The 142,631-nt window shown below is 44.0% G+C and overlaps 4 protein-coding genes across 5 annotated transcripts; all 4 read left to right on the top strand.

Moving 5' to 3' along the window:
• Positions 1–20,205: 20,205 nt before the first annotated feature.
• Positions 20,206–21,327, top strand: LOC116406836 (fibroin heavy chain-like). The gene has a single exon (XM_031891800.1). The coding sequence runs from the start codon at positions 20,206–20,208 to the stop codon at positions 21,325–21,327; it is 1,122 nt and encodes a 373-aa protein (XP_031747660.1).
• A 492-nt stretch (positions 21,328–21,819) lies between these two features.
• On the top strand, positions 21,820–54,193 carry mtmr11 (myotubularin related protein 11). 2 transcript variants are annotated; one of them, XM_031891326.1, is made up of 17 exons: positions 21,820–22,204; positions 37,562–37,626; positions 38,464–38,594; positions 39,366–39,438; positions 40,431–40,573; positions 41,799–41,877; positions 42,204–42,345; positions 43,060–43,147; positions 43,625–43,713; positions 44,547–44,671; positions 45,115–45,187; positions 45,706–45,776; positions 47,461–47,633; positions 48,699–48,869; positions 49,924–50,160; positions 50,731–51,000; positions 51,652–54,193. In XM_031891326.1, exons 1-17 carry the CDS (start codon positions 22,197–22,199, stop codon positions 51,808–51,810), a joined length of 2,097 nt encoding a protein of 698 aa, XP_031747186.1. In that variant the 5' UTR covers positions 21,820–22,196; the 3' UTR covers positions 51,811–54,193. The 2 variants fall into 2 exon arrangements, with proteins under 2 accessions (XP_031747186.1, XP_012824978.2); XM_012969524.3 differs by having other exon boundaries at positions 37,557–37,626.
• Positions 54,194–57,595: 3,402 nt separating this feature from the next.
• Positions 57,596–65,605, top strand: sf3b4 (splicing factor 3b subunit 4). The gene is made up of 6 exons (NM_203785.2): positions 57,596–57,665; positions 59,950–60,078; positions 61,133–61,669; positions 62,918–63,079; positions 63,991–64,122; positions 65,124–65,605. The coding sequence occupies exons 1-6, from the start codon at positions 57,632–57,634 to the stop codon at positions 65,294–65,296; spliced, it is 1,167 nt and encodes a 388-aa protein (NP_989116.1). The 5' UTR covers positions 57,596–57,631; the 3' UTR covers positions 65,297–65,605.
• Positions 65,606–74,086: 8,481 nt separating this feature from the next.
• On the top strand, positions 74,087–141,325 carry sv2a (synaptic vesicle glycoprotein 2A). The gene is made up of 13 exons (XM_012969548.3): positions 74,087–74,448; positions 110,261–111,074; positions 124,935–125,115; positions 125,398–125,549; positions 126,583–126,716; positions 127,281–127,370; positions 127,747–127,857; positions 128,488–128,576; positions 135,512–135,676; positions 136,511–136,644; positions 137,993–138,199; positions 139,490–139,649; positions 140,914–141,325. The coding sequence occupies exons 2-13, from the start codon at positions 110,492–110,494 to the stop codon at positions 141,095–141,097; spliced, it is 2,190 nt and encodes a 729-aa protein (XP_012825002.1). The 5' UTR covers positions 74,087–74,448; positions 110,261–110,491; the 3' UTR covers positions 141,098–141,325.
• Positions 141,326–142,631: the final 1,306 nt, after the last annotated feature.

The following is a 142,631-nucleotide window of genomic DNA, read 5'->3' as shown; positions in this document are numbered from 1 at the left end:
AAGGGAATCTGAAAGTTGTAGTTTAGCAGCAGCTGCAGTTTGGGCACCCCTAGTCCAAAGCGTTGATCTGAGAGGGACATGTATAGAACAGCCAGAAGAGTGCCCGCCCAAGGGTACCGTTTATTATCCATAGAATAATTGGTTCCTGCAGTCCAACCCTAAGTAAAGCTGGGTATACAAGGAAAGACTGCCACACAAGTTGCCCAATTTGGCCACCCATGGCCACCAAACTGTATTGATCTGATTGTTTGGCCAGCAGGTCAGTAATCAGATCCTATTGGTAGTCTATGCAGGCCTGTCGGGGAGGGGACCACATCAGAGTGCCAATATGGGCCTTGTCTGATAGATTAACAAGCCCAATGGATATCTGTTGGAATTCCAGCCACATATGAATTGGACAGGCCGTTGGTGAGAGAGCTTTATATGGGCCAGTAAGCTGCCGACCTGGTCTGGATGCCAACTTGGGTATCAGCTCGTGTTTCACCTTAAGGTAGCCATATGGGAAAGTCAAGCCTGCCCAATTTTTAGTCAGATATCGGTCACGGAGGCCTGTTGGAGGGCCCCATACACAGGCAGATAAATTGCCAAAATGGTCTGATTATCTGCCTGTGTATGGGGCCCTCCAACAGGCCTCTGTGACCGATATCTGACTAAAAATCGGGCAGGCTTGACTTTCCCCTTAGAAAATCATTGTTGGCTCATTGTTGCGGTCCTCGCTCAAACTGCTTGTATCCCCTTCATTATAAAATTGCAATTGTTTGGCCCTAGGACCGAATGGAAAAGGGGGGAAATTCACTCATTTGGTGACCTCTCCAAGTGAGCAGATCTCATAGTGCATGGCCACCATTAGGGCATTAGTTCATCAGCTATAAACACTAAAGGGAACATCAATCATTTGCACAAGTATTATCATAGCACCAGCATCCAGGAATAACGGCAAAGCTGCGGCATTTATATATAATATATATATAGATACTCGTTATCACCCACACAGCAATAATGAATGTCTTCTATTCCACTCTACCAGCTCTTATGCATCTGCCGCAGTTTGCCCATGATCCACATCTTATATTCTATGCTTGTTGCCCAGGGTTAGCCGATTGGTGTGGTGGAGAGATCTGCAAATAAATAGGCCTGCAGTCTTACAGGGCTCTCAGCGCAGAGATAACTGTGGATTTGTGAAATGCTAAATATTTTTCTCAATACGATATGGGCTTTATTATCCGGAATCATGTTATATAGTGCCCTAAATTCTCTTTACCCCAAGTAACCCAACTGGAGGACCCTTTTTTAGGTTAAAAAAATTTTTTTTAGTACCCGGATACCCATCATGCATTCCGGGTAATAAAGCTCATACCTGTATATATCCTGCCTGCCAACCCTATACTTTTTATTTTACCCCCCCCCCCCTAATTTTAGGGGGTTATCTCATCCGTTGCTCCCCATGGTAATTTAATAAATCTTTCCAGAGCCAATCAGAACAGCAATAATCCCCCAATTGTTTTTGAATGACTCCCCAGAAGCTATGGGGTTATCAGCACTAAACCGTGGGATGGCAGCACCTCTTTATTCCACAGATGGGAAGGTTTTGGGGTATCCCGTAAGTGTACACACTACCTCTGTTCCAGAGAATAGAATCGAGTCCATATACAATATATAGAGGGAAGAGATATATATCAGAGGATCTATTTTGAAAAGCCGCATCCTCCACCTGCCCACGAGGAGCAAGAAGAAAAGCTATTTTTATATAGTCGGTCTGTAGCCGGAGAAATGAGAGGAATAGGAACTGGACTTCCTACCATTGATTGCCTTTTTCATCTCACACGTAACTGGATCTTCGTCGTCCACCCTCCCGCACCCCTTAAATTTTTCGTTTGTTCTTGACTTGACCCCGGAGCAAAGGAACCGCCGTTGCAGTGTTTCCATCACAGGTTTTTGTTTGTTTGTTTCAGTCCTGTTCTGGATGATTTAGCCATAGAAAAAATGCTGTGTAAATATCCAACGAACGCAGATTTTTTTTTTTTTAATGCCATTCGGTGAATTTTTTTTTTTTTCCTGAGTTAACTCTAAATTTATCATAATCGTAGGCACTTTGTCGTATGTATGTTTTTAAGACTTCTAACCAGCCGCCTGTTGCTTTTTGTTCGGTAAGGAAGCAATATTTAGATTTGTTTTAACGATAATTGTGTTTTGCCGGTTGTTGGTTGTTGCTGGCAGTGGTTGAAACAAACCCGAGTACGTTGTATGCCCCCCTGTGGGCAATAGGCATGTCATTCTCACTGATGAGCAACTCCCTTGGTATAAGCATGTAGGCGACCCCTTTATATGAAGAGCAACCTAAATATTATGTCTAAAGGGTAACTAATATACCTCTGTTGCCCCTCCATTAAGAGAATAACTATGCATCTGCTCTTTTTTATTCTCTCGATGGTTGCCTTTATAAATATGGGTGTGAGCCACTTGAATTCCCATCTCAACTTAGGAATTCAAGGGGAGGTTGCTAAGGATATTTTCAGTAACAAGTAATGCTCTTATATCCCCGTGAACATATTTAGAGAGGTTTGGGGTTTATTTGCCCTCCTGTGTTAGGTTAGAAGGGGTCATATACCTACCCAAACAAATTGTTTCTGAGCACTTGGGTAAGTAACATTATTTTATTCCTTTAGTTTTGTTTTCATGATATGAGCAGTTTTACACTACACTGTCCTAGTGCTTAACCACACTGGTCACCTGACTCAACTCTGCTTGTCATGTTGGGGGTCATTTATAATGACTGGGCAGTAACCCATGGCAACCAATTGGGTATTTGCTTTCACTGCTGAACCTGCAGCTGGATGAAAAAGGCAAGGTTGGTTGCTATAGGTTAAGGTCCCCATACACGGGCCAATTCTAGCTGCCGATATCGGTCCCTTAGGTGGATTCGGCAGCTAATCGGCCTGTGTATGGGCACTACCGACGGGCCTGCCCGACCAATATCTGCCCTGAAATCGGGCAGATCTCGATCGGACAGGTTAGAAAATCTAGTCGGATCGGGGACCGCATCGGCTCGTTCATGCAGTCCCCGGACCAACTTTTCCTATGCCCCCCGTCGTTATAATTCGATCGTTTGGCCCTAAGGAATTATCCTGGATTCTCCCGACATCACCCATCTGTAGGTGGGCCAAGCGAGTGGATTGGCCAGTGTATGGGGACCTTTACTTTCTAGGCTCCCATTGATAGAACTGAGCGGAGAAGCATCAGGAGAATGCCTCCCTTCATTAATAAATGAAGAATTTGGTGTTCTGTGTGGCCAGGCAATGGGACAGAACAGCATGGGGTGTTTCATATGTGGAAATAGACTAAAACCGCTAATATTCTGAAGACCCAAAGAAAAATGATAATGTCAATTACAAAGGTGCTCAGCAGAGCAATTTTACACTGTTATTGGCGACCATCTTGTGTTCGGCTGTAACTGTTGGACTCCCGGGTTTGCCATCTCTGCTTTCTATCCAAAAAAAACTATTCCACAATTCACTTGCGTTTTATTCAAGGATGTTGAATGTCAACTATGGATATGCACCACACAACTGTAGCGTTTGCACGTTTGTCCTTTATCATTAGCAGGTTGTTTTGCTCCACCTTATTTAGATTTAACAAAGAAATTGTATATATTAACTGATTTACTGATTTTCTCTACTTGTTTTTTTTTTTTGTTTTTTTTTTTAACACTTTGATATCCCAATCAAAGTGAGCGCCTCCCCCCGGAGGTGACTAAGCAGTATTTGCACAGACAGTAGAGCACAATGAAGCCGAGTGCTGTTGTACTTACAAGGTTTATTGTAAAGCGTGTAATTAATGTTTTATCAGTTCATTTGTTTCTTTCATTCTCTTTCTCATCAACAAAAGCTTTAAATAATGAACTTTTATGTTTCAAGCGGCTGTGCCACTCGGAAATGAACTATTTTTTTGGGGGGGGGGAGGGTCACAATGAAATAAAAGGTGTCCCCTATTTCTGCTGGGTTCATTTAACGGCCCCATTGAATCTCTTTTGTTTTCTCTTATTTAACAAACCGGGGCGGGAAAGCTTGGGAAGAGATCGGGTGTTGCTAGAGCCGAAAGTGGGAAACAAACAGATTACCTATTGGCTGAAGTGCCTTTCAAAGTATAGTTTGAGCAAAAACAAAATAATTAATTAAAAAATACTTGGCGATTTTCAGTGTTTGTTGTTCAAGTATGTTTAGGGCCGTGACAGACGAGGAAATTAGTCGCCGCGCGACAAATATCCCTTGTTGCGGGCACCTAATCTCCCCGAAACGCGGCGCCAAAATCCCCAAAGTTTCCTCTCAAGGCAACCTCTGCAATTTTGCGCCGCGTATGCGTTCCCACCGGCGACATTTACATTCTAGCCGGTGGGATGGCATTTCGGGGAGATTAGTCACCTGTGACAAGCGAGATTTGTTGCACGGCGACTAATCTCCCTGTCTGTCACAGCCCTAAAAGGGGGAAAATAAAAGCCAGAAATTGCCCCTCATTCAACGTCATTGGGATTCGCCAACAAGCGCTTTGTCCTGTCTTGGAACAGTCGCATTTTGTACAAAAATACAGCACTGCTTGCTGTGGAAAGGTGGGTGCTGCTTACTAGGTAGGTGTTGGCACCGGGTGGCGAACTCCATTGAATGGTGGTTGATTTCTAGCATATTGTCCCCCTCCCGTGGATCATAAAAACGATTGAGCCACTAGAAATCGCCAAGTCTGCCATTAGCCAAAGTGGAAAATCCTAGCACACTAAAATGGTGTTTTGTCTTGTTCCTTGTGTCCTGATCCAGTGCTGGTACCTGTGTTACAGGTTTTGATTGGCTGCAGCGCTCTGGTGGTTGATGTAAAATTCCTAACTTCCTCTGCGTTTCAGGAGCACATGGAACAGTTGAAAAACAAACGGCAAATGAGACATTTTCAGGGGTAACGTTTGCCGAACGTTTGTGCCTGGTCATAGCAAATAGGTGATCTGTAAGTGTTTCCTGCTTGATTGGTTGCCATGGGTTGCTTAGCCCTGCTGGAAAGTTTTTGACTTTTATTATACGATCCTGATGAAGCTCTTCCAAGGCTGATAGCACTGGTTGCAGAGAAACCTGGAACCACTGCCTTTCGCCACCGTTTCAAAAAGCAAAGACGGTCAAGATGACTCCAGCTTACATGGGGAGAAATAACAAGTACCGGTCAATTTTATTTACCACTCAAAAGTGAATTCCCGAGAAACTGATCTGTTAGCGAGAAAGGGGGGTGGAAACTTTTCCTTCATTTTGAGAAGTGGCACAGCTGTTTTTAAGTGCATAACTATGCAATTAAGTCGGATGTTGAACTCTAATTGCTGAACATATTCTGGGTATGGAGAAAAGTGTACTTAACAAAGAGTTTTATTTGCACCCTTCTGTCTCCTGTCTTGTAACTGATCCGTAGCAGAAATGTTCCGAAATGTGTCTGCTCAGAAGTCTTTGTTTTATGTGTTGTCCCTTGAACTGTGCTTGGATAAATAAATTTGTTTGCAACAAAGGCCACAGCGAGTGCCACAAAGGAGTACTTAGGGAACGTGAAAGAGCAGCACTGGTATCTCCTAAGGGTTCTGAAAAGCAAAAGGCTCTCAGATATAGGGGACTAAAAAAACGAAATCCTACCTACCCATATCTGTTGAGTTGGTCCTAGTATGGAACATCCAAACTTAACAGAGTGATCTTCTGGATAAGCCATTTTGTTGGTCCTTTGTTCTCTGGTGCAATCAAGATTCATATGAAATTTAGCCAATCAAATAGAGCTGTCTGTACTGTCATGTCCCCTCTGATGTACGTGATCAGATCAGTGGAATTTGTGTCTAGTTTGGCACATGGTGGAGGCCACAATGTCCTTTAAACCCATTGGGTTATCAGCATGAATGACCAGATGAGACTGTGTGTGCATATGTACACACAGGGACATACAAAATACACATTACACATGAATTCTACTTTAGCCCTTATTAAAATCTGTGCCATTTAGCACTATCTATATCTGTCCACAGTGTCAGGTGGCCCTTGGAGACCCAGTATGACACTTGGCACACCAGCAAAATATCCCCCAAATTCGGCATTTCATGCATCTTTCATGGAATGGAAAACTGCCCGCACTCCCATCACTGGGAGCTTAATGCTCAAAAGCCTCTATGTAGTCATCTTTGAGAACACTCAACACTATTTTGGACTTGTCGCTGACTCACAAGCAGTGATGTTTTATTCCATAGACTCCTTTTCTCAGTACCAAGGGCTATGTTTTGGTTCATCTTGTACTGGACAAACAGAAACTGAGGCATCAATTCACAGCAAAGTACCCTGTTTTTTTTAGGGATACATTGACCAAATAGAGGACTCCTTTGGACAATATCATGGACTTAGTAGTGCATTAATGGGTGAAACTTGGTCATGTTATTGGCATGTTGTGAAGTGAATGCTGGACCTAAAATGGCTTATCTCAAGACCTCTGTGTTAAGTTGATCCAATTCTGGCCTGTTTGCAGTAGGGTAAAGCCCCAAAGCTTTGGAATCTGGAAGGTGGTGTGCGTCACTGCAAATCGTAGTCCCGTGTTATTTCTGCCCAAGGCTATGGTTGTTTATATCACCAAAGCAAAAAGTCAACCACAAGGGCATAACACAAAAGCTTCCTTGTCTGAGTCTCTTAGAACAAGATTTGTCCGGTGCTTTCTTCAGATCAAACTAAAGATTGGAATGACCGATCACGAGGTGTAGGTGATTAACATCTCCAATACCCGAGGTAATTGTCTTCCCGTCACATTCCAGAAAAAGAGACCCTTGGCCCCTAAGGTTTGTGCCTTGAAGAGTACTGAGTATATTCGTTGACACCATTACCTTCAGGCTTCAAAAATATATCCCACCCACCTTCCATTCCATTACGCTGCCACCTTGACTTTGGTTGGGACATCTGCTGGGACATCCAAGGGCAAAAAAGTACATTTGAAGAGTTACTCCTTTGTAATCCGAACAACATGGCCTGTGTTTGTCTGTACGACCATGTAAATCTCATGATTAACAGTATATCAACTGTATCTGTAACTTTCTTTTCGACTACGGAGTGTTCCGCTCCTAAGCTCTATAAAATCGAGGTGCGACTAATCCACTTCTAATGGGAGATAACAGTCATAACGGAATGGGGGGTGAATTGGGGTCCTGGATGCAATCAAAAGAACGGACAAAAAAAAACAAAACACAATTTGTTCCTCGCACTGTGGGGATGCGTTTGGTTGTTAGCGAGAAGTTAGCTGTTTGCAGGAAATGGCAAATAAAAAAGGTTTTATTTTTCTCAAAACGTAGTTTGTCATTTATTCACATCAAAAGCGCACTTTTGATATAATCGGCTGCCCAGAGCTTGTAGTCAGAAGAAAAGATGGATCTACATGGCGCATCTTCTGATTAGACATTGTGTAGTTTTGTCGTCCATTCTTGTCCTGCGGATAAAGCTATGCAGCTCAATGAATTCCATCCAGGATGTGGCATCCTTGCAGCAGGATTTCGACTAACTGGCAGTCTGGGCGGCTAAGTGGCAGATGAGATTTAATGTGGATAAATGTAAGGTCATGCACCTGGGATGTAACAATATGCAAGCCCCGTATACCCTTAATGGGACTGCACTGGGCAAATCCATAATGGAGAAGGAGCTTGGAGTCCTTGTAGATAATAAACTTGGCTGTAGCAAGCAATGCCAGGCAGCAGCTGCAAGGGCAAACAAGGTTTTGAGCTGTATTAAAAGGGGTATAGATTCACGGGAGGAGGGGGTTATTCTTCCCCTTTACAGAGCGCTGGTAAGGCCCCATCTAGAATATGCTGTGCACTTTCAGACTCCTGTGCAAACAGAATATTGTTGAATTAGAGAGACTACAAAGAAGAGTGAATGGAAGGTCTCCATTACAAAGAAAGACTGGCCAATTTGGGAAAGTTTTTGCTGGAGAATAGTCGTTTAATTCTCCATATCTTTGAACACAAATTGTAAAGAGCATGGGGATTCGTGCTTGTCTGAACTAAGCCAGTCACTCGGCGCAGGAACACTAGGTGGCGCTAGCCGCCCACAGAGCTTGTGGTGCTGTTTCTTCCCGTTAACAATAACTTATTGACAACAAATTAAAGTCTAGAATTTCACTCTATTTTAGGGGGAAAAAAAAATATAAAAATGAGGAAACGAGCTGCTGTGTTTAACGTAGAGAGCCTGATGGTCCAGACTGTGCCAAACAGGGCAACGTCAGGGTTAAAGTACTGGGATTGAAAGCAAGAAACTCAGTGTTATGGGTGCGGTGAAAGATACTTGCAGGTCCAGTTTCAGGTGGGTAAAATGACCTGTAAAAACTTGGATCAGGTACTTTCAATAAAAAGGGAAATACCAACTGCCTCTCTTGCTTTCCTTTTGGAAATCTTCTATAAATATTGTACCGGAAGGACACGAGGGCACCGACTCCGTTTAGAAGAAGGGAGGTTCAACGACCAAAGAGGTTACCTCTCTGTGATTATAGCACTCCCGTTGTGAAGCTGACATAGTTTTGTCTGCAAGAGTAAGTTATGGCTTCATCACTGCACTGAGACAGTCCCTTCAAGTACCCCAACTGCCCCACATAGGTCTATTGTGAAAAACTGGTCTATGGCAGTTTACTGTATGAGCTTAAAGAGAAAAATGTCAACTCCTGTGCTTATGTGACAGAAGGTCACATGATTTTAAGGATTCTGTTCAGCCAGAGCCTTGGATTCGGCCGAATCCTGCTGAAAAAGGCTGAATCTTGGCCAAATCCCAAACGGAATCCTGGATTTAGTGCATCTCTAGCCTTTAGTAACAACACCTTGTCTCGGTGACAACACTTTGGCCCCAGCAGCGTAGCAGGAAAGGAGAGCAGCTATTCTACCACACATTATTTAGGTGATTGGCATAATGCTCTTCAGTGATGTTGAACACAACCATTGTTATATTCCAGATAATAGCACAGTCTTTTAAAACTGAAGCTAAATCAGATTCCTCTTTAAATCTCTGCACTGAATCCTGGGACTGAATTCCATTCCTTTGAGGGCCGCTCCTTCTGAGAAAATGCCAACTGCTCTCCGAAGCTTTCATCCAGGAGCCAAAGTCGAGAGCGTTTCCTTTGTGGAGACAGCAGGGATGGGTGACATTTTCTAGTTAAAATTACAGAATGTCCCTGTTCCACTGTTTGCCATCTCCGGACTCTTTGGGCCAGAACAGCTGGGTTTTTTTTTTTTTTGTTCCTAACTTGGGGATATCCAAAAGATTCCAAAACTCAGCCAACCCTGGAGTAGTGTGAAGTATGAATGTTTAGTTTAAGATACTTTTTAAAGTAAAGTAGGCCAGATTTGCCCAATCTGATAGTCAAAGTAGTGGCCCATATTGGGTTGATGTGATTATTTGGCCTTTAGCCCTGCGATCAGGGACCTGTGCTGATCTATCAGGAGTGGAATGTATCCAAGCTATGATGAGATTTGTTTTTACCTTCTTATTGATACAGGATCAAGCCACAATCAAATATCTGTTGGGTTTAGATCTTTTGGATCCATAGGCAATGCCAATATTGGTCCGTGTATGGTCAGCGTAAGATTTGCCTCTGCCACACTTCATCATTAATCTCCGTGGGCTACTTTGTGATATTCCCTACCAATGATCCAGGCTTTATTGTATTCAGCTTACTTAGTAGCCCTCGTTCTTTCTCCCTAGAAATAAAGAAGAAAACTCAATTACTTAACTCCAAAAATGGTTGTGTTACGAGTTGAAATGGAAGCTGTGAACCAATCCTGCAACCAGTTTGAATGTCTAAGATGTGGTTGTATGAACAAATCGTCTTCGGGTCATTGTATATTGGAACTGTGCACACATCAAGGATTCCAGAGGTCCCTCTTGATTGGTCTCCAAACGTAAACCGCACTAATTCCAACAGTGTACAATCCAGAAGTGACACGAGGTGGAAGGTCCATGTAAAGAGTAGAGCATGCGCTACAAGTAGCTCAGTTCTACTTTAGGGCTGTGGAGAATGATAAATGTAGCAGTACTAGGTCATTGGGAAAGTTGTAAAGGGATGTAATAGCTAGAAAGTGTAGTGAGTGGAGCAGCTGGAAGAGCTCCATCAAAATATAAAACAGTCTTCATGGAGTTCAGGGATCTGTATAGAACAGCGATTCTCAACCTGTGGGTCGGGACCCCTTTGGGGGTCGAACGACCCTTTCACAGGGGTCGCCTAAGACCTTTGGAAAACACATATTTCCGATGATCTTAGGAATAATTTTATGGTTGGGGGTCACCACAACATGAGGAACTGCATTAAAGGGTCGCGGCATTAGGAAGGTTGAGAACCACTGGTATTGAAGCGCTTGGCCTGTCGCCTTGTGCCTTGATTTGATCAAAGATCTTCTAACATGTACTTTATCCTGTTATACATGCACCATATTGTACCACACAGTTTAGACTAACAGAACATTCAGTTTCCATAGATGACGACTTCTGGGACCATGGCAGTCAATGGCATCAACTTGAAGGTCTACCTTTGACTTCATTACAGTTGACCAGGCCATTCATGTATCATGTGTCCTCTGCAAAACTGATCTGTTTGGAAATCTATCATGGGATTTTTTTTTCTGATAACCAGGTGACCAAACTGATGGCCTACTAAACCTTGGCGCTACTATTGGGTTTTGAGGAACACTGCTGTGCTTCTGCTTCTCAAAAATGTTTCTGAGAAACACCTATACATCCATCCATTACGTTGGGTTAAGGTTTTTTTTTATATAATAAGGATCTTAGGTCACTAGTGGTGTGACCTAAGAGGGGACCGAAATAGTAGGATAATGAGTGACAACAAGCAAGGCAAGTGAAAGTCTTCAGACATAGAAGAGGTTCCCCAGGTTCAACTCACTAACAAACCCCATGAAACTATCTAGCATAGTATAGATTTTTAAAGCTTACATTGAGGAGCGATGGGTCAAAAAAAGAACATGGTACAAAAACTATCCTTTTCCCTAATCAGTATTTACTGGGCTGGCTAGAATATCCACTATAAACCCAAAGAGACACCAAGCTTGGATCATTGCTGCACTGTGAGCTTGGGAGGTAAGTGAATAAATTCCATGGACACCCAACCTCCAAGGCTCTGATTTGTACAACTTATTAACTACTCAAAATAAATCCATTAAAAAGAACTCTACAAATTGGTTTTTCCTTAAATACAACATAAGCTTGTGCCTTTGCATGGAGCAATAATAAATTCCAAAGCGTCTGTTGCTCCAGACTGGATCCTCTCTGTGGTCTGGTGGCCAAATGCAGAGAACTGGCCGCACTCCTTTGGATTTTTAATGATCGGAATGAATAGTTCTGCTGAGTGGAGTGATCTCACCCCCCACCCCTCGCTCCCTCCCAGCTGCTTCTACTGTGCGAACCTCAGATGTGAAAAACAACTGGCGCTCGTTCCTGCCAGGGATTCACGTGGCTTCAATTGAGTCCTCTCTCCACTGCCCAGTGCAGATATGTTTATGTGTTGGTGATATCCAACCTGTAGCCCTGCAGCTGTTATACTGCCACCCCCAGTATTCTCTGTGACTCCCAGTGCCCTAATATCATTTCATCCAAACTAGCCTGTAACCTTGTATAGTTATCCTTAGCTAAACAAAAAGATTTCTACAAACCAAAATGCCACAAATCACATGCCACCCTGTGCCACTTTAAAGCGATTCTGACAGAGTTAGAATTTTTTTATCTTGCCATGTTATGTACTTACCTGATAGCTTCTGAAACGCTATTAAAAAAATCCCACGGTCCAGCTGGTCCTCTGTCCGCACCTTCTGAATCTAAAGCTGGCCATACACGCACCGTTACACGAAACCTCGTTTCGTACGATATTCGGTGCGTGTATGGCATGTCGGCAAGTCGACCGATACAGCAGGAAGCTGCTGATATCGGTCGACTCGCTGATCGGACCGGTTAGAAAATTTTGATTTGGAGCCATAGAAGGCGCCTGAGCAAAATCTGCCATCAGGGCTGAATCGGCAGAAGGAGGTAGAAATCCTATTGTTTCTACCTCCTTATCTGCTGTTTCAGCCCTGACGGTGTGTGGCGGATCTGACGATGTCAGATCGCCACGTGTATGGCCAGCTTAAGTCCCACGACGCAGCCATCTTCTTTCTTCTCTTCTGGGTTGTTAACATGTTAATGAAGGTCAACATTATGTGTCTCAGCAGAGGCCACTACAAAGGTACAAAATCCAGTAGTTTATCAGAACCATATGGAAATGTGGCCTTCTGTGTAAAGCTTTTGCAAGGCAAATGTCTCTTTTATGGTAGGTGTAGCTGCCATATTCCATCAGTCCGCTGAGTACAGTAAAGAACTTGCTGAAGTCCTGGCTGTCCTCTCCAGAACATAATGCCCTCTCTGTGCTCTGCCGTCTCACTCTGAGCAGGAGTCGCAACATTTGTTCTTCACAACCCTGAGTTGCAGAATTTGTTGCTGTTTCCAGTTTTGTTATCCATGGTCTCAACATTTCAAGATTATCTTCCCAAGTTCAACTATTTTAGCTTTGGATACAAACAGGGATGTAGCTACAGAGCAAGCAGGCAGTGTGGTTGCATGGGGGCCTGATTTGGGCCCTTCAGAGCAAGTCAGCAGCTTATCTGCCTACATATAATTCCTTTGCAACAGATATTTGTGGGGCTACATTGGTGTGTTGATGTGGTCCTCGCCTCCTCAGCCTCCGTTAGCCTCTGTTATGATCCAATCATTTGTGGTCTGAGGGCCAGGTGATTGGATCAGCCCAATATAGCCCCACACATAGATGACCTTACCAGGCACAGATCTGCTTGTTTGCCAACTTCGCCAAATGATCGGACCTTCAGTTGTATGGCCACCTTTAGAGAAGGATTCCGTGGGTAAGGTCTGAGGTGGATCTTCCCTATATGTACAAACTGTTGGACCGGACCCCCTGGTTGGTTTCACGTGGGAGAATGTGGGAGTAAATCCTCATTTGCTTTTCTAAATGGAGTAACGTTTTTATGAATCTGTAATGTTATTATTAGCTAACTAAGGAGAACCTGGCCAAATGTGGAACTGCAAAGGTGGGTGGCCCCAAAAAGTCTAAAAGTGCTTTTTGTACACCATTTTATTCACAATAACAAGGAAGACATTAAAGGCAGCAGTAATTGGTAGGAAGTAACCCCCTTAATGGCTTCACCCCATAATTATACAAGGTTTGGAGGCACGAAGACCAAGTTTACTGGCAAACAGAGTCTCCCGCAGGCCAGCAAGCTACATTGACCTACTAAATAGCCAATCACAGCCCTTGTCTGGCAGCCCAAGGAACTTGTCTAATGATTGGGCACCTCCCCAGCATATTCCAACTCGGCAGCTTATCGGCCTGTGTAGGGGCACTAATGACAGGCCTGCCCGACCGACATCTGGTCTGAAATCAGGCAGATATAAATCGGAAATGGTAGGATGGCATATGCGGCACCCAAAGTTGCCTTGAGAGGAAATCGCGGTGCCGCGTATGCCATCCTACCAGCGATTTACATTTTTGCCGGTGGGATGGCACAGTCCTAAGTGCTATTAAAGAATCTGTTGGCACATAAGATAACCCTAACAGGTCTTGTTATATCTATAATATATATTACTAGGAACCCTAAAATGAGATTGCCAGCTCTCCGACCAAGTTCTGGCTATGTTTATATCACGCCCCCTTGGTTAAGACATACACAGACGGGCACAGGTTCCAGGCACTGCTGGTTAGTAGCCCTATAGACTAACTCCGGCTTCAGTCATGAGGAATCAGTGCACAAACAGGCGAGATCCCCCCGGCCGTGCTATTGTGTAATCCCTGCGGTTTGGAGCCAAGAGAGGGAATCCCATTTCACTGCCGCTTAACTCCTTCTCTCCCAGAGCTCTTTCCTCTGCAGGCACCAAATGTGGGTGCAGGGACCCCCTAGGGTGCATTGAGGAGCAAAGAGGGCAGTTTATACAGGAACCAGATTTGTTTTGCTCGTAAGCAGAAACCTAAATATAACAGATATTTGTATTTCCTTTTGGAGGAGAAAGCACATTTGCACATATCCGCGGGCAATTTCTGAGACCGCCTTAACCAAAACAATCCTCAGTGACGCGCCGGTCTATTTTTTGCCACTTAAACAATTGAAGTTATTGTAGGCTATATTTGGGGGAAAAAAACTCTGCTGAATTGTGTTTTGGATTATAAACTGAATTCTAAGTTGAGAAGATGCTTAAAGGGGTAGTTTAACTTTAGGCTGACATTTTAATATGATCTAGACAGTGCTATTTGGAAAAACTTAGCAATTGGTTTTCATTTTTTATTTTTGTGGTTTTTGAATAGTTTAGCTTATTGTTCAGCTCTTCAGTTTGGAATTTCATCAGCTACCTGGTTGCTAAGGTCTAATTCACCTTAGCAACCAGGCTTCACATTTTCTCAGCCTAATGTATCAGAAGGCTCTCTAGTCTGTGTAGCCAGTTACTCCAAGTTCTCCTCTCTTCCCCCTGAAAACTACAGGAGTATCAAAGCCAGACCATCAATAACAGCATTGCGTGTTCTAGAGCAAGGCTTCTTGTTCTCCTTGTTCTAGAGCAAGGCCACCTTCTTGTTCTCCTTGTTCTAGAGCAAGGCCATCTGAAATCCAATTCACATTCTGTATAGTATGAAAGTGTTGATCTCTTGTGCTTTACTGGTTAGTTCTATATAACTGGTGGGATCTTGCATAGTAGTAGCCCTTGGGGTTGTGGTTCCTGAACTGTTGGGCTGAGGTAGCTTGGAGCAGTGGCAGTTGCTCAGCCTGAAGGCCCGATAGGGTGAGGTACAGGTACAATGCCTATTGGGGAGAATGGGCTATTGCTCTTCTAGGTACATCTGCATTCTCTGCTTGAAGGTCTGCTTGGAGGTCAGTTAGGGTGATATTAGGGCTGAATAGGTATTTGCTGCCCTAGATATTCTTGAAACTATGACTGAATTACCGATTCACCTCCATTTACCTGTATCTGTGCTCATTTTGTGATCTAATGTGGGCCCTGACCAAAGGTTGGACCTTCACCTGGGGCTCAAACTGAGTCTGACAACAACCACTGCCTTAGGGGTTCTCTGTGAGAGAGTTAGGAACTAACTGAGTGAGTGTGAGTGTGAGTGAGTGAGGAGAAATGTTGTGAGGAAGGAGAAGTGAAGGGTGTATAAAAAAAGAAGGCAGATAGGAGACTGGACATAAAGAAGAGCAGAGAAGAAGTAGGAAGAGGGCAATCAGAGAGAATATAAAAGAGAAGCAAAAGATACACCAGGAGAGAAAGAGATACACCAGGAGAGAGAGATACACCAGGAGAGAGAGATACACCAGAACAGGACACAAGGTGTAGGCAAAAGGGTAAAACCAAGGGAAGAGAGAAGGTGAATAAGGAGGAGAATGTTTACAGTCTAAGATAGACACCCGCCATCCTAGGGTATAAGGGGCATCCCCGGTCCTGGAGCTTCCAAGTCACCCAATTGCATTGCGCCTGAGCAGTTATGTCATTAGGCCTACACCGACACCAGGGCTTCCAGGTCGGACGGTCAGCGCATATTCAGGGATAAAAGGCTCACTGATACCATATGATGTTTCCTTCTCGCTGGTCACCCTGCCTGTGGTAAGTACTTCTGCCAACCAACTGTGATAACCTAGTCCTGTTATCGACCTTGTCCTGTCCTGACTCTGAAGGGTGTCTGTCCTGAACTATTGCCTGGACTTTGGTCTTGTACCCTGCTAACCCTATGCTGTACTGTGCCTTGGACTCTTGCCTGCCTGGTATCTGCTGTGTGCCAGTACATCCTGCCAGAGCTGCAGTATTCTGCCAATTAACCTTCCTGTGCCCAAGCAGATTTGTGTTTTCAAGCTCCTGTCCAACCTGTTTCTCAATATGCTTCCTCCTTGATCCTTACTAACCACTAATTAGGGACCAGGGGCCCCTGGTGGTCTATTGTGGCCCCTGGTTTCCTGACGGTACAAGAAGTCGATGTTATGGATGTCAGTGGGCTTTTATGCCTTAAATTTTGTGCCAACACTTGCCCTGACAGCCCTGGTGTTTAGTGCAATTCTGGTGACAACAAGGGGACAACCCTAAGCAGCAATTGGCCCTTTAGCGCTCACCATCCATAACACAGAACGCATTTTGTAAATCTATTATTTATATTATTATTATTATTATTGACCACAAAATCTTTCACGGTCAGAAAGTGAACTTTATCAGCACATCAGTCACAAAATATATTTTTGTGTTCACAGAATTCATTTTGTGTGTTGACGAAATCTTGAAACTATAGGAAACACTTTTTTTGTATTAACAGAATTTATTTTGTGCTCTCGACATTTATTTTTCGACTACAAAATCATTTTTGTGTTTTTAGAAATGAATATTTGGTTAAGTTCATGATTATGGCATACAAGAGATCTGCAGTTGTCCAGCGTGAACCAAACACACACCCCGGGGGACAGATTTCCGCTGTCATGGAGAGAGTGCTGGGCTGATAAAATGTTATAAGCTGAAGCTGAAACCATCCCCACAGCAGGAACCATCATAAAACTGGGCCAACACATGTGACTCCTTTAATTAAAAGGCCCTGGCACGCGTCCCCAGTCTATATTTGCTTCAGGGATTACATGGTGTGGAAGAAATGAATGGTTTCAGCCGAGTGAGGCATGTGAGCTGATGTCTTCCAGATGGGCTTCTGTTAGTGCACTTCTTCCCTCTCCTGTAATATTCCCCAGCCCAAACAGATCTGGCAACTCGGAGACCCAACGCTGGCTCGGACGGCCTAAAGGGACATCCTGGAACATCCAGCAGCATTATTATGGGATACCCGCCCGCTGCCAGATGGCACGTCACTGCATTCAGAAGTTAATGGGAAAAAAACACTTTTAGCAGTGATGGCTTGATGTTAGCCTATTGAGGTGGCCATACACAGTCAAAGTTGCCAAATGAGTAGATCTGGGCCCGATTTGGCCATCCACACGCAGGGCAACATCGGCTGATCCAATCGTTGGTCCTGAGGCCAATGATCAGACCATGCCCTGGGGCCTACGGAGGTCGATCAGACGAAGACCACATCAACGTGCCAGTGTAGGTAGGTTAATAAACACATCCATTGACGAAGAGAACAGAGGGCTTTGCACTAAGATCTAATTCCAGACCCATGTTATTGTTCAGAAGAAGGCTTCCATACAAGCCCCGGAGCTAGGGGCAGGCAGAATAGGCATTTGCCTAGGGCACAATGGTTGGCACAACGCACTAGGCACTTACCTCTTCTGCCTGCATTCCCCAAGCTCAGGCCAGGCTGTAACTTTAGGGGGATTTATTGGCTCTCTGTGGTTACCCGCAGGGGGTTGTGAAGCCATCCCATCATTCATCAACTCGCATGGGGGAGGGGGTGACCAAAGGCAGAGAATTTGGCTTGTTGGGCCTGGAACTGAAGCCAATGGCAACAGTTGGGCGGAAACAGCATTATATATAGAGCATCCTTAAATATTATACAAACAACTGAAATGTCCATAACAAGGGAGGAATGCAGGGCTTGCCAGGCATGAGGAACACTTGCTGAGCAAACATTAACACATATCTAGGGCGTGTTATTGGAGATATCAGTTTCTGCGGCTCCTCTGTAAGGAAGAAAAGCCTATCCCCATCCATGGATTACTTGAGTCAACTGAGATAGATGCCTAACAATTAGGAAATACCCCGGCATATAAATATTAAGCTGTACTCTTACCCAACAATATGTTTCTTCACTTATTCTTTTCCTGTTTTACTTACTTGTCTGACCCAATGCCACCTAACCATGACCTAGAAGGTAGGCGATTGGCTTGGGCACACCCAACCACCTCTCATTTCTCCTCTTTATGTCCTTTGGGTTTTCTGCCTATTCACTCACATCCTCTGAAGGTAGCCCATAACAAGGTTACAGATATATAGAAACATTGGGGTAACAGTCACCCTGCTATAGTTCCAGGGGTACCCAGGGCACAAATAAGCACTCACCCCAAATCTCCCCTAACTGGCCTTCAGGCTGGGCCCCCTTAGCCCATAACAAGGTTACAGATATATAGAAACATTGGGGTAACAATCACCCTGCTATAGTTCCAGGGGTACCCAGGGCACAAATAAGCACTCACCCCAAATCCCCCCCTAACTGGCCTTCAGGCTGGGCCCCCTTAGCTCATAACAAGGTTACAGGTATATAGAAAGATTGGGGTAACAGTCACCCTGCTATAGTTCCAGGGGTACCCAGGGCACAAATAAGCACTCACCCCAAATCCCCCCCTAACTGGCCTTCAGGCTGGGCCCCCTTAGCCCATAACAAGGTTACAGATATATAGAAACATTGGGGTAACAATCACCCTGCTATAGTTCCAGGGGTACCCAGGGCACAAATAAGCACTCACCCCAAATCCCCCCCTAACTGGCCTTCAGGCTGGGCCCCCTTAGCTCATAACAAGGTTACAGGTATATAGAAAGATTGGGGTAACAGTCACCCTGCTATAGTTCCAGGGGTACCCAGGGCACAAATAAGCACTCACCCCAAATCCCCCCCTAACTGGCCTTCAGGCTGGGCCCCCTTAGCCCATAACAAGGTTACAGATATATAGAAACATTGGGGTAACAGTCACCCTGCTATAGTTCCAGGGGTACCCAGGGCACAAATAAGCACTCCCCCCAAATCCCCCCCTAACTGGCCTTCAGGCTGGGCCCCCTTAGCCCATAACAAGGTTACAGATATATAGAAACATTGGGGTAACAGTCACCCTGCTATAGTTCCGGGGTACCCAGGGCACAAATAAGCACTCACCCCAAATCCCCCCCTAACTGGCCTTCAGGCTGGGCCCCCTTAGCCCATAACAAGGTTACAGCCACCCCCTTACTAACCACCCCCCTCACCCCACAGATCCCAGGCAGGCAGCAGCCTGATGTAGTGGGACCCACCGGCCTTTTCCCCAGTATCCTGCCTGGCAAGTCTGACCCTGTCTATACCCTGTGTATACACTAGTGTGCACTTTCCTGTGTGTGTGCTATAATTGTAACAATCCCTGCACTACTGGTTGCACAATACAGAACTAAAAATATCCTATATAGATACAAACAGGGTTAAGAGTTCTATTGCAGCCAATGGCAATCCAACTGGGCCAGTATAGATAACCTTATAGCCCTGGCTCCGCAGGCATTAATAATACACGGGGATGTCGGATACTCACTAACCATAATGCAACCTGATACAGATTGTCACTGAGTGTCAGCTGACAGGCACCTGCTTTTTCTGGGTGTGTCCCTAGCGGAGAGGTTGTTTCACCCAAATAAAATGCCCCAACCCCTCCCTTTCTTGAAATAGTTTCAGTGTTAGGGAAGAAAAGCTCTTTATTGTAACAGATTTTCTTTGTTGTTGCAGGTGAATTAAAGAAGCCAAAAGAAAACCAAAATATACAGTATTTATAGGGGCAGAAACAAGAGGGTTACTGCCTGCCCTGCTCTCATTTCCCTACAGAAATAGGGGTTGGTAGCACTAGGTAGGTACCTAATATATAGGGGCAGAGACAGGGGAAAGTGTTGGAAGTGTTACTGCCTGCCCTGCTCTCATTTCCCTACAGAAATAGGGGTTGGTAGCACTAGGTAGGTACCTAATATATAGAGGCAGAGACAGGGGAAAGTGTTGGAAGGGTTACTGCCTGCCCTGCTCTCATTTCCCTACAGAAATAGGGGTTGGTAGCACTAGGTAGGTACCTAATATATAGGGGCAGAGACAGGGGAAAGTGTTGGAAGGGTTACTGCCTGCCCTGCTCTCATTTCCCTACAGAAATAGGGGTTGGTAGCACTAGGTAGGTACCTAATATATAGGGGCAGAGACAGGGGAAAGTGTTGGAAGGGTAACTGTAGGATACAGAGGGTGATGGATTTTCCCTGCATTGTTAACAGTGTTTCTGTTTGTGGGGCAGGAGAAGCTGAAGGCATCAGTATTTGCTGACGGGGCGGGCGGCTCATTCCCTCTCATTTAGCATCTCCACGTTAACATTCCTTTATCTGTAGCCCAAATTGTGACCTGATGCTCTCACCTTTGGCCTTTTCTAGCATTTTTCCCCTCTAGCTGCTGTAGGTACAATTCAGGCCTCAATGTGCCTGAAACCCCAGGGCTGGCTGTAGGGAGGATATGGCTGACAGTGAGGAGGATATGGCTGGCAGTGGGGAGGTTATGGCTGGCAGTGAGGAGGATATGGCTGGCAGTGGAGAGGTTATGGCTGCCAGTGGGGAGGTCATGGCTGGCAGTGGGGAGGTTATGGCTGGCAGTGGGGAGGATATGGCTGGCAGTGGGGAGGTTATGGCTGGCAGTGGGGAGGATATGGCTGGCAGTGGGGAGGTTATGGCTGGCAGTGGGGAGGATATGGCTGGCTACGAGGAGGATATGGCTGACTACGGGGATGATATGGCTGGCAGTGGGGAGGATATGGCTGGCTACGGGGAGGTTATGGCTGGCAGTGGGGAGGATATGGCTGGCAGTGGGGAGGATATGGCTGGCTACGGAAAGGATATGGCTGGCAGTGGGGAGGATATGGCTGGCAGTGGGGAGGATATGGCTGGCAGTGGAGAGGTTATGGCTGGCAGTGGGGAGGTTATGGCTGGCAGTGGGGAGGATATGGATGGCAGTGGGGAGGATATGGATGGCTACGGGGATGATATGGCTGGCTACGGGGATGATATGGCTGGCAGTGGGGAGGATATGGCTGGCAGTGGGGAGGATATGGCTGGCAGTGGGGAGGTTATGGCTGGCAGTGGGGAGGATATGGCTGGCAGTGGGGAGGTTATGGCTGGCAGTGGGGAGGATATGGCTGGCTACGAGGAGGATATGGCTGACTACGGGGATGATATGGCTGGCAGTGGGGAGGATATGGCTGGCTACGGGGAGGTTATGGCTGGCAGTGGGGAGGATATGGCTGGCAGTGGGGAGGATATGGCTGGCTACGGGGAGGATATGGCTGGCAGTGGGGAGGATATGGCTGGCTACGGGGAGGATATGGCTGGCAGTGGGGAGGATATGGCTGGCTACGGGGAGGATATGGCTGGCAGTGGGGAGGATATGGCTGGCAGTGGGGAGGATATGGCTGGCTACGGGGAGGATATGGCTGGCTATTGGAAGGATATGGCTGGCTATGGGGAAGGATATGGCTGGCTATGGGGAAGGATATGGCTGGCTACGGGGAAGAAATGGCTGGCTATAGGAAGGATATATCTGACTGATTGCCCTAGAAGCCCAGAGCATTATGAAACACCGTGATGTTTGTCAGGGTAAGGGAAGCAGCAGGACAAAGTCCCCTGTAATAGCTGAGTAGTCACAAGCAGGGCAAACTCCACATTACTGACCTGCTTCTTATTAACCCAACAAAGATTACTGTTAAGTCATTATAAATATATATATATACATGCTAGATTATATGGCCAAAAATCCATAAAAAAGTAACAGGAGCAAACTTTCTCAAGTCTTTTCTGGTGTGTCTGGCAACTAAAGGGTTAATAATATATATATATATATAAATTTTTTTTAAACTATATAATATCTTTTGTGGTTGTTGTTCTATAGACTCTTTGGTCAACTAGGGGTTAACAATAAAATATGGATTGTCGGGAATGCTGAGCTCAGTAGTGACAGGGTTAAACTGGCAGCAGCCGCAGGGAGCAGGCGGGGTTGCTAAGGTTCGCAGCATCTCGGTTACAAGTGTAACATTGTGCGGGCGCCTTGCCCTTTAAGAGAGGCAGGAGCATGTCCCTGCTGTGTGTCAGTCTCATTATGGAGAGCAGACGGTGCAGGACACACAGAGGCTGAAGCCCTGTATGGGGGCCAGATCCTTACTGACAGGGGGGAGGGACAGCCAATGAGAAGCCCCCGTGCAGCCTGCAGCACCCATCTGTTGTGCTCTGGACTCTACAGCTGCCCCCCCGCTGCCTTTATTTGTGCCCCCAGACTCAGAACAAAGTCGCCTTTATACTCTCACCATGGAAGCAGCGCAGAGGATTTAGCAACCACCCCCCCTTCTTCTTTAACTTTCCCCCAGCCTCCCTGTGTCTCCCTGCTGTTGGCTGTGCATCTCCGGCTCAGAATGCTCCCCAGGTCCATGACCTCCTTCACCCTCAAGCAGGACCCCCAAGATGCCCCGGTAAGCCCTCGCTGCCTCTCCCTCTCTGCTCTTTGGCTCAGGGCAGGGAGCTGGGTGTTTACAGATGACAGTGAGTGTGTACGGCAGCACCACGGTGGGATTTCAGGGGATGTGGTTGCATCTGTAGAGCAGCTTCTTGCAACTGCTCGGGGAAAGAATGAATCATTAGATTTCATGCTAAATTCACTCACAAAAATATGTCTCTTACAGCAGCTCTCTGGCGTTTAATATTCTTCTTCCTTTTAGGTAGTTTTGGGTCGGATGCCATGGTTGCTAAGGTTTCAGTTATAATTTTGAATTTTCTCTGGTTGCTAAAGTCTTAGTATGCTGTTTCGACTGTTGTCTGGTTGCTAGGGTCTCAGTTTAGGAGTTAAACTTCTATCTGGTTGCTATGGGTATCTAAACTGCTTTCTTGTTGCTATGGTGTCTGTTTGAGATTTAAATTATCTGGTAGCTAGGGTCTAAGTCTGAGATTTAAACTTCTGTCTGGTTGGTAGGGTCTTACTGTGCTGTTTATACTACTGTGTGGTTGCTAGGGTCTCAGTTTGGGATGTAAACTTCTGTCTGGTTGCTAGGGTCTTAGCATGCTGTTTACACTACTGTGTAGTTGCTAGGGTCTCAGTTTGGGATTTAAACTTCTGTCTGGTTGCTAGGGTCTTAGCATGCTGTTTAAACTGCTGTCTTTTTGCTATGTGTCAGTTTGGGATTTAAATTATCTGGTAGCTAGGGTCTCAGTCTGGGATTTAAACTTCTATCTGGTTGCTAGGGTCTAATTATGCTGTTTACACTACTGTGTGGTTGCTAGGGTCTTAGCATGCTGTTTAAACTGCTGTCTTTTTTGCTATATGTCAGTTTGGGATTTAAATTATCTGGTAGCTAGGGTTTCAGTTTGGGATTTAAACTTCTATCTGGTTGTTAGGGTGTTAGTATGCTGTTTACACTACTGTTTGGTTGCTAGGGTCTCAGTTTAGGATGTAAACTTCTGTTTGGTTGCTAGGGTCTTAGTATGCAGTTTGAACTTGCTGCTATGGTGTCAGTTTGTGATTTAAACTATCTGGTTGGTAGGGTTGCAGTCTGGGATTTAAACTGCTATATATTTGCTTGGGTCTCTGTTTGATTTAAAACTGCTGTCTGGTTGCTGGGGTCTCAGTGGGGCTTTTGAGCTGCAATTTGATTCTTAAAGTCTCCTGTTGGGGATGAATCTGTTTATAGGTCGCTAGGGTCTCAGTCTGGGATTTACACTGCTGTCTGGTTGCTGGGGTCTCAGAGTGGGATTTGGGCTGTTATCTGATTCCTAAAGTCTCAGGCCTGGGTGGGAAGGGCTAATAGGATGCCAGGGTCATAGTCTGAGATTTAATTTTCTCACCAGCTGCTAGGGCCTCAGTCTGAGGTTTAAACTGCCTTTTGGTTGCTAGGGACACACTCTTGGATTTCTGCGGCTACCTGGTTTTTAGGCTCTCAGTTTGACATTAAAACTGCTCAGGGACTGTCTGATTGCTGTGGCCTGAATGTGGGATTAAATTTGCTATCAGATTGGTACAGTATTAGCTTGCAATCTATTCTAAACTACTATGGGGTTGCTAGGGTCTCAGTATTTAGTTTTTAGGGTTTTAGAATGGCATTGAATTGGTAATCTGGTTGCTAGGGTCTAAATTTGGGATTTAAACTATTATCTGGCTGTAGGGATTTAAAGTAACTGGTCACAATCTGTCATACAATCTGCTAACAGGTTGTTGGGTGTTAATCTGGAATTAAACCGCTATTTGGTTTTCTAGTTTGTGATTTAAACTGCTGCTAGAGTCTGGGATTCAAACTGGTAACAGGTTGCTTGGGTCTGAGTCTGGGATTCAAACTGGTAACAGGTTGCTAGGGTCTCAGTCTGGGATTCAAACTGGTAACAGGTTGCTGGGGTCTGAGTCTGGGATTCAAACTGGTAACAGGTTGCTTGGGTCTGAGTCTGGGATTCAAACTGGTAACAGGTTGCTAGGGTCTCAGTCTGGGATTCTAACTGGTAACAGGTTGCTGGGGTCTGAGTCTGGGATTCAAACTGGTAACAGGTTGCTTGGGTCTGAGTCTGGGATTCAAACTGGTAACAGGTTGCTTGGGTCTGAGTCTGGGATTCAAACTGGTAACAGGTTGCTTGGGTCTGAGTCTGGGATTCAAACTGGTAACAGGTTGCTTGGGTCTGAGTCTGGGATTCAAACTGGTAACAGGTTGCTTGGGTCTGAGTCTGGGATTCAAACTGGTAACAGGTTGCTTGGGTCTGAGTCTGGGATTCAAACTGGTAACAGGTTGCTGGGGTCTCAGTCTGGGATTCAAACTGGTAACAGGTTGCTGGGATCTCAGTCTGGGATTCAAACTGGTAACAGGTTGCTTGGGTCTGAGTCTGGGATTCAAACTGGTAACAGGTTGCTTGGGTCTGAGTCTGGGATTCAAACTGGTAACAGGTTGCTTGGGTCTGAGTCTGGGATTCAAACTGGTAAAAGGTTGCTGGGATCTCAGTCTGGGATTCAAACTGGTAACAGGTTGCTGGGATCTCAGTCTGGGATTCAAACTGGTAACAGGTTGCTTGGGTCTGAGTCTGGGATTCAAACTGGTAACAGGTTGCTGGGGTCTCAGTCTGGGATTCAAACTGGTAACAGGTTGCTGGGGTCTGAGTCTGGGATTCAAACTGGTAACAGGTTGCTGGGATCTCAGTCTGGGATTCAAACTGGTAACAGGTTGCTTGGGTCTGAGTCTGGGATTCAAACTGGTAACAGGTTGCTTGGGTCTCAGTCTGGGATTCAAACTGGTAACAGGTTGCTTGGGTCTGAGTCTGGGATTCAAACTGGTAACAGGTTGCTGGGGTCTCAGTCTGGGATTCACTGGTAACAGGTTGCTGGGATCTCAGTCTGGGATTCAAACTGGTAACAGGTTGCTTGGGTCTGAGTCTGGGATTCAAACTGGTAACAGGTTGCTTGGGTCTCAGTCTTGGGATTCACTGGTAACAGGTTGCTGGGATCTCAGTCTGGGATTCAAACTGGTAACAGGTTGCTTGGGTCTGAGTCTGGGATTCAAACTGGTAACAGGTTGCTGGGGTCTCAGTCTGGGATTCAAACTGGTAACAGGTTGCTTGGGTCTGAGTCTGGGATTCAAACTGGTAACAGGTTGCTGGGGTCTCAGTCTGGGATTCAAACTGGTAACAGGTTGCTTGGGTCTGAGTCTGGGATTCAAACTGGTAACAGGTTGCTGGGGTCTCAGTCTGGGATTCAAACTGGTAACAGGTTGCTGGGGTCTCAGTCTGGGTAACAGGTGTGTCTTGAGTCTTGGATTCAAACTGGTAACAGGTTGCTGGGGTCTCAGTCTGGGATTCAAACTGGTAACAGGTTGCTGGGGTCTCAGTCTGGGTAACAGGTGTGTCTTGAGTCTTGGATTCAAACTGGTAACAGGTTGCTGGGGTCTCAGTCTGGGATTCAAACTGGTAACAGGTTGCTGGGGTCTCAGTCTGGGTAACAGGTGTGTCTTGAGTCTTGGATTCAAACTGGTAACAGGTTGCTGGGGTCTTAGGCTGGGATTCAAACTGGTAACAGGTTGCTGGGGTCTCAGTCTGGGATTCAAACTAGTTAAAGGTTGCTGGGGTCTCAGTCTGGGTAACAGGTGTGTCTGAGTCTTGGATTCAAACTGGTAACATGTTGCTTGGGTCTGACTATGGGATTCAAACTGGTAACGGGTTGCTGGGGTCTCAGTCTGGGTAACAGGTTGCTGGTGTCTCACAGTGGGTACCTTCTCATAATGTCTATCCCTGACCAATGAGTGTGTTTCTTACTGATGTGGAACTGGCACATACATTGCAACACTGACTCCATGGTCAGTGGGAATCAGTGCAGTAAAGCACCACTGCACTGTTGTAACAGATCTAGGTTATAGTTGTACCTGGCCTGACTTGTGGGTACAGTAGTGGTACTCCAGCTACAATACCATCATCAGCCAGCAGGCTCTATATGCTGCACTCTATAGGCCATCTTCAGCCAGCAGGGGCTATATGCTGCACTTTATAGGCCATCTTCAGCCAGCAGGCGCTATATGCTGCACTCTATAGGCCATCTCCAGCCAGCAGGCACTATATGCTGCACTCTATAGGCCATCTCCAGCCAGCAGGCACTATATGCTGCACTCTATAGGCCATCTCCAGCCAGCAGGCACTATATGCTGCACTCTATAGGCCATCTCCAGCCAGCAGGGGCTATATGCTGCACTCTATAGGCCATCTTCAGCCAGCAGGCACTATATGCTGCACTCTATAGGCCATCTTCAGCCAGCAGGGGCTATATGCTGCACTCTATAGGCCATCTTCAGCCAGCAGGCGCTATATACTGCACTCTATAGGCCATCTTCAGCCAGCAGGTGCTATATACTGCACTCTATAGGCCATCTCCAGCCAGCAGGCACTATATGCTGCACTCTATAGGCCATCTTCAGCCAGCAGGCGCTATATGCTGCACTCTATAGGCCATCTCCAGCCAGCAGGCACTATATGCTGCACTCTATAGGCCATCTCCAGCCAGCAGGCACTATATGCTGCACTCTATAGGCCATCTTCAGCCAGCAGGGGCTATATGCTGCACTCTATAGGCCATCTCCAGCCAGCAGGCACTATATACTGCACTCTATAGGCCATCTTCAGCCAGCAGGCACTATATGCTGCACTCTATAGGCCATCTTCAGCCAGCAAGAGATATATGCTGCACTCTATAGGCCATCTTCAGCCAGCAGGCGCTATATGCTGCACTCTATAGGCCATCTTCAGCCAGCAGGCACTATATGCTGCACTCTATAGGCCATCTTCAGCCAGCAAGAGATATATGCTGCACTCTATAGGCCATCTTCAGCCAGCAAGAGATATATGCTGCACTCTATAGGCCATCTTCAGCCAGCAGGCACTATATGCTGCACTCTATAGGCCATCTTCAGCCAGCAAGAGATATATGCTGCACTCTATAGGCCATCTTCAGCCAGCAGGCTCTATATGCTGCACTCTATAGGCCATCTTCAGCCAGCAAGAGATATATGCTGCACTCTATAGGCCATCTTCAGCCAGCAAGAGATATATGCTGCACTCTATAGGCCATCTTCAGCCAGCAAGAGATATATGCTGCACTCTATAGGCCAAGCTCATATATTCAGTGAGTTGATCCATACACAGTGCCTATATACTGTACATGTATGTTGCATGGTATAACCCTTACCCCTATGTCACCTTTTCTGGATTCTGATTGGGCATGGCACACACACACATACTGATTGTGGCACCGGGGAATGGCAGGATTTGCTGACAGGAGAAGTTTAATACTAGGTGCCAGGGTTAATGTGCCAGCCCGGCAGCCACCAGGCCTATCATTTGCTTATTCATAGGCCTCAGTACTTATGGGAAATGCCAATGCTCAGCGGGGGGGAGCAGAGCGCCGAGAGGCCGCATTGTTGTGTTTGGCAGCACAGAGCTGGGGATGGTGCTAATGGTATGTGCCGGCTCACTCTGTCATTGTCTGGTGTAGCCCCGCGGCCCCGGCCCTTCCCTACTTCACATTGTTGGGCACAATACACCTCTTCTCTTAAAGGCACAGATCCCTTTACTGTCAAACTGACCCAAACAACAAGGAATATATATTATTTAATGCAGCCAAACTGTCCAAAAATGGTCTTGCATTGCAATTAAACCTTAATCATTTAGGTTTCCATTCCCATTAGTTTTATTTTTATGTATTAAACAATTTAATTGTGAGTTCCTCAACCTAACTTTATTTTTCCACCCACCCATGCTGTGAGTCACTGACAGATCTCTCCTGCTACTTCTATTTGCAGTGCGCTACTGACACCCGGCATGGCTGGGCCATTGGCATTAGGGAAGAAAGTCAGGTTGAGCAAGCACACTAGGGTGGGACTGGGCCGACGGGGCACTGGGAAAAAACACGGTGGGCCCCTGCGGCCCAGACCCAATCCCCACAGGGCCTCCCCCAAGCAGTTGGTCTCCCTCCCCTGATAAGCTTGGACGGGTGGTGGGGGCCCCTGCGGGAGCATAAAGGCCAGGCATGGGGCCCACTAGGGGTTGCAGGGGCCCTGAGGCAGCAGCCCCGGTGGGCCTTGCACACCCAGTCCGACCCTGGCAATAAAGGGTTACACTAGTGCATTCCCAGTAGTTCCCTAAATCTACCAGTCACTATTGATTGAATCTTTTCATGACTTTGCCCCATCCTGGGTATTATTAAAGTTGAGAATGGTAGAAGGCATCAGGGGCAGCTGGGCAATGCCCACATGGTACAGTCACAAAGGATAACAAGCTTTAGTATCAGGCGCCTATAGTGCAGGGGAACATACACGCTGGAGAGCAAAGGGTTAAGGCGTGTCTTATGTAGTTGGCGTGTCACGGCCTGCCTCATATAACTGTACCTATAGGAACTGGAGCAGATACGGCTTCTATTTACACTGAGATTGTGGGGAGTTTATATCTCATGTACCAGCGGGGCACTTATATATCCCATGTACCCACGGGGCACTTATATATCCCATGTACCCACGGGGCACTTATATATCCCATGTACCAGCGGGGCACTTATATATCCCATGTACCAGCGGGGCACTTATATATCCCATGTACCAGCGGGGCACTTATATATCCCATGTACCCGCGGGGCACTTATATATCCCATGTACCAGCGGGGCACTTATATATCCCATGTACCAGCGGGGCACTTATATATCCCATGTACCCGCGGGGCACTTATATATCCCATGTACCAGCGGGGCACTTATATATCCCATGTACCCGCGGGGCACTTATATATCCCATGTACCCACGGGGCACTTATATATCCCATGTACCAGCGGGGCACTTATATATCCCATGTACCCACGGGGCACTTATATATCCCATGTACCAGCGGGGCACTTATATATCCCATGTACCCACGGGGCACTTATATATCCCATGTACCCACGGGGCACTTATATATCCCATGTACCCGCGGGGCACTTATATATCCCATGTACCCGCGGGGCACTTATATATCCCATGTACCCGCGGGGCACTTATATATCCCATGTACCCGCGGGGCACTTATATATCCCATGTACCCGCGGGGCACTTATATATCCCATGTACCCGCGGGGCACTTATATATTCCATGTACCCGCGGGGCACTTATATATCCCATGTACCCGCGGGGCACTTATATATCCCATGTACCCGCGGGGCACTTATATATCCATGTACCCGCGGGGCACTTATATATCCCATGTACCAGCGGGGCACTTATATATCCCATGTACCAGCGGGGCACTTATATATCCCATGTACCCGCGGGGCACTTATATATCCCATGTACCCGCGGGGCACTTATATATCCCATGTACCCGCGGGGCACTTATATATCCCATGTACCCGCGGGGCACTTATATATCCCATGTACCGGGGCTTATCCCATACCAGCGGGGCACTTATATATCCCATGTACCAGCGGGGCACTTATATATCCCATGTACCCGCGGGGCACTTATATATCCCATGTACCAGCGGGGCACTTATATATCCCATGTACCAGCGGGGCACTTATATATCCCATGTACCCGCGGGGCACTTATATATCCCATGTACCCGCGGGGCACTTATATATCCCATGTACCCGCGGGGCACTTATATATCCCACGTACCCGGGGGGCACTTATATATCCCATGTACCAGCGGGGCACTTATATATCCCATGTACCCGCGGGGCACTTATATATCCCATGTACCCGCGGGGCACTTATATATCCCATGTACCAGCGGGGCACTTATATATCCCATGTACCCGCGGGGCACTTATATATCTCATTTACCCGCGGGGCACTAACCCATTCCCATGTGCCTTCTCTCTCCTTTCTTCTTCCTACCCCTTATCCTTCCTTATTCTCTTCCCCCCTACTTTTCTTTATAGCCTTGCTCATTCTCTTTTCTCCTTTCTCTGTCCTTTTCTTTTCTTTTTGCTCTTCTTCCTTCCCTGCATGCTCTTCCTCCTCTCATCCCCCCAATATTTGTACCTCTCTCTTCTACTCATTCTGCTGTTTTTCCTTTCCTTTTGTTTCGTCTCTCTTCCCCTCACTTGTCTAACTCTTTCTTATTCTTTGTCCTTCCTTATTTCCCCTTATTCTTCTCTCTTCCTCCTTCTCTCTCTTTCCCTCATTCTTCCTTCATTTTTCCACTCACCCTTCCACCTTCTATATCTTTTCTAATTTTTCTTCTTTTCTATTCCCCTCTTCTTCTCCCTTCTCTCTAATCCACACATTTTCTCCTTCTCTCTTCCACTCTCCCTTTACTTTAATCTACTTTAATCTTTACTTTTGCTTCTTCTCTCTTCTCCTCATTCTTTTTCCTTCTCTCCTTCCCTCACTATTCTCAATGGTCTTCCTTTCTCTTTACCTCATTCCTCTTCCACCACCTTTCCTCCTTTCTCTCCTTTCCTTTTTTCCTCCCTTTCTTCCCCCTTCTCTCTTCCATTACTTTTCATCCTTCTCATTTTCATTCCTCTCATTTGTTCTCCTTCTCTTTTATTATTATTATTATTATTATTATTGACATATATTTTTAAAGCACCAGTATATTCCACAGCGCTGTACAATAAATGCTCTTGGCTGTCTCAGTGTGACCTGCCTCCAGTCAGTAAGAGAATGGGTACCAGGGTTGGATGGAGGCTGTTCCCCTGCCCGGGCCACTCCAGCCTCCCTGCCTGGGCTGCTTCCTCTCCCCCTGAGGTTCTGGCCCCAGTGGGCCTCTATGCTCCAGTCCAGCACTAATGAGGATTGTGCGTTCCACTAACAAGAAGGAGCTGGGAGGACACAGGCAGCAATGTACAGTAGTAGCGAGTGTCTGAGGACACACAGCCATGTGACTATAGGCAGATAGAGGCAGCAATAGGGGTCTTGCTTTGAATTATGTGCTGAAGACGAAAAACCTACTTATATATAGGGAATAAAGGTCCCCATACACGGGCCGATAGAAGCTGCCGATATCGGTCCCTTGGACCGATTCGGCAGCTTATCGGCCCGTGTATGGGCAGAAACGAGCGGCCTGGCCGACCAATATCTGGCCTGAAATTGGCCAGATATCGATCGGCCAGGTTAGAAAATCCAGTCGGATCGGGGACCGCATCGGCTCATTGATGCGGTCCCTGAACCGACTGCCCCATGGCCGCAAATGTAATCCGATCGTTTGGCCCTAAGGTCAAACGATTGGATTATTTTTTTTTTAAAGCCACTTGCTACCCGATATTGCCCACCCGTAGGTGGGGATATCAGGTGAAGATCTGCTCGCTTGGCGACATCGTCAAGTGAGCGGATCTTATAGTGTATGGGGACCTTTAAAGTTGCCTGTGAGGCCATCTTGGCATTTAGAGCATGACTATGGCCCGGGCCTTTGCTGGAGTAGGGCAGAAGGAGCACCTACCTGTGGCCCTAGAATAACAGTAGGTTCCTTGGGGGGCAAGAGTGTAGATCCTGGTACAAAGGCCACAGTGGGTTGTGGAACAGCCAATAGCTATTTGTTTCATATAAACCAGGGGTATCAGGAGCCCCCACTCTGCCCTGAAAGCAAACCCAATAGCTGTTGGGGCCCATAATCATTAAGGCCCAATGGTGTCGTGACTGAATCACAATTTCTGGGCAAAACAAATGTTTCTAGAGAAGGAAAAGACTTGGCAAGGCCTTATTGCCCCAGGGGCCATGTGACTCCATCAACAGCGCCGTATTGTACAACCCTGGCAGCCACCGCCGTGCCGATAACCTCTGGGGCCCCATGAAATCAAAAGTGTTTTTCTTCTGTCGCTTTTGTTTTCTGAGAGAGCTGCTCACCTCAAAAGGATGTGAAACTCCCATATTTCTGGCTTTCCCTGTTATGCAACTAAACTGAAGTGTAAAGACAATTTAAAGGGGAAGTTCATCTTTTAAAAACAACGTTTAGTACTGCACGTGACTGCTACTGAATGGAGCATTTGATTATCCCTCTCTGTCCTCTGGTTCTGACTCTTGAAACAATGAAGCAGAAGTCATTCATATATAAACTGGAGAATGACCCCCCCCCAGGCAGGTTGTAGCTGTGGGAGGAGCTTGTTACATCCCTGATGCACTAAATGGGCCTGAGAACAAAAAGAGAGGAATAAAAGAGAAAAACACTTTTTATTTCCAGAACAAAAGGGTTTAGTGAGTCATTTCTCTGTCCTGGGAACGTTCTGTGAAATAACTGCCCATCCTGTCGCTGCTCGGTACTTTCCCTCACCAGCGCTGGTATTTGGCTTTTCCGCTATTTAGGCCATCGGGCCCTGCCCCTCGTTATCATTACATAAAATGGGAAGGGTGATATTGGGGATCACTAATTAATACAGGTCATACACTGTGCCATTACCCACAGTAACCAATCAGATATTTGATTTCATTTCCAGCATGTTAAAGACTGACCAAAACTAATTGGTTAGTGGTTTAAAGGGGAACTCCACCCAAAAACTATTTTGCTTTGGTTTGTTTTTTTTTTGCTTAATAATAGTAAGCAGCTTTCCAAAATGTATTCATTAAAAGCCACACAATGGATCTCGGCTAAATAAAGTGACGGCTCTGTGTGCAGCGGATTAATGAGACGCACGGGGCCCCTGGGATCGGGGAGTTGTGTAACACGGGCTCCGTTGGGGCAGCGCAATAGTAAATACTCAGTAACAAGTGAATGTTGTGCTCCACCTGCTGCTCTGTAACCAGCTGCCCCGGCCCAGTAACAGTGCCTGTGGGAATGAGCGGCGGGACCAGCACAGTAACTGGGCCGGGGAGTCTTTGTGCCACCTGCGCTACTGAGTGGGAACCCCCTGTGTCTGGGTCATGTCTGCCACTGGGATATTAACCCTGCCAGTGCCTAACCACTGCCCCTGGGACATTAACCCTGGCTGTACCTAACCACTGCCACTGGGACATTAACCCTGGCTGTACCTAACCACTGCCACTGGGACATTAACCCTGCCAGTGCCTAACCACTGCCACTGTGACATTAACCTTATCAGTGCCTAACCACTGCCACTGGGACATTAACCCTGCCAGTGCCTAACCACTGCCACTGTGACATTAACCTTATCAGTGCCTAACCACTGCCACTGGGACATTAACCTTATCAGTGCCTAACCACTGCCACTGGGACATTAACCTTATCAGTGCCTAACCACCACCACTGGGACATTAACCCTGCCAATACCTAACCACTGCCACTGGGACATTAACCATGCCGCCCAACTGTCCCGCTTTCCGCGGGACAGTCCCGGTTTTGGTAGCGCGTCCTGCTGTCCCGGATAGTTCCATGAATGTCCCGCATTTCCGTAATGCGGGACATTCATGGAACTATCCCGACAGTGGGACGCGCTGGCTGCAGTCAGGCGTTCCCCAGTGGCTCCTCTCTATATGCGGCTCCTTGTTCTGTGGAGCCAGGTCCTTTTATAAGGTTGCGCCCGTGCGTATTGACGTCACACGCACACACGGGCGCAACCTTATAAAAGGGCCTGGCTCAGCCGAACAAGGAGCCGCATATAGAGGGAACGCAGAAGAAGAAGCTGCAGCATGTATGGAGGCTCTGTATGGGGGGCACCTGTGTATGGGGGGCTAATGTGTATGGGGGACACTGTGGGGGGGGGGCTACTCTGTATGGGGGGCACCTGTGTATGGGGGCTAATGTGTATGGGGGACACTGTGGGGGGGGGCTACTCTGTATGGGGGGCACCTGTGTATGGGGGGCTAATGTGTATGGGGGACACTGTGGGGGGGGGGCTACTCTGTATGGGGGGCACCTGTGTATGGGGGCTAATGTGTATGGGGGACACTGTGTGGGGGGGCTACTGTGTATGGGGGGGGCTACTATGTATAGGGGGGCTACTCTGTATGGGGGGGCACCTGTGTATGGGGGGCTAATGTGTATGGGGGACACTGTGTGGGGGGGGCTACTGTGTATGGGGGACACTGTGGGGAGGGCTATTGTGTATGGGGGGGCTACTGTGTATGGGGGGGCACCTGTGTATGGGGGGCTACTGTGTATGGGGGCACTGTGTATGGGGGGGCACCTGTGTATGGGGGGCTACTGTGTATGGGGGCACTGTGTATGGGGGGGCAAAACTGGTACATAGTTATAACTCACTTATAACTGCCTTCTCTCTATATTTGTATTTTATATGTAGGAGTTGCTATATTGTTTCCCTTAGGTAGTACAGTATGAGGGTATAGCACATTTGCGTCTGATCCCGCCATTTCATCTATATAAAAGGAGTATTTTTTTTAAAAATGGGGAGTGGCAATTGGGGCGTGGCCACACAAAGTGGGCGTGGTCAAAAAATTTTGTCCCTCTTTTCATTTTTCAAATGTTGGGAGGTATGCATTAACCCTGCCAGTGCCTAACCACTGCCACTGGGACATTAAGCCTAAAAGTCAGTAACTCACAGGGAGGGAACCACCAACCACACATTTAAATCTCTAAACACAATGCCATTGTTCATATTCCATACAGAGATGCCAACTAACCCAAGCTGGGATAATGGTCCAGTCCTGGATTTTAAAGGCTACTTTTCTATGCTTTTAATATATATAATTAAATATAGGGGGTAGGTAATAAAAGGCATTAGCTTTGCCTTTTAGCATTTGCTGGTCACCTGTTTAAAAGAAATCATCGTATTGGTTGCTATGGGTTACTGCACCTGGGCAAACTTAGTGCTTTTTATTACATATGGGGTATAGGTTACAATCAGCCTAAGAACACAGGGTTAAACTACATCTGGTAGCCCATTCCCCAAACTCTCAATATAAACTTCCCCTGGAAGTGCCATTAGCTCTGTATATGCTACTGCTCCATCCTATGAACGTATTTAGGTTATTTTCCATTAGTGCAATAGAAATGACTGGGTAAGCACATACAGACACATATACACCCCTCGGGGGGGCTGAGAGCACAGCCTGCTGTGTCCCATCTAATAATACACTGTATGGATCCTAACCCAGGGCAGGCTCTAAGATTTTTTGGGAGATATTTGATTTAAAAGTGACATTGCCTGCAATTGCATTGGCACACAGGGTGGCACCAACCTAGTGGCACGGGGCTTTGTCCCTAATGCCATCCTTAGGCACCAACGTTACAGATCTCCTGGCTTCATTAATTCTATGGGCCCCATTGTCCCCTCCCCTTGTAACATTCAATAGCCCCTGCTACTTTAGTGATACTTCACTGGCATCACGCTGTTAATAATTAATGTTCCTGCGCCGGGGCCCTGTAGCCGCTGGGATCAGGCTGTAGGAGATGAGACTATTCACCCATAGTAAAACATTAACTTTCCTGCACTCCCACGGCTGCTGGGGCAGAATCATGCTCAGAAGAACACTTACTCTTTGTTAAGCTACCCATAAAAACCATTTGGGCAGAAGAGGGCACAGGCAAGGGGCATGTCTAGAACCAGTTTTGTTTGGACATTTGGTTGCTTTTCTCCTATCCTGGAACCCAGTGATCATCCCAATTAGATCAGGCTCCCATTGTAACGGGATCATCACTCTACTGGAGTGGCGGAGGGATAAAATGAGACAAGTTGTGGGCTGGAGAACAATGGAGTTTTGGGGCGAAACAGAATTTGACATCTAAGCCAATTGCACATTCACAGAACATTGAGGGGAAAAACAAAAAACAACATCAATTTAATCCCTATTATTACTATTAGAAGATTGTTGATGCGAGTCGGCTACATCTGGAGGCTGCAGGTTTGACATAGTTACATAGTAGATAAGCTTGAAACAAGACACACATCTATCAAGCTTTACCTGCTTTACACTGTTTTCCCCGGACCATAAGTATAATAAGGAAAGAGTCCTCTTCCTATTTCTGCCGTTATAAGATCTTGAAAGTAACCCAGGGCTGGACTGGGCCAGCAGGACTCTGGGAAAATCTTGGTGGGCCCCAGCCAGCCCTCGTAGGCCCCAACGATCTGACCTGAATGAAGTCTTTGACTTTTGTGATGCGGTGGGGGGGGGGGGGGGGTATTTACAGTAGGTATTAATTATATCTTCATTAGGATCAAGTACAGGTACTGTTTTATTATTACAGAGAAAAGGGAATCATTTAACCATTAAATAAACCCAATAGGGCTGTTCTGCCCCCAATAAGGGGTAATTATATCTTAGTTGGGATCAAGTACAGGTACTGTTTTATTATTACAGAGAAAAGGGAATCATTTAACCATTAAATAAACCCAATAGGGCTGTTCTGCCCCCAATAAGGGGTAATTATATCTTAGTTGGGATCAAGTACAGGTACTGTTTTATTATTACAGAGAAAAGGGAATCATTTAACCATGAAATAAACCCAATAGGGCTGTTCTGCCCCCAATAAGGGGTAATTATATCTTAGTTGGGATCAAGTACAGGTACTGTTTTATTATTACAGAGAAAAGGGAATCATTTAACCATTAAATAAACCCAATAGGGCTGTTCTGCCCCAATAAGGGGTAATTATATCTTAGTTGGGATCAAGTACAGGTACTGTTTTATTATTACAGAGAAAAGGGAATCATTTAACCATTAAATAAACCCAATAGGGCTGTTCTGCCCCCAATAAGGGGTAATTATATCTTAGTTGGGATCAAGTACAGGTACTGTTTTATTATTACAGAGAAAAGGGAATCATTTAACCATTAAATAAACCCAATAGGGCTGTTCTGCCCCAATAAGGGGTAATTATATCTTAGTTGGGATCAAGTACAGGTACTGTTTTATTATTACAGAGAAAAGGGAATCATTTAACCATGAAATAAACCCAATAGGGCTGTTCTGCCCCCAATAAGGGGTAATTATATCTTAGTTGGGATCAAGTACAAGGAATGGTTTTATTATTACAGAGAAAAAGGAAATACAATTTTTAATTATTTGATAAAAATAGAGTCTATGGGAGATCATCTTTTCATAATACGGAGCTCTCTGGATAACAGGTTTCTGGAAAACTGTGGGGGCCCCTGGGGTAGCAGCCCCAGTAAGCCTCGCACACCCCAGTCCAACCCAGTATGTAGAAATTGTGTCTGAGTGACTGGTACAGTAATCCTTCCATGTATTTGTAACCTTATTATAACCAAGGTGGGGGTCCCTGCTCAAATACTGAGCTTCAAAGGAGGGGGGCAGGGGGCTAATTTAAACCACCAGGCAGGCCTTGTTCCTAGAGAGCTGCTTTGATTCTGCAGAACTGATATCCCCCTGCGAGACACTCAGACGAGATCATTATGAGCCAATTTGCCAGTGTAACGAGCTCCCTGGATTCGCTTAATCGGGATTTCTGCCCTTTTGATTCTCTCTGTAGCTCAGAAGCTCCAAGTCGCAGAGAATTAGCAAGTACATGGCTGGAAGTGCGGCGCTGAAATGCCTCCCAGGTGAGTAATGAGACTGCTACCCCTTGGCCGGGGGTCAGACATATTGCTTGTGATTCAATGTCACGCGCTCCCACATCTGCTTTCCCTTTCCACTCACTCTAACCCCCCCACCCCGAGCACAAACACGTGTGGACTTGCCTCCCCTACTTCTCACTTCTTATTGGTGCTTTTTTTCCATTATCAGTCAACAGTTTCCAGTGCGGGTTCCCCCGGGACTGAACCATTTTACTCTACTGCTATCCCCTTATTATTCATTCCCAAGTAACAAAGCCAGATAACTGGGGAAGTATTGCAATTATGAGCTGAAACTAATGGAAAAAAAGAACTTTCTAAATATAATCAATTAAAAAATCTGTACTCTTCACTGTCCCCCTCTCTGCAATCTGTCTCTCTACATGCAGGAGTAGGAGCCAGATTTTGATTGACACTTAGGTCATATATGGTTGTTTTACCCAGACAATGTTGTAGAGCCACCTCTTTTTTGAAACAGGGTTGAACTGGGTCAACAGGACACTGGGAAAAAACCCAGTGGGTCCCACCGACCAAGACCCAATGTGCCCTCTCAAGGCAACTTCGGGCAACTTCCGGAAATCGTAGCAACTCTTATACCATCCCACCTGCGATTTACATTCTTGCTGGTGGGATGGCATTGTGGGGAGATTAGTCGCCTGCGGCTCAGTGGGATTCTGGGAGTTGTAGTTCAGCAGCAGCTGGAGGGCCACAGGCTGATGATCAGTGCTATAGACACAACTATATGCTCCTTGGCTTGCACAGAGGCATTGTTTTATAAACATACGTCAGCCTGTGAATGGTAACCGACCTGATCTTCCTTTTCAGGAGAAACTATTCAGGAAGAAGCCATACGAGTGAAGAAGTGTGTGCACTATAACGACGGACCCCACTATATTTTGGGAACCCTGTATTGCACCAACTACAGAACTGCCTTCAGGACAGAACACCCTGATAAAGTGAGTCTGGCCTCTTCATTCTGCAAACTCTATTATTGCAGAGATATGGGAAGAAGCCCTGTAACCCATAGCAACCAATCAAATCAGTCAAATGTAAAAAGACTTGGGGAGCAACACAAGCACCATAAAAGTTCATGGAGGTGCCAAATAAGGGCTGTGATTGGCTATTAGGGGCCTCTATGCACCCTATCAGCTTACAGGGGCTTTATTTGGTAGGAAATCTTGGTTTTATTCAACCAAAACTTGCCCCCAAGTCAGGAATTCAAAAATAACTCCCTGGTTTGGGGGCACTGAGAGCAACATCCAAGGGGTTGGGGAGCAACATGTTGCCCCTGAGCCACTGGTTGGGGATCATTGCTGTAGACAATCTAACAGGAAGGGGAGTGCCAAGGGATGCCCAAGTTCTGCCTATGTGCCATCCAAGGTTGCCCCCTTTCAGGCTTCTTCTGACCAGCCAAGGCAGGGGGATAGGTCAATGGGGGGATGGGTCCATTATATCAGGGGTGGAGCAATGGCGTTAATGGGGCATGGCATGAAGTTAGTGGGCCACATTTGAGGGGAAGAAAGGTGGGCTAGAAAGGGAGCTGGGAGAGGGGATAGTAGGGGGCTGGGGGCATTGCTCCTCTCCCTTAATGAATAAACCCTATTAGCTGGGATCAAGGTTGTCTCGCCCTACAGTGCTTCATAAAACTGCCATAGAGATATAGAGATTTCTCTTGCTCTGTAGGGATAAGTGCATCACCCAAGGCCTCTCTTTTCCTCCTATTTCAGGACTCTGCGGATGAGGTGCTGTTTGACAATGACAATGACATCGCTCTGCCCTGCGTCGACAGGATTGTGGCGGGTGAGCAGCCGGGAATTCAGCCAGAAAGTGTGAGGGTTACGTGCCAAGTCAGAACTGCGCTGGTAACAGTCCCTGGCACTTCAAGCTGCCAAAATGTTATCATTAGTTCTGACTTTCAGAGTTCTGAATTCTTTCTTACGTCTAAGGCGCTGGCACACAGCGGTATGTTACGTGTTTTGCACAGGCGTTGGTTTCTTTCAGGGCCGCAGAAGGGGTGGGCATTATTTATTGTAGGGGACGCAGAAGGGGTGGGCATTATTTATTGTAGGGGACGCAGAAGGGGTGGGCATTATTTATTGTAGGGGCCGCAGAAGGGGTGGGCATTATTTATTGTAGGGGCCGCAGAAGGGGTGGGCATTATTTATTGTAGGGGACGCAGAAGGGGTGGGCATTATTTATTGTAGGGGCCGCAGAAGGGGTGGGCATTATTTATTGTAGGGGCCGCAGAAGGGGTGGGCATTATTTATTGTAGGGGACGCAGAAGGGGTGGGCATTATTTATTGTAGGGGCCGCAGAAGGGGTGGGCATTATTTATTGTAGGGGACGCAGAAGGGGTGGGCATTATTTATTGTAGGGGCTGCAGAAGGGGTGGGCATTATTTATTGTAGGGGGCCACAGAAGGGGTGGGTATTATTTATTGTAGGGGCCGCAGAAGGGGTGGGCATTATTTATTGTAGGGGCTGCAGAAGGGGTGGGCATTATTTATTGTAGGGGCCGCAGAAGGGGTGGGTATTATTTATTGTAGGGGCTGCAGAAGGGGTGGGCATTATTCACTTTATGGGCATTAGTAGGGTACCAGTGATTACTATTTAGTTCAATGGAGGGGGCAATTGCAAGTGTTTTTCCCCTCCAAGCTAACATTCACGTTGTTAATCACCCTGTGTGCCATTGCCCTAACCCGTGGGATTGGCTAGACTAGAGTATGTGGGACCAAATGAGTAAATGCACTGTAAGCGGTGAAGAAATCTGTTATCGCTCTTTCTGCATTTCAGTGGCCGGCCAGACCAAAATGAAGGCTGTGACGGCCCAGTCTAACCTGAAGTTTATCCCTGAGGATCTGCTAATATACTTTAAAGGATTTCGGCTCATGCACTTTCAGTTCAGCAACGAGGGACTGCAGCCGCAGGCTTACAAAGTAAGGACTCATTGCCCAGCGCAGTGGGCGCATATGTGTAATAATGTTGGGGCCAACCATTGGCGAAAGTGCCTGAAAAGCAGAAACAATAACAGATACAGGCATAACAGGCTTCCATCTATTTACTGTGGAGTCACATATCAGAAGGGGTTGCCATCAGTGTCGGACTGGCCCACCAGGATACCAGGAAAACTCCCAGTGGGCCCAGGGGTCAGTGGGACCCTCCTGCTCCTAACCATTTGGCCTGCTTCATGGTCATTCCCTATTTCTGAATGGGAACACAGAGGAGAAATAGATGGAAGAAAAGATGCTAGCATGTAAATAAAAGACTAGGAGAATAAAGAGGAAAGAAGGAAAAATAGTATAACACATGCAGAAATTATTCTGTGCACCCACTAACATCTGGCTTCATACTTCATTCATTTACTGTCACCTAAATGGCTACTATCATTAGTAATTACATGTTTTTATCAATCATAAAGTCTAGAAGGTCGGGTTTTATAGCCTATCTACCTAACTGTGCAGGCTCGCTTTGATGTGATTCACTGGGGGTCATTTATAGACACTGGGCAAATTTGTATCAGGGCAGTAACCCATGGCAACCAATCAGTGGTTTGATTTTTCCAGCCAGCTGCAGGTTGAAGATTGAAAGCAATCATCTGACTGGTTGCCATGAGTTACTGTGTGGTACAGAGTTTATAAATGAGCCCCACGGTATCTTTCAGCCTCCTATTTTTCTTACTACTTGTCATTGGTTGGAGTCTGGAGATGGGCAACAACTGTGGGATTATGTGGGCTGCTGCTTGGGTAGTTACAGAGAGCGGCCCACTGATGCCCACATGGACCTCACAGAGTTATGGGTAAGGGTGCTCAGGCCCTTGAAGGACAGTGGCATCAGCACCAGAAATGCCCCAGGGTACACTTTCCTTAGGTTCCAGTGGAATCAACATCCAGTGGCTTTGGAGGAACATGTTGCTCTCTAGGAGTTGGAGGCAAGTTCTGGAGGCATAAAGACCATGTGTACTGCCAACAGAGCCTACTGCAGGCTGTCAGTCAACCAATCACAACTCCTATTAGGCACCCCCTAGGAACATTTTTCATGCTTGTGTTGCTCTCCAAATTTTTTTTAGTATTTTGATGGATAAAAAAGGTTGGGGACCCCTGATCTAAGCTGGAATTGAGGTAATTTGGGTAATAATAATAATATGTCATTTCTGGTGTGTAGATCACAAAAGCCATTCTCCAGTATCAGCAGAAGAGCTGCCCGACAATGAAAAAACGCAACACCGTGCTCCAGAACGTAGGTGAGAAATGCAGATAACTGGCCAAGCAATGGCTTTCCTTCTTCAGCTTTGTCTGAAATAAAGCCTGTGCCGGAGAAAGTACCATAGCTGCCACAAATAATATATTTATATGTTTAATGCCGAGCAGTTTCTGAGAATCATTTGTGGTTGCTTATCTCGTCTGTACTATTTTTTTATGCTGTGATAAACAATACGAGAGCTGTTTTGCCACAGATGAGTAAAACGGAAGCTGCATGTAGGATAAGTCAGTAGGCCTTATATTCTAGGTGGTTTGTGCAATGCTTGCCTGGTGTGGTTTCCTCAGCCGTGTTGCACTGTGGTTGCAGATAACAAACAGGATGGCTCGCCAGTGGACTTCCCTACGCAGCTTTTCGAGTCTTACAGTGACTGGGAGAATGAGATAGACAGGCTCAGGGCCTCAGCTTGGAGAGTGAGCCCCGTCAATGAACGATGTGACACTTCCACCAGGTAACGAGCAGAAGGTACCCACACAATGACCACCAGTAGTGATGGGCGAAAAGTTTCGCCAGGCATGTATTCGCGGCGAATTTCCGCGTTTCGCCATTGGCGGATTGTTTTCGCGAAACGGATGAAAAATTTCGCCGCAGAAAAATTCGCCGCACATCCAAAACAATAGCGCGCGACAAAATAATAGCCACGGGCGACGAAACAATAGCCACGCGACAAAATAAGAGCCGCGAGCGACGAAACAATAGCCGCGGGCGATGAAACAATAGCCGCGGGCGACGAAACAATAGCCGCGGGTGACGAAACAATAGCCGCGCGACAAAATAATAGCCGCGGGCGACGAAACAATAGCCGTGCGACAAAATAATAGCCGCGGGCGACGAAACAATAGCCGCGCGACAAAATAATAGCTGCGGGCGACAATTTTTTTTGTCGCACGACATTTTTCGCCGCTTCGCGAATTTTTCGCCGTTTTGCAGATCTTTTCGGCGAAGTGAAACGGAACAGATTCGCTCATCACTAACCACCAGTTCAAACATGGCCATCGCTTGGGCAGCTTCATCAAAAATCTGTAAAACTGCCTCGTAGCTGTAGTTGACAAGATCATAGGACCATGCCTCTGTCTTGAATGGAACGTTCTACCAACACCCATTTGAATGATTGACTCGATAGTTTGAACTTACAGATATTTCTTCCTGACCTATGTGCTTTCAGCTTATCCAAGTACATTGTGGTTCCCTGCAAGCTCCTGGACAATGACCTGAAGAAGACCTTTGCCCACTTCAACCAGAGGCGCGTTCCTGTGAGTATTTAATGTTTTCCTTTACGTTTGGGCTGTTGGAGAAAGAGAACGTTATTCACCCATTACAGATAGGCCTAAAGCGGTGGTTGTTGGAGTGTTTTCAGTTCATCCCACCTTGGAGGTCCAACCATTGTTCAGGGCTCCCCTTAGCTCATAACAAGGTTAGAGATCTAGGAATGTACTGGTGTATAAGCCATTTAGCCATAAGAATATATATGACAGTTAATATGCCCCCCCCCACCAAAATCTCACCAAATCTGTCCATCAAGGTGGGCTTCCAGGTGTATCGAGAAGAGCAAATAGGCTTTCTTCACAAACTTCATCTCTCTGACCTTCAGGCCAATTCTCCAAGCTCTGTCGGGGGGGGGGGGCAGACCCATAATTTTGGATAACTTTGGCTGGATATCATTACAGCAGGTGTGCAGGCTGGGGAAATGGTGATGTCTGTATTACCCCTACTTTTTGATTTTTTTACAGAGGTGGTCCTGGCATCACCCTGGGGGAAGCGACCTGCTGCGGTCGGCTGGATTTGAAACCAACACCGAACCTGATAAAGAAAACATGAGGTAAAGGGTTTGAATGGAAATAATAACTGCTTTGATAGGAACATGGCAGAATCACAGTAGATCACCGCAAATATACACCCTTTGGAGCTCATAGATGATAAATGGATCTGACTTCCTTCCTGTGCCTTGTGTGTAATCAAAGCTGTCCCCGTATTTATAACTCCGGTGGGGGAGGATTGTGGGGGAACATGGCCAGAGCATAGTAGGGGCGGCATGATCTGGGCATAACAAGGCGTGGCTAAAAACATCAGCTGTGTGAGTAACAAGTAGGGTGGTGCAGTGGCTCCTTTCAATGACCAATCTATCTAGCTATCAGTCACTAAATGCTGGCCTACCAACCTAAAGAGATGCAAATACTTACATGAGATTAGGTTTGAAACTGGGCCAGTAAATGACCTGCTAGGGCCGGCACCGGTATTACAAATTTAGTGGCAATGTACTTTCCAGTAAATTTGTAATGCCCTATAAATCCCTCCCTTCCCTGACCTCTACTGCTGATCACCTATAATAACCACGGGCCACTCTTTGCTCCGCCCTTAACCCTACCCATTTCCTGGCATTATCTTTCTCCACCCTGTCTGCCCAATTTCTCCGCCCCATACATCATAGCCCCACCCCAAAATTATATCACAACCTGCCCCCAACATGAAGGCCGGTATAATTGATGGAAAAAGTTGACAACCCTACATGAGATGCATCTGTAGCTGTGGCTTTAGTCATCCACATATGTCCACTCCATCTTAGATGTTGCAAACTGTACAAATTATATCTGACTATATAACTGGCAGTTTGAGAATAAAAAACATGATAATATGCTGATTCTCTGTTCCCAGATCCATACGATCCTTGCTCTTTGCCAACCATTCCCAGTGTGTGATTGTGGACACGAGCGATGAGCTTCCTTCTGTTTCAGATATTCAGCTCGCCTATGGGAAACTGCGCACTCTGTGCATAAATGGTACCAATCATATGTTGTTTCTTTCATAAAAGGCATTTTTCATCTTTATTTTAACTTTCATTGTGACGTAGAGAGTAATATTCTGAGACAATCTTCAATTGGTCTTCATTTTTTTATTGTTTGTGATTTTTTTTTAATGATTTTTTTAATGATTTGAGAGCTGAAAGCAGTAAGTAGTGTTCTGGCTATTATGTTAGACATCTGCCCACTCCAGCCTTTATAGATTAAATTTTTGCCTAACTAACTATATTACAAACTGTTTTACCCAGTTTCAGAACCTCAGACAGTATTTTTACAATAGGAGTCATATATTCATATGGTGGAAATAAGAAAGGAGATCCCCTGGGACTGTGGCTGGCCAGTCCAACCATGAATGTAGATGCTTAAAGCAAGGTTCCCCAAGGACTGTGCAAACTGAATATGATTCTGTTTGTTGCTTCCAGATCCGTCTGTAATGGTGTCCGATGAGAAGTGGCTCTCTAATATGGAAGGTACACGATGGCTGGACCACGTCCGGTAAATATTCCCAAATGCGGGTTGATAGGCTAGGCGCTAATGAATCCTCGCTGTGTTAGAATATTTACAAGAAGCTAAGTGTGTTCAGATGCTGCACAATAATCCCGCTGAGCCAAATATCTGTTTGTGCTTAACTGGAGAATATTTAAACCATGAATGAGACGGAACCATCTGCTAATGATGTGAAAGTCTATGGCTCAGAGGCTGTTGATGAAGATCCTTTCTTCCTTGTCAGGAAATTGGGAGTCATTTACTAACAGGGGCAAAGTGAAAAGTGCAAAAAAAATCATTCCAAGATTTATCCCATAAGGCACAACCAGAATACTGCTCCATCACAAGTCACCATAAATACTGTCAGTATACAGCTAGGTGCATGTTATGGGAATTCAGTTTGAATACAGCTTTGGCCTATCAGGGAGCTGCTGCTGCGCACAATGACCCTGTTCTTTTTGCCTCCTGGAGCCACTGTGAATTATCCCCAAATATAACCTGATGCCCAGTGTATGTTCCCTTTGCAGGCTTTGCCTAAAGAAGTCCAGCGAGATCTCCATTTTCCTCGGCGAGGGGAAACGATCTGTGGTTCTTCAAGGTAAACTGTAGAAAGAACAGACCCAATAATATGTTGCATTATCTGAACCTCAGAGAGGCTAGTAGGCCAAAGCTTCCTGGGCTTTAGGTCATTAAGAACATGGCCACACAGGCATTGTATCACACTGGGATTAGTCTGTAATGGCAATTGGCCCCACTGGGGTGCCGTAAAAATCCCTGGTGGGCCCCTTGTGTGCCCCACTGGCCCAAACATCCCCAACTCAACCTTGCAGCCTCAGTCTCTTATATAGCTGCATATGCCCTGCCCCTTGTGACATCAGACATGGGTGGGTCAGACACTTCTATAAGAAATCACAGCACCCCCATTCAGCCTGGGACTTGGTTAGGGTTGCCACCTTTTCATGGGCCCCTTAGGGGGTGGCAGGACCAAAAGGGACGGGCCAGTGATAAAAAAAAGGGGGCATTTGGGGAGGAAGATGCTACACCATTAGACAAAGAAGAGGGAGAATCAGTTAGAAGGCAGTGCAAGAGAGGTGTTGGGCAGAATGGTACAGGAGTAGGGGGGAGAAAACGGGTGGATCGGGGGCAGGACAGAGGCTGAACAACTCATGATTACAAATTTTAGGGCAAGTACATTTTCCTCCGGCACTGGCTGGTATTTTACTAGCTAAACCGGTGAAATACTGGCTGGCTGGCAACCCTAGACCGAGTCTGGGTTGGGATTGAGGTGTGTTTGCATGGGTTGTGGGTCTGTTCATCAGTTGACCTTAGTCCCAGTGTGCCCAAGCTACCCAGTCCAAAGACACACATAGAGATTCCCAGCAATTTGATGACCAAATCACTTGAACTTGCCCCTCTGTTACTGCATGAATGTCTGACAGAGAATCACCTTACCCATGAGCACACCAGCAGGGTCCAGCCCATTACCATTAAAGTAAGGAAGACTCTTAACAAAGGCCAACGTTAGTGCCATCTAATTACCATTTATGCCTCTTAGGTAAGAGAGAGTGTGTAGGGTTCAGGCCCGGACTGGCAATCTGTGGGTTCAGGCAAATGCCAGAGGGGCTGCTGTAAGATGCCATAGACAGTCACTATTTATTGGGCCTATGGGGGGCTGTTTGGGCCTCTGTGTACTGAAAATCAGGCCCAGACTGGCAATCTGTGGGTTCAGGCAAATGCCAGAGGAGCTGCTGTAAGATGCCATAGTCACTCACTATTTATTGGGCCTATGGGGGGCTGTTTGGGCCTCTGTGTACTGAAAATCAGGCCCAGACTGGCAATCTGTGGGTTCTGGCAAATGCCAGAGGGGCTGCTGTAAGGTGCCATAGACAGTCACTATTTATTGGGCCTATGGGGGGCTGTTTGGGCCTCTGTGTACTGAAAATCAGGCCCAGACTGGCAATCTGTGGGTTCTGGCAAATGCCAGAGGGGCTGCTGTAAGATGCCATAGTCACTATTTATTGGGCCTGTGGGGGCTGTTTGGGCCTCTGTGTACTTAAAAATGCCAGGGCTTATATTGCATCACAGTCCAGACCTGTTCTCAATAATTAATTTCCACCAAAATCTAACGACCAAAACTTTAACCAAAACAGATACAAATTAGTTTACCCTTCTATCGCAGAATGCCTTTGCAAAAAAAAGAAAATATGGCCCCAACTACCAGAATATCTGCACCATACAATGTGATTTATATTGAGTATTTTGCTTAATATTCCATCACGCAGAGTCAGAGGACCGTGACCTGAACTGTCTGTTGGCGTCTTTGGTTCAGGTGATGTCGGACCCTTTTGTTCGGACAATATCGGGGTTCCAGAGCTTGGTTCAGAAGGAGTGGGTATCTGCAGGGCACCCCTTCCTGCAAAGGATCAATCCATTCAAGGAAACAGACAAGGACGAGGTGAGTAACATCTGGCACAGGGTTGATCATATCATGTGATATCAGACTCTGCCTCGCCAGTTGTTGAACTTCCATTTGTAAAGTGGTGGTTCATCTTGTGGTTAACTTTTAGTTATACAATGGCCAATTCTATGCAACTTTTTAGTGGGTCTTTATTGTTTATTAGTTGTAGTTTATGAATTATTAGCTGCTTTCTGAGTCTTTTCAGCTTTAAATGGGGGCCTCTGTGAGGCTACATTTTTATTGTTACTTTTTTTTGTATCTCTGTCTTCATATTTCAGTCTCTCATTCAAACAACTCCCTTGGTGCTAAGGTAATTTGGACCATAGTAACCAGATAACTACTGAAACAAACTTAACAAAAAGCAAAATCCTTAAAAAACGAAAGATTAAAATATGGGCACCCTGGATCACATGGACCGAAAACCAAAATAATCAACCAACTAACTAGATCTAAAAATGGACAATACCAAAGAAAAATCTCAGACGCCAACTCTAGAACTAAATAAAAGGAAAAAAAGAATTATCCTGATAAAAACGGCTAGGCGAGAGTCCAACCCCACCCCCCTTCCCTCAACTTTGTTGTAAAACAAACAATAAAAACAAAGTTTAAAAAAAAAAACCGAAAGATTAATACCAATTGCAAATTGTATTAGAACAGTCCTGTTCAACTTCTCTAGTACCAAGGGCCGCAATTTTTCTGTCCTACATGGTGGAGGGACAATAATGGAAGTCACCCTTCACTCATACAGTATGTGAAAAAAGTTAATCAGGGAAACTTATCATGACTACACAAGTAACAGATCTAAGGTGTGAACTATGCAAGGGGCAGTTAATCTTAGTACTGATACCATTTAAAGCTTACACAAGGGTAAGCAGTCACAGCAGCCAGACAGGTGGGGGGTCACACAGAGGGGGGCTGTGGGCTGCCAGTTGGACAGCACTGTCTTAGAATATTACTCTCAACATTATACTAAAAGTTACCTAAAAGGTAAACAACCCATTTAAGGTGGGGCTGAGGCCTGGAAAGAATTATTTTCTAATTGATATCTCCCTTTCTCTCCAGTCCCCGGTATTTGTGCTTTTTCTGGATTGCATCTGGCAGCTCATCCAGCAGTTCCCAAGCGCCTTTGAGTTTACAGAGTCCTACCTGCTAGCGCTACATGACAGCACCTTCAGCCCATTCTGCAGCAGCTTCATGCGCAACTGCCAGTGGGAGAGAATCCGCGGATGCCAGGTATTCCCTTTGTTGATAGGGCAAAGTGTACCCACTCTGTAGCCAGTAATCCCCTCCTGATTATGGTTGCCCATATGAAGGAACACAAGGGTGCAAGGAAGTTGCATACACACTCATACACGCTTCCAGTGGTACTGACAGAACACCCAAAGCAGCCATTGTATCAACAGTTCTGGTTAATACACCTCCCAAAATACAGTTAGTCCCAAGTCATCACACACATTGCCCTTACCTCTGATCATTCGCCCCTTTCCACCTTCAGCCTCCGGTACCTTTCCTCAGTGGGACTTACACACCCCCTATCATGGGGCTTAGCCCATTGGTACCAGATGCTTCTTTTTGGGTCCCTCTGAACAACCTCCCAGGCATTGGCTTGAATCACACCAGGATTCACATAATAACCTGAACTACACACTTGGGCCCTAACTTGCAGGGAACCCACTGAGGTTCTAACCTCTCCTTACTCCTGGGTGGGGCATGTGCTGCCCTTACTGGCTGTTCCCTCTCCCTACCTGGTGTCTTCCTTCTTATTCTTCTCTGCTGTCTCCATTGTCCTCAGGTCCCCAACTTGCTGCTGCAGTTGTTTCCCATTGGCCATAATCAGCCACACCCTATCCTACATTTTATACCCTTGTGGGCCCTCCCACAGCTCCTGCTTGGGAAACCCCCATTCTCTATAGCTCCCTCTTTTGGTGACTTACAGAAACTGGTCTGTATTTGGGAATCTGATCAGCTATTATCCTGGCTTTTGCTTTAAAAACCCAGTGGGTGAGCTTTAGCCTATAGGATAAACCCATGTAAATGGGATTTTTCTAAGAGCCTTAAGGAATTTGTTCCCAGAATCCCTTTGACTTCTTCAGTACCTACATCACTAATTCCATAACGCTCTGCTGCCATCTATTGGTGAAAACCACACATTGCAACATAACATTTAGCCTCTTATTTACATCTGTGCACCTCAAATCAGATTATGGAAATGTAGGGCAGAGCTGTATTGGTTGGCAGCAGTGATGTTTCTTACTTGACTTACTGGGGTCTCTTCTGCCCCCTGCAGAGGCAATTCTATAGCCAGACATACACTCCTCTCAATGGATGGAGAGACATTGTGCGCGACAGGATTTTGCTGAATGGAGATTACACAGTGGAGGAAGAGAAACCGACTCCCGTAACTGCATGGCAATGGGATCTATTTTACGATCGCTTGCGCCGGCAACAGTTTAGGAACCCAATTTACCAACACAAGGAGCAGCCCATGCAGAACAGCAATGGCATTGTGGACAAGGCAAGCAAAGTAAGGCCCATAGCATCTATCCATGGAGATTATATAAAAAGTAAACGTATTTACCCTTTAACCAAGTATAATGTATCTGGGTGCAGTGTATTATGTGATTATAACATTCCCATCTGCATATTTATTGATTTAGTGTATTACAAAATACAAGCTTTCAGGGCTGCTTGGGCCCCTTCTCCAGGCATTGTATAATACATATAGGTAGTAGCTTCCATATTGGCCAAGGAATAATAGATGAACAGCAGTTGCATAAAAAATATCTTAATGGGAATTAGTTGTAGAGAAAGTTAAATGGAAGACAAACTCCACTTATAAATGTGGCCGATTTTCCAACAAGTGCAATACAGTACATATTGGGGTGTGCGGTTTGGAAGGGGCCTTATGATGTATACTTATAACTTGAATTACCAAGGACCCATCTAATAATGGAAGTAGTTTGGCTGTGACGATGGTAAACTCAATTAAATCCAATCCGTGCAGCCCTTATAGATGCATCTACGTGATCTGTTGCCCTTATATTAAGGCTTGTACAGAAAGTCAATGGAAATTCTGTATTTTCTTGTATTACAGCTGGATGCCCCCAGTCAGTGCCAGATGTACCGGCTTTCCAGGGGGTCCCTTGTGCTGCAGTCCCCACTCTTGTCACTCAAAAATGGCACGGTGTCGAAGAAAGGGGCGCGTCGGTCCCAGTCCCTGGAGAACCTGCTGGATGAGGAGCGCCAGTTCAGGGCCAACGTCAGCCCCCAGCATTCTTCCACTGACCTCCTTCAGCCACTTTGTGTGGGGCCCTGGGTCCGGCTGTGGAAAAGATGTTATCTGCGCTGTGCAACTGAATTGCAGGTACCCCCCAATACCTTTATAATATTTCATGCTGGTTATTTTTTATAGGCTATGAGCAAACGTAGAGATTGTTCCAGCTGCACTGTACCTATTGCAGGTCTTAGATATTTCTGTACTGTATAAGCATACGCACAAGGCTGTTCCTGCAGGACTGTGCTTAGTACAAGGGAATATGTATCCTGCCACGTTTTTTTTGTTATCTTCCTGTAAAGGCTGTAAGCGGTTCTAGGGAGGTGTTCCAGCTATGGAAAGTTCCTTTTAAAGACCTACTTGGCTGGCCATCACCCCTAGTATTGTCGTGCTGCACCGATCAGGGCTGGCCAGCTGAATGCCCAAAAGGCCGGATATGGCTCACTAAAAGAATTTTATGGCCTTCAGACTGTTCTAATGAACCCTTTCATTTTATTATATGCGAATAACTGGCCCACTATATGGAAACAATTGGACAGCATTACCCTAGACTACTCAACAAGTCCCCCATTATAGGATTATAACACAACGGGAGGGTTATGGCAAGTTATAAGAAAGGTTGCAGTCAGCCTTCCTTTAAATAAATGAAAAACAATTTGTTGTAGTTTGTATATGCCAGTCTGATCCATGATTTTTCCAGATATCTAATGCGCTTGTGTTGCTTTCTTATATTCCTGTCAGTTGGATCTGCCGCCTCCATCAGCTGCTGCTTTGGCAAAGGAACTGAAATCTCTCCTGGAGAAGCTCAAGAACTTTCACATTACTAATAGCCAAGAACTTAATCCCAGCCTTACAAACCAGACTGCTGGTAACAGCTTCTCACTTTCTTCTTATGGGTAACGGGCCCGTTCCTCAAAATAACAGCGACAGACAAAGCAAGGAGAATGGAGGAGCTGGCTCGGAATTGTTCTGACTGTTCAGAGGGAAATATTGGAATCCCTATGTCAGCTCCTCGGGACCCAGGAGAAGTCCCAGAATGCAGTGCCTGCCAAGGTCCCAGAAAGCAGTGCTGCACAAAGTGCTGTATAAACAGACAACTCACAGAACTTAACATATAACCAATGCCAGATGCATTTGAGCAGCCCTTGTGTATGGACTGGGGGCCTTCGCTTGTTGTACCAAAACTATCCCATGTCCAATGAAAGCCTGACATCTAGCTGTGAAGTATCAGCATTGTAGTTATGACAGTGTGACTGCGGGATGTTGCCTAAATGTGTTCCTATGGCGCCCTCTTCTGATGAATAATGCTTGTCTGTTTGTAATTCTTGCAGAGTTATTATATGGCACAAGACCATATTTATATCATATTTATATATGTATATAGATATATATTGGATTACACACCATTCCCTTTGCACTAGTTTTGCTGCTTGAGCAAGTCAATGAACCACTTTGCTTACCATAGCGGCTGGTTACCTGCTGCACTACCTCTGCACCTATTTATTGCCCTTTCCCAGGGTACTCCTGCACACTCCGTGCCACATGTAGCACCAAAATCTGCCAGATCTCCTTCCTCCTTTGCCTGATGTCACTAGGAAATACTGAGATGTTGGCGACGCGTTTTGAGCTGAATGATACAGGTGACATAAGCCTTAAAAGTAGATGAATCCCTTTGCCACTATGACACCTGTCTCCCCCTCTCTCTTCATTCAAATACATGAGCAGCGAATGGCACCTGCTTGACATATATTAACAGGTCTGCCTCTGTGGGGGGCTCATTCACACTGAGGGCTTTATATCTGCAAGTGACAAGAAAATATTTATTGATTTGTCGGTCAATAAAGGCTACTGCTTTGGATAGGAGGCACCGTCAGCCATTTTGTGTACCACTGGTCATAATAAAATCTCCTAAATAGCCCTGCTCCTCTGAGAGTTGTGCAGTGGGGTTGGAGGCTGCCATGATGGGCTGTGTCACTTCTACTCCCTTGCCCATTGGTGCTGATTGCCCAAAAGGAGCACGTGCACTAAAGCCAATTTGGTTCTGGTTGGTTCTGGCAAACATGGTGACTGCCAGCTGCACTAAACAATGCTACCTTAGAAAGACTAGGGGGCTAGAGATGTTTTGGGGAGCAAGGCTGTGGCAGTTAGGAGGGTAGGCTGTGCAGGGTCCCTATGTTGGCTTAGTGGGGTTAGTTTACCTTTTAATTAATTTCATGCATTCCAAAGCAGTATTTTATAGTATTAGGGGATGATTTGTGAACATAGGTGCTGCCAATAGCAACCAATCAGCAATCGTCTAATGCCACTATGTCTAATGCAATAAAATGTATTATAAAATTTATACTTAGTTGCCACTGGCTACTGCACTTGTGCACAGGGGCATTTTTGGGGTCTATGCCACCCCCCCTTTGCACCCAACACTTACCTTTCCGAGCCTCGCAGAGTTGCAAGGGGAGGGGGGCTTCAATGCTAGGCTAGGGCAAAGAGCACATTTGGGCAGAGCCAAAATTCCAATTTAAAAATCAGAATTTCGTGGTTCACCTTTACGTTAACTGTTAGTATGTCACAGAATGTCCTATTCCTCGCACTTGGCCTTCAATATTTTTTATAGTTTTTTTTTTATTCATTTGCCTTCCACTTCTACATCTTTCCAGCTTTCAAATGGGGGTCACGGACCCCAGCAGCCAAAAATCATTGCTCTATGATCTTTAAATGTTATAATTATTGTCACTTTTTATTATCTTTTTATTTAATCGCTCTCCTATTCATATTTCAGCTGATGAACAAAAAGCTAAACTACTGAAAAACCACAAAACATAAAAATGTGTCTTCACCGTACTTGAAATTAACTAAAAGGTGAACTACCCCTTTAAAATGTTACCAAGAGCGGCTTTTTTTGCCCCTGAGGCAAGTTTCTTCCTTAAGTCTCTGTTGCTATACAAATATATTTATATATAATACTCACTTTCTCACGTGGTTTCAAAGTATACAAATTTTTCACTTGATTGGTTCCCTTCCTTCTGTACCGATTTCTTTAAAATACAGGTGTCAATAGATTAATGCCATTCTGATGACTAAATGAGTATTATTCCACGCAGTTTGATCATCACTCTGTAATGACAAAGAATGAAATATATATGCAATGTATGTTGATTGCGCCACTGTGAAATGACACGTGCATTGCTGGGTGCAGTGGGATGAGTTGTACATATCTGCAGCAATGCAATGTTTCTATACAAGTTCCGAAATGTGAGATATTTATAATAAACCATTTGTGTTGTTCTTATGGCCCCTCTCTGACTGTATATACTGTAGGGCAGACTACGGGGATGCCCACCCATGCCTATTGGGGAAAATTAGGGAGGAAGGATGTTTGCTCTCTTAGATACACCAATATCTTCTCATTTCCTCAGCTAATCAGTACCTGTCCTAGCAATCTAAGGTCCCTGTCACATCTGTAAGTACTATGGTTAGCTTTATCTGGACCATTCATCCAGTGCATTATGCCACTAAATGTGTGGTCAAACTGCACTAATACCTACTGAATTGTCATATAGGGCCTGTCAACATCCGTTAAACAAAAACACTGCCCTTTTTACATAAAACTGCAGCATCAATAGTAATGAAGCCCACACTAGGTGCACCAGTATCTTATTAGACACATTGTGGCCCCCGGTATTTCATAAAATATTGTAGCTTACAGATTTCCTGTCGCAGTCTGGCCCAAGCATTCATGTCACAGTCTGGCCCAAGCATTCATGTCACAGTCTGGCCCAAGCATTCATGTCACAGTCTGGCCCAAGCATTCATGTCACAGTCTGGCCCAAGCATTCATGTCACAGTCTGGCCCAAACATTCATGTCACAGTCTGGCCCAAGCATTCATGTCACAGTCTGGCCCTCGGCATTTCATGTCACAGTCTGGCCCAAGCATTCATGTCACAGTCTGGCCCAAGCATTCATGTCACAGTCTGGCCCAAGCATTCATGTCACAGTCTGGCCCAAGCATTCATGTCACAGTCTGGCCCAAGCATTCATGTCACAGTCTGGCCCAAGCATTCATGTCACAGTCTGGCCCAAGCATTCATGTCACAGTCTGGCCCAAGCATTCATGTCACAGTCTGGCCCAAGCATTCATGTCACAGTCTGGCCCAAACATTCATGTCACAGTCTGGCCCAAGCATTCATGTCACAGTCTGGCCCTCGGCATTTCATGTCACAGTCTGGCCCAAGCATTCATGTCACAGTCTGGCCCAAGCATTCATGTCACAGTCTGGCCCAAGCATTCATGTCACAGTCTGGCCCAAGCATTCATGTCACAGTCTGGCCCAAGCATTCATGTCACAGTCTGGCCCAAGCATTCATGTCACAGTCTGGCCCAAGCATTCATGTCACAGTCTGGCCCAAGCATTCATGTCACAGTCTGGCCCAAGCATTCATGTCACAGTCTGGCCCTCGGCATTCATGTCACAGTCTGGCCCAAGCATTCATGTCACAGTCTGGTCCTCGGCATTCATGTCACAGTCTGGCCCAAGCATTCATGTCACAGTCTGGCCCAAGCATTCATGTCACAGTCTGGCCCAAGCATTCATGTCACAGTCTGGCCCAAGCATTCATGTCACAGTCTGGCCCAAACATTCATGTCACAGTCTAGCCCAAGCATTCATGTCACAGTCTGGCCCTCGGCATTTCATGTCACAGTCTGACCCCGGCCATTTCATGTCACAGTCTGACCCCAGTCATTTCATGTCCCAGTCTGGCCCAAGCATTCATGTCACAGTCTGGCCCAAGCATTCATGTCACAGTCTGGCCCAAGCATTCATGTCACAGTCTGGCCCAAGCATTCATGTCACAGTCTGGCCCAAGCATTCATGTCACAGTCTGGCCCAAACATTCATGTCACAGTCTGGCCCAAGCATTCATGTCACAGTCTGGCCCTCGGCATTTCATGTCACAGTCTGACCCCGGCCATTTCATGTCACAGTCTGACCCCGGCCATTTCATGTCACAGTTTGACCCCAGTCATTTCATGTCCCAGTCTGGCCCAAGCATTCATGCCACAGGCATTTTTTGACAGACAAAATATGGTACATCACCCACTCCAAAACCCCTGTGCAGACACAGCAATGAATCCTCCTCCGCTGCTCCGTTGGGTACAGCACTTTATATAATGTGAGGAGTTAAACTATGTTGCAGTGCCATCTTGCAAGTCATGCATAATGGCGTGGCAAGATCAAGACATTTGCCAATCCTGATTGGTGGGTAGGGGGCAGCAAATCAGTACTGTCCCACAAAAATCAGTAGTTATAACCCATATACTGGGCAAAATCAAACTGATCAGATGGTTATGATCCAACAACTGTATCACAACCTAGGACTATGGGACAATGTTGTCAAAGCTGCCAGCTTATACTGGGGAGGCCAACCAAACTGTCATCTTACATTGTCCTGTGTACAATCAGGATAAAAGAGAATAAAAGCCTGGTTAGTACCTTTGTCCCTTCCTAAACCCCACCAACAGGGACCCCCAAACCTGCTTAGTTGTTGTATCTGGTTAGAAGAAGAAAAGTGCAGGTTTGGCAGCTGCCATCTTGGGCTGCTCTGGCTCCCCTCACTACTGCTCCACCAGTCTGCTTTTTATATCCAGGGGCAACAAACAAGGAGTTTTTGGTACCAAGGCATTCACCAGGCTTTCAGTTACCTTTAACATTAAAGGTTTAAAAATATACATCAGACACAATAGTCAAATCTACTATTTGGCCAATAAGACTTTCTTGTCTCACTAAATTCTCAACCAACAGACATCTCTATGTAAAAGGGGAGGAGCATTGGTCTTTACATGTGACCCTTGTATGTTCCTTTAGGGTGAAGACACACAGAGCTACTAGTAGCAGCTACTTTTTCACAGCTACTAAACGCCAAAAAATCCCCTGCCATAGACAATACTGAGAATTCCCTCTGCTAAGGGCTCTGGCACACGGGGAGATTAGTCGCCCGCGACAAAACTCCCTGTTCGCGGGCGACTAATCTCCCTGAGTTGCCTTCCCCTGCCATCCCATCGGCGACAATGTAAGTCGCCGGTGGGATGGCACACGCGGCGGCGCGATTTCCCGAAATCGCCGAAAAAGATTTGGGAAATCGCGCCGCCGCGTGTGCCATCCCGCCGGCGACTTACATGTTTGCCAGTGGGATGGCGGGTCATGACAACTCGGGGAGATTAGTCGCCCGCGAACAGGGAGTTTTGTCGCGGGCGACTAATCTCCCCGTGTGCCAGAGCCCTAAAACACATTGAGACTGTTATCAGTAAATGATCAGCATTGTCTATTTAAGTAGCGACTACAAGTAGTTGCTACTAGTAGCTCCGTGTGTCTGCACCCTTAGCTCACACCAGGGACCCTTTAATAATCCTTGGTGCCCATAGAAACAATGAAACACCCTCTATGCGCTGACAATACTGGCACATTTACTGTAAAATCTTAAAAAAATATAAAAATAAATAAATAACCCCCTCAGAGTTTACTACACGTTTACTTTTAGCTTTGGGGTTTCATTACAATACAAATATCTCCGCCGGAAAGCATTGACTGCATAAGGCATGTTAATAAAGTTATTCCATCTAAAAAAAAAAAAAAAAAGTGGTTGCGGAAGTAAGCGTTCTGAGGCCGGAAGTAGGGAAGCGGAAACTGAAGCAGCGAGGTGGCTGAGTGGTTGGCGGCGAGAAAATGGCGGCTGGGCCGATATCTGAACGGAACCAGGGTAAGGAACGTACAGACTGCGTATGGGCTGCATGGGGTGATTGGGGCGGAGGGAACTGTTATGCCGGGGGGGCTGGAAGTAGGGGTATCCGGGGTTTACAGGGAACAGTAAGAGCTCAGAGCAGGGGGAGGCGGGCTGCACTGTGTGCATGAGGTGCAGGCTCCATCTCTGTGCAAAAGTCATTTGGACACAAAGCTGTTCTTATAATATCGGCAGCCCGGCCTGTAACTGTACCTGAATCTACACAGAAACATTGATCTGCTTCTTCCCCACCAATACAGTTTATAGTGCTATCCCCATAAACACTGTGTATAATGCACAGAACTAATGCTAAGCAGCCTCCCTATATACATTCATTACACATTTCCAACGTTTATAAAGTTTCTTGCAAAATATAATTGTTAGCGAAAGCCGTCTGTCTTATTATAGTCTACACTGCTGGTTCTGACTTCTGAAACAATGTAACAAAGGCCAGGGCTATTAAACTATGAAATGGTTTCAAGAATAAGAAAGGGGCAGATAGATACTACTTCCAATAGCAATAGCATTTACCTTTGAACCACTGATTTTTTTTATTACCGTATATACTCGAGTATAAGCCGATCCGAATATAAGCCGAGGTACCTAATTTTACCTAAGAAAACTGGAAAAACTTATTGACTTGAGTATAAGCCGACCAGTTACATGGGAGTAGGAGAAACAATAGGTTACCTCAAAGCTGTTCTATCTCATGGTGGCGATTTGGGACATCAGTGCCCGACAAGACAAGGATGAGACACCCACAGAATGGCCACCCAGCACCCTGCTATATTTCAATGAGACCCAAAGCAACTCCCGGTGTGCAAGTGAAGCAGCGGTACCTTGCGGTGTGCCCTGTCAGCAGCGCCAGAGGATCCGTAAGCCCAGCATTTACGCTGCTCTTTAAATAAGCGGCGGCGCTCCTCTTAATTCCAACCTGTGTGTCTGCAAGGAGCCGTCATGTAATCGCCTCGCCAGCTGCCGTGTGACAAGGGTTAAAGAAACAGAGCGCTCTCGGCACAATTATTGCAATAAGCAGCACACCCGACAGCAACAAGACACCACGGTCCGGGAGTTTGGCGCTGTTTGGCCGGTCCTTAGAGTTGCGGGACAACCTCAATAAAGTCCGCGAACGGGTCCTTCGCTATCTGGCGGTAGTCCGAGCGCTATCTTCCGCTACGTCACAGGTGTGCAGGCAGGTTCGCATGCAACGAGCAGCTGCGAAACCATTTACCGTATATATACGCGAGTATATGCGCGAGTATAAGCCGAGGGTTCCTTTTTCAGCACATTTTTAGTGCTGAAAAACTCGGCTTATACTCGAGTATATACGGTATATATATATGTTGGAAAGTTGATGAAAACTTTCTCTCGTTATCTTTCGGGTTTATAGGTGGATATCTCCAGGGTTGTAAAGGGAAAGCTAAACCCTGTAGCAAGGAGAGTTTGTATTACAAGGATTAAAGGAACAGTAACACCAAAAAATGAAAGTGTATAAGGGCTCTGGAACACGAGGAGATTTGTCGCCGGCGATTTTTAAAAGAGCGATTTGGCGACAAGACACCAATGCTAAATCAATGGAAATTGCCAGCGTCAAAACATACGAGGCTACTTCAGATCGCCTGCTGTTTCAAGTCGCACACAGACCCTTTTCTGAGCGACTTGAGGGGGGTTAACTGTTGAGTGTACCATGGGTAGCAGATCGCCTGGAGCTCAACTCGCATGAAATCTCTTTGAGGGTATTCTCGTGGCGACTTGTCGCCAAAGCGCCAGGGGGAAAAAACGCAGACGACAAATCTCCTCGTGTGCCAGAGCCCTAAAAGTAACTAAAATATAATGTGCTGCTGCCCTGCACTGGTAAAAGCTGTGTGTTTGCTTCAGAAAGTCTACTATAATTTATATAAATAAGCTGCTATGTAGCCATGGGGGCAGCCATTCAAAGGAGAAAAGGCACAGGCACATAGCAGATAACAGATAAAACACTATTGTATTCTACAGAACTTATCTGTTATCTGCTATGTAACCTGTGCCTTTTCTCCTCTTTTCCAGCTTGAATGGCTGCCCCTGTGGCTACACAGCAGCTTATCATATAAATTATAGTAGTGTTACTGTAGCAAACACACCAGTTTTACCAGTTCAGGGCAACAGTGCCTCGGATCTATGATCTGTGCATTTATTCAGAGTGTAACGGGGATATTTAAAGAGAAGGTGGAATAGCTGATTTGCCGTGTACTATAACTTTTTTTTTTTTTCTTTTTGGATTTAGATGCCACAGTGTATGTCGGAGGCCTGGATGAAAAGGTGTCTGAGCCTCTTCTATGGGAGCTCTTCTTGCAAGCAGGGCCTGTAGTGAATACACACATGCCCAAAGACAGGGTCACGGGGCAGCATCAAGGTAAGATTGGCACCTCTTAACCATTATTTCTTATAGCTGTGTATAGGCAGGAATGGAGGGGAATGCTGTGGAGAAGTTGTTGCAATTTGTAACAAGAATGTTTTAGTCCCTCCTCCCCTGCCAGGATTTCAAATGATGCAGAAAGAGAAGAACTGTTTTGCAGCTGGATTTCAGCATATAAAAATGGTATTTATTCATGCTTTTTGAAGGAACAGATTACAGGGTATTTTGGGGGTTTCTGTGTGCGGGAAGCAATAGTTTCCACATCGTTTGATCATGGTTAAAGCAACATATCTACTTGGTCACTGTCTCTTCCCATTTGCCTGAATGGGGAAACACCACAGGTGTCCTGGTGAAAATGTGTGCTGGATCCAAAAGCATCAGGGTGAAGACACACAGAGCTACTAAGTAGCAGCTACTTTTTCAAGGCTACTAAACCCCAGAAAATCCCATGCCATAGACAACTGAGAATTGCCCCTGCTAAAACACACGTAGAGACAATTATCAGTAAATGACCAGCACTGTCTTTTTTTTTTTTTTAGTAGCCACAACAAGTAGCTGCTATTAGTAGTTCCATGTGTGTTCAACCTTAAGGCTGAAGACACACAGAGCTACTAGTAGCAGCTACTTGTAGCAGCTACTTGTCACAGCTACGGGAATAGACAATGCTGATCATTTGCTGATAATTGTCTCCGTGTGTTTTAGCAGAGGCAATTCTCACTATTGTCTGGCAGGGGATTTTCTGGCATTTAGTAGCCTTGAAAAAGTAGCTCTGTGTGTCTTCACCCTAAGTGTACATGCTTTGCATCTCACAGCAATAGTGCTTTTATGTTGTCCTTCCTTCCACCCCCAGGATCATACATCTTTGTTACTGTTAGTTGATAACATTGCTACAATATCATATGTGGCTTTGCTGAAAACAAAGGAATCATTCCTTTTTAATGGCGGGGTGGGTCATCAATTTCTAGCTATGGAAGCTGCCATGTTGCACTCCGTGCTGAGTATATGTATAGATAACAGACAGGTGATACAGTCTCTGATGGTTTGTTTCCAGGTTATGGCTTTGTGGAATTTCTGAGTGAGGAGGATGCCGACTACGCCATAAAGATTATGAACATGATAAAGCTCTATGGGAAACCCATTAGAGTAAATAAAGCCTCGGCGCACAACAAAAACCTGGATGTCGGCGCCAACATCTTCATTGGAAACTTGGACCCAGAGATTGATGAGAAGTTGCTTTATGACACCTTCAGCGCTTTTGGTGTAATCTTGCAGACCCCCAAGATCATGAGAGACCCAGACACCGGCAACTCCAAAGGTTATGCCTTCATCAACTTTGCCAGTTTTGATGCTTCGGACGCAGCCATTGAGGCCATGAACGGACAGTACCTGTGCAACAGGCCCATCACCGTCTCCTATGCTTTCAAGAAGGACTCCAAAGGAGAGCGGCATGGGTCGGCCGCAGAGAGACTGCTGGCTGCCCAAAACCCACTTTCACAGGCTGACCGGCCTCACCAGCTTTTCGCCGATGCCCCTCCACCTCCGTCTGTACCAGCTGTCATTACATCATTAACAAGTGCAGTTGCTGCAGGTGGGTATTTTTGCTTTTCAGCTGGCATTAAAGCAGGGACTGGTTGTGGGGCTGAAAGTGCCAGAAGTTGGGAGTTGTAGTTTTGTTACAACAGCAATGTTGAATGTTGACTTTTTTTTTTAATAAGATAGATGTCTGGCAAATCATCTGATCTCCCTGAAAGTTTGCAGGGGTTTTGGCCTTATGATCTTAAGTATGTACTGAATTAAGGGTTTTACTAAGTGAAGGATGTTATCTATCATGGAGAGTGTTAACCTTCTGGCTTTGTGTGCCTTAGTTAGACAGGCCAGCTTTGTTTTCTACAGGAATGAAACACAATGAATATTCTAGATATGTCTTGAAGGCAAAGCTAGCTAGGTAATCAATTCTGTCTGTCTGGGCACCAAATTGACATTTTATTCTCTATTGGTCTGGACTCAAATTTCCCAGAAATATTCTATGTAAGGAGCCATATAATAAAAATATAAGGGATAATGTACCTGTAAAAACATAAGGATATTAGAAGCCACTGGTTCTGTGACCATATAAAGGCACAAGGCTGCAGGCTGAGTTATACAGGGAACTCTGATTATCACTCATGTATTATAAGGGATAATGTACCCCCTACTGTAAATGATAAGGATATTAGCAGTCACTGAGGGGTTCTGTGACCATATAAAGGCACAAGGCTGCAGGCTGAGTTATACAGGGAACTCTGATTATCACTCATGTATTATAAGGGATAATGTACCCCCTACTGTAAATGATAAGGATATTAGCAGTCACTGAGGGGTTCTGTGCCCATATAAAGGCACAAGGCTGCAGGCTGAGTTATACAGGGAACTCTGAGTATCACTCATGTATTATAAGGGATAATGTACCCCCTACTGTAAATTATAAGGATATTAGAAGTCACTGAGGGGTTCTGTGACCATATAAAGACATGCTTTTCTGGGGCTGTTGATTGAATATTTGGGATTTTAAGTGCCGCGGTGCGAGCAATGTTGCATGGAAAGCAGTCAGTGTAGAAACAGAATGTTTGTTTCATTGTAAGAGTACAAATAAGCACCCTGCAAAGAAGCACTTGTTTATCTTCTGTCTGTTGCTTTCTGTGGTGACCCCAACAAAATATATGCACCAGGCATGCTATGAAGTGTCAGAAAACTGATAGACTTTTTCCAAGTTTTGGCATTGTAAATAGATAGTATAGGATTGCATTTACCAACAAAGCTGTTAATCATTGTGCCCTAACTTGATTCTCTTTTGCAGGCATGCCCACATTTCCTCCTGTCCCTCCACCTGGTGCAATGCCGCCGGGTATCCCACCCTCAATGCCGCCTCCTCCAATGTCTCCTGTCACAGGCGCCGGGCAAGCAGCTGCAGCTGCTCCTCAAGTCCCACTTCCTTTTCAGTCTGCAGCTATGCATCCAGGCAAGTTGCTTTTTCCAGTGATCATCTGAAACACAGGGTGTTTTGTGTAGTAGTTTAAGTGGCTGTCTGGCTGGGGGAATTGACTTTTACTTTACCTGTCAAAGAGGATTGGTTCTTCCTGTATTGTGTTTAGAACATGGGTTCGATTGATAGACATGATTTACAATAATTCTCTGCTTGCCAAGCTATAGGATGAAGAACATCTGAAAATCCCCTGCCATAGACAGTACTGAGAATTACCTCTGCTAAAACACAAAGAGACAACTATCTGTAACTGATCAGCATTGTCTATTTTTGTAGCCACAATAAGTAGCTGCTACTAGTAGCTCCATGTGTCTACACCCATAAGTTCAAACACTCAGTGCATTTAACTTCCAGTTAAAGCAGTGGCCCTGGTTAAGGTGGGACAGTCCCAAAGGTGTATGGGTTAAGCTGGAGCAGGGTGGGATTGGCAGGTTGTGTGTCTGTATAACTGAGGAGGATCAAGGGCATAACCTGTATTGTCAAATGAAGACAGTTGCTGAGAAACAACAAGGCGCTTCTGTATATGCCAGGAAAGTAAGAATGTGAATTTCCATTGGTTTATATTTCCATTAGCTAAAAATGAAGGAAAATCAGTCGACCCCTCTTGAACTTGATTAATATTATTCCTTTGGATCCGGTCACCCATTGCTTTAGTTCAAAAATCCTACTTTCTGTGTTTTAGTGCAGGCACATATAAGCACATAACTGATTCCTCCCACTCCCGGCACAGTGCTGAGCTTTTTGTAGCAATATGTAGGAGGCTTTGCAAAAACACACACGTTGGAACACACGTCTAAGCATTCACTTATTTAAAGGGGAACGACACCCCAAAACACTTATTTCCTGTATCTGTACAAGTGTAATATAACATTCCCACATCCCCACAGGTATGCAGATGCAGATGCCTCACCCCTCTATCCCAGGAGCATCGCCGCTTGGAACACGTCCACCTGGAATGGGACCACCAGGACCCCCTCCTATGGGAATGCCACCAAGAGCGCCACCGTTTGGAGCCATGGGTAAGTCCAACAATAGCTGTTCTCTCTTTTTATACCAATTAGTTGAAACACAGAATGTTTCACATTACATGGAGTGTTGCTGGCACTTTCTTTTGGCAGAGGATGGCATGGCTGAGCCAGATGTGATGGCACTACACACTGGCAGTGTATAGTGAAGGGGAAGTACACCTTCAGACAAGTGCAAAATTTAATATATTCCAAAAATAAAGCATGCAGTGCCTTGCAAAAGTATTTACACTTTTGAACACATTTTTCATTTTAATGATTCTAAATTGCTGTTTCCGGTTATTTAAACTCTTGAGCAAAATAAAATAGCAGAACTGTGCTGTTAGAACTAACACCAGGGGCTAAACATGTACCTACCCTAAGTTTACATAGATGAAAAGCAATTGCCATATTTGCTTAAAGATTGCCTCGGCCAGTGAAGGGTTAAAATAACTGCCATATGCACTGGATAAACAGTAGGAAAAGTAGGAAAGGAAAATAGTAAAGAACATTACCCAGAATTTAGAGAGAAAGTTGTATATGTAGTTTAGGATAAGGTAGAAAGTAATATCCAAGTGTTTGGGTGTCCCAGTAGGAATTGTGGGTTCAGATATCAGGAAGCAACAGCTATTCCAAACTAGTTACTGCCTAGGAAAGGGCATGGCTCAACTCCTCTGCCCAGAAAAGGAGACTTGTGAGAGAAGCCACAGGGAGGCCATTGATCAGTGTGAAGTAGATAGATATATTGATGACAATTGCATGGATGTAAGGCACAAAAGTAGCTGTTACTGCGTGAAACCACATCTGAATGTTGCCAGCAAGAAAGAATGAGCCAGATGTGATGCAGAAACATGGATACGTCTGGTTTTATGAATACTGCGCCACAGTATTGGGGAGGAGTTTGGTCCAGTTTACAACTTAATGTGTCACTGAATGTGCTTTTAACACAGGACATCTAGTTAGATGGCACACTTCCTTTATTTTCATGTTTTCTAATATTCACCCTTGTTTTCCAGGTCACCCAGGCATGCCTCCAGGTATGAGGCCACCACCCCTGATGCCACCATACAACGGGCCACCTCGACCCCCACCATATGGTTACCAACGTGCCCCAGTACCCTTACCCCGACCGGCCCCACGCCCACCAGCACCACCTCGACCTCCAATGAGGCTCCCTATGTCACAATGAATAGAAGAAATGGACTCCCCTTCAGCCTGTGTAACATGTTATCCCTACAGACCATCAGAACTTGTCAGCATTTAAGCCCAGTTCATTTCCATTTCAGATATAGCGGCCCCCCATCAGTTTGTTATTAATTCACATGTACAGGTGTACAGAATTGTTTTTGTAACAAAGCCCTCTGGGAATATCCCCATAGGCTCCTGTTGTCATTTTACATTCCATGGCTGGAATAAATATCAGTGCAGTTTTTATGTTATTGCCATGTAGGTATGTGAATTGCATTGCTTCAATAAATGGAAAACTCCATAGACATTTGATATTTCCCCCAATCTGCCATTTCTTTTTTTTTTATAGTCTTAAATCCTGTTGGCAAATTTTAATAATGGTTTTTGTAAAAGATTCAGTTGCAATAAAAACAAAGGAATAGTTGCTAATTGGGTGGATCTTTTTGGACAAGCACAGTTCATAAACATCTACATAATGATAATGATTTGGTAATTATGTGTTTTTAAAGCGATAAATCCAAATAAAAATGGGGTATATGTGCCTGGAGAAAATGTAATGTAGAATAATATGAAGGGGTGGGGGGTAAAGACTACCCCTGCACTGGTACAACTGATGTGTGTGTTTGCTTTACTTTGGATGAAGACACACGGTGAGATTAGTTGCTGTAGCTTTTTAAAAAGTCACCGACTAATTAGTGCACCATAAATCACTGTGCGATTAGTCACGGCAACTTATGTATTAGCCTATGGTGTTTAGTCGCCGCGACTATGCTCGACCCAATTGTCTTCGCCCTGATATAGTTTATATAAACAAAGCTGCTGTGTAGCCCTGGGGGCAGCCATTCAAGCTGCAAAGGAGAAAAGGCCCGGGTTACACCAGCGAATAACATAAGTTCTGTTATATACAATAGGATTCTACACAGCTTATCTATTATGTATCCTGAGCTTGAATGGCTGCCCCTGGGGCTTTATATAAAGTAGTAGAGTGTATGTAGCAAACCTGTCAGTATTACCAGATCAGGGCAACCGTACTCTTTAAAACACTGATTTTTAGATGTTACTGTTCCTTTAATACATAGTAAGTTGGGTTGAAAAAAGACATATACGTCCATCAAGTTCAACCATAATGCCTATATATAACCTGCCTAACTACTAGTTGATCCAGAGGAAGGCAAAAAACCCCATCTGAAGCCTCTCTAATTTGCCACAGAGGGGAAAAAATTCCTTCCTGACTCCAAGATGGCAATCGGACCAGTCCCTGGATCAACTAGTACTAAGAGCTATCTCCCATAACCCTGTATTCCCTCACTTGCTAAGAATCCATCCAGCCCCTTCTTAAAGTTATATAATGTATCAGCCAGCACGACTGATTCGGGGAGGGAATTCCAGAACCTCACAGCTCTCACTGTAAAAAATCCTTTCCGAATGTTTAAATGGAACCTCCCTTCTTCTAAACGGAGTGGGTGCCCTCGTGTCCGTTGGAAGGACCTACTGGTAAATAAAACATTAGAAAGGTTATTATATGATCCCTTTATATATTTATACATAGTTATCATGTCACCTCTTAAGCGCCTCTTCTCCAGTGTAAACAGACCCAACTTGGCCAGTCTTTCACCATAACTGAGACTTTCCATACCCTTTACCAGCTTAGTTGCCCTTCTCTGGACCCTCTCTAACTCAATAATGTCCCGTTTGAGCACTGGAGACCAAAACTGAACAGCATATTCTAGATGGGGCCTTACCAGCGCTCTGTAAAGGGGAAGAATAACCCCCTCCTCCCGTGAATCTATACCCCTTTTAATACAGCTCAAAACCTTGTTTGCCCTTGCAGCTGCTGCCTGGCATTGCTTGCTACAGCCAAGTTTATTATCTACAAGGACTCCAAGGTCCTTCTCCATTATGGATTTGCCTAGTGCAGTCCCATTAAGGGTATACGGGGCTTGCATATTTTTAGATCCCAGGTGCATGACCTTACATTTATCCACATTAAATCTCATCTGCCACTTAGCTGCCCAGATTGCCAGTTGGTCAAGATCCTGCTGCAGGGATGTCACATCCTGGATAGAATTGACTGGTCTGCAGAGTTTTGTGTCATCTGCAAACACTGATACATTACTCATAATACCCTCCCCTAAGTCATTTATGAACAAATTAAACAAAAGTGGACCCAGTACAGAACCCTGAGGGACCCCACTGAGGACCTTATTCCAAGTAGAGAATGTACCATTAACAACCACCCTCTGTACCCGATCCTGTAGCCAGTTTTCTATCCATGTGCAAACGGCTTCACTAAGACCAATAGACCTTAGTTTAGAAAGCAGTCGTTTGTGGGGAACGGTATCAAATGCTTTGGCAAAATCTAAATAGATGATATCTACTGCATCCCCACTGTCCAGCTTCTTACTTACCTCATCATAAAAAGCAATTAAATTGGTCTGACATGACCTGTCCTTCATAAAGCCATGCTGATTACTGCTCATAATAGCATTCTCCACTACATAATTTTGAATGTGATCCCTTAACAAGCCTTCAAATAACTTGCCCACCACGGATGTCAAACTTACAGGCCTATAATTGCCAGGCTGAGATCTTACTCCCTTTTTAAATATGGGAATGACATTCGCCTTCTTCCAATGTTAATGTTTCAAAAGGATTCAAAACTTCTACCCCATGATAGAAAAATGTATCATGGGAAGCTAATGTAACAGCTCTCGTGCTTTATGCCTAATTCTTGATATGTGTGTTAGAGCAATAGCCTCATGTTACTGGCATAATCCCTGTATAGTTTCCCTTATATACACAGAGTGCAAGCGATGAGAGCGCCTAATTGGGCCAGACAAATGCCAAACCGCTCCACTATTCTGCAGACTCATTACCTTGTTTAGCAGACAATGATACAGAGCTGTGTAATTGGCCCGGCCATAACTAAGCCATTACTTACATGGGAGAATTAATTTTGCTTGCTTATGTTATTTAATGAGCAGATGACGAGACAGTAACCTTGATACACAATGGAACCTTGTTAATTAGGGCAAGTTCATGTTTCCACAAAGACGCTACAAAGACATTTTTGCCATACCTTAGCCATGATGTGTTGCGTTGGGAAGCTGTACCCACAAAGTAGGGAAATGGCATTTTCTTCTTATTTGACACAGTAGCGGCTATTCAGCGTTACTTGTTCTGCAAGAAAGTTTTGCACAATATTTAATAAAGGACAAGTAAACCTGCTTAGGTTTAAGTAAGGCTTAAGGAACTGCTTAAGCTGGGCATTCACAGTAAGATTCGCTGGGCAAGATATGCCCATGTATGGGTGGCCGATGTTTGGATTAAAACAGCAGCTATAGGTGCAGTCTGCTTGGGGACCACATCAATGAGCCAATGTGGTCCTCGATCAAATGGAAAAATCAAACCTGCACGATCGAGATCTGGGCGATTTCTGGCAAGATGTCTTTTGGAAAGGCTTATGGTTCATGGACATACACAGGCTGATAAACTGCGGAATCGGTCTAAAGCAGTGCTGTCCAACTTCTGCGGTGCCGAGGGCCGGAATTTCTCTAGCATACATAGTGGAGGGCCGCTAATGGAAGCCAGTTTTGACCACTCCCCTTTTTGAAACCACACCCACTTCAAACCACACCTATTTTATCACAATGGTGGTAGCACAGCAAAATCCCAAATGCTTGGTCCTTACTGTGGGGATATCAACCATCATTCCTATGTGAAAGAATTATGTCATATTAAGATATACCCTTAAATTCCATATGCCTCCTCCTCCCCTGTGTATAGCACAGCAACCCCCAGTACATAATTACACACTTTAGGGACCATTTACTGACTATTTCCAACTGCTAACAAACTCCCACAACAAACCCCTGCCAGGTTCACCTCCCACAAGCAGCATAGGGCAAGCAGAGTATGGCACACACAGGCAGCACTCTGCCTGTCCTATGCTGTCTGTGTGTGCCGTACTCTGCCTGCCCTACCCTGCCTGTGTGTGCCATACTCTGCCTGCCCTACCCTGCCTGTGTGTGCCATACTCTGCCTGCCCTACCCTGCCTGTGTGTACCATACCCTCCCTGCCCTATGCTGCCTGTGTGCCATACTCTGCCTACCCTATGCTCCCTGTGTGTGCCATACACACAGGTAGCATAGTCCAGGCAGTACCTGCATAGGTACCTACAGTACCTATGTCTGAGGTGTGAACAGGTAAACAATGGGGGTGATTACAGCCTGAGCCTAAGGTGTGAACACTGCAGGGGGGTGAACAATGCAGGTATTAAAAGGTGTGAACAACACAGGGGATTACATTTTTAAACAATACAGGAGAATTACAGCCTGAGTCTGAGGTGAGAACCATGCAGGGGGGGCAGTTAATCTCAGTACTGATACCATTTAAAGCTTACACAAAGGTAAGCCATCAAAGCAGCCAGACAGGTGGGGGGCCACACAGAGGGGGGTCGCGGGCCGCATGCGGCCCGTGGGCCGCCAGTTGGACAGCACTGGTCTAAAGGACTGATATCGGCAGCTAAAATCTGTCTGTGTATGGGCACATCTAGGGTGGTTTTCTAAGCACTTGCAATTTTGTAACAACAGTGTCACCTGCTGGTCGGTTTCTGTAACTGCACAGATGGAGAGATATTCCATGAGAAGGAAAACAGAGAAGGGTTCTGATGTTGTTCTGCTCAAGAAAGAGATGGAAAGGGGCATTTGTGGCTTCTGATCTCTTTCCTGAGAGCAACATGAGAACCCTTTCCTGTTTTCCTTCTGAAGGTATATCCCTCTTTCTGTACAGTTACAGGAACTGACCAGCAGGTGGCGTTGTTACAAAATTGTTAATATAACAGAAGTGCCTGCCTGTGGTTATAATAATCACTGAAGAGTTCCTAAAACATTGCTGCACACCTGTTACCACTTGACTTGCCCTATTATACGACGGTTCTGTATAATCTCAAGCAAATTGACATCCATTCATTCTTGACAGAGGGCAGTTTTGGCCCTATGTTTTTGGTTGATAAAAACACACTGCATTAGCCCTATACACCATTTTTCTTAAACTGCAATTTAGACCATGTCATCTTTGGGGATATAAGGCAAAAGGAAATATATTGTCATTTCCATTAGGAGATATTCATACTGAATTTCTAATTATCTGAATATTCCCACACACTCCTATTCCTCTTCTGGTGTGTGGTTCAAACCATTGCCCGGTGGCCAAGGTACCAGTTCCACACTGGGGAGCTGCAGAACCAAGAGTGGCTGAAGGAACAACTCAAAAGCAAAAAATACCAGCTGATATTCTCATCGATTTCTGTTATCTGCTCTACCCCATTAGGCTGATGGGGCCTAGCATGTATGTGTGCCTTGGCTTGTTTGTGTGCACTGTGACTCCTATGATCCCAGGGGGCGGCCCTTAGTACTTAAAATGGCAATTTTCTATTTATGATTACCCAATGGCACATACTACTAAAAAAGTATGATTTTCACCCCTGAAACAATGTAGCAGAAGCCAACTGCCTAACAGTCCTGGTGGAGACCTGACTTCTACTACATTGTTTCAAGAGTCAGATCCAAAAAACAGATTTTTTTTTTAATTGAATAGCAATTTCATTTACGATTAACTAAAACCACTGAACATCTAATAATACTGAACTCATCTCTAACATTTGTGTGGGTGAGCATTAGGGGAACAGTGATCACAACATGGTCTTCTTTGAGATAATGCTGCAGAGACAGCGCTATAAGGGAGTAACTAAAACGCTCAATTTTAGACGTGCAGACTTTGCCAGTATAAGGGCATCTCTGCAATGTGTCAACTGGGAAAGGCTTTTCATGGGGTTAGACACAGAAGGAAAATGGAACATCTTTAAAACATTGCTTTGCAAGTATACACAACAGTATATCCCCTTGTAAGCAAGGAGAGGCATCGCAAAGCAAAACCTTTATGGCTGAATAAAAGAGTTAGGGTCGAGGTTGGTAATAAAAAACGTGCTTTTAAAGCATTCAAGTTAGCTGGGACAGCGGGGACTTTCATCAGGTACAAGGAAGCAAATAAAGCAGCAAAAAGCAATCAGGCAAGCTAAAATAGAGATGGAAAGGGATATTGCAGCTAGGAGTAAAAAGAATCCTAAATTATTTTTTAATTATGTGAATAGTAGTAAATAGTAAATAATAAGCAGGATGGGGTGGGACCCTTGTTATAAGAGGGAGGTTGGTTGATGAGAATGGGGAAAAAGCTGAAATTTTGAACTCTTATTTTTCATCTGTCTATACATCTGAGGAGCCAGATAATGAAGGCTTCCCTTGTAATATGCCCAGTTCTAGTAATTTAGCTACTGACGCATGGGTCACTCGGGAGGAAATTCAAAAGAGACTTGAACATGTAAAGGTAAACAAAGGTCCAGGGCCGGATGGGATTCATCCCAGGGTATTAAATGAGCTGAGCGCTGTGATTGCCAAGCCTCTTCACTTAATTTTTCAGGATTCATTGAGGTTGAAAAAAGGGATCCCGTTCTCAACCTGAAAACTATAGGCCTGTTAGTCTGACATCAGTGGTAGGAAAGATTTGGAAGGCGTAATAAGGTATAAGATACTTGGATACATTGCAAGTCACAATGCTGTGAGGTTTTATGCGTAACAGATCTTGCCAGATTAATTTAATTACCTTTTATGAGGAGGTGAGTAGGAACCTTGATGCTGGAATGGCAGTTGATGTCATCTACTTGGATTTTGCTAAAGCGTTTGATACAGTACCTCACAGAAGGTTAATGATCAAATTAAGGAATATTGGCCTAGAACATAATATTTGTAATTGGATAGAGAACTGGCTGAAGGATAGATTACAAAGAGTCAGGGTAGGACTGGCTGCCAAGGCACTGGGAGAAAACCCAGTGGGCTCCATGGGTCTATTTTACTGGGCAGTAAAATAGAAAATGACTGATGAATGCAAGGTTATGAACTAGAAATAATATAAATGTGAGTTATACACTAAGGGGCACATTTACTAATCCACGAACGTCCAAAAAGCGTCCGAATGCGTTTTTTCCGTAATGATTGGTGTTTTGCGACTTTTTTGAGCACTCAATACGAAAAAGTCATAATGGCTATGAAAAAGTCGCGACAATTCACAAAATTTGTAATGGCTATGAAAAAGTCGCGACAATTCACGAAAGTCATAATGGCTATGAAAAAGTTGCGACAATTCACGAAATTTGTAATGGCTATGAAAAAGTCGCGACAATTCACGAAAGTCATAATGGCTATGAAAAAGTCGCGACAATTCGTGCAAGTCGTAATGGCTACGAAAAAGTCGCAAAATGTTCGTTTTCCAATCCGAATTTTTCCCATTCGATTAGTAAATTAGCCCCTAAATGGTAGTGTGTTGGGGGTTTCCTTAATGGAGAAGGATCTAGGGGGTTTTGTAGATAACAAGTTGTCCAATTCCAGGCAGTGTCATTCTGTGGCTACTAAAGCAAATAAAGTGCTGTCTTGTATAAAAACGGCATTGACTCAAGGGATGAAACATAATTTTGCCGCTTTATAGGTCCCTGGTAAGGCCTCACCTTGAGTATGCAGTGCAGTTTTGGGCTCCAGTCCTTAAGAAGGATATTAATGAGCTGGAGAAAGTGCAGAGACTGCAACTAAACTGGTAAAGGGGATGGAAGGGTTAAACTATGAGGTGAGACTGTCAGGGTTGGGGTTGTTTTCTCTGGAAAAGAGGCGCTTGCGAGGGGACATGATTACTCTGTACAAGTACATTAGAGGGGATTATAGGCAGATAGGGGGGTACTTTTTGTAGTTTATTTAATTATTTCAGTTTTTGTTTAGCAGCTCTCCAGCTTGGAGTTTTAGCAGCTATCTGGTTGCTAGGTCCAAACTACCTTAGCAACCAGGTAGTGGTTTGAATGAGAGACTGGTATATGAATAGGAGAGGACATGAATACAAAAACACGTTATGAAAAGTAAAAATAACAATAAAACTGTAGCCTCATGCAACAATAGTGTTCTGGCTGCCTGCTGGCTTTCAGCGACCCCCATTTAATGCCTATAAGAGGGGCCTGGATGAGTTCTTGAACAAGCAGAATATCCAAGGCTATTGTGATACTAATATCTACAGTTAGTATTGATGCTGGTATTTATAGTCTGTATATGAGTGTATAGCTAGGTCGCTATGGGTCTGTATACATGCACTAGGGTTTGCTTGGAAGGGTTGATCTTGATGGACTTTGGTCTTTTTTTCAACTCAACTTAACTATGTAACTATATAACTATAAATATTCTCTGTATTAACAAGTTGCTTAGAATGACATTTCTGCAGAGGAGACCCTTTTAATGCCACCCCCCATGGGGCCCCAGACTTTCTACCCCTGCCTTGGCACCTACCCCTACATAGTTAATTGTAAAAGGAATAAAGATGAAACAACCCCCTATAAGATGAGCCATACGCATTGCTATAAATACACACACCCTGGGAAATGGGTTCTAAATGTACTCATTCTTGGCACCAACCCTTCTGTGCCCCCTTATTGCTATCAGTGGAGTTATCACACCATCACACCTTAGCCCTGTACATATGTGCCTTATTCATTGTATTCTGTCCCCTAGCACCTTCCCCTCCCCATCCTGCTCCCATTCCCCCCTCCCTGACTCTGCACCTCTCCCCCCATCATGCACTGCTCAGCCAGTAGCCGCCTGTCAAGCTGCAAGCGCCTAATAATAACCTACAATTTGTCAGGTTATCCTTCTTCAGTGCATTTAAATGAGGCACATTAGGGCAGGCACCATTGGGTGGATGGGGGAGGTAGCGGAGAGTCGCTGCTGACAGCTGGAGGGCTAAAGCCAGGCTGCAAGACTGAAACAACCTGCCAGGGCACTTGTCTGCTCCAGAGCTGTGTGTTACAATCCAGGAGGCTGGCCTCGGAGAGACATTAACATAGAAAACAGATTGTTCTTCCCTGCTCTCCCCCCCTACACTGGTGTGCGGAATGGTTTCACCCGATGCTCTGTTGTAAGGGCAGGAACTGGCTCAGCTCTCAATCTGGTACCCACACTCTCATCCTCCTGCATCCTCCGCTCAGCATCCTCCGCTCAGCATCCCACCGGCTGCTCTCCGCACAGCACCCCAGCCCTGGCCTTCCAGGGGGCACTGACCTCAAGGTAAAGAACATATATACATATATATCTTTCTATATATGCCCTCTCTCTGGGTTTATTTGTACAGTCTATTCACTTCTGTACCATGCTGTGGCCATTTTGTCCTAAAAATCCTTGGCCCTATTAAAATAATTTGGTGGATCTCTTGCAGCCGAAGCCTCATTGGTCGACTTCTTTATTCCTAGATGTAAAGAAGGATTGTCCCCTGAGCAGAGCATAGTCCTGTGTGTTTGTAGGGGTTTCCCTGTGTCAGTGTAAAAATGACCTTGGAAAATGTAGACGAATACAACTGACAATTGATAAATCCTTTTCCCATTGGAGCATATTCTATGCACCCTGGATAATATGGAAATCTAAGCAGTGTTACACAGCACCGAATGTTCCCTTCATTCATTCCAATCTGAGGCATTATACACGTGAATGGCACATTTGTTGTGAATGGATCGTTTAGGTTTAATGGTTAACGAAGCCCGGATTTTGGTACAATTAGGCATTGTCTTTCCTTCATACATATATTCATACAATACAGTTATATGTAAGGCAGGTTCTGTTCATTTCCATCTGAAATCTGCAGTAGGAATGATTATTTGCCCACCCCCTTGTTTGGGGGGCACATTGGAAGGCTGATCTGTCTGGTCACACTGGCGGTACTGGCGGCCCAGTTGGACTGCTTTATAGAATATTAAATATTGATTTTGTTCTGTTGTTCTGGTGACCTTGATGTTTTGGACCCAGTCTTTTATGGTGGGAGGGGGGGGAGCCCATGCTTTAATACAGTCTGTACAAACTCTCTCTCTCTCTCTCTCTCTCTCTCTCTCTCTCTCTCTCTATATATATATATTTAGCTATATAAAGAGATTGAGAGAGAGAGAGAGAGAGAGACAAGGACAGCAAAAATGTGGGGTCATTTATGTGCCCAGAATTAATGGAAGCCCCCCCTTTTATCTGTTGCTCAGCCACAGGCATATAAAGCACAGTCTGTGTATTAATGAATAGTGTTTTCCCTGTGGAATCAAAAGAGACGTCTATTCTAGAATGCTTGCGTTTATATTCATTATCACAGATATTTTTTCTTAACCCTTTTAGTGCCGACTGCCATAGCCCCTGCATGTTGCCAGCACTGTGGCATTATAATGATAATGATCTATGCCGTGCCACCTGTGTACGAGCAACAAATAGGCATTAGAAGTGTTCACTTTGCTTCACAGCTGTCTTTAGGGGGTCCATATAATGCCCTGGACCCAAAAAATAGTATAGGAGGATAAGATGGCAACAGTAGGGCAAGATGGAGACTGTAAGGCAAGATGGCAGTAGCAACACCTATTATAAGTGTGGAACCAACCTGCAGCCCATTAGTTGTTGAAAGCTATTATGGGCGCTGGGAGTTGTAATTCAATAACAGCTGGAAGGGCCTAGTATGGATTGTGCTTTTTATATACATAATGGGGTCCCTAGGCCTCAGCATCACTAAATATAGATATAATAAACATACTGCACTAGCAGTGATTGCTTATGTGATACCGAGCCATCGGTAGCCCTAATACACAGTATTTGTGACCATCATTTTGTTGAAATGCCAGGGCTGGATCATTACCTGATGGTGCTATCTTTGGACTGTAGTGCTATTGCAAACCCTAGAATTCCATTCTTCTACTAATAAGGGATTCTGGGAGTTGTAGTCCTACAAGAGCCAAAGGTGCACCGTTTCTGCTTTATTGTATAAGTCACGTTTGTGAATGTCACAATTCATATTTGAATGTTTGCTGTCTATTTTACGCCTGGGTGGCCGAAGCCGTGGCCCAGAGCCAAGGGTATATATATATATATAATAATACACGCACACGCCAGGCATCATATGTGTTTCCTTAATGAGTCTGATGAAAGCACAGGACTCAGTAACCCAATCACTGAACCAGTTAATCAGCTCCGTTTCCATTTCTCCTGCTCAGGAACAAGAGCACAGGGTTCCTGGGTTCCTAATGCTGTGAATCTGATTGGTTTCCCCTCAGTGTAATGTGGCAAATGAACCTTAGCAGGGATTTTATAACTCCCAAAAGCCCCAGCAGCTGAAGGGAGTTGACATTTTTGCTCATACAGTTGTGTTCAGAGGGCTTTAAACACACTACTGGTAGCTGCCATGTAGGCAATGCCAGCAGTCATGTGACAGTCAGGTGACTTCAGTGCTCACAGAGTAGGTGGATCATTGGGCAGAGGGAGGAGCCATAGGGGCGAGTTTACCAAGATTGGAGATAGATATCTCCGGTGATATTGCCCATAGCAACCAATCAGCAATAAGGTTTGAACAGTCACCTACAAGTTAGAAATCAAAGCAAAGACCTAATTGGTTGCTACAGGCAACATCACCGGTGATATTTATCTCCATTCTTAGTAAACACACCCCATAGACAGAATTACATCTCCAGAGATGTCGGTTAACCCCATGTCATTGCCATAGGGTTCTGGACTGGAATTATGAAATAAGGTCTTAAAAATGCCCAGAATTGGTCATTATCACCCTAATAATGATCTTAGCTGGGTACATACAGGCAGGTTTGGCCACTAATGATCATAGGCCAGAATGGCTGCACACAGTTACATAGTATACTGTAGACCATGAACCAATCATTTAGCAGTAACCTGCACTATGTGATCAGGTCTAGAATAGACCCAGTATTCAAAAGTCCACCAGGGACCCCCTACTACTATTTCTAGATGAAGGCAGTACAATGTAAGGCCATTGTGCCCTTGGTTCTTATGGACAATGAAGCTGTCTCCAATATCTGACAACCCCCAGTGTGCGGACAAAGGCTGCAAGTGTGATAACAGTAGGTTGGGGGTGATAGGCAATGTGTCAGCTTGGTCCTTGGAGAGTTTATCAGAGCTGTGCAGGCCAGACACATGCGAGTGCCTTGAAAATGTCATGTTCTACATAATGTGGTAGGTCGGCACTGCCGGAAAGGTTATATAGAAAATGTTTATTTCTGCTAGATAATATGATAAAACACCCATCCTTGAGATAGGCTGCATCTTTCAGCCATTAGCATTGGGGCAGAAGGGACCCTTTGGGGGCAAAACATGGATAACCCCCAGAAACAAAAACTAGCAGAATGTAATGTAATTGTGATATTTATTACTATATTTATTTCAATTGCTCATATTCTTATTCAGTTGCTAGACTGTCCGTCCTGTATTCTGACAAATCCCCCGTTGCTAGCACTGGTCTGCCTAGCAATCAAAAAGCAATTTCCATGTTATTTCATAGATGTTACTTGATATTTGGTGGGGCTTATTTATCAGGAAGCATGGTGGGTCTTATTTATCAGGAAGCATGGTGGGCCTCATTTATCAGGAAGCAATAGGGGCGTTTATCATCATCAGACAAACTGCGTCAAAAATCAATGGAACCTTCCCATGATCAATATGGAGCAATTAATTGGCCCCAGGCACCCTGTTTCTTATTGCTGACCCTGTGTGCCTGTGCAAGAATGTATGTATTTATATGTTCCATAGCTGCTCAGCACACTTCAAGCAATGGCGGTTTGAAATACAAGGGGGTATTCAGTACAACTGCACTGCTAGCCTAAACCAGATGCAGAACAGCACAGCTTAAGGGCACAGGCACTGGGTTCTTGGGTTACATCTGACCAAGGCAGCGGAAGAATCAGATCAGCTGCAAGGGTTCCGTATTATTGTTATTATAATAATATACTGCTTATCTTTCTACTCAGACTCCCTCAGACCCTCTCCTGGTTGCTAGGGTAATTAAGCCCAAGCAACCAGATAGCAGTTGAAAATTCTAAGGTTTAAAGGTGCATATAGGACATAAAGATGTAACTTGTAATGGGCCTATTCACCAACTATTGCATCTAACTGTGGGCAAGGCTGGCAATCCCTGTATGGGTACTTCGGTCCTAGGAAATTGTGATACACTGGAGGCAGGCAGCATACTAATTTGCACAAACACATGACATGTACATATTTTTAGGGTATTTCCTAAATCACATTGAATTAGCATCTCTCCAGCTTCTCTGAACTACAAATCCTATAAACCTCGGTAACACCCACAGTCCATTTGCCCCGGGTTCAATACCAACTAGAGAGCCACTAATTTATGTGCTGCTTGCTAATATTTTCCTTGAACTACGGCAGTAAATTGCAGCTTTCTGGCCAGGAAATGGCAGCCCTCAGCTTGTAAATATCTATTGCAGTAAGCAACTTGTATACCAATATCTGTGTATGGCATACTATATAGTGATAGAAATATGTATAGGATCAGTGTCCCTATAAGCCAATTTCTGCTCGCTCTGAAGATTGTGCTTTAAGCTATGGAGGGAATTGTATCTGCTTCCCTTGGTTACTATGCAGCTGCTCATGTTTTATGGCCGTGCTTTCCACAAAAGAGCTGTCAACGTCAGTAAATCTCTAGGAAGGCTGAAGGTTACCATTGTTCATTCACGCATATGTACTAACAAACAAGGGACAGGTGTAGCAGCAACATCAGCTTACTCCCATGTTTATCATTTCTCTTGAATATTTAGCCAAAGGCCTTAAAAATGCAGAATGAAAAGTGTAAACCAAGACCCTAAAGCTGGCCTGACACGTATATATGATTTTCGGTGTGTGTATGGGGGCCCGCTGATCTCAACTGACACCCATTTCCTGAGCATATTGGTCGGCTCACAGACTGGGCATTGGTGGGTTTATGAAATTAAGAGGAGCCATAGAAACAGAAAGGTGGCCATGGCCCCTGCATATTGTATCCTTCCATTCACCCTGGAAGCCAATTGGTCAGATTAAGGAGCTGTAGTGGGTTAGAAACCAGCAGGACCAACCAGGTTGCGGGTAGGATTTTCAGATGTGTCTTGGGTCGCAGGTCTTCGGATCACTGGTTGTGGATCTTATCCATATTTCTTATCTTATATTATATTACCTATACTATCTATATTATTTTATATTACCTATATTATATTACCTATAATATCTATATTATTTTATATTACCTATATTATATTACCTATAATATCTATATTATTTTATATTACCTATATTATATTACCTATAATATCTATATTTTACTGCTTTAAACATTTTGTAAACATGTTTTTCCACCCCCACCCAATTCTGGTTTGCAGCAACAGCAGTTTAATGGTGGTCAGCAGTTTGCAGACTGGGATATGGATAAGGCAGGCCGGTAGCGGGTCAAGGCGAATAAAAATGTGGGATGCAGGCCATGGGTCCAGGTCAGGTTTGAGTCTCAAAAATTGGTTCCACGCAGGACTCTATGTCAGATACCTATAAGTTCCAGCCTGCAAATGGCCGCCCTTAGATCAGGCCTGATGTGCCGAAAAGCACATATAGCACAGAAAAACTGAGAAAAATGGTTTATAGTGAAAACAAGGTAGTACCGGACTTGTGCAAAATGCGTGAGAACAGTGTTTCAGCCACCTTGGCCTTCATCAGGTGCTGATAAGCTGTGCTAGTGTAGCTAAATTGAAAAGACTTAAGCTGGCCATACAACTACTTTTGATACTAGTGTTTTGGCCAAACCAGACTGAGATTCAAAACAGGCCCTGGCTTTTCAAGTGCACAGAAGCTGAAACAGTCTTCACAGGCCCTATGAATAGTCTCCATCTATGGCCCTACAGATTGCCAGTCTGGGCCTAGTGTTGGCTGGAACAATCCATTTATTTGCACTTTGACTATTGGTCAGTTTGTCCATTGGGCAGGTGCGAAAATTTAATTTGTGCATCATGTCAGCCAGTGCACGGTGCATATAAGGAAGTGACACGGCGTTATAGCTCCTCACTTCCTGTCATTTAGATTGTTGGCCCCAGTGAACGAATGGGACAATAGGTGGTACACAATGGGGCACATTTATTAACACTGGACACAAACATCACCAGTGATGTTGCCTATAGCAACCAATCAGCGATTAGTTTCGAACGGTCACCCACAAGTTAGAAAACAATCTTGTAGGTTTTCAGATCTGATTGGTTGCTATGGGCAACATAACTGGTGACGTGTGTCTCCAGTGTAAATAAATACACCCTAATATGTATTGGCCTAGAACAGTGATCCCCAACCAGTGGCTCAGGGGCAACATGTTTCTCCCCAACCCCTTGGATGTTGCTCCCAGTGGCCTCAAAGCAGGTGTTTATTATTGAATGTCTGGCTTTTGGGCAAGTTTTGGTTGCATAAAAAACAGGTGTACTGCCAAACAGAGCCTTCTGTAGGCTGCCAGGCCTCATAGGGGCTACCAAATAGCCAATCACAAACCTTATTTGTAACCCCAGGAACATTTTTCATGCTTGTGTTGCTCCCCATCTCTCTTTACATTTGAATGTGGCTCACAGGTTAAAAAGGTTGGGGACCCCTGGCCTAGCAGGTCTCTCAAGATGGCTTCCTTATGTGTCACTAAAGGCTGTATTATAATGTAAATATGGGCCCTAAAAAATAAATGAATTTCCATATTTGTATGTTTGTAAGGAAAAATGCTGGCCCCCGGTGCCTATTTATAACCCATTTTTCACGTTACTCTCGCACGGATACGCACAGCCCTCCCCCCTCACGCTGTTCCTGCAGCCAAGGCTAAGAATAGATCACTAGGGGAGAACTGATGTAACATGGAGTTGTGAAGCCACACAGCAGTGCTTTAATGAATTGCTTATAAAATCTGTCTCGGCTACAAAAAAAGCATTAGAAACCTCACAGGCTGCATCCAGACAAGGAATTATATGTAGCGGCAGCCAGCGGGATTCTCAGAGATGTGGCCCTTAGTGCTCTGGCTCTTCATAATCATAATTGAGCCCAGAGACGTGTATACTGACATGGGTATTTCCCCTGTACTGAGCGCTATTCTTCTAGACAGGAGCGGGCTGAGCCGACCGGGCGCCCTAGGCTTCCCGGTCAGGAGCCTCGCCCCTGCACCCTGCATTGCGCAAGCACCCCCCCTTTTGGTTTGGCGTGCATGCGCAGTTTGAGAATCCCCCCCGTTTTGTTTGGCGCGCAGGCGCAGTTTGAGAGTGGAGCGGGGCGATGTGCGGATTGCAGACTAGGGGTAGGCAGGAGAGGCTGCCTGGCACCCCCCAATCATTGCGCCCTAGGCAGCTGCCTCTTCTGCCTACCCCTAGTTCCGGCCCTGCTTCTAGATAATATCAGGGTACAGTGAAGCTAAGGGGACCATTTAAGCTGATGCCTCACGCGGCGTAGGGCTGATATTTTTGTCAAGCCTGCTACTTGTGCCTGCACTCGAATGAATGAGATACGCTCGGGTTCAGGCACATGTAGCCGAAATACGCATAAAAACATGAGACTTTGCATTCTCTCGCGCTTTTATGCGTATATCGGCTACATGTGCCTGCACCCGAGCGTATCTCATTCATTCAGGTGCAGGCACAAGTAGCAGGCGTAGAACTGTATTTTCGCCAAGCGTTTTTCCGCTTGCCGAAAATATCAGCCCTACGCCACGTCTGGCATCAGCCTTACTAACATTTTCTTTAAAAACCACAAAAATCCATTACTACAAAACTTCACCATCTAAAAGCTGTCAAGGTCATGTAGAAGTAAAGTTATTTCATTCGTGGTTTTAGAGATGTTTGAATTTTTTTGTTTGTTTAAATTCCACAGAGATTCGTGGAGAAAGGTAAAAGCCCCAGTTTGGATCTTTTAATAAATGACTAGACATTTGTGGTTTTAGTAGAAATGAGTATAGTCCCGGGGGCTAAAACCCAGGAAAATGAGAATGTTAATAAGAGGATCTCTAAGTGAATAAGTATAGTAAGTATTAAACAAGGGCTAAGCAATGCACATGTATTCCCATGCAAAAATTGGGCCCCTTCCCATAATTAAATTCCCTTAACAACTGTATCTCTCTACACATAGATCCTGTAACCCAACATGTACAACTTTGCATTTGCACCTTTATTCTGCAGTTTTCCTAACCTTGTACAGGTATGGGACCCATTATCCAGAATGCTCGGGACCAAGGGTATTCTGGATAAGGGGTCGTTTCGTAATTTGGATCTCCATAAGTCTACTAAAAAATCAATAAAACATTAATTAAACCCAATAGGATTGTTTTGCATCCAATAAGGATTATTTATATCTTAATTGGGATCTATTTCAAGGTACTATTTTATTACTACAGAGAAAAAGGAAATCAGTTTTAAAATTCTAAATTATTCGGAGCTTTCTGGATAATGGGTTTCTAGATAAGGGATCCCATACCTGTAAAGGAAACAAACTTTATGCCTATACAGCCTGCAGCTCCAGTGGAAGGAGGTGCAGGTTGTAATCAGGTGATGGAGGTATAGGATAGGTGAACATTACCTTCAATAAACTTCAGTACTTTGGTTTAAACCAAAAGACAGAGTAATGTGGTACCTTACACTTTATGTTTTCTGCCCTTTTTTCCCTCCTTTAAAGCAGTCTGAGGAAGCAGTTATCCTGATACTATTCATTTGCTGCTCGGAAGCCTGCAATCAGCTAAGGCAGGAAGTGTGCAAAGTAATTGCTTCCCTTTGCCTGCTATAGTATCATTGTTAATATATATTTTAGCCTCGTAACCCTGACTGTTTAGATGAAGCCCTGTGGGTATGGCCTTATGATAAATTAATGTATGAATGTATATATATATCTGGTTCAGCATCCTTATAATGCTCCCAAATTTGTGCTTTGCATTTCTGTATAGTTGGGCTCGGTGCCACTTAGTCCTTCCTGTCTTCTGGACCAAGTCATACAGGGTCTACTCAGAGAGATACTGACACCCTGGGACCACTATTATAGTAATTATATAAGGATTGTGCCAAATGGTATAAGATTTTAAAAACAAGGAAGGCCTGATTGGAATTCTCCTAGGCTTGGGCCCACTAGGGCCTGGACCCACCATGAAATGAACGTTGATACCCTGGTAGGCCAGTCTGAAACTGGTCATTTTATTAGAACTTTACAAGGTATGGACACTAGACCCTTTACCTCATTAATGTTTGTGTTTACAAATCTTCTATCCATTTTTGGTCCTCAAAGGAACCAAGTCAGACTGGGTCTGTCTAATTTATACCCCCCATTGCTGTAGGTTGTCAAACACTTACAGAAGGCGTATGGATTACCTACAATCCAGACCCTGGGACTATTAGATTGTAAGCTCTATTAAACAGTTTTAGTAGAGCCTAATGCCGTTCTTTCTATCAAAATGGTAATGGGTGATTGCTTTGTGGGCCAAACTGGACATTGGCCAACTGAGGTATTTTGTTGGCTTCCTATAAATTGGGGTGAAGTGCTGAAAAAGGGGTTGTTCACCTTTAAATGATCTTTTAGTGTAACATAGGCATTGATATTCTGGGACAATTTGCAAATGGTGTTCATTCTTTATTTTTTGTGTTTTTTTTAGTTATTTAGCTTTTTGTCCATCTGCTCTCCAGTTTGGAATTTCAGCAGCTATTTGGTTACTAGGGGTCTTGTTTACCTTAGCAACCAGACAGTGTAAGGCAATGATGGCTAACTCAGAGTTAATGCCACTGGCTAGCTGCTGGCTTCAAGAAGTGACGTGATTTGTAAGTCCACAGAGTGCTGCCCAGCAGCCAAGCCTGCTTCACCCCAGACCTAGTCATCATGGAGCTACAGGGATAACCCAGCCACACTCTCACATCAGCCATCCTTGCGGAACAATTGGCTGCGCAATTTAACGGAGCTTTGCCTTTCAAGCCCAGTGTGCATCACCACTCATTCCTTCTTTGCTGGGTCTGCAGGGAGCAGTGATAAAGAATTATATCTCACTATGTTGTGGCCGCATTAAAACTGCTGTGACGCAGTATGATTTAATGGGAATGTACACGGGGCTCCAGAAATCCTGCAGGAGAGCAGGAGATAAGCTGGTTTATAGTTATTCTGTGTTGGAAAAAGGCTGGAAAAAGCCATAAAAAGACTTATCCACTTTAACCCTTTTCATGCACACAAAGCCATAAAACAATCTAGTTAAGATGTACACCAGGAGGTATAGTAGGGAGAGATGGTGCCTATAGTAGCAGTGGGGGGATAATAGCCTCTGGGAAGGGACTGGGGCTGTGGGATAGCAGGTATAATAGGGAGAGATGGTGCCTATAGTAGCAGTGGGGGGATAATAGCCTCTGGGAAGGGACTGTGGCTGTGGGATAGCAGGTATAGTAGGGAGAGATGGTGCCTATAGTAGCAGTGGGGGGATAATAGCCTCTGGGAAGGGACTGGGGCTGTGGGATAACAGGTATAGTAGGGAGAGATGGTGCCTATAGTAGCAGTGGGGGGATAATAGCCTCTGGGAAGGGACTGGGGCTGTGGGATAGCAGGTATAGTAGGGAGAGATGGTGCCTATAGTAGCAGTGGGGGGATAGTAGCCTCTGGGAAGGGACTGGGGCTGTGGCATAGCAGGTATAGTAGGGAGAGATGGTGCCTATAGTAGCAGTGGGGGAATAATAGCCTCTGGGAAGGTACTGGGGCTGTGGGATAGCAGGTATAGTAGGGAGAGATGGTGCCTATAGTAGCAGTGGGGGCATAATAGCCTCTGGGAAGGGACTGGGGCTGTGGGATAGCAGGTATAGTAGGGAGAGATGGTGCCTATAGTAGCAGTGGGATAATAGCCTCTGGGAAGGGACTGGGGCTGTGGGATAGCAGGTATAGTAGGGAGAGATGGTGCCTATAGTAGCAGTGGGGGCATAATAGCCTCTGGGAAGGGACTGGGGCTGTGGGATAGCAGGTATAGTAGGGAGAGATGGTGCCTATAGTAGCAGTGGGGGGGATAATAGCCTCTGGGAAGGGACTGTGGCTGTGGGATAGCAGGTATAGTAGGGAGAGATGGTGCCTATAGTAGCAGTGGGATAATAGCCTCTGGGAAGGGACTGGGGCTGTGGGATAGCAGGTATAGTAGGGAGAGATGGTGCCTATAGTAGCAGTGGGGGGATAATAGCCTCTGGGAAGGGACTGGGGCTGTGGGATAGCAGGTATAGTAGGGAGAGATGGTGCCTATAGTAGCAGTGGGGGGATAATAGCCTCTGGGAAGGGACTGGGGCTGTGGGATAGCAGGTATAGTAGGGAGAGATGGTGCCTATAGTAGCAGTGGGATAATAGCCTCTGGGAAGGGACTGTGGCTGTGGGATACAGGTATAGTAGGGAGAGATGGTGCCTATAGTAGCAGTGGGGGGATAATAGCCTCTGGGAAGGGACTGGGGCTGTGGGATAGCAGGTATAGTAGGGAGAGATGGTGCCTATAGTAGCAGTGGGGGGATAATAGCCTCTGGGAAGGGACTGGGGCTGTGGGATAGCAGGTATAGTAGGGAGAGATGGTGCCTATAGTAGCAGTGGGGGGATAATAGCCTCTGGGAAGGGACTGGGGCTGTGGGATAGCAGGTATAGGAGGGAGAGATGGTGCCTCTGTGCTTTTGAGTCTGTATGATGGACTATTTAGCTTTTATTTTTTTTAATGTATGTGTTGCCACTTTCTCCCTTTGTGCAATCTGTCTCTTTACAACTGATAGCAATGAGCTGCAACTGCCTACTACCGCCTTTGGAGTATCTACAGTAGAGGATATTTCACACCTGAGGTAGAAAGTGACCAACCAGGAGTTAGAGGGAGAAAGAGAGGATTTATTTTGAAGAGGCTAGGGAAATTTGTTTAAATGGGGTGGGTATTAAAGAGACAGCACAACTTGCTATAAGAGTCATCATATATGTAAAGGTGTATTTATCAAAAGGATGTTCTGAAGTGGAAACCTTGTGGTTTATTTGATAGTACTTAGTTATCATTAGAAAAAGGCTGTAGCTACATGGGATAGTCTCTAGTGATACCAAATAATGCAATAAACCAAACGTTATAAGTAGCATGAATTGACATCTTTATATAGAAAGGGAATAGGCCGACTATGTGGCCAATTTGTCTCAATCTGCTATTATGTTTCATGTTTCCTTTATTACTACTTGCAATAAACGCTGCTCATTACAGAAATGAGCAACAAGAGAGTCGCAAATGCTGCTCACTTTATGGGAAAAGGCAAATAATTCCTTGTGACGTTACAGGAGCATTATATGTTATATATCGGAACGGCTGGGGAGTGCTAAAATCCCTACTGCTCCTGAGCTCCTGGTGATATTACATTGCAATTGTGAAGTGGTACATAGTGTACGCTGGGCCCCGAGGGATCAAACAGTACAGAAAAAAAAATCAAGATTTCTAGGTGAGCTGAGTAATGCTCTTTGAGGCCTGAAGTGCCGAGATAGGCTTCTAATGATTCACTTCAGGGAGGCGGTTGGCTGTGTGTGGGCAAGCAGAGATATTATATTGGCTCCTTTACTACAGACAGAGGCAAGCAGATATATTATATTGGCTCTTTTACTACAAACAGAGGCAAGCAGAGATATTATATTGGCTCCTTTACTACAGACAGAGGCAAGCAGAGATATTATATTGGCTCTTTTACTACAGACAGAGGCAAGCAGAGATATTATATTGGCTCCTTTACTACAGACAGAGGCAAGCAGAGATATTATATTGGCTCTTTTACTACAGACAGAGGCAAGCAGAGATATTATATTGGCTCCTTTACTACAGACAGAGGCAAGCAGAGATATTATATTGGCTCCTTTACTACAGACAGAGGCAAGCAGATATATTATATTGGCTCTTTTACTACAGACAGAGGCAAGCAGAGATATTATATTGGCTCCTTTACTACAGACAGAGGCAAGCAGATATATTATATTGGCTCTTTTACTACAGACAGAGGCAAGCAGAGATATTATATTGGCTCCTTTACTACAGACAGAGGCAAGCAGAGATATTATATTGGCTCTTTTACTACAGACAGAGGCAAGCAGAGATATATTATATTGGCTCTTTTACTACAGACAGAGGCAAGCAGATATATTATATTGGCTCTTTTACTACAGACAGAGGCAAGCAGAGATATTATATTGGCTCCTTTACTACAGACAGAGGCAAGCAGATATATTATATTGGCTCTTTTACTACAGACAGAGGCAAGCAGAGATATTATATTGGCTCCTTTACTACAGACAGAGGCAAGCAGATATATTATATTGGCTCCTTTACTACAGACAGAGGCAAGCAGAGATATTATATTGGCTCCTTTACTACAGACAGAGGCAAGCAGAGATATTATATTGGCTCTTTTACTACAGACAGAGGCAAGCAGAGATATTATATTGGCTCCTTTACTACAGACAGAGGCAAGCAGAGATATTATATTGGCTCCTTTACTATAGACAGAGGCAAGCAGAGATATTATATTGACTCCTTTACTACAGACAGAGGCAAGCAGAGATATTATATTGTCTCCTTTACTACAGACAGAGGCAAGCAGAGATATTATATTGGCTCCTTTACTACAGACAGAGGCAAGCAGAGATATTATATTGGCTCCTTTACTACAGACAGAGGCAAGCAGAGATATTATATTGGCTCCTTTACTACAGACAGAGGCAAGCAGAGATATTATATTGGCTCCTTTACTACAGACAGAGGCAAGCAGAGATATTATATTGGCTCTTTTACTACAGACAGAGGCAAGCAGAGATATTATATTGGCTCCTTTACTATAGACAGAGGCAAGCAGAGATATTATATTGACTCCTTTACTACAGACAGAGGCAAGCAGAGATATTATATTGTCTCCTTTACTACAGACAGAGGCAAGCAGAGATATTATATTGTCTCCTTTACTACAGACAGAGGCAAGCAGAGATATTATATTGGCTCCTTTACTACAAACAGAGGCAAGCAGAGATATATTGACTCCTTTACTACAGACAGAGGCAAGCAGAGATATTATATTGTCTCCTTTACTACAGACAGAGGCAAGCAGAGATATTATATTGTCTCCTTTACTACAGACAGAGGCAAGCAGAGATATTATATTGGCTCCTTTACTACAGACAGAGGCAAGCAGAGATATTATATTGGCTCCTTTACTACAGACAGAGGCAAGCAGAGATATATTATATTGGCTCCTTTACTACAGACAGAGGCAAGCAGAGATATTATATTGGCTCTTTTACTACAGACAGAGGCAAGCAGAGATATATTATATTGGCTCTTTTACTACAGACAGAGGCAAGCAGAGATATTATATTGGCTCCTTTACTACAGACAGAGGCAAGCAGAGATATATTATATTGGCTCTTTTACTACAGACAGAGGCAAGCAGAGATATTATATTGGCTCCTTTACTACAGACAGAGGCAAGCAGAGATATTATATTGGCTCCTTTACTACAGACAGAGGCAAGCAGAGATATTATATTGGCTCCTTTACTACAGACAGAGGCAAGCAGAGATTTTATATTGGCTCCTTTACTACAGACAGAGGCAAGCAGAGATATAGTGACTCCCATGCAACAGACAAACAGAACCACACACACACTTCGTGCTGAGTGTGTATATACCTATAAGCCAAAGTCACCTGACCAGGAAGTGGGTGCATTTCACATGAAATGGCTTCAATATGAATGTGTTCAAATCAGACATGCCAATTGCCAACTCATTTTTGAAAATGGGATAGCCCAGTCTCAGCTCCCCATATTTTGCAACTGAATTAATGTTAAACTTTATAATTAAATAAAAACCCAAACAAAATTACCCCAGACACAGGCTGTAAAGGGGAGCATCTGGTTGATGTCTCTGGGAAGCAGGGTACATAAAGGGGTAAATAATCCCATATTCCAAATCAGTATCTATTGTAAAACCACAGGTGACTCCGTTGTACATTTTATGCACCAATGCACAGGCCACGACTGCCAATCTGTAGATTCTGGCAGAAATCTATTGGACCTGCAGGGATCTGTTTGGGTCTCTGTATACGTGAAAAGTCAAGACTTGAATGTCAATCTGGACTGTACCAGTAACCAGTACCAGTATATATTTATATATATAAATAAAGAACAGAGTGCCGCACACACAGGGACTTTAAAAAAGAACACTATATTAGTATATATATATATATATATATACTGTATATATATATCTGAAGACTTGCCAATATAAAAAAAAATTATAGTACAGCTTTACAGTAGTTTTTGAGAGTTATGGTACCCATACAGAACTAGTGTGAAACAATCTTGAAAAAAAAGATAAACCCTACACTGGTTTTAAATATGATCCTGGCCACTGTAGTTTATACGCACATTTATAAACACTTTTGGGCTCATTTATTAACCCTGGGCAAATTAACCCTGGTGCAATACCTCATAGCAACCAATCAATGTTTTGCTTTCGTTATTCCAATACAACAGACAGCTAATTGCTGATTGGTTCCTATGGCTACTGCATGGGGCAAATTTGCCCAGTGTTGGTAAATAAGGTCTAGATTAGAATGTCAGTTATAAAGCACGGTAACCCATGCTTTACTGAAAGTTACAGACTCCTTTCTAGCATTTATTTTTCTATGATTGTGTCCATAGTGTATGCATTTTTTCCCTTTTTAATAATATTACTATGTTTTGTTAAGGTGTGCATCCCAGAGAGATTTTGCCCCCCCCAAATATGTCAAATTCTAAATACTGCAGCAGCACTGCAAGCAGCATAGTAGGGGAAGTCACCTTGTGTGTATCTGAGGGAGATCTCAGCTCTCACTGCATACGTAGGCAGAGGGAGAGTGACAGGGGGGCTGCATGCGTGGGAGTACTGAGCTAGCTATGTGCGTAGCAAGAGGAGCTGAGATTTAGACTTTGTCGCTTTTACTGATGTCAGTACTGAAAACGTAACAGCTCAGTATGACTTAGTGTATGTATTATTCCTTGATAAGGAGAGAACCAATAAAATGTGAATGTGAATAATATTTATATACGCTATGGAAATAGAAGGCATGGATGTCTAACTGCTGTTTTATTTCAGGTACCAGTATCCTAAAACAGCAAAGTAGTGACATCAGGCATTAATAGGGATAATGTGCCTCTTCTAAAATGTGCATGAATATAAGACAGGGATCCCCAACCTTTTTTACTTGTGAGCCACAGACAAATGTAAAAAGATTCGGGGAGCAACGCAAGCACCATAAAAGTTCATGGAGGAGCCAAATAAGGGCTGTGATTGGCTATTAGGGGCCTCTATGCACCCTATCAGCTTACAGGGGCTTTATTTGGTAGGAAATCTTGTTTTTATTCAACCAAAACTTGCCCCTAAGTCATGACAGACGCATCGTTGGGACTTGCTCCACCCCTTGTCAATCTAACACCACCCCTTCTATCCCTCCAATCCCAGAAGGAATACACGGACACCAGATTTTGGATGAAAAGGGGCCGCAGAACATTTATTAACAACTGAAGTTTAATTTAAAACATACCATAAACAAATAGTATAACATAAACATATATAAACATATCAAACATAATATGAAGATATAATATACATATCATGAACATATGATAACTTAAACGTTTGTATAACAAACAACCGCAACAAACCAATAACTGCACAACGCCACTAGCGCTGCCAGCTGCCATCCTAGCCCGGGACCACCTACTCCTCAGCAAACTCACTTCCTGACACACCTCCTTACCCCTGAGGTGCCAGGCGAGCCAACTACCAATAACCATGCCACCATTGGTTCCCGGACTCAACTACCCCGCCCAACTATAAAACCAACTCACCTGTTTTGGGGAGGGAGGGTGGGCGTTCTCCTGTACTGCCTAAAATGGAACTGAGAGCGGGAAAGCACATACCCCCCTTATATAACCCCTACCTACAGCCATTCAAATCAACCAATCCCCAAGCTAGCTGGGAGTGGCTTGCTACCCCCCCGTCGCTGTCATGCCCCTGCCTCCCTACGCCCTGCTACGGGTCACCGGTCACTGGAATTCAAAAATAACTCCCTGGTTTGGGGGCACTGAGAGCAACATCCAAGGGGTTGGGGAGCAACATGTTGCCCAGAGCCACTGGTTGGGGATCACTGATATAAGACAAGGGATGCCTAGACATGCAGTGGCCATACACAAGCCAAAAAAAGCTGCTGACTTGGTCCAGGACTTGGCCATATATGGTGCCATCCAACAGGCCTGCACAACTGATATCTGGCCAAAAATTGGGCAGATATTGATCGGCAGGTTTGATTATGCCGTCAGATTGAGGACCAGATGTAATTGTTGATGACGTCCTTGTCCCGATAACCTGCAAAACTTTGTTTTGCTCTTGGGCCAAGCCATTCTATCAGCCTGATATTGCCCACCTCAAGGTGGAAAGATCAGTGAAAGATTCCAGAATCTCAATTGTGACATCAAATGCCTTGGTTACTTTGAAGCTTGTTGTAACTGTTAGCAGGTTAAACATTAACTTGCCTGTACCAGTGCTGACAGGTGATTGCCTTCTAATAAGGTCTAATAGCTTTTTATAAAGTGCAAAAAAATAAGCATAAAAAAATTGCACTGGAAAGTTATCATTAAATATTGGCCCAATGCTCTTGTATAATCAGGAGAAGGTCAGAGAGAAACCTAGCCAAGCTGAGTCTGCCTTTGATTTTAATCAGAATGGTGCATATTCTCCAGCACAATGCTAGGGACTTAGATCAATTAACACTTCAGCAGGTCCTTGAGAGCAAATAAAAGCCAATAAGGTAGGAGTCAGAGCGACAGCGCCGGTGGCTTCTGCTCTCGGGACTTAATGAATGGAAATTCTGAGCATTAGGAACATTTTACTGGCCTATGCTTGCTCTCTAGGGCTTTTTATAGTAGATAAACAAAGAAGGTAAAATGGTGCAGTCCAAATAAACGTTGCAAAGGACCAAAATGGGGTGCTCCCAAGCACATTAGAAGGGACAGTGTTATTTGCCCATACATGTCTACCTTTAGGGGTCAAAACTCTCCCTCACAGATGTTCTTGCTACGGCCCCCAATATTTTTCTTTATTGCTCACGTTGATTACACCTCACAGAAACAAAGCTAATTTCAGAAAGGTTTTAATTGTTTACGAACCTATTGCTCTTTTTATCTTCATAGAAGTAAGCAGGGCTATGCCCTTATATATGTCAGTTCCCCATCTCAAGGTTACACATGGCAGCCATGACAGTCACCCCCGATCAACAAATCAATGCAAATGGGGATCCTGAAATGTTAAACGGGGCAGCAATGATCATAAGTGCCTTCCCAGAATTTGTATGGAACTCTAGACCCTTCTATAGCACAGCACTTAAATGACTCAAGGGCAGAGGAAAAAGCTTTAAAGACACCAGGGACAAATGCTACCATTCTAAAATTCCTTCTCATTATTGATTGATGGCTGCTTGAAATATAACCCAATGTATAGTGGAAATGTTATGTTTATAATTTAATATATACCTTTAGCAGACAAATTTCAGTTTGGAGTTGCTACTTGTGCTTGTATCACCTAGGGCATGTTTCCAAAGACGGCTTAAGCATTTATTTATGACCACAACATGGCATTGCTTTATGGCAGTGCTGCCTGCATATAGCAGCATTGTATACACTGGGTGGGGAGGATGTGGTATCCTCTGGCAAGGTCCCTAGCAACAAGGAACTCAGATGTGCAAGCTAAGGAGCAGCAGGGGCACAAGGTGCTGGGGATCCCTTGTCTGATTAGTAATCAGTTCAGATAACATGACTGATCAGAAATCAGATTATTTCTCAGATATGCAGAAGGCAGACTATATTGCTCACTAAGCCAGCTATCCCTACTATTTGCCCCCTGAGAACTCCTGCTTATGGGGGTGCCAGGGTGTTGGGCTCACCAAGGAAATTGTCCCAATTTGCACCACCCTAAAGACAGCTTTGCTGACACAGCTCCATATGCTGCAGAGACAATTTCCCTCCCCGTGCCCAGCTCTTTGTGAGCGAGGTAATAGAAAACACACGTTTGTCACAGCAGGGAGGTGTGAATGCTGAGCCTGCGACTGCAGCAGTATCAAGGAGAACCAAGGGCATGGCCAATAGATTTCTTGATAAACTGCGGGCAGTTCAATGTTGGAATTACGACCCTACCACTCGCTTGGATCATGGGGGAGTATGGAAACTATTAACGCCATCAGAGTTCCCTGTATAACTCAGCCTGCAGCCTTGTACCTTTATATGGTCACAGAACCCTTCAGTGACTGCTAATATCCTTATCATTTACAGTAGGGGGTACATTATCCCTTATAATACATGAGTGATACTCAGAGTTCCCTGTATAACTCAGCCTGCAGCCTTGTGCCTTTATATGGTCACAGAACCCCTCAGTGACTGCTAATATCCTTATCATTTACAGTAGGGGGTACATTATCCCTTATAATACATGAGTGATACTCAGAGTTCCCTGTATAACTCAGCCTGCAGCCTTGTGCCTTTATATGGGCACAGAACCCCTCAGTGACTGCTAATATCCTTATCATTTACAGTAGGGGGTACATTATCCCTTATAATACATGAGTGATACTCAGAGTTCCCTGTATAACTCAGCCTGCAGCCTTGTGCCTTTATATGGGCACAGAACCCCTCAGTGACTGCTAATATCCTTATCATTTACAGTAGGGGGTACATTATCCCTTATAATACATGAGTGATACTCAGAGTTCCCTGTATAACTCATCCTGCAGCCTTGTGCCTTTATATGGTTGTGATATTATATGGTTCTGATGGCAAAGCCTTTGAATTTTCATTATGGTAAACCTAAACCCTTATAATAATGAATATATGCACATACACATACACACACACATCTGGAACCAACTGCATAGTGAAATAATATATTTCTTCTAGATACTGTATGTGTTTTCTGACACTGTACTCATCCATAGCCACATCATTCAATCCATAATGTTTATGCATGTTCCTTAATCTGCTTATTGCCTTCTCTGAGATGCAGCTATGGACCTGCAGGCAGGGATTCTGGGTAATGACATTTTACACAAAGCCCAGACTTGCATTTATACTGCTTTCGAAGCCACTAGATTTATTGTTCCCTGTTTGTTTGCCTGACAAGTAGTCTCTGATTGAGTTTCTGGCATAGGAGACTTTTACATTTAAACAGATTTGTGGTTTGGATGTCGTGCACTCTGTCAGAATAACCTAATTCTCTGTGATTACACTTGTGGGATATAGATTTTATAGAGTTTGTGCCTCTTCATTAAACCTCTGATTCTTGAAGGAACACATTCTTACCACTCATAATTCAAAAGACACTAGACCTGTGCCAGATTTGTTGTAATGTGTGACAGTCAGCTGATTACTAAGACTTCTGGGATAGGGAGTTTGCAGAAAAAATGAATAAGCGAACTTCAGTGTAATGGCAGAAAAATATTGTAAATAATAACTTACCAAGTACAGGTATGGGATCCGTTATTCAAAAAGCTCTGAATTACGGAAGGCCCACCTCCAATAGACTACATTTTAATTAAATAATTCAGATTTTTAAAACATTTTTCTCTTTTCTCTGTAATAATAAAACAGTACCTGTACTTGATCCCAACTAAGATATAATTACCCCTTATTGGGGGCAGAACAGCCCTATTGGGTTTATTTAATGGTTAAATGATTCTCTTTTCTCTGTAATAATAAAACAGTACCTGTACTTGATCCCAACTAAGATATAATTACCCCTTATTGGGGGCAGAACAGCCCTATTGGTTTTATTTAATGGTTAAATGATTCTCTTTTCTCTGTAATAATAAAACAGTACCTGTACTTGATCCCAACTAAGATATAATTACCCCTTATTGGGGGCAGAACAGTCCTATTGGGTTTATTTCATGGTTAAATGATTCCCTTTTCTCTGTAATAATAAAACAGTACCTGTACTTGATCCCAACTAAGATATAATTACCCCTTATTGGGGGCAGAACAGCCCTATTGGGTTTATTTAATGGTTAAATGATTCCCTTTTCTCTGTAATAATAAAACAGTACCTGTACTTGATCCCAACTAAGATATAATTACCCCTTATTGGGGCAGAACAGCCCTATTGGGTTTATTTAATGGTTAAATGATTCCCTTTTCTCTGTAATAATAAAACAGTACCTGTACTTGATCCCAACTAAGATATAATTACCCCTTATTGGGGGCAGAACAGCCCTATTGGGTTTATTTCATGGTTAAATGATTCCCTTTTCTCTGTAATAATAAAACAGTACCTGTACTTGATCCCAACTAAGATATAATTACCCCTTATTGGGGCAGAACAGCCCTATTGGGTTTATTTCATGGTTAAATGATTCCCTTTTCTCTGTAATAATAAAACAGTACCTGTACTTGATCCCAACTAAGATATAAATAATCCTTATTGGATGCAAAACAGTCCTATACTGTTGGCCCTTAGCATTCTGGATAATGGGTTCTATACCTGTATACCAGGAGTCAGTAGCGTAACTTTTGTGTGCCAGCCCTCCACCCCCTGCAAAAAAATCCGAGATGGCCCAACGCAAACAGTCCCTCCTCCCATACTGATAAAGGGTAATTTTTTTTTATAATATATCTTTAGAAATAATTTTTTTATTCCTGTTCCTGTCCTGTTGCTATCGTCACTGAGCTTAGCAACCAGGGATCTCTAAGGCTAATTGCCCGTGGTCATTTTCTCCACTGGTGTATATGATCCATGTGCCCTTAGCCTAAGGTCATTTTAACAACCAAACGGCCATTTAAATGACACACTGGAAGATGAATAGATGACATTTGAAAATAAATTTAAAAATTGCCTGACAAACAATACATTTGCATTTCAGTTACAGGGGGTCACTGACCCTTCCTGCTAGTCAGCATTTTAAATTCCAGTTCTGAGAGCAGTGCACTATGGGAGCTGCACGGTACGGCGCAGTGTATGTTTGCACGCTGGTACCACAGAACACTTTATAAAAAAAACCCCAAGAGAAGCGGCGTGCTAATTAAATGGATGATAATGCAAAATCCGGTGGGGAGAGGGTTAGAAATGATTGGTTAAGAGGATTGATTAAACGCTTGTCTTTACAGGTTTTTATCACTGACTGGGGTTGTCATGGCGACAGGCTGGGGAATCTCTGTAAGGCTCACAAACCGATGATTTAGCCCATCCCCCCCCACTCGCTGTGCCTTCAAGATGCTTATTTCCTCCTGAGGTGGAAAAATAGACTTGTTTTATTGAGGGAGATGGAAAATGCTTTTGATGGAAGAGGGTCAGCTGGGTGTGTGTGTGTGTGCGCACTGAGCAATGCAGTGAATGTGTCATTGCACAAAATGGCCCCACCGGAACAGTGGCGTTGTTGTGGGGCTTCATCAGAATAAAATGTCTCTTGTGTTTTCGAAAACCCCAATAGACTGGTCTTTTTTTTCTATTTATTTATTTATTTAGTGTTTTTTTTCTGCTTGCATGGCAACTTATTCCCTGATTGTCATGTGACTGTATTTACTTCCTGGTATGAAATAATGCACACCAATATATGTGGAAGTAGAAATGACCCCCAATAGACTGGTCTTACTATATTTATTTATATAGTGGCTTTTTTCTGCTTGCATGGCAACTTATTCCCTGATTGTCATGTGACTGTATTTACTTCCTGGTATGAAATAAAGCACACCAATATATGTGAAAGTAGAAATGACCCCCAATAGACTGGTCTTACTATATTTATTTATTTAGTGTTTTTTTTCTGCTTGCATGGCAACTTATTCCCTGATTGTCATGTGACTGTATTTACTTCCTGGTATGAAATAATGCACACCAATATATGTGGAAGTAGAAATGACCCCCAATAGACTGGTCTTACTATATTTATTTATATAGTGGCTTTTTTCTGCTTGCATGGCAACTTATTCCCTGATTGTCATGTGACTGTATTTACTTCCTGGTATGAAATAAAGCACACCAATATATGTGAAAGTAGAAATGACCCCCAATAGACTGGTCTTACTATATTTATTTATTTAGTGTTTTTTTTCTGCTTGCATGGCAACTTATTCCCTGATTGTCATGTGACTATATTTACTTCCTGGTATGAAATAAAGCACACCAATATATCTGAAAGTAGAAATGACCCCCAATAGACTGGTATTACTATATTTATTTATTTAGTGTTTTTTTTCTGCTTGCATGGCAACTTATTCGCTGATTGTCATGTGACTGTATTTAATTCCTGGTATGAAATAAAGCAAACCAATTTATGATAAAGTAGAAATGACCCCCAATAGACTGGTCTTACTTTATTTATTAATTTAGTGGTTTTTTTTCTGCTTGCATGGCAACTTATTCCCTGATTGTCATGTGACTGTATTTACTTCCTGGTATGAAATAATGCACACCAATATATGTGGAAGTAGAAATGACCCCCAATAGACTGCTCTTACTATATTTATTTATATAGTGGCTTTTTTCTGCCTGCATGGCAACTTATTTCCTGTTTGTCATGTGACTGTATTTAATTCTTAGTATGAAATAAAGCACACCAATATATGTGGAAGTAGAAATGACCCCCAATAGACTGGTCTTTAATATAATATATAATATATTTATGTGGACTATGTTTGTTTATGTTGACTTTTTCTGCTTGCACGGCTACTTATTTTCTGTTTGTCCTGGTAAGACACAAAGCACAGAGACATGTATGAAAGTAAGACTAAAGTTTGGAAAAAAGATGGTTCTTGGAATACAGGAAGGATCAAGCCTATATTTGAGAAGGAAAAGCAATGACTTCAGGATATGTCCGGGTCCCAAGATACTTTTGAAAGCTTCACATTTGACCACCACTGATATAATTGCACCAAAGCTGATAAAACTGGCCAATGACTTTATCTCCCAGTAGGATTAGGCAGACAGCTACAATTTGTGGGGTTGAAAAAGGTAGGTATTATTAGAGGGTAGATGGCAGGGAGTGATCATGGCAAATGAGGGAAGTGGCTTATAATGTCCTGTTTTTCCATTGGCAGTAACTGATCTGTAGTAACTAGTAGCAACTACTTGTCGTGGCTACTAAAATAGACAATGCAGATTATGCAGATTATTTACTGATAACTGTCTCTACATGTGTTTTAACAGAGGCTATTCTCAGTATAGCCTATGGCAAAGTATTTTCTGGAGTTTAGTAGCCGTGAAAAAGTAGCTGCTACTAGTAGCTCAGTGTGTCTTCAACCTTAGAGGAACTGGTCCGGGATTCTTTCCCAAAGGGTGCTCCAATGGCATCCCTTCCCTGCTCTTAGGTGGGCTCACTTTGGGTGGGCACAACATACAATTTATACATGAATATATAACTGTAGCCATGGAGGCAAATACTACTTGCCCGGCTCTGTTACTGTGTATATGCCCAGCTGGCCACTTGTGGGTTCTATGATTTCCTTTAACGAACACTCTTTGCTACCCTTTGTAGTCCACGTGGTTAAGATCAACTACAAGTATAGGACCCATTATCCAGAATGCTCGGGACCAAGGGTATTCCAGATAAGGGGTCTTTCCGTAATTTGGATCTTCATACCTTAAGTGTATTAAAAAATCAATAAAACATTAATTAAACTCAATAGGATTATTTTGCATCCAGTAAGGATTAATTATATCTTAGTTGGGATCAAGTACAGGTACTGTTTTATTATTACAGAGAAAAGGGAATCATTTAACCATTAAATAAACCCAATAGGGCTGTTCTGCCCCAATAAGGAGTAATTATATCTTAGGTGGGATCAAGTACAGGTACTGTTTTATTATTACAGAGAAAAAGGAATCATTTAACCATGAAATAAACCCAATAGGGCTGTTCTGCCCCCAATAAGGGGTAATTATATCTTAGTTGGGATCAAGTACAGGTACTGTTTTATTATTACAGAGAAAAGGGAATCATTTAACCATGAAATAAACCCAATAGGACTGTTCTACCCCCAATAAGGGGTAATTATATCTTAGTTGGGATCAAGTACAGGTACTGTTTTATTATTACAGAGAAAAGGGAATCATTTAACCATTAAATAAACCCAATAGGGCTGTTCTGCCCCCAATAAGGGGTAATTATATCTTAGTTGGGATCAAGTACAGGTACTGTTTTATTATTACAGAGAAAAGGGAATAATTTAACCATTAAATAAACCCAATAGGGCTGTTCTGCCCCCAATAAGGGGTAATTACATCTTAGTTGGGATCAAACACAAAGTACTGTTTTATTTTTACAGAGAAAAAGGAAATCAATTTTAAAAATCTGAATTATTTGATTAAAATGGAGTCTATGGGAGACAGGCTTTCCGTAATTCAGAGCTTTCTGGATATCGGGTTTCCGAATAACGAATCCCATACCTGTACCACAATTTACAGCTATGGTGAATTTGCTTGGCGCAACCCTACACCCGCTGCACGTATTTGGCTTCAAACCACACAATTCCCATTTCACAACACAACACCCCATTTCACTACATTTAATTTCTACAGTTTATTACGCTCATAACAGCTTTGTGTTTAATATAGCAAGTGGGACTGGCTAGCAGCACCTTCTGGGAAGGCAAGTAAAACAGCCGCTAATCGTCCCTTCGTTAGTATGCAGCGTGAATGTATCCCCATTATTCATGTGCCATTGGCAGGAAAGGGGCTGTATCTCCCCAGTGCAACTGCGGCTACGACAGGCTGTTTGGATGACTCACTGTTTTCCCTACAATATTATCACTCCGTATGTACTGGCACGGGGACGCTTTATTTAACGCCACCACTTGTTGTTTGTCGGTTGTGGCAGGATGATAAGGAATGTGAAGCCGGGGCGGGCAAATTTCATGGAATTATGTTGAAATAAATCAGAGCCCCGTTGTTTGAGTGTCAGCTCGATGCTTTTGTTCGTGTAACGCCTGGGTCGGCCCTGGGAATCAATGTATAGACACATGCTATTTCCTGGGATTGGAAAGGGAAAATGAACCCAAACTAATTAAGATGCCTTGGCTTTTAGAGAGTAATATTTCTCTTCAGTCTCATACCCTGCCAGCTGGGAGATTGAGCTGCAGATAGGGTTGCCCCCTGGCTGGTATTGGACTAGCCGAGCCGGTAAATCACAGGCTAGGGCTGGCACTGGTATTACAAATTTACTGGTAATGTACTTGCCCTTAAATTTTTAATTCCCTCCCTTCCTTTACCCATTAGGATGCTGATTGTGATCTGCCTATTTCCCTGCCCAGTCCACCATTTTACAGTCTGCCAATTGTCCCACCTCATACAGCATAGTGACCCCCCCATTATCCAGAAAGCTCCAAATTATGGAAAGCCCGTCTCCCATAGACTCCATTTTAATCAAATAATTCAGAATTTTAAAACTGATTCCTTTTTTCTCTGTAATAATAAAACAGTACCTGTACTTGATCCCAACTAAGATATAATTAATCCTTATTGGGGCAGAACAGCCCTATTGGGTTTATTTCATGGTTAAATGATTCCCTTTTCTCTGTAATAATAAAACAGTACCTGTACTTGATCCCAACTAAGATATAATTACCCCTTATTGGGGCAGAACAGCCCTATTGGGTTTATTTAATGGTTAAATGATTCCTTTTTCTCTGTAATAATAAAACAGTACCTGTACTTGATCCCAACTAAGATATAATTACCCCTTATTGGGGGCAGAACAGCCCTATTGGGTTTATTTAATGGTTAAATGATTCCCTTTTCTCTGTAATAATAAAACAGTACCTGGGGTTAATTAATGTTTTATTGATTTTTTAGTAGACTTAAGGTATGGAGATCTAAATTACAGAAAGACCCCACAAGACCCCCAACACTGCTATAGAACTAGAGATGGCCCTGATTATAGTACAGGTATGGGATCCGTTATCCGGTAACCTGATATCCAGAAAGCTCCAAATTACAGAAAGCCTGTCTCCCATAGACCCCATTTTAATCAAATAATTCAGATTTTTAAAACTGATTTCCTTTTTCTCTGTAAAATTAAAACAGTGCTTTGTTTTTGATCCCAACTAAGATATAATTAATCCTAACTGGATGTAAAATAATCCTATTGGGTTTAATTAATGTTTTATTAATTTCTTAGTAGAGTTAAGGTATGAAGATCCCATATCCGGAATACCCTTGGTTCTGAGCATTCTGGATAACAGGTCCTATACCTGTATGACGTTATCACTCTCTCCTGTGTCAGACTGGAAGTGCCACGCGCAGCCCTGTGTGGGTACCATTTGGCTGGGTATGGATTAAGGTGGAGCAAACAGATTATTTGTGTAGTGGAGCTGCAGAACTACACTGCGGCCAGAAGCCCCATGCAGGGACCCAGAGCTGGCACGGAGACATAAGAGAAATATTCCGATGGTGCATTCACCTCCATGCTTCCCTGCTCAGGGAGGAAAAGATGCAACTGCACAAAGATAACTAAAGCACCAACATATTCAGCAGCGCTGTACTACAGAAAGACATATAAACATATAAATAACATACAGGTACATCACCTCTGTGCAGGCAAAAGATCAAATACATACAAGCCAGCTTACTACTTCAAGTATCTGTCACAGTCAGAAAAGGAGCTGAGGATGCAGGGGTCTGTATAAAAGACTCGTTGCTGTATTTTTATGGTTGAACGTGATGGACGTTTGTCTTTTTTCAACCCAAGTTACTACGTTACTATGTTACTATGTACCATATATACTCGAGTATAAGCCGATCCGAATATAAGCCGAGGTACCTAATTTTACCTAAGAAAACTGGAAAAACTTATTGACTCGAGTATAAGCCTAGGGTGGGAAATACAGCAGCTACTGCTAAGTTTTAATAATCAAAATAAATACCAATAAAATTACATTAATTGAGGCATCAGTGGGGAATATGTTTTTCAATATTTATTTCAAAGAAAAACAGTAAACTAGCTCTGTAAGTGGAGAAGAGGGTCAACAAAAACAATATGAGTTCTACCCCACGCTCATTGCACATTGGCAAACTGGCAGCAGACCCGGTCCCGGAGGAGATGTAAGGGGAAATAAGTATTGCTAGTGGGAGCCTAGGCCAGGGCACTGGAGGGTCTGGTTGCAGGTGGCCTAATTTGCACACAAAGGAGAGAGGGTGCTAGTCTAGAGGGACCCATGGCACCCGACTCGAGTATAAGCCGAGGGTGACTTTTTCAGCACATTTTGGGTGCTGAAAAACTAGGCTTATACTCGAGTAAATACAGTATATTGTACATTCTTAGGGGCAAGTATAGGATCATATCACCAATAATGGGTGCCTGAAAGTGATATGCAGTATGGCACTGAGTCTGTTCCCTGGCATTAGATGGATAGCCCTGAATGTACTGCATTCCAGTAGCCCGGGGGCAGCCATTTACATTTTCCTTACTATTCCCTCTCGGGTGCAGCCATGGCAGATTATAGTACATTCAGCTATGGAATAGGGAGGATTCTCAGATTCTTATATATCAAGCCCTGTAGTTATAATTTAAACGTAAGCTCTAGTAGGTCAGACTCTCTGCAGTTTTAGAGGTTATCAGTTTCTCTCAAGTGCTTACTATGGGATGAGACAGTAAGTGACAATGAGGGTGTATTTGATTCTGTCAGGTTAAGCAATGCTGATTTAGGCCAATAGCAACAGAGGCATATTAACTGCAACTGGTTTCTGCAGTGAGTTCTGCAGCTTCAACCCACCACCAATGAACATCAATAGAAAAAACACGGACTGCAGTTTTTGTGCAGCAGAGCTGCCACTTCTTTTAAACTAGACACATAAACAATCTGGATACCAAATACTTGTACGTGTTATATTAGTGCCTTGGATAAGGTGGAAACCCTTGGCATTGCCCCCTCATTTACTCCAAGATGGTCTACAGTTCTTACCCTTAAGGGGTTCTGTGCCCATATAAAGGCACAAGGCTGCAGGCTGAGTTATACAGGGAACTCTGAGTATCACTCATGTATTATAAGGGATAATGTACCCCCTACTGTAAATGATAAGGATATTAGCAGTCACTGAGGGGTTCTGTGCCCATATAAAGGCACAAGGCTGCAGGCTGAGTTATACAGGGAACTCTGAGTATCACTCATGTATTATAAGGGATAATGTACCCCCTACTGTAAATGATAAGGATATTAGCAGTCACTGAGGGGTTCTGTGCCCATATAAAGGCACAAGGCTGCAGGCTGAGTTATACAGGGAACTCTGAGTATCACTCATGTATTATAAGGGATAATGTACCCCCTACTGTAAATGATAAGGATATTAGCAGTCACTGAGGGGTTCTGTGCCCATATAAAGGCACAAGGCTGCAGGCTGAGTTATACAGGGAACTCTGAGTATCACTCATGTATTATAAGGGATAATGTACCCCCTACTGTAAATGATAAGGATATTAGCAGTCACTGAGGGGTTCTGTGCCCATATAAAGGCACAAGGCTGCAGGCTGAGTTATACAGGGAACTCTGAGTATCACTCATGTATTATAAGGGATAATGTACCCCCTACTGTAAATGATAAGGATATTACCATCAGAAACTGACATCAGCCATTTATAAAAATATACATTTCATGAAATGTTAATGAAAACAAACAAATAAAGTAAGAGTATATTTTGACATTGCATTTGGACATGGAACAGAAACTCAAACTTATCTGAGGAATACCAGGCTGTACTTTAATCCTTTAAGCCATCAGGCAGCCTCGCTACTACTCAGTTTAATTTACTGCCTTTGGCATGAAGGAGAACGGTGCAGTGAGAGAAATAGAATGGGTAGCCATAGCAGAAAGAAGGGAAGAGACAAAAGAGAATGAATTTTTCTGGCATTTCCCCCTCACTATATACTTTATTGATCCAGACACACAAGTTGCCACAATGATGTATTAGAGAGCACAGTCCCATAAAGGGAGGCTGAATCCCTGCGTCGCTGTATAGTTGCACTGCTCCACACTCATTTAACAGCCTCGGCTGCTGTTTTCTGTCCTATAATTAAATGGCTATTATTTAAAGAGGCTATATGGTCCCAGGCGATTCCCCTGCCGGCTGCTTTTTGCCTGCGCTTTGCTTTTTGCCAAGTGCGAACTAAACAAATGTTTGCTTTGTGCTCGTAAATAGAATACCTGTCATTTATAGTGGTTTTTACTTGATTTCCTATATAACTCTCACTTTCCTGTATCTCATTACACTGACCTTACCCGCCGGTACCTATTTAGTCTGGCCCCGCGGCAACAGTGAGCCCATATTGCCCAGTGATGGCATCACACGAGCAAAGTAATCTGTTCCTTCAAAAAGTATGAAAAAATACCATTTTATATGCTGAAATCCAGCTGCAAAACAGTTCTTCTCTTTCTGCATCATGTGAAATCCTGGCAGGGAAGGAGGGACTAAAACATTGATGTTACAATTTGAAACAACTTCTCCACAGCTTACAGACAGCATGCAGGAACTACATAACCCACAATGCATTGCACTGTGATGTTCCTTTCCTTATTGACATCACGTGTGCAGGGAATTGTGGGATTGGGAGGACGCAGGCTGAAGGCTGAGGGCAGGCGACTACTGTTACATTTTATTTGAGTCGCAAAGTAGCCAGCCAGATCAGCAGGGGAACAGGGGGCGGGGCTTAGGGAACTGTTCCAATCCATATTATTACATTAAAAATCATGAAAAGGGTTGCTGCCCATTGACTTCTGCCTCATTTTGGTTTGTTATTAGCCAACTTCCGTCCCCTTTTGTTGGCCATACTAGTGTATCTGACTAATCACCCCACAGGCTAAACAGAAGGAAACCATACGAAGAGCAGTATAGGATCCAAATTATGGGAAGCCCATCTCCAACAGGCTCTATTATAATCTAATAAATATAAATATAAAAAATATATACATTTCTGTAATAATAAAACAGTAGTTTTTAAGGAGGGAAGGGACCTTTGCCATTGACTTCTACATGAACGTGCCAAGTGTAATTGTCAAATTCGGATTATTAGCCATTTAAACCCATAGGGGCTGATTTACTTACCCACGAACGGGTCGAATGGAGTCCGATTGCGTTTTTTTCGTAATGATCGGTACTTTGCGATTTTTTCGTATGTTTTGCGATTTTTTCGGATTCTTTACGAATTTTTCGGATCCAATACGATTTTTGCGTAAAAACGCGAGTTTTCCTATCCATTACGAAAGTTGCGTAAAAAGTTGCGCATTTTGCGTAGCGTTAAAACTTACGCGAAAAGTTGCGCATTTTTCGTAGCGTTAAGTTTTAACGCTACGAAAAATGCGCAACTTTTCGCGTAAGTTTTAACGCTACGCAAAATGCGCAACTTTTTACGCAACTTTCGTAATGGATACGAAAAACTCGCGTTTTTACGCAAAAATCGTATTGGTAACGAAAAATTCGTACAGAATCCGAAAAAATCGCAAAACATACGAAAAAGTCGCAAAATGTTCGTTTTCAAGTCGGAACTTTTCCAATTCGGGTCGGATTCGTGGGTTAGTAAATCAGCCCCATAGTGTTTTTTCTCTGAGACTTTTTAGAAAAAATCCAAATTATGGAAAGACCCCTTATCCAGAAATCCCCAGGTCCTGCTATAAGGTCATAAAGACCTGAAGACCCCTTCACAATGCAAGACATACAGTGAGAGCCTTCTTAAACAGTAGGTATTGGCATACCTCATGCTACACACCTAGCACTGCTTTAAAACTATCCTTTATATGCATTATCCAGGGTTGCATTGGCCAACTGGGCAAATCCTGGTGGGCCTTGGTCCTGCTGGGTAGGTATGAGCAGCAGTTAGTGGGAGGGGCATGGGAAGATATGCTGTATTAATGATCCAATCATAACGCAGGACTATGCAGGTCTGCATCAACGCACCAATGGGATTTTTGAAAAGACATGATTTCTGGGAGGTTTTCAACCAGGTATCTGCTGTGGAGAAGGTGGGGGAAGGCCCATACAGGGGCAGATAAGCTGTTGATTTGGCCTGAAGTGGCCGAATTGGCAGCTTGAATTTGCCTGTCTATGGCCAATTTAACAGCAGAGGAAAAGAAATGGAGATTAAAGGACTTGGGGGGGGGCAGCAGTAATAAGGTTCAAGGACATCGCTGTCTGCATACTGAACATGTTGGACTGTTCCATATCTATCTTTTCCCCGATCAGACTTATCTGCACTTAGTAGGTCCACAGATTATTTCTACATCTGGGATTCCCCTGGAAAGATGCAATAGTTGTTGGTAGGTTTGGGTGGGAATAGCAGGGGAAATGGGCAAAGGCTACGGTAACAAAAAGAATAAAACTGTAAAGCAAAAGATTTCTGCTAAAAAGGCAGGATAAACAGTGTGCACACATCATTGGGCAATCTGTACGTCGGAGCAAGGGATGCTAATGTACCAAACAGCCTCAGCACATTCAGGGCAGTGCGGAAAGAATGGGACCTGCAGCCAGTAACGCAGCCAGTAACGCAGCCATTCAAATGTTACAACCTGGTAATCAGGGCAGGAAGGGCATTTCCCTGTGCCGCAGGGCATGTAAGGCCCCTTGGGTGGGGGGGACAATGTTAAACTACAAAAGATATATTATTTTGTACCAGTTGTTTGTTAGATACAGTATTTGCCATAAAACTGTAACGTGAGATTAGACAATCATTTGAAAGGCTAGAAGAGCACAATAAATACGAGGAACAATAAACTCTCAATTTTTGTCATTACCCCCCCCATCAGATATATATCTTTATATACCCAGGGGCCCCCTTCTTTTCCAGATAAATACAGAAAAGCTGCAACTTGGACATTTCCGATGTAAGGCATTAGGCAAGATTTAGGCATCCCTGATGTAAAGTGCTGAGCCCCCATAATATGTGTCCCCCTCCTTCTGCGTTTTCTCTTCCCATAATTCTGTGCTTATCTCCCTGCACTGGAGGCCGACCTACTTCATTTCCAATCCTCTCATAATGAATTCTTCCTGGTGCAATGAATTTCTCTCAGCTTATTTCCAGCGACTATGTGTTCTCGCCTCTGGCATTCCTGGAGACACGCTGTGCATATCGACTCTCAGCCTCTCTATTAATCCAAAAGGGACTGTTTTTAACCTAAAATATCCTGGAAACAACAGCTCCTCATTGTACACACTTTGGTTTTTGGCCATGATGGTGCCCATAACTGGTGCAGCCCTGGTGTCCTAGGTTCCATTCCACCCAGAGCACTGCAAGGAGTTTGTGTGTTCCCCACACCCTCCAGAAACATACAGGCAGGTTAATTGGTTCCTGATTAAACTGACTCTAGTATGTGTATTAGGGACTTTGACTATTAACTCCACTGTTACCCTTCACCCGCCCCTCAAAAATACAGCGCTGCCAAATCCAGGCGGCACAGCACTGTATTAATGGGGGTGGCAAAGGGTCTCTGTGTTCTGAGACCTACAGCAACTTATTTAACCTAGAAACAGGGTACAAAATGGCATATTGAACATTTTGTACCCTGCTTTCCAGTTTATAAATGACCCCTAAAGTTTTGTACTTTTTGGGTAGGTGAATGCTGGTCCCAACCAATAGTACCATAAATTGATTAAGGTGTGCTACACAATGGACAAACCGGCTAGTTGTAGCCCCAGGTGCAAGCTGAACCCTCAGCCAGGGTAAAACAATATCCAGGATAAAATGAAAAAACAGCAGCACTCCGGAAATGTTGTAGAAAAAAGTGACTTTACTCAAATGCACACAGCTGTGTGCACTTGAATAAAGTCACTTTTTTCTACAACATTTCCGGAGTGCTGCTGTTTTTTCATTTTAACCAATAGTACCATAGTTATCCATGGATATTCTTTAATCAGACAGGTTTGATAAGTCCATCTGCTGGTGCATCATGTTGGCCAGTTCACTGCTGTTGGGATCTTCGGGCCCTAATCAACGTAACCAAAGAAATCTGTCAATACCATGTGTGGCCCCTTATACAGAATCCATCTGTTTGGCTCCTGGCCGCTTGGTTGGATAGCGTACAGCAGTGCTGTCCAACTTCTACGGTGCCGAGGGCCGGAAATTCTCTAGCATACATGGTGGAGGGCCGCTAATAGAAGCCAGTTTTGACCACTCCCCTTTTTGAAACCACACCCACTTCAAACCACACCTATTTTATCACAATGGTGGTAGCACAGCAAAATCCCAAATGCTTGGTCCTTACTGTGGGGATATCAACCATCATTCATATGTGAAAGAATTATGTCATATTAAGATATACCCTTAAATTCCATATGCCTCGTCCTCCCCTGTGGATAGCAGAGCAACCCCAAGTACATAATTACACACCTTAGGGACCATTTAATGTCTATTTCCAACTGCTAACAAACTCCCACAACAAACCCCTGCCAGGTTCACCTCCCACAAGCAGCATAGGGCAAGCAGAGTATGGCACACACAGTCAGCACTCTGCCTTCCCTATGCTGTCTGTGTGTGCCATACTCTGCCTGTCCTACCCTGCCTGTGTGTGCCATACTCTGCCTTCCCTATGCTGCCTGTGTGTGCCATACTCTGCCTGCCCTACCCTGCCTGTGTGTGCCATACTCTGCCTGCCCTATGCTGCCTGTGTGTGCCATACTCTGCCTGTCCTACCCTGCCTGTGTGTGCCATACTCTGCCTGCCCTACCCTGCCTGTGTGTGCCATACTCTGCCTGCCCTACCCTTCCTGTGTGTGCCATACTCTGCCTGCCCTACCCTTCCTGTGTGTGCCATACCCTCCCTGACCTATGCTGCCTGTGTGTGCCATACTCTACCTGCCCTATGCTGGCTGTATGTGCCATACTGTGCCTACAGTACCTATGTCTGAGGTGTGAAGAAGTGAACAATGGGGGTGATTACAGCCTGAGCCTGAGGTGTGAACACTGCAGGGGGTGAACAATGCAGGTATTAAAAGATGTGAAAAACACAGGGGATTACATTTTTAAACAATACAGAGGGATTACAGCCTGAATCTGAGGTGAGAACCATGCAGGGGGGGCAGTTAATCTCAGTACTGATACCATTTAATGCTTACTCAAAGGTAAGCCATCAAAGCAGCCAGACAGGTGGGGGGCCACACAGAGGGGGGTCGCGGGCCGCATGCGGCCTGCGGGCCGCCAGTTGGACAGCACTGGCATACAGGATAGGCCTTTTGCATCTACTAGTAGGCCTTGTATCTACTACTGACTGAGAGTGATAGGAATCATTGTATTACATAAATACTTTGGCATTCAGAGGTTCATCAGGATGTTTGACGCTGCAAAGCATAGTCACGTAAACAGTATGTGAATGTTTATACGACAGCCAGGCTTGTTAATCTGAGTTTTCAGAATAAGTAACCATCATATTCCTAAATTTAACAGTACGGCACAGAATCATAATAATTTGTGTATATAATGGTGATATGTTATGGAGCACTCTGGATAACATAAGCGAGGCTGCATCTTTAGTCCTGGGAAAGAAATGTAATTATTCTATCAAAAAGATCTTTAATTGAGATCTATATCTACAGCACCATGCTTAGCCACTGAAGAACGTTCCGCCATGCTCATGCAATGTAAGGTTTTTACCTGGCAGGGTGACAGAAATTTGCTTTTGCACTGGCAACATTATGAGACGGTGTCATTTAATGTTTGTAGCTCGTCTAGCTAATGAAAAATCATAATGTCAAATCAATGAAGGGTGATTGGTTGCAAACAAGGAACAATAAGCCCACAATACGTCAAGGGGGCAAGATGGCGGCAGTTATAGCGGGGTGTGTATTTGTTTTAAACTGCTTTTGGTATCATGGGCCAGATTCATATCAATGAGACCTTTCCCAAAGACTTCTATTGCATTTTCATGAGATAAACTAAGAAATACTAATACTTAGACTAAGTTTTTCTCATGGAACCCACCAAGTTGGCCAATTATGGGATTCTTCAAGTTTGTTTTCATTTTTTACATAGTATTGCATTTAAATAAGTTTATCCTCATTGGTCTGTGTTCTTAATATTTTGTAGGACCTGAAGGACCTTCTAGTATCTGAACAGACCCAGCAAAGTATGATAATTAATCACACAGATCAACGCCGGTACTGGAAAGGAGCAACTCACCTTGAACATATCTAACATTGCTGCTCTCCCTAGAAAGAAGGTTACGCCTCGGGCATTTTGGGCTGAGAAGTAACAAGTCGGCATTTTAGCATAATTCCAAGATTACAATCCTTAGGTAGGGCTTTGTAGCATTCAACCATGGAGGATACGTACAGAGACCGGACTGCCTTTATTCGAGGAGCTAAAGATATTGCGAAGGAAGTCAAGAGACATGCGGCCAAAAAAGTGGGCAAGGGCGTGGACAAGATGCAGGACGAGTACACAAAGCGATCTTATACAAGATTTGAGGAAGACGATGATGACGATTACCAGCCACAAGATGGATATTACCGGGGCGACCCTCTTAATGACGAGGAAGGAGCCTCTAGTGATGCCACCGAGGGGCACGATGAAGACGATGAAATTTATGAGGGGGAGTATCAAGGTATTCCTCGGGCTGACTCCATGAAGGGAGATCACCTCGCAAACAACCAGCAGCTTGTTACGGAATTCAAAGACTTCAATGATTTGGAAGGTCAAAGGAAAAAGGACAAGGAGGAACTGGCTCAGCAATATGAGGTGATCCTACAGGAGTGCGGGCACGGGCGCTTTCAGTGGACTCTCTATTTTGTTCTTGGACTTGCCTTGATGGCCGACGGCGTGGAGATTTTTGTGGTGGGATTTGTGCTGCCGAGTGCAGAGAAAGACATGTGTTTATCTGACTCCAATAAAGGCATGCTGGGTAAGTTCTAAATATTATATTTGCACCTTAATACATTACCTCATTGTCTGTTAGATTGTCTCCACCTGAACCATGTTATGAGATAAGTGAGGACTAAACCAAAGGGGGGACCTCCAAGGGGGACTTCAACGACTACTATTTACCCCTAGAGTTGTAACCACTTTCCATTAAAAATAATGGAATTCCCTTTTCTCTGCATAAAATAATAACTCTCCAAGCCCTCTGCAATGAATGGAGATGGTGGCAACGATAACAGTATATGTTCTGCCCTTATTTTGTTTTTCCAAAGTCCCCTGAAATTGCGAGACGACTTTGGAAAAATGGAGCAATGGTTATGTTTTCCCATTACTGCCAGCAGGAAAGCATTTTATTGCATCCCCATGTGCCATCTAACCCTTTTATAGCTTTAACCTACAACTTAGCTAAGGCTGTCAGGCTGGTCCTCCTATAATGGACCAAAGCAGTGGATGGCAACCAGCCTAAGGGCTTATTTGTGCCCTGAGTACCCCTGGAACTATAGCAGGGTGACTGTTACCCCAATGTTTCTCTATATCTGTAACCTTGTTATGGGCTAAGGGGGCCCAGCCTGAAGGCCAGTTAGGGGGGGGATTTGGGGTGAGTGCTTATTTGTGCCCTGGGTACCCCTGGAACTATAGCAGGGTGACTGTTACCCCAATGTTTCTATATATCTGTAACCTTGTTATGAGCTAAGGGGGCCCAGCCTGAAGGCCAGTTAGGGGGGGGGATTTGGGGTGAGTGCTTATTTGTGCCCTGGGTACCCCTGGAACTATAGCAGGGTGACTGTTACCCCAATGTTTCTATATATCTGTAACCTTGTTATGGGCTAAGGGGGCCCAGCCTGAAGGCCAGTTAGGGAGGGACTTGGGGTGAGTGCTTATTTGTGCCCTGGGTACCCCTGGAACTATAGCAGGGTGACTGTTACCCCAATGTTTCCATATATCTGTAACCTTGTTATGGGCTAAGGGGGCCCAGCCTGAAGGCCAGTTAGGGGGGGATTTGGGGTGAGTGCTTATTTGTGCCCTGGGTACCCCTGGAACTATAGCAGGGTGACTGTTACCCCAATGTTTCTATATATCTGTAACCTTGTTATGGGCTAAGGGGGCCCAGCCTGAAGGCCAGTTAGGGGGTGTTAGTACTGTTAGGTCCTCTTCCAATTAAGCATAAAAACTGTAGAGGATACTGCTTAACACCAGTCTATTTTACAGTGTTTTTCACAGAAGTAAATTAAATCTATTGCTTACAAGTCCTTTATACACTGTAATGGCTTTGCTGGTATAGTTTTATGGTATCTCTCTGTACAGGATATGAGCAAACTTAGGGGCTGTTCCTGCTAAATTGTGCTTAGTACAGGGGAATCCCTATGCTGCCATAGTTTTATGGTATCTCTCTGTACAGGCTATGAGCAAACTTAGGGGGCTGTTCCTGCTGAATTGTGCTTAGTACAGGGGAATCCCTATGTGCCATAGTTTTATGGTATCTCTCTGTACAGGCTATGAGCAAACTTAGGGGGCTGTTCCTGCTGAATTGTGCTTAGTACAGGGGAATCCCTATGCTGCCATAGTTTTATGGTATCTCTCTGTACAGGCTATGAGCAAACTTAGGGGGCTTTTCCTGCTGAATTGAAGGGCAAGTGTACAGCCATTACTACCTCATTCATACAGCATGAACTCCCACCATACAAAGATATTCCAATTGGCTAAAAATCTCCCTTTCAAACAGCGAGGGTTATCGATTGGTTTATCCTTATTTCCAGCTGGGAGAAGATTTGCTCCCGTGCCTTTCCCTAAGCACAGTGGTGCATAATGCATGACCTCTAATGGCTCAGCCAGTGATACAGCAACTACTGCTATAACCGCTACCCGCCGCCATAGGGAGGGGTGTAGAAATTCTGTTTATTCTCCTAGTTTATCATGGGTGAACATCACAGCTGAGCGACCACAATTCAATTTCCATAGAGATTGCTATTTCTGAACAATGAAGACTTCCCATAAGTCTCTTATCAACCACAGGGCGGAATAACCTTTTGTGTCATGCAGAAATTCTCTGTTCCCAAATTCCCCACGTGGGTGAGGGCAGGGAGGCATAGAAAACATAAATATAATCACTTTTCAATCTAAGATAATTATTTAGTATTTTATATCAATGAGCGCTACAGGGAACAAAACTCACATAGCATCTTACTGGGATTCTGCCATGATTTTTATGGGGTACTGTTGATTTCTAAATGACACTGTTTACATAGCAAATAATTCCCTCTGCCATTTAAAGTTTTATTCTTGAACCAACAAATGTATTTGTAGCTGTAATATTGGTGTGTAGGCGCCATCTCAGTGCATTGTGCCTGAGTCTGAGCTTTCAGCCGGCGCTACACATTAGAACTGCTTTCAGCTAACCTATTGTTTCTCCTACTCCCATGTAACTGGAGGAGTCCCAAGCCGGACTTGGATTTCTTACTATTGAGTGCTATTCTGATACCTACTGGGAGCTGCTATCTTGCTCCCTTCCCATTGTTCTGCTGATCGGCTGCTGGGAGGGGGGGGGATATCACTCCAACTTGCAGCGCAGCAGTAAAGTGTGAGTGAAGTTTATCAGAGCACAGGTCACATGGCTGTGGCACCCTGGGAAATGAAGAATATGGCTAGCCCCATGGGTAAAACAGATTACAATGCAGGATTCTGCTGGAGAAGCTCTATTAACTGATGGGGTTTGAAAAGAACATGGTTTTCCCATGACAGTATTGGTTTAAATATAAGGATAGAGAAAGGTACAATGTGGCAGATGTGTGCAACTCCCACACAGTCACAATTAAGAAGACCAATTGCAAATGGCCCTAGTATCTCAATGTCTACACCATACTGAATTCACTATTCCTATAATATATTGTATTTATTTTAACAAAACATTATATATTAAGGGGGTTATGTAATAAAAGTTTGCCCAGGAGCAATAACCCATAGCAACCAACCAACAGGTAGCATTTACTGGTCACCTGTTTAAAAACAAACAGCTTATTGGTTGCAATAAATCTCCCACTGCCGGCAACTTATCTTTCCAAAAAGCTCCCCCCGGCAGGTCTGCTAATATCAGAAGCTGGAGCAAGGAACATCTATGTTTGATGGGGATTATTCTGATGGTTCTAATTAACACCGAGAAGCCAAACAAGGAGCAGAATGAGTCAGGAGGACAAGTGGTTTTATTTTATAATAAGGAATAAGCTTTAATTAACAGAGCAATAGCAGGATCAACGTGACGCGTTTCTGGCTTTGGCCGACCCATTTCATGTTGGAGGCTCTTTTGGGTGGCAGCTGAGCTGGGAATGCGTCCAACGGCTGGAATGGTTACTGCCGGCTCCAGCAGATTCATCCAAACGCCCCCACACAAATCTAAGTGACTAGCGAAGGAGAGGAACCTTTGCAAATCGAGGAGACGTGGAGCAGTGCAAGTGGGCTGATTGAAATGACTGCATTGCCTGCTCTATCAGAAGTAGGTCACCTCCGAAGCCCGGCACGTTACATGGCTCCCCTCTCTTGTGCGCCTATGCAGTCACAGATAAATCAATATATTAGGGGCTACACCATGGTTTTACTCCCACCCTAATCAAAATTCATAGAGAGGACATTTATGTGCTCGGGCTGATATCTCACACTCCATTATTCTGAGTGGTTACCGAGCCATGGAAGTCATGGAAGAGTCACGATGGCTGGAAAACAGGATTCCTTGAGAAGACATCTCACTAACCATGCATGATTGACCATGAGAATATCTATAAGCGTGAAAAATAGTCCAGCCCCTGGGAAAGAAAAAAGGTGAAAGACAAATGATGGGGAAAGACTGAGAAGTGAGGAACAAGAGGTTAAGGGTGAATCAAAGTGCTCCACCAACAGCACTGGGCACCCTATGTGCTAGAAATAAAATGCTGGGAAAGAATATTAGCAAAAAAAAAAAAAAAATGGTGTCATAAGTCTTATTGTTTGACAGGAAGTTGAGGGTATCCCATTGTTATCATAATTATGAGCTCACTGTTAGACAGGAAGTTGATGATATCCCCTCGTCATCATAATTATGAGCTCACTGTTAGACAGGAAGTTGATATCCCCTTGTCATCATAATTATGAGCTCACTGTTAGACAGGAAGTTGATGATATCCCCTCGTCATCATAATTATGAGCTCACTGTTAGACAGGAAGTTGATGATATCCCCTCATCATCATAATTATGAGCTCACTGTTAGACAGGAAGTTGAGGATATCCCCTCGTCATCATAATTATAAGCTCACTGTTAGACAGGAAGTTGATGATATCCCCTCATCATCATAATTATGAGCTCACTGTTAGACAGGAAGTTGATGATATCCCCTCGTCATCATAATTATGAGCTCACTTTTAGACAGGAAGTTGATGATATCCCCTCATCATCATAATTATGAACTCACTTTTAGACAGGAAGTTGATGATATCCCCTCATCATCATAATTATGAGCTCACTTTTAGACAGGAAGTTGATGATATCCCCTCATCATCATAATTATGAACTCACTTTTAGACAGGAAGTTGATGATATCCCCTCGTCATCATAATTATGAACTCACTTTTAGACAGGAAGTTGATGATATCCCCTCGTCATCATAATTATGAGCTCACTTTTAGACAGGAAGTTGATGATATCCCCTCATCATCATAATTATGAACTCACTTTTAGACAGGAAGTTGATGATATCCCCTCATCATCATAATTATGAGCTCACTATTAGACAGGAAGTTGATATCCCCTCATCATTATATTATTCTTAACTAACTGCAATGGCAGTGTTTACCAGGCAGCTTGGGCTTGGGCACTATCTGTTTGTATGTTCCACATGGGGTGGCTCTGGTTCCCTCCAAAACAGGGTAATTGGCTCCTGATAAAACCCCTAGTGTTATGGGGACCATAGATTGTAAGCTCCACTGGTACAGGGGTATAATATTTCTCAAGCACTATATATAACAGATAATTTCCATAGCTCTTTCCAAATCTGCCTATGAGAAAGACTTGAAGCTCCTGTGCCAAGCATCTAGCAGACAGGTCCAACACAAACCTGCAATATCCTCTGGAGCAAGCCCAGTGTGCAGCCAGCAAGTGGTTAACATGCAGACTACCTGCCTAACGATTAACACTGCCATTAATTAGTATGTGCAGGGGGACGCTGAGCCTGTTTCCATGTTCTCCAGTGGCACAGGCATGGCTCGTATTGTATTTGCAAGCTGTTTGTCATATGCACTGAATGCTGTAATTGCCAGCAACGTAACAGAAAGCATTAGAGGGTTTGTTCTGCTGATGGGCTGTCTCATAAGGGATCATTATCAGGATAAATTGCTAGCTTCACATTGATCTGCTGCAAAAAAACTACGTTTGCCCCCCCGTCCCTCCAGCTATTGTGCACCCCTGTAAGTAAATAGGCATCGCTCTTTAGTATGCAGCTTACTCCGAATTGGAGCAGAATGAGAGATGGAGAGACTGACGCAGGAAGGAAAGGAGAGAACAAGGGAATATTAAGGGAAAAAAAGATAAAGTTTGTTTGAGAAATTAAATAGGTGAAGGTTATTTCTAACCGATGAGATCCTGAACTCACACACAAGTTTCCCATGGTTTGTAATGCAAAAGCTCCAATAAGCTGTATGGGAAAACCTGCAAATTGATTAGAACATTTTTTCTCCACGAATTGAATTTCAAATGCAATGGGGGTTAAATGTAGCCAGGAGGTGATAGGAAAGGGGGATAGAATCCAGAGAAATAGGGAAAAAGAAGGATATATGTATAAAGAGGGAGATTCTAGTACAGGTATGGGACCTCTTATCCAGAATGCTCGGGACCTGGGTTTTCCCAATAAGGGATCTTTCCGTAATTTGGATCTTCGTAACTTAAGTCTTCTAAAAATCATTTCAATATTAAATAAACCCATTTTGCCTGCAATAAGGATTTATTATATTTTAGTTGGGATCAAGTACAGGTATTGTTTTATTATTACAGAGAAAAGGGAATCATTTAACCATGAAATAAACCCAATAGGGCTGTTCTGCCCCCAATAAGGGGTAATTATATCTTAGTTGGGATCAAGTACAGGTACTGTTTTATTATTACAGAGAAAAGGGAATCATTTAACCATGAAATAAACCCAATAGGGCTGTTCTGCCCCCAATAAGGGGTAATTATATCTTAGTTGGGATCAAGTACAGGTACTGTTTTATTATTACAGAGAAAAGGGAATCATTTAACCATGAAATAAACCCAATAGGGCTGTTCTGCCCCCAATAAGGGGTAATTATATCTTAGTTGGGATCAAGTACAGGTACTGTTTTATTATTACAGAGAAAAGGGAATCATTTAACCATTAAATAAACCCAATAGGGCTGTTCTGTCCCCAATAAGGGGTAATTATATCTTAGTTGGGATCAAGTACAGGTACTGTTTTATTATTACAGAGAAAAGGGAATAATTTAACCATTAAATAAACCCAATAGGGCTGTTCTGCCCCCAATACTGGTTTATAATTACAAAGAAAAGGGAAATCATTTTTAAAAATTAGAATTATTTGCTTATATTGGAGTCTATGGCAGATGGCCTTTCCATAATTCAGAACTTTCTGGATAATAGGTTTGCGGATAACGGATCCCATACCTGTATAAACAGAACAGTCCCCCTCTGCAGATGAGCTGAATTTATAATAAAGGCCTTACGGTATCTCTCTGAATTCCTGCTGAATAGTGCTTAGTAAAGGGGAATACCTATAGTTTTATGGCTATAAGCAAACTTGCTGGGTTTTCTGTTTTATGGAAATGTCCATTTACAGCCCTGCTTAGCTGCCTATGCCACTAATCACATGAGATCCTACCTATGGATAGCCAGGCCACCCCCTTCTCTTATTATGATATTATAACACAACAGGAGGGCCATAGGGAGTGATAAGGAAGCAGGGCTGCTGCTCCCTAAAAGCAGAGTACTCAGTCTGCACAGGGCACCAACTCCCGGGGGGGGCACCATCCCAGCTGCTCCAAAAAAAAACATTTTTATATATTATAACATACCCCCCCAACACTGTCCCGCCGGTTTTTATAGCGCATCCCGCTGTCCCGGATAGTTCTATCAATCAATCTATGGGGGCAATTGGGGGCACTGTGTGTAGGGTTTTTTTTATTATTTTATTTTTACTTCCGTAATATTTGGGGGAGGGGGCACAAAAGTAAATTTCTGCTTAGGGCACCCATTTGGCCAGCAGCGGCCCTGTAAGGAAGTTGCGGTCAGCCAGCAGGGACAATGGCAGATTTGGGTAAAACAGCAAACTGAGTCACTAACACGGGGTGGGGTTAGGTGGGATGAAAACAACATAAATATACATTTTCCTCCTAATATTTTCATTAGCCAGATACATGCAACCCCATCAGTAATGATGCCCCGATGCCTAGAATATTGCCCTATTACTCAGAGCTACACTCAGTAATTACCCCCTGATGCTCCTGATTTTATGCATCAATTTTGTTGCCTTTGTTGCGTCCTTGCTGCCCATAAATCTCCCCGTTTCTCCATGGCTTGATATACGCGGGGCCTGCAGACACTGCGCAGGAATGGCACGCTTCACATGCGCTGACTCACAATGCAGAGGTCCTCTCCTGGGCGCCAAAGCCACTTTTAACTCTTTATGTGCAATGCAAAGGCCTGGCAAGGCTGGCACGGAACGCTCTGTCGGCAGCTCCCTGGCAGGGATGGGGTTAATGGCCCCCAACCATTTCCTGCGATGTTCGGCAAGCATTTCCTTTACAGATTGCCTTCGGATCTCTTCCCTCGGTTTAACATCTTCATTACATATTCATGCCGTAATCCTCCAGCGGTTTTCTGTTTTCAAGCAAATATTGATGTTACAATATTATTTGCATGTTGTTTTCTTGCGCAGCCTGAACGAGCGAGATGTAATATTTATTGAGCATTATGGCTGTCGGCGTCATCTGGAGGCAAATAATCTCTATAAGCTCTCCTCATTACTTATCTTTCCACTCAGGCCCTCTGCTGTGTACATTCTACACTATCATTCAAACGCCTGCCTGGTTGCTATGGCTGGTGTAATCGTAGCAACCACATAGCACTCTGTATTGATCGCCTCTGACTCCCAGCACCTTAAGTTGATTTATACGGGTTGTTAACTTTTAGTGTGACATAGATATTGATTGCATTTTGTTTTCATATCTTTTTATTTTGTGTGGTTTTTCAATTATTTAGCTCTTCCGTTTGGAATTTCAGCAGCAATCTGGTTGCTAGGGTCTTGTTTACCTTAGCAACCAGGCAGCGGTTTGAATGAGAGACTGGAATATGAATAGGAAAGGGACTGAATAGAAAGATAAGAAATAAAAAGTAACAATAGTAATAGAATGGTAGCCTCATAATCATTTTTTGGTTGCCGGGGTCAGTGACCCCCAGTTGAAAGCTGGAGAGATGTAGAAGAGGAAGGCCAGCCATTTTATGAACTTGCCTTCCTTAAGAATAGATAATGAAGACTAATTGCAAATGTGCTAGGACATTCTGTAACACAGTTACTGTGTAAGAGCCAGAGACTTCAGGAGGACAGAGGCACGTGGTTTAGTGAATTGCCGGCAAAAAGATGATTCCAATTGAGGTGCAAGTTCCGGTGCATTAAAAATTTTAACTGGGTCCCATCAGCATTAAAAATTGGGAGAGGTAAAACTGTTAGGGTCCCCCCAGCTCCCTGACCTCCCCAGTGCAGTATCTCAGTGGCAGGCCAACCTAGAGTGGCGCCCAAGGCAGCACCGTATGGGAAAACATGAAACCTGGGATCTGCTGTATTAACTATACTCGGAACATGCCTATTCCCTTTAAAATCCTGCATGGATCTACTTAGGACTGAGGATACTCTATGGTGGCATTAATAAATACATCTACTTGTTAGACCTAAGGCTGAATATGATGGTAGGAACCCCTAGGCCCAGCCACCACCGCTACTGCACCGCAATGTGCTTTGCACCTAGCACCCTACTGGCAGTACTGGGGGACTGAGCCCTAAGTGCCCTGGCTGCATGCTGCCCCTAAAATCCTGCCACCCTAGGCCTTGGATGTTGGACTAAGCCCCCTAAGGCCCATCAGAGACCCTGCCACCGAGGGCCCACCCTCACCACAGTGAAATGTAGGCAGTGCTAAGTGTCTGTATTAAAAATAAGGTGGAGCTGAGGGTCATGGCCCTGCGCTGGGGCGCATTGGGGCTGGGGCGCATTGGGGCTGGGAGAATTGGGGCTTGGGCGCATTGCGGCTGGGGTGCATTGGGGCTTGGGCGCTTTGGGGCTGGGGAGCATTGGGGCTGGGGCGCATTGGGGCTGGGGCGCATTGGGGCTGGGGCGCATTGGGGCTCGGGCGCATTGTGGCTCGGGCGCATTGGGGCTTGGGCGCATTGGGGCTGGGGCGCATTGAGGCTGGGGCGCATTGGGGCTTGGGCGCATTGGGGCTGGGGCGCATTGGGGCTGGGGCGCATTGGGGCTTGGGCGCATTGGGCTGGGCGCATTGGGGCTGGGCGCATTGGGGCTGGGGCGCATTGGGGCTGGGGCGCATTGGGGCTGGGGCGCATTGGGGCTGGGGCGCATTGGGGCTTGGGCGCATTGGGGCTTGGGCGCATTGGGGCTGGGGCGCATTGGGTCTTGGGCGCATTGAGGCTTGGGCGCATTGGGGCTTGGGCGCATTGGGGCTTGGGCGCATTGGGGCTTGGGTGCATTGGGGCTTGGGTGCATTGGGGCTTGGGTGCATTGGGGCTTGGGCCCAATAGGAGCTCCTCTACTATTCCCAGAGGTCAGTCCAACCCTGCTTGGAGTGTCAGCTCTGAATCCACTAATTAAACTGCTCTTGCTTTCTCCTTCTCCCCTAAGCACAGGCTTTAGAGATGGACATGGATAAAGCCAAGGAACACAGTTAAATCTGTAGAAATAATGAAGGCAGGTTCTTGAATTTCAGTCAATAAAAAGCTGAAAAGGCAGACAAAATCAATGGGTTTCTGCCCCACAATGAAATAGTTCAAATATGATTGTGTTAATAAGGGGAACAATCCAATTGGTTTAATTGAACAAGGAACTTGGCAACAGGGCAAGTCTCCCACCCTAGTACTATATAGCAGCGGAGATCACATGGGCCCTGAGGGACCAATGAATGTAACACAAGCCACCTATGAGTTTATTATAGTACCGTGGGTCTCACTTTATCTGAGAAGGAATCTGCCACTGAGTGATGTGACTAAATTATCCCTTTGCCCCTATTCTGGCACCAGGCTAGCGGCACAGTAAAGATAATATGGGTTTCACAGTTCTAATGAAATTTCACAAAGCTTATGGGTCTCCCAGTGGTGCAAATACTGTATAATAACTATACCGAACTGTATTCCCTGTCTCAGCAGGATGCACTGAGCTCCTGATTCCATTGTTAAACGCATTATACATTTCCTTTCACTTACTTTAGAGCTATTGATGGTATTTCTAAAAGAAATTACACAAACTGACGAGCTTCCACTGTAAATGATTAATCCTAAATGAATTCCCTGGATGACAGAACAGACAAAGTTTATACTATAGGCACCATCTCTCCCTACTATACCTGCTATCCCACAGCCCCAGTCCCTTCCCAGAGGCTATTATCCCCCCACTGTTACTATAGGCACCATCTCTCCCTACTATACCTGCTATCCCACAGCCCCAGTCCCTTCCCAGAGGCTATTATCCCCCACTGCTACTATAGGCACCATCTCTCCCTACTATACCTGCTATCCCACAGCCCCAGTCCCTTCCCAGAGGCTATTATCCCCCCACTGCTACTATAGGCACCATCTCTCCCTACTATACCTGCTATCCCACAGCCCCAGTCCCTTCCCAGAGGCTATTATCCCCCACTGCTACTATAGGCACCATCTCTCCCTACTATACCTGCTATCCCACAGCCCCAGTCCCTTCCCAGAGGCTATTATCCCCCCACTGCTACTATAGGCACCATCTCTCCCTACTATACCTGCTATCCCACAGCCCCAGTCCCTTCCCAGAGGCTATTATACCCCCACTGCTACTATAGGCACCATCTCTCCCTACTATACCTGCTATCCCACAGCCCCAGTCCCTTCCCAGAGGCTATTATCCCACTGCTACTATAGGCACCATCTCTCCCTACTATACCTGCTATCCCACAGCCCCAGTCCCTTCCCAGAGGCTATTATACCCCCACTGCTACTATAGGCACCATCTCTCCCTACTATACCTGCTATCCCACAGCCCCAGTCCCTTCCCAGAGGCTATTATCCCACTGCTACTATAGGCACCATCTCTCCCTACTATACCTGCTATCCCACAGCCCCAGTCCCTTCCCAGAGGCTATTATCCCCCCACTGCTACTATAGGCTACATCTCTCCCTACTATACCTGCTATCCCACAGCCCCAGTCCCTTCCCAGAGGCTATTATCCCCCCACTGCTACTATAGGCACCATCTCTCCCTACTATACCTGCTATCCCACAGCCCCAGTCCCTTCCCAGAGGCTATTATCTCCCCACTGCTACTATAGGCACCGTCTCTCCCTACTATACCTGCTATCCCACAGCCCCAGTCCCTTCCCAGAGGCTATTATCCCCCCACTGCTACTATAGGCACCATCTCTCCCTACTATACCTGCTATCCCACAGCCCCAGTCTCTTCCCAGAGGCTATTATCCCCCCACTGCTACTATAGGCACCATCTCTCCCTACTATACCTGCTATCCCACAGCCCCAGTCCCTTCCCAGAGGCTATTATCTCCCCACTGCTACTATAGGCACCGTCTCTCCCTACTATACCTGCTATCCCACAGCCCCAGTCCCTTCCCAGAGGCTATTATCCCCCCACTGCTACTATAGGCACCATCTCTCCCTACTATACCTGCTATCCCACAGCCCCAGTCTCTTCCCAGAGGCTATTATCCCCCCACTGCTACTATAGGCACCATCTCTCCCTACTATACCTGCTATCCCACAGCCACAGTCCCTTCCTTAATGTATTTAATTCTATGCATTGTGGCGCCATTGCTGAAATGCCAGCACTAAATAAATGAATGTGCTTATTTTCCTACCTACAGCTACTGCAGTTTTCACCCTTTCCCGGGCCCCTCAAAGACAGCTGTGACATTTGCAACCTCCCTCCATTCCCTGGGGTGACAGGCATTATGTACAGAATATAATTTCAGCAGGCCTTTTCATCCACAAGGAACTGCTCTTTAAGCATTAGTGTCACTTGAATTTAGCCATTGCTTTATTCTACCCTGCACCTTGAGTTCCAGGCAGTGCGGAGACTGCCACCTTGTGGCTCACTCTGGCCAATGCACAGAAAGCTGCCCATATAATGCTGCTGTGAGGAACACAGCTGAGCGCCTGATGGAAAAAACAGGTTAAGGATCAAACTCTGCAGATAACAGCACAATATTAAAAGGTAGCAAAGGGCAATACTTATGGGGACCACTATGAGCGAGCAGAGAATGGCTAGAAATAAAAGTTGCAGCAAGCTGTACACAAGCCTTTTGGTTTCCCACTGAGCGGAGGTGAAAGTTCCAAGTTATATTGCTCAATTAAGAGTCCCAAGGCCCAAATGTAGTTGAGGCTTTTGCCGGTGAATCTGACAGCTTAGAACTGACTGTCCTAAATCTATTGCCGTGCAAACAGCTGCAGGTATAGCAGTGCCCCCCCCAGGCTCCTCTCACCCCCATGCATTACTATATTAATACTTCTCTGTCTGCCCTTCTAATTAGCCCTGGGCAATTAGCCCAGCATCAATAAAGTGATGATTAAAACTGCCATTTTGTTGTATCCTTTTAATTGTTAAACTGTCATTACTCTGCATTATTCTTTTGCACAATCATTTTTTTAATGACTGGTATGAAATTATCACATATTTGTTTTATTATTAACCTACATATGGGTATTTGGGGTCCAGGGCAAATAGTAGAATAAATTCAGGCACTGAAAATCCTCAACAGTATAACCCAACCAGTTTGTGAGCACACCAACCTCCAAAAATTGTGTATTATATTCATAATAGTGACTACTTCTGATTATAGTATAAAGGAGCAACTACCCCACATATACCTGCACACACTGAGCAATGCTCTCAGAACGAGAGTCAAAATCACTGGTGGGGTTCCAAACTATTAATGGAAAACTATACCCGCAGAATGAATACTTAACCAACAGGTAGTTTCCCTTGAGCCGCCATTTAGTGATGGGCTGTGTGCTCCCTCAGAGATCAGCTGACAGGAAATAATGCAGCTCTAACTGTAACAGGAAGTAGTGTGGGAGTAAAAGACAGAACTCTGTCCATTCATTGGCTGATGGGGCCTAGCATGTATGTGTGCCTTGGCTTGTTTGTGTGCACTGTGAATCCTATGATCCCAGGGGGCGGTCCTTAATTCTTAAAATGGCAATTTTCTATTTAGGATTACCCAATGGCACATACTACTAAAAAAGTATATTTTTATGAAATAAAAATAGCCAATCATACCTCTTATTTGGCAACCCTGGAACTTTTTTCATGCATGTGTTGCTCCCCAAATCTTTTTCCGGGTATAAACGGTTGGGGACCTTTGGTGTAGATGTTTCCAAAATGGAGCTCATTACAGTTCAGGGTTATATGGTGCAGCCTGTAGGATACATAATAAAAGGAGTATGGAAGAGTTAAGCAATAGAGCATCCATGGACGTTTAAGGGACTGTGCATAATCATGTAAAGGGTATGGACCTGTTCTGTAATGAACATTATGGGCAGCAGAAGAGAGAAACTACAGTATTTCATTATTAATTTGTCTCTGCAGGTCTCATCGTCTACCTGGGGATGATGGTTGGTGCTTTCCTATGGGGAGGGATGGCAGACCGCATTGGCCGACGGCAATGCCTACTCATCTCTCTCTCTGTCAACAGTGTGTTTGCCTTCTTCTCTTCATTTGTCCAGGGATATGGGACCTTCTTGTTCTGCAGGCTTCTGTCTGGTGTTGGGTGAGAATGTTATTTTTTGCTTTTCATGATCATGTCCTGCTCATTGAGCTGGCTTACTGAATGTAATGTGTTAACCAATGAAATGGTTAGTTTGAGCCATTTATTTCATGCCTTATAATTCTTCTGTGGATACCAAGGACCAATCCAAACATTAAATCAGACAAAAAAGAGATAAGAGAAAGGAAGCAATACCAGCAAGGCCCAATACCAGAGTTTGTTGCAGGGCCTATCCATTGCTTTCCTTGTATGAAATCTTAGCTTGTTTCTTTCTTTTCTTCATAGTATTGGCGGGTCCATTCCAATTGTGTTCTCCTATTTCTCTGAGTTTTTGGCCCAAGAGAAAAGGGGAGAGCACTTGAGCTGGCTGTGCATGTTCTGGATGATTGGTGGGATCTACGCCTCAGCAATGGCTTGGGCCATCATTCCACACTATGGTAAGTAAATGGAGAACACATTCCCAATTGTATTTATTAGAAATGATTTTGTTTTTAATGGCCGAGCTACATATTCCCCTCTAGTAATGGCCCCCACCTCCTGGAAGTTGTGCCTTCCTTGTCCTTTACTTGTTGAAAGATTAATAGGAATCATAGAGCTAAAATAGTTTAGCCAAAACTACCTGAACTACAATCAGGATATATAAGCAACCCAAGCCTATGGGTTGATCAGAATATAGGTAGGTAGGTAGTAGATACATTAATCAGAGTCTAGGTAGGTGAGTCATTTTCTCACCCAGGGCTAACCTGTATAATACATCACTACTGAAATTACAATTAGGGTTCCTCAGTGTCAGACTGGGACCCCAGGGGCCCACCAGAAAACCCACTCTCCAAACTATTTTTCCTCCTTTCTTCACCCAACCTCATTTTTTCCTCTTTTATTTACATGCTAGTATCTATTCTTCCATCTATTTCTCCTCTTCATTCCCATTTAGAAATAGGGAAAGACCATATAGCAGGCCATTTGGTAAAGGGCAGGAGGGCCCACTGACACCTGGGCCCACCGGGAGATTTCCTGGTATCCCTGTGGGCCAGTCCGACACTGGGGTTCCTTTTGGCTGCCAACATAACTGACAGATATCATTTGTACAAGACTGGCACAGCAAAAATTCTCAACCCAAACAAACTAGAATACGGTATTTTATCTTCTAAATACAGAAAAAAGGCTCAGCATTTAAGCACAAAGTCAAGAGTCATTTCAGTACAAAAGATGATGATAACTGATACTTTAGATACAGCCTGTGAAGAGGAATAGGGATAAAGGAACCCTCTCAGGCTTTACCAGAAGTTCTTTAATGTTTAGAACCATCCTTTCTCTATTCCAGTAAATTGTCTCTCATACAGAAAGGCATTCATATATAAAAAGGACAAGGTGATGCAAGTATGGTCTCATATTGCACTGGATCATGTAATAGACCATTTCTGACTCTGCGGATGCTACAGTTACATCTTTTATTTATCTTCCTTATAGGATGGAGCTTCCAGATGGGTTCCGCTTACCAATTCCACAGCTGGAGGGTGTTTGTGCTGGTGTGTGCCTTCCCATCTGTCTTTGCTATTGGGGCTTTAACCACCATGCCTGAGAGCCCTCGCTTTTTCTTAGAGGTAAGACAACATCCCAGAAGGTGTGTTTTACCAAAGTGAACTACTTTGATATTCTGTTGTGAGACCCAATTCTACACCTTAACCCAACACTAATGACTAATTCATACTTAGCTTCAAGTGAAATACACCTTCTCTCAACACTTAATATACTAGATCCTGGAGGGTCAAGAAGAAATGGACAGGAAAACAAAAAGCAAATTGGCACTCAGGGCTAAAGGGAAATAATTCCTTATTAGAAAGTCTTTATTTGCGAAAAAGATGCAACGTTTCGAGGCCAATCAGCCTCTTTATCAAGCTTGATAAAGAGGCTGATTGGCCTCGAAACGTTGCATCTTTTTCGCAAATAAAGACTTTCTAATAAGGAATTATTTCCCTTTAGCCCTGAGTGCCAATTTGCTTTTTGTTTTCCTGTCGGTTTGTGTGAGGGTGCCGATCCCTCTGGCAATGTGCACCGGGCGGTCAAATTTGGAGAACTAGGGTGTGCGGTAAGGCCTCTGTTGTAACTATCAAGAAGAAATGGAGTCATAAGTACCATAAACCATCAGCTCTATCTATCTATTTTAGAATGGGAAGCACGATGAAGCTTGGATGGTGCTAAAGCAAGTTCATGACACCAATATGAGAGCCAAAGGACACCCTGAGAGAGTGTTTTCCGTGAGTAGAAAAAACCCCAACCAACTGTATGACCAACTATAGTCTATAGGCTTTGGTTGTGCATCAGTGCTTTTTAACCTTGCTATAGTTCATAAGCAGCATAATTAAATACAATTAGAGTTCTGACAGTTGATAAAGCTGTAGGTAAATGAGGCTGGGAGAGAACGTTTGCTCCTGATCTTTAGAGCGGCGCAGGAGATTACTAAAGGATTATGGTATATATGCAGCCTGTCTGCTGGATATGCCAACGCCCTCCCAATTCTAATTCCATTTGTCTTGAATGAAATATCTCTATTGTCAGATGAGCTCAACATCAAGCAAATTCTGCCTTTTGTAGCCCATTCTTGGCCTGACAGCTGTTTTTTTCCTTCATTAGGTGACCCAAATAAAAACTATTAAGCAAGACGATGAGCTTGTTGAGATCCAGTCCGACACTGGGGCCTTGCACAGACGATGGATGATCAAACTTCTCAACCTATCACAAGAGGTATAACATGATACCTAAGGAGATGTTTTGTCACTAGATACTTAACAGAGGCAGCAGGTGGAAATGACCAACCAAGATGTGTGTGAGCTTTACTTGCATGTCTTTGGATGTCTGTACATCCATGGGTATTTTCAAGCATTGTCTTCTTGATACGTGATATAAATCCACAGAAATGTAACAGCAGTCTTCAGCAACCAATGATTTATGCTCTAGAATGACCCATTTGATGACTTGGGGGCAAGCAGATACAGGGCAACCACATTTCATTCACTTGATTAATTATATACTGGAATGACATTAGGATAGAGATCTGCAAGGTTGGCAGGGTGTATTTCTCATTCCATGGTCAGGCAAGGCCTACACCATAAGACGAGCTGAGAGTCTACAATGGTCATTAAATATAGTTCCATTGGGTGGAGTAACTAAAAGTGCCTGGGACCCACAGCAAAAAACCTGTAAGTCTTTAGGGAAGATCATCTCTATACACACATAAACACACATTTTACTTAATTCAGTATAACTGGGCCCCATTTCTTTGAAGGTATTCTACTGGTTTGATATTTCTGCTGTGCTACCATCTTTTTTTTACACTCCTGCACTTGACCACTCAGTTTATTTATATGTCCACAGGTCTGGGCCAACTTCCATCAGTGTTTTGCCCCAGAATACCGTCGCATTACTCTCATGATGATGGCTGTTTGGTTCACCATGTCCTTCAGGTAAGAAAAGAGCAAACCCACTGCAGAAATAAAAATAAATAAAAGCATTTAACAGGGCAATATCAATAACTTTTTTGTGCATTTTGCCTCAGTTGGCACATTACCATGGGTTGTAAAAAGCCTGTCTGCCTTCTACTCTATTTCTGCTCGCTCAGAAGAGCTTACGTCTATGCTCAAAGTCACAGTAATAAAATCCCATCTACTGTTTTTATTGTGCAGCTCTCTTCTTTGAGGCTTTTGTACCATATACCTGTAGGGAACACACAGACCCAACTACACTAGTTTTGTGGAGCCTCAGTAAGGTATAAGCCCATTTCCAGGCCAGAGGTTGGGAATTAGGGAGAGCAGGAAGGGTCAGGAGATTATGGGGATCAGGGCCACTCAAAGAAGAGCATCTTGTGATCTCCAGAGGGAATCAGACTGGAAAACAGAAGGGATTTTGTACTGAAGGTATCAAATTCCAGACTCTTCCTGTTGGCCTTGTATTTCTAAGCAGGGCCTTATTATAATGATAGCTGATCATGGTGACCTTGGAACTTTCACATCTCGCTTTAAAACAGTTGACCATCACTGCATGAAGGGGTTCTCTTTTGATTACCACCTCCCAGCAATCCTTCCACACCCACCTCCATTCTCCATGGTTCCGATGGGCCGATTTAATATGGGTTCAAGTGCCAATGCTGGAGTTTGTACAGAGTACTTGTATGTATATTATTTAGGGATGCAGCAAATCCCGCAGAAATTTTTGCCCCTTCCCGATCCTAAGTAGCAAATGCTATTTAGTATTCGGATTCGGTTCCGGATTCCGGATTCAGCCGAAAAAAAAAGTGGGTTTGGTGCATGCCTAATATTATTATTTAGAAATAATATAAATTAATTGTACATTAATATTATAATATATACTTTATTTATAAATAATATTATTTATAAAATATTACGTATGTATGCAGCAACAGAACAATAGAATAATAGAACAAACGGGGGTAAATACAATAATAAATGCAAACACAAAGTACAAAGTACAGTTACATTAAAGATTAAGAGCTAAGTGTCACAGAGACACAAGGAAGGAGATACCTGATTGGGTGTGTAACTTACAGACACTAATAGAAGGATATTAAGTACTGTACCTATGACACAGCCTTGTACAGATAAAATATTTAGTGCAAAGAATAGGAGACTTTAGTAAGCTTTCTTGTGCGTTGCATTCCCTGTTGCTTTTGCTTTGCATGTTCTAGATTACGCACGTGGTAGGGGCATGCCCTAGAACACAGATCTGCCACCCCTATATTATGCAGTTGTGTCTGTAGTTTGTAAGAACTCCTGAGGTTTCAAAATGCAATAAACATGGCTTTTTAGGGGGGGGATTTTTTGCACTATGTCCCTTTCTATTCTTCTGTTATTTTCATCCTTCCAAAAGTTTTGTTAAGAAAAAGAAATCCAGGTATTTATCCACCAAGTGCTAGTGGTAGAGTGATCATCCTCTGGCCTGGAGACAGTCACTATTTAGTGGGCTGGTGGGGGGCTGTTTGGGCCTCTGGTTACCTGAAATGCCAGGGCCTATCTTAAGTCTCAGTCCAGACCTGGTCATCTTGACTTCTTTATCTTGATGTTACTATAAGTACGGTAGTTATACAGAGTAGATGAGACTCAAATGCCCACCAATTTCATCCTTTTGTCCAAGCGAAACAAGCCTTTTAGCTGATCTAGAACAAGGTAAACATCCCATCTAAAGCAATATTAAATGTTGTTTAGGTTTTATTATATCTATTATATGTAGAAAGCTAAGCTTTCCGATGTCTTTTTAAAATGTTGAGCTTTAATGAATGACCTGCAAGGCAGTACACATACGCTACTAATGCCCCTCATATAGGTGCGCTTCCCATGTTCCATGTACTATACGGCCTCAATAATGTTATCAGAGAGGCCTACCTTGGTACTAAGCATTCCATACATTAGCATAGGAATTGGTAATATTTAGCCAACTGGTTAATGATCGAGCCAATTAATTAGACATGCCTCTCTACCTGCAAGGGAATTCTCTATCCCAAGACCAATTGAGCAGACAGATAGCTTCCCACCTCCTGAAACACATGGCGCTTAACTGGCAGATTCGCCCTGAGCTGCGGATAATGTCTGTATTTCCTAATCAGGATTGAGCCTTCCAAATTGATTCCTCCAAATAACTGTTAATTCAAAGTGTCAGTGAGGTAATTAAAATGCCATATTCCCAGTTACCGTCTGCCGTTCCTCGGCTGCACATTAAAACAGCCACCGTCAGCTGCTAATGAAGTTATGGACGATGCTCGGAGCCATAAAGAGAGTGGATATCCGAAAAGTAAATAAATGGAGCCTAATGTCGCTTATTGCTGCCACAACAGAGCCGTCTAGGCAGGCAGGGCTAATTTCATTATATATACTCTTTATGCAGTATATCTCGTGTATAAATGATATTAGGAACTTGGCAGTGACGATAACAATGAAAGAGAAACCACTGTGGTTGGAGTTGCCTTATGTGACCTTTTCTATAGCCGCTAAGTCATGTGAGGAGCAAGTCCCAACTCATGTTTCTGCAGGGGAGGATGGGAAAGGTGGGAAAGGGACAGACCAGATCGAAAGGGATGACTGCAGCTGGCTTCTTGGTCCAGTACCACAATCACTTGCAACTTGCATTAATAGCCTTACCTATAGCAATTGAGTAGTGTAGTATTCCACTAAAGCCTTTTGGTTATCCAAGTGATTGCCTTCACAGTGCAAAACTGCAGCCCCTTTACTTAGATCTGCCGGAGAATCCATACAGCTTGGATTTTAGATTTTAGACTGTCACCTTTAAACTCTGATGTAATCACAACAAAGGTTGATAGTCCAAAGGGCTAATTTGGGGTCTTTGGGGGTCATACATACTGGTAAAGGCACAAGGAGTGGCCTGATGTGGTATGGAATTCACTTGTTTTAGTTATAAGGCTTGTGGTATGACGGGTTTAATAACATATGAGCCCTCATAACTTACTGGTATTCTGGCAGGATCACTGCATTCGGTGCTCACTTTGTCAAGTAAGTGATAATTACTTAGTCTGGCAATATAACTTCCATCCATATTGTGAAAAAAGTGGAGTGTCGCCTCTTGGGCAATCCGCATAGTTGCATTTACAGACCTGTGTGTCTGTCTCTATAGGAGGTAATGGTCACATGTCTTTAGTACAGTTGTTGTCACTGAACAGTAACATAAAAGGTTGTTTTTAGGGGTCACTATATTTCAAACCCAACATGGTTGCAGCCCCCATAGCCGAATAAGCCAAAATGTACCACTTCCAATCTCTTTTTTGGTTCCATTCAGTTTTCTCCTGGTGCCAAATTTATATTTTATCATTGAAAGCAAAATATCATGGAATGGTGGCTCAGTGGTTAGTATTGTTGTATTGCAGCGCTGGGGTCCTGAGTTTGATTCCAATCAGGGCACTATCTTCAAGGTGTTTGTATGTTCTGCTTGTGGGAGGCTTTCTTCAGATAAAAATATATATAGGCAGGGAAGGTGAGAGCCTGATAAGCCTCAAGAGGAAAGTGCGGAGACAGGCAGAAATTTAGCAGTCAAGAATGCGGAGTATATAGAATGGCAAGGAGAACTATGTAGGGACCATGAAGGATATAAGAACTGAGAAGGAAGGTGCTTAGTTCTAAAGAGCTAAGAAAATATAAAGAACCAGTGAAGGGATTTGCACAGGCCCAGGGGCAAAGCAGATGTGGGGAAATATCAATGGCGGAATCTAGAGGAAGCGCTTAGGAGAAGGTTAGTTGGCTAGAATCACAGAGTTGATTGTTGTAGTCTAGCTGGGTAAGTACTTTGGCTGTTTCTGAAATATAAAAATTCTCCATATAAAACACCAACCTATAGGGGTAATTGAACACTGCTAGCTGCATTCGGTAGCCCTGTATTCATGCAGGTGTGTGGGGTGGAACATAGGCAACCCCCCTCTCAACGCTCCCCTAATTTGCAGACCCCCCAATGCAGTCAGACCCCAGATAGAAGTGCTCCCTGAATGAGCACTTTTGTGCCCCCTTAGTACGTTCACATTTCTGTCTGTGGTCTTCACAAATGAGCCGTTATGTCTATGGTGAATAACATAGAAAGGGAAAAGCTCCCACTATTATATATGGAGCATTGGAAACATGGATTACTGTGGGTAGAAAGATCTACCTTCATATTGTTCTGTCTAGGGTGCTATTTCCCAAGTCCAAACATCAGCCTTTTTAGAGCTAAGTCACAACCCCCACCTCCCACCCCCTGGGCCTCGCTGGCTAAGGCAATCAATCCTGACAGCAAAGCTAAATAGGCAGCTGCTCTCTCCTCACCAATATAAACATGTAATAAATGAGAGCTGTTTCATAAGCCAGAATAGCAATGGTGGCAAATCTGCATCTGTCATTGCTGCAGCCCAAAGACACCACCAATAGCGCCATTTGTAACCCCTGGTCCAGCTCTCATTCAGCGCCATGCTTGTTTACTATTTTGTTTATTTCTGGGTACATTCATTTCAAGGTCTCATTCTGGTTTTTCACATTCAACGCAATTGCTTGTACTCTACATGGTGTGCTACAGTCACAACTGCTGTTTTCAAGATGTACCAATAAAAAAAAGCCATAAAATCTTGGTCCCAAAGGCTTCGGAATAAAATGGTTGTTAAGTTGTTAGCTTGGCAATACTCCCAGAATGCAATGCAGTATTTTAAATGCAACTATGGGGTAGCCAACAAATCAGTACCCGTGTTCATCAAGTTAACCATGCATGAAACCCCTTCAAATGCCAAAAGCATATACACACACACACACACACACATACATATTCTTAAACACAACTAACTTGAGGCCTTCAGTAGCTGTGTAGATTTTGTCTATCCAAGAAGTCATCAAAACCCATCTTAAAGCCCATTCTGTAAAGAACCATTTGCATTGTTTTAACTGTAAGTTCTGTTCCTCAAGGCTAAAGGGTGGACACTTGTCCTTTTTCTTTTCTATGCCAAGGAAAGCCTATTATGTCCTCAAATGTACTTGTAAAAAGTAATCACACCCCCTTGTAAGGTCCTCTTCTCCAGAGAAAGCAACCTCAACTTTGACAGCCTCTCCTCATACTTTCATTACTTGTGCTTAGACCATCTTTGGTCACTTAATATCCAGCCCCTTCTTAAAGTTATATAATGTATCAGCCAGCACGACTGATTCGGGGAGGGAATTCCAGAACCTCACAGCTCTCACTGTAAAAAATCCTTTCCGAATATTCAAATGGAACCTCCCTTCTTCTAAACGGTAACGGTACCTACTGGTACCTACTGGTAAATAAAACATTAGAAAGGTTATTATATGATCCCTTTATATATTTATACATAGTTATCATGTCTTAAGCGCCTCTTCTCCAGTGTAAACAGACCCAACTTGGCCAGTCTTTCTTCATAACTGAGACTTTCCATACTGGGAATAAGCCACCGCTCCTATAAACAGGGGGCCAGCTGTACTTTATGGATGCTTGAAAGGAAATATGATGTTGTATTTTTTATTAGAACTCTTGCCATTTTCAGATTTTCTTTCTAAAGGGGAAGCTGACACACCAGACGTCATTGCACAGCATTGCACAGATACTTAATCATATCATTACAGCATGTACTAATGTGTAGAGTCTAAATTAAGCTTTAGCTCCTTTAGTGAGAAAAGTAATTTTCACCTGCTAAAAATATATCCGTTGACATAAATGAAAAAGACAAAGGAAATATAAGGCTTGCTTAATTCTTCCCAAGATAAGCGGGTTGGTGCATTGTTAGTTTCTAGGCATTCCGCCCACACCCACCCGGAGTGTACTCCATGGTAATGCTACAAACTGTTCCTGACCTGAAATCATAACCAATATTGTTGTGTGAAAAGCAAGGAGCTCATTTAGCATCCAGACTGCTACCGCTGCAGCTTTCACAGCTATTACTCGGGTTTATAGAGTGTGAAAGCTTTTCTCTCTCAGTTTAGAAGCTATGACTGCAGGAACTACGGCAACTGCAGGTTCTGACAAGAAGACAAAGTCTATCTGCCTTAACGGGTTGACGCTTATTTAGATGCACCAAATCCAAGATTTAGTTTTCTGCTAAATTCTTTGTGCCGGGGTTCTCAAACTGTGGGGTTGGCACCCCTGGAGAGGCGGCAGGTGGGGGCTCACCCTGAATGCCAGTTAGGCATTCTCCCAAAATCTTACCCTATTTCCTCTCCTAGTTACACCAGAATTTTCTGTTTGAAGGTCAATATGGGTTAAAAAGGTAAATGCCCTTCTTAAAACTATAGCTGATACACCATTAATGTCCTATGTCTGTAAAGGTCCCCATACACGGGCCGATTCTAGCTGCCGATATTGGTCCCTTAGACCGATTCGGCAGCTAATCGGCCCGTGTATGGGCACTGCCGACGGGACTGCCCGACCGATATCTGGCCTGAAATCGGGCAGATCTCAATTGGGCAGGTTTAAAAATCTAGTTGGATCAGGGACCCCATCGGCTTGTTGATGCGGTCCCTGGACCGACGTTGCCTATGCCCGTCATTATAATTCAAAATAGCCTGGATTCTCCCGATACCCCCCACCCGTAGGTGGGGGATATCGGGAGAAGATCCGCTCGCGACTGTTACTAAATACCCTCTGTAGTGGTGACAGGAGGACCTTTGTTTAAAGCATTTCTGAGCAGAAGTCTGTAACAATAATATTATAGGAAGCCAAAAGAAGGTTAGAAGACTTTAAAACATGGGGTAACTGATTTTTGGGGGGTTTTGCATAAATTGGAGTGAGTTTGATGAACAATACATCATTCAACACAAGAAAAATGGTGGCTCCCATTAATAAATGCAGATATGGAGCTTCCCATATATATAATAATTGTATTATATTTATCAAGTTGCTCTTTTGTCCTCAGTTACTATGGGCTGACCGTGTGGTTCCCAGACATGATCAAACACCTGCAGAACATCGACTACGCCTCGCGTACAAAATACTTCCATAACGAGTCTGTGAATAACTTCAACTTCAACTTCACCCTGGAAAACCAGGTCCACAGGAAAGGAGAATACCACAACGACAAGTAAGATCAACTGTTAACCTTCCGGCCACACTTGCCAGCTTTCTTGTGGTGCAGATACAGAGCATAAGCCAGTTGTTTTAGCCGGGGAAAAAATGTAGCTTAGAAGAAACTCAAAAACAATGGTGAATCAGATCTTTGCTTTTGTTGTAGGTGACCATTGATGTTTGTTTCCAATGTTAATAAATACACCCAATAATCAATGTAACCATGAACGTTTGCCAATTGCTCCAATCAATTCAGTTGGCTGCAACGTTAAAGCACAAGGGTGGAAAATACACATTTTGTTGACCATGAAGAATCAGCATTGACAAGACGCCCATCCCCTGCCCTACCAGAGGTGGCATCTTTCAAAAGATTTATTATAGAGTGCATAGTCCTTTGATGGTTCTTTGAACAATGATATTGTACATCGGCCCCATAAAGAGGCAGCCAAAGCAATTTCAAAAGGGCAATTTTTTTGTTTGCTTGAGCCCCTGATGAAGACCCCATTGTTGAGGTTGAAACATGTTGGGATTTTGTTAAATAAATGTGGATTGTTTATATTGGTGTGCCCTGTTTTTGGAGTATTCTATATATGGGGACTTTCAGGTAGCCCCAACACAGTGAGTACCCAGCATTGGTATTAATTATATTGGTGTGCCATCATACCACGTATATCAAAGGGGCATAGAGGCTGTAAAGATCATCTTAAGCCTTTCTTCACCCGTGGAAATTGCAATTACAAAAGAGAGTATGAAGGTTTTGACAGAAAATGTTTTGCCGTACATAGAACCAACCGCTGGGTAGTATCTAATGATCAAGATTCACTCGTGGGTCTCTCTCTCTTCCCGGCAGATTCATAGGCCTCAAGCTGAAGTCGGTCATCTTTGAAGATTCCTTGTTCACCGACTGCTACTTTGAGGATATCACCTCCAGTAACACGTTCTTCAAAAACTGCTCTTTCATTCGCACGATGTTCTACAACACAGGTAATGTATTCCTCAGCGGCCATTGCTTTTGGCAGTAGGTTTAACGTTTTTCATTTATGACCAAAAAGCTCTAAATATTTGAAATAGAATTTATTCAAAAGGGGAATTTCAAAAAATGCTTCTGGGGGTTAAGATTTGAAATCCTCATGTTCCTGGCTTTATAAAATGATTCACAGAGATGCCAACACTTTGATACAGGAATATTTGATAACATTCCTTCATAAGAGGTGTTAATTAAACTAGTCAGACATTCTCATAATCACTTATGGTGTTATGTGATATATGAAAATACTGTTATAAAATATAGTGGATAGTCTAGTGGCTGAGGCATGATTTTATAAATGTATAGTATATAATTAGTGATGAGCGGATCTGTGCCGTTTCCCTTCCCCGGAAAATTTGCAAAACTTCACAAAATGGCGAAAAATTCACGAAATGCGGATGCCCCATGACTTTTTTGACCCAACTGCGACTTTGTTGACCCAACTGCTACTTTTTTGACAGGACTGCAACTTTGTTGACCCGGCTGCGACTTATTTGATGTAACTGTGACTTTTGTTTTGATGCGGCCACCACTTTTTCCTTTGAGAATTTTTGTTGCAGCGAATGTTTTGCAAAAATTTTGTCCAGCGAATCCATGCATCTTTGCTCATCATTATATATAAACTTTAATATTAATTGAACACTATACCCCCCAAAATTCCTGCAGATTTCTTGGTTTTCTCACACTGATTAATAGCAGGAGGATAAGCAACTGGAAAGTGGTGCATTATTTTACTAATAATTATTACTAATAGTTAATGATTTGAAAATTAATTGCTGTATTATTTATATAATTGTTGGGAGTGGGAAAAGCCTGTAGAAAGCGTAGCCTTGGGGCCTCACATCTCATTAATCCAGGACTGTGCAGGACTATCTACTAGGGAAACAACAATGACTGCATAGTTTAATTGTATCTGTTTGTTCATATTATGAGCAAATTTAGAGCCTGTTGGTACAGGGGGGTACATATGACCCCAAAATGCATAGATGCACACCAGAGTTGGTGGTTGCGTCACTTCCACTACTTTGATGTTCCTATCAATGCCATATCAGATAAAACTAGATGTAATTGCACCATATTATATTACGTATTCATAGGCTTAATGTCAAACAGGTGACCAGTAAATGCTGCTTGTTTATTGGTTGCTATGGGTTACAAGACCTGGTGCAATCTTTGCAATAAATGTTTAAATCTGATCTTCCTAGTTGTGATCAGCCCAGGCACTGCTGACCAGACTGGCTGACTCCCATGCATGCACTTTTTTGGTTATATTCTCTCACTCTCAATCTTGATCTGGATCCACAGACCTGTTCGATTACAAGTTCATCAACAGTAAGTTCACCAACAGCACATTCCTGCACAGTAAGGAAGGCTGCCAGCTAGACTTCAGCGATGATATCAACAACGCCTACATGATCTACTTTGTGAGCTTCCTAGGCACTCTCGCAGTCTTGCCTGGCAACATCGTATCTGCTTTGCTCATGGACAAAATCGGCCGCCTTCGAATGCTGGGTGAGTTGCTTTTCATCTTTGTCTGTGTGCACTACAAGTCCAAGAATGTCTTCTATGTAAATTGTCTTCTCTGTGGTCAAGACAGATGGCAAGGTTACGCCAAAACTCAGATTTAGTTGCTCTTCATACACTTTGGGCTACAACTCCCTGCTCAGAAGCAGAACTTTGGTGGGGCCAAAGAACTGATTTGTTACCCCTCCCTAACCCTGTTATCCCAACATACGACCCAGCAGTGAGATAACTTTACCCTGTAGTAGCAATGTAACATCATCATTTAAACTGTGCTTTGCTTAAATCATACACAGAAGATTGTGTGCTGGGACAACAATCATTTAAGAACATTAAAGGTGGATATAAATGCACCTTGGTTTCGTACGATAATCGGTGTATGGTGGGAGACGAGGCAACCATTTGGGTTCCCTTTAAGGAGTCCAACAATAATTCCTTTGTTTTTTATCTGCATTTCTAACTATTCAGCTCATAACATTAAAAGAGTTGACTAATGATCATTTCCTACGGCCAATGGTTGTGGAAAAGATCGTAATTGTGGTGTGTATGGCCACCTTAGCACAAACTTACTGCTAGAATTAAGGTGGCCATACACGGGCCAATTCTAGCTGCCGTTATCGGTCCCTTAGACTGATTCGTTAGCTTATTGGCCTGTGAAGGGCCAGCAGCGATGGGCCTGCCCAGCCGACATCCGGCCTGAAATCGGGCAGATATCGATTGGGCAGGTTAAAAAATTTCGTCGGATCGGGGACTGCATCGGCATGTTGATGCGGTCCCCTGAACCGACTGCGCCCATTACCAACGTTCTAATTCGATTGTTTGGTCCCAGGTCCAAACGACCGAATTAGCCTAAATTCGCCTGATATCGCCCCACCCGTAGGTGGGGATATCGGGAGAAGATCCGCTCACTTGGCAACTTCGCCAAGATCTACAAAGAGCTATGTTTTTGTCCACCATATACTTCATACCCTTTATTATTTGCATCTGTATTTCCATGGGACAATCAATGGTGCACAATCCATATTTAAGGAATAACAGGTGGGAAATCCACTTAACAGTCTACCAGTCTATGGCAGGTGTTAATTACATGGCTTTCTTGCACTAGAAAGTCCTGCACCTTGCCCCAGTTACATTACATTACCCATCAGAGAGCTCAGCACTTTCACCTGGCATTAAATACATACATTAGGACATCTCTGTAGGGTTTATAATTGGTCCAGCATCGTATGGCTTCTGTTAGTAGTATAAACCTACATCATCCTGCCTTCTTTCTATTCATAGCTGGCTCCAGTGTTATGTCTTGCATCAGCTGCTTCTTCCTGTTCTTTGGAAACAGTGAGTCGGCCATGATTGCCTTGCTCTGCCTATTCGGAGGGGTCAGCATCGCTTCTTGGAATGCGCTGGATGTCCTGACAGTGGAACTCTATCCTTCTGATAAGAGGTAAAACCAGCTGCTGGTTGGTTGAAAGGATGCAGTATTAGATAAATATATTGATTGGTGGCGCTTACTGGAACCCAATTTTAAGAGGTCCAGTTTGTGCCGTGTATCAAGTTCTTTTCACTTATTTACTCCTCTTGCTGAAGGCTAAGGGCTTGTGCAACTGGACCTTCCATCACAACTTGGAGAGTCCTTCTAGTTAATTCTGGAATCCTTTGTCTTTGGATGTAGGTTACTGAATCAGGTCAATTTTGACATAGTTACTCTAAACTCACCAGCGTGTGAATGAATAGATGGCTGTTATAACTTTAGGTGGGCACAAGGTGGCGCACACTATTATAGAACTCACTGATTGTATTAGGAATATTTCACTTTTAGATATTTCACATAAACCCCCTTTTATAAAGGGGGCTATGTATTAAAGAAAAGTTTCTAATGTGACTCAATTGTATGTTTTCTTTTAGAGTTTTGAACATAAAAACCCATGTTAGCTGTAGTAGGGAAGTCTCAATGTTGACATATAGATTGAACTATATATGAAATCCCATGCACTACTTGCATATAACCCTGCTGTACAATACATTTATTGAACAGACTGAAGGAAAAATACAATAAATAGAAGATATAGGGTTCATTAATTACTGTAACCCATGTTGCTTTGCTCTGGTGCCTTCATTCTGCCTCCTATTTCAAATTGCGCATTTTGATGTCACCTTCCAGTTGGCTGTAGCTCCAGTTTCCACAGAGGCCAAAGTATAAGCAGCAAACTTGCACCTAAAGATTTAGTAGATATCATTTTAATGCTGGATGACAGAAATGATGACATCTGTTAGGGAGTTGGTCAAAACAGCTGGAGCACATGTGAAAGGTCCCTTGGAAAGACTTTTTCCTTGTGCTCCAGCTATGTTCCCTCATGATGTGTAGGGACACCATTTTCCTTTGCATAGATAAACTGTCCTTGGTAAAATAACAGAAACAAGTGCTCTTCTGGGAATATGTTGGTCTGTCTTGTTGGTCTGTCTTAGTGTCACTACTGGAGTCTGAATGAAGGTATAGGGTTGAGGAACCAATGGAGCACAGTTGAGTCTCAGCTGGTATGAACCAAGTAAGAAATAGATGGATTTTTCTTACTATCTGGCTTGTATGCCATATTAACTAGAAATGACTTATCTAGACACATTCTATATTTATATATGAAAGGAACAAATGCCAGCAATTGATGGGGCAAATTCCTATATTTAGTCCTTTTTATCTTCTCCCTTTTTAGGACCACAGCCTTCGGATTCTTGAATGCCCTCTGCAAATTAGCCGCTGTCCTGGGAATCAGCATTTTCACTTCATTCGTCGGGGTAGCCAAAGCCGTGCCCATCTTGTTGGCATCCGCAGCATTGGCGGTGGGTAGCTTTCTAGCCCTCAAACTACCGGAGACCAGAGGTCAAGTACTTCAGTGAGACAAACCCATGTAAAAACAGATTACATATGTAGGCACTGTGAAAAGTCTTATTTTTATTTTGTTTTGTGGGGCCCGGCCCCAAATCCTCCTCTCCCCTGAGATATTAATAAGGTGATATAAATGAGTGTTAGATAGAATGATTTCAAGAGAACAGAAGGCTCCAATTGTTTGCACTATTGCTAGACTTGAGAGTGTCTTCAAGGGTTATTTTGTGTTCAGTGTGATTTAAAAAGAGAAAAAGGAGGATTGAGGCTTCCTACATTCCCTTGTTTCTGAGAACATTGACTCGAAGATTCTTGAGGTTTATGTAAAAAATAATTCTTTATCATCTGAAAAAAACAGCAATGGTCTCGACATACAGGTGGTAACTACTGACAGACGGCAAGAATAACCTACATTTGCTGATATTGGTTTAAAAGGGAAGGTTCACCTTTAAATGAGTTTGCAGTATGCTACAGATGGGAAGCATATTTCCAATTGGTAATTATTAGCCTTCTCATTCTGGCTTTCAGCTGACAATGTTTTTGGGGTCACTGACCCAGACAACCAAAAACAGACTTCCCAACTGCTGCCAGGTTGAGAGGGTAATTAAACCCTAGCAACACGGATAGCCGTTATATTTCCAAGGTTGTAAACTGCACACTATAAAATGCAAATATTTCAAAATAAAAAATGAAGGGCAACTGCAAATTGTCTTGGGATAATACTGCCTACATTATACTAAAATGTTATGGTGACGTACCCCTTTAAAGCTCCCAAACCCCTTTTTACCAGATAGTGTTTGCCGCTGCACAGGACCATACATATATATATATATATAACCCATATGCAGACCCTTCTCTGTCTGGCTTACTCTTACCCTTGCTGAGCTGGACAAGAACCAATTCAGACTTGAAGTCCAGAGCAGAGATGTGTAAGAACTAAAGGGTACACTGCTGGGAACATAGGAAATAGTTGATGAGGTCATTGCACCTATATATATATATATATATATATATATATAATAATTGGTGAAATGATTGTTTACTTAAATAAATTACTACCTGTTGTAGAACCATTGGAAAAAAAAACGTATAACTTGACATATCAAACCTACAACAAATACTCTTCACAAAGGTTATTACATAGACCTTAATAAGTTATGGCCATACTTAGTTATATGTATATAAATTCAGACAGAGTGGGGCAATATGGTTTGGATACCGGATCTACACACTAGGTGGCAGCAGTGCACTTAGAACACATTCACTCGACATCCTATATTATTCAATGTACAATGATACTGGTATCAGTGGCACTTATTATACAGTTGTATTCCCATTAAAACATGTCTGCCGTAGGCAACCTGCAATGGGAACTTGAGTATCAACGTATACACTGGAAAGCAGTCAAACATTCCTTTAAACGATGGCACAGTTCCACAGACCTCTAGTTAGATAGTCTAGATATCTGTCAAATTTTCTTAAAAGCACAAAGCAATTAAAGAGCAGGTCAGAAATGTTAAACTTTGTTGGGTTGAGCACACAAACAAG

The sequence above is a fragment of the Xenopus tropicalis genome, chromosome 8 (genome assembly GCF_000004195.4).
Source record: "Xenopus tropicalis strain Nigerian chromosome 8, UCB_Xtro_10.0, whole genome shotgun sequence".
In the NCBI taxonomy this organism is placed as follows: Eukaryota; Metazoa; Chordata; class Amphibia; order Anura; family Pipidae; genus Xenopus; species Xenopus tropicalis.
The sequence above is the reverse complement of the archived record's forward strand: the minus strand, read 5'-3'. Positions and strand labels throughout refer to the sequence as shown.

Bases quoted from the DNA above. Each gene is read 5' to 3' on its own strand.
- LOC116406836 (XM_031891800.1), top strand. From the start codon at position 20,206: ATGGCTGACAGTGAGGAGGATATGGCTGGCAGTGGGGAGGTTATGGCT.
- mtmr11 (XM_012969524.3), top strand. From the start codon at position 21,923: ATGAGAAGCCCCCGTGCAGCCTGCAGCACCCATCTGTTGTGCTCTGGA. The intron at 43,148-43,624 runs GTGAGTATTTAA...ATTTTTTTACAG, and splicing joins TCAACCAGAGGCGCGTTCCT to AGGTGGTCCTGGCATCACCC. The intron at 45,777-47,460 runs GTAAACTGTAGA...TCCATCACGCAG, and splicing joins ACGATCTGTGGTTCTTCAAG to AGTCAGAGGACCGTGACCTG.
- sf3b4 (NM_203785.2), top strand. From the start codon at position 57,632: ATGGCGGCTGGGCCGATATCTGAACGGAACCAGG. The intron at 57,666-59,949 runs GTAAGGAACGTA...TTTTGGATTTAG, and splicing joins GATATCTGAACGGAACCAGG to ATGCCACAGTGTATGTCGGA. The intron at 60,079-61,132 runs GTAAGATTGGCA...GTTTGTTTCCAG, and splicing joins GGTCACGGGGCAGCATCAAG to GTTATGGCTTTGTGGAATTT.
- sv2a (XM_012969548.3), top strand. From the start codon at position 110,492: ATGGAGGATACGTACAGAGACCGGACTGCCTTTATTCGAGGAGCTAAA. The intron at 127,371-127,746 runs GTGAGTAGAAAA...TTCCTTCATTAG, and splicing joins ACCCTGAGAGAGTGTTTTCC to GTGACCCAAATAAAAACTAT. The intron at 127,858-128,487 runs GTATAACATGAT...ATATGTCCACAG, and splicing joins TTCTCAACCTATCACAAGAG to GTCTGGGCCAACTTCCATCA.